General features: G+C 44.2%; 4 protein-coding genes, 1 long non-coding RNA gene and 1 pseudogene across 12 annotated transcripts; 4 read left to right on the forward strand and 2 right to left on the reverse strand.

The window, feature by feature from the left end:
• Positions 1–19166: 19166 nt before the first annotated feature.
• On the reverse strand, positions 19167–24008 carry LOC139360872 (CXXC-type zinc finger protein 1-like). The gene is made up of 7 exons (XM_071089191.1): positions 23982–24008; positions 22642–22857; positions 21341–21451; positions 20951–21000; positions 20635–20731; positions 19571–19723; positions 19167–19496 (listed from the first exon to the last, which is right to left on the reverse strand). The coding sequence occupies exons 1-7, from the start codon at positions 24006–24008 to the stop codon at positions 19350–19352; spliced, it is 801 nt and encodes a 266-aa protein (XP_070945292.1). The 3' UTR covers positions 19167–19349.
• A 2175-nt stretch (positions 24009–26183) lies between these two features.
• LOC105464216 (spermine synthase pseudogene) lies at positions 26184–27279 on the forward strand (annotated as a pseudogene).
• Positions 27280–51023: 23744 nt separating this feature from the next.
• LOC139360800 (uncharacterized) lies at positions 51024–86741 on the reverse strand. 8 transcript variants are annotated; one of them, XR_011618307.1, is made up of 5 exons: positions 86534–86700; positions 67143–67227; positions 62660–62739; positions 56728–62149; positions 51024–54824 (listed from the first exon to the last, which is right to left on the reverse strand). It is a non-coding gene; the product is annotated as an uncharacterized lncRNA (long non-coding RNA). The 8 variants fall into 8 exon arrangements; XR_011618309.1 differs by lacking the exon at positions 51024–54824 and having other exon boundaries at positions 56163–57809; positions 62004–62149; XR_011618305.1 differs by lacking the exon at positions 51024–54824 and having other exon boundaries at positions 56163–59577; positions 62004–62149.
• A 1-nt stretch (position 86742) lies between these two features.
• LOC105463991 (ubiquitously expressed prefoldin like chaperone) lies at positions 86743–93887 on the forward strand. The gene is made up of 6 exons (XM_011711558.3): positions 86743–86843; positions 87804–87885; positions 88028–88095; positions 88378–88485; positions 93539–93602; positions 93788–93887. The coding sequence occupies exons 1-6, from the start codon at positions 86746–86748 to the stop codon at positions 93839–93841; spliced, it is 474 nt and encodes a 157-aa protein (XP_011709860.1). The 5' UTR covers positions 86743–86745; the 3' UTR covers positions 93842–93887.
• A 1173-nt stretch (positions 93888–95060) lies between these two features.
• LOC105463962 (ETS transcription factor ELK1) lies at positions 95061–110155 on the forward strand. The gene is made up of 6 exons (XM_011711470.2): positions 95061–95250; positions 104562–104805; positions 106327–106770; positions 107480–107911; positions 108547–108648; positions 108734–110155. Exons 2-6 carry the CDS (start codon positions 104596–104598, stop codon positions 108830–108832), a joined length of 1287 nt encoding a protein of 428 aa, XP_011709772.1. The 5' UTR covers positions 95061–95250; positions 104562–104595; the 3' UTR covers positions 108833–110155.
• Positions 110156–115697: 5542 nt separating this feature from the next.
• CF (complement factor properdin) lies at positions 115698–121492 on the forward strand. The gene is made up of 9 exons (XM_011711457.3): positions 115698–115906; positions 116001–116151; positions 117394–117569; positions 118024–118194; positions 118333–118524; positions 118719–118892; positions 119144–119335; positions 119494–119605; positions 121265–121492. Exons 1-9 carry the CDS (start codon positions 115831–115833, stop codon positions 121428–121430), a joined length of 1410 nt encoding a protein of 469 aa, XP_011709759.1. The 5' UTR covers positions 115698–115830; the 3' UTR covers positions 121431–121492.
• The last annotated feature ends 404 nt before the right edge of the window (positions 121493–121896 follow it).

The raw sequence follows: 121896 nt of genomic DNA on the forward strand, positions 1-121896 counted from the left end.
TAATTTCCCACAAACTTTTCTACTAAAAATCTTTTTTGAAAAATTTTACAGGAAAGCTTTTCTAAAGCATTAAATTGTCAACATGAAGATTGTGATAATCAATAAGGCTGGTGCAAATAAGAAATTTCCTGGCCAGGCATGGTGGCTCATACCTATAATCCCAGTGCTTGGGAGGCCGAGGCAGAAGGATTGCTTGAGCCCGGGAGTTCAAGACCAGCCTGGGCAACGTAGGGAGACCCCTTCTCTACCAAAAAATAAATTTTTTTTTTTTTTTTTTTTTTTTTGAGACGGAGTCTTGCTTTGTCACCCAGGCTGGAATGCAGTGGCGCAATCTCCACTCACTGCAAGTTCCGCTTCCCGGGTTCACACCATTCTCCTGCCTCAGCCTCCCGTGTAGCTGGGACTACAGGCGCCCACCACCACGCCCGGCTCATTTTTTTAAATGTATTTTTAGTAGAGACAGGGTTTCACCGTGTTAGCCAGGATGGTCTCGATCTCCTGACCTCGTGATCCGCCCGTCTCGGCCTCCCAAAATGCTGGGATTACAAGCGTGAGCCACCGCGCCCGGCCAAAAAATATTTTTAAAAGGAATTCCCCACTTTCTGCCATGCATTCGTAAATGTTCCCTTGGGAATTATTTCCCACATGTACAGTAAGGAACAACTTCTCACTTAAGGCTTTTCCACATAAATCAATCAGATCTGATTCCTGAGAAAGCTTTATCGTTTTTCAAAAACAAACAGGTTTTCTCGAAAGTATAAATAGTTCCACACATAATGAGAACAGATTTCTCAATGGAGCCTTAGCACAGTCACTACACTTGTAGGGTTTATCTTAAATGCAAGTTTTGTAGCATTTCTCCATTGTGGAACTGTTGGTGAAGGCCTTTCCACAATCAGAACATATATAGGGTTTCTCTTCTGTATGAATTTGCTGACGCAGTTGGAGGCATGATTTCCTAGCAAAAGATTTCCTACAGACGCTACATTAATAAGGCTTTTCTGCAGAATGAATTTTCTGATATATAATCAACTCTGGCCTCTGTCTAAAGGTCCTCTCACAGTCAGTACAGAGTTTCTCTCCAGTATGAGTCTTCTGGTGTGTGAGAAGGCTTAATTTTTTTGGTGAAAGCACTTCTACATTCGGTTCATAAATATAGTTTGGCTTCAATGTGAACTTGCTGACTGCCATAAGAGTTGTGGCTTGGAAGTTAAGAATTTCCCACAAGATTGCATCCTAAGATTCTCTCCAGCATGAATCATCCTGATGGGTAAAATGAAGTTTGACTTCCAGTTGAAGGCCTTGCCACATTCATTACATACATAAAGTTTCTCTCCTTGTGAGTTTTTTGATGCATTTTATTTTATTTATTTATTTTATTTATTTATTTATTTTTTTTTTTTTTGAGACGGAGTCTTGCTCTGTAGCCCGGGCTGGAGTGCAGTGGCTGGATCTCAGCTCACTGCAAGCTCCGCCTCCCGGGTTCACGCCATTCTCCTGCCTCAGCCTCCGGAGTAGCTGGGACTACAGGCGCCCGCCACCTCGCCCGGCTAGTTTTTTGTATTTTTAGTAGAGACGGGGTTTCACCATGTTAGCCAGGATGGTCTCGATCTCCTGACCTCGTGATCCGCCCGTCTCGGCCTCCCAAAGTGCTAGGATTACAGGCTTGAGCCACCGCGCCCGGCTTTTTGATGCATTTTGGTATTGATTTCTGATTGAATGTTGTACCACATTCACAATATTCTTTTTTTAGGATATGGGGTCTCACTATGTGGCCCAGGCTGGAGCGCAGTGGCTGTTCACAGGCATGATCATATCATGGCACACTGTAGTCTTGAACTCCTGACTCAAGCGATCCTCCTACCTCAGCTTCCCAAGTAGCTAGGATTATAGGTGCACACCACTGCACTTGACTATCGTATTCACATTTGTCTCTCTTCAGTATAAATCGTCGGGTGTTTCCTGAAATGTGAAATCCCAGTGAAGGCTTTTCTACAGCCACTGCACTTGTCAGGTTTCTGTCCAGTGTGAATTCCCTGTTGGACCTTGAGTGTTGCCTTCTGGATGGAGCCTTTGTATTCACCACACTCACAGAGTGCTTTGTAGCACCGTAGAGCACTCTATGAGTTTTGTGAATACACACTCTACATGGATTTCGTTTCCATGGATTGCATTTTAAAATTTCTCTCCTGCACAAATATTTTCATGTTTATTACAGAATGAACTATGCATGAAAACAGTCAATAGTTAATCTTGTCAAGGTTATTTGTGGTACTGCTTCTATTATCACTATGTGAGTCTACATTTTGTTTCCAATTCTTTACAAGTGAATCAAATTAATAGGGTCTCCTTTGTCAAAGGACGATGTTTGGAACCACTTGAAGTACTTTTACAACATTGTAATAATCATAATCTCTCTTGTTTTAATGTTTTCTTTTTGATGGAAGAAATATGACTTCAAGGTTTGTTTGGATGTTCCTGATATTTCTCCATCTGGTCATCATAATTTTTCCAACAGGAAGCATCTCACTGTGAAGTCAAGTTTTTTCAGAATTTACTGCTGTGCGACTTCAAGCCCAAATTCCCCTTCTGAAATGTAAAAGAGAGAGTAATTATAACTGAAAGAATAGTTAGACGATGGAGGAGAAAGCATATATTGTTCACCCGATTGGAATACAGGGAAATATGAGTCATATGACAATGATGATGATCATGGTGGTCATTTTTATTATAAATATTTATGTGGCAATTACTATTTGCCGTGTATTTATCCGGGACTTATAATCTACCAGGTACTGTTATTTAATGCTCTCTGGGCATGGTGGCTCATGCCTGTAATCCCAGCATTTTGGTAAGGTGACGCAGGAGGATCACTCTAGCCCAGGAGTTCGAGGTTGCACTCAGCAGCAGTTAATCCACTGCACACCAGCCTGGGTAACAGAGAAAAACTCTGTCTCTAATTTTGTAAAGACTTTTTAAAGAAAGACTTAGTGCTTGCTTTGCTGGGTTTTGAACTTACATGGAGCCTGTTACCCATTTCTCCCTTTTGGAATGGGAATGTTTACCCAATGCCTGTACCAGCATTGTATATTGGAAGTAAATAACTTGTTTTTTATTTTTATTTTATTATTATTACTTTTTTTGAGATGGAGCCTTGCTCTGTCACCCAGGCTGGAGTACAGTGGCCCAATCTTGGCTCACTGCAACCTCTGCCTCGTGGGTTCAAGCGATTCTCCTGCCTCAGCCTCTCGAGTAGCTGGGATTACAGGCGTGCACCACCCGGCCCGGCTAATTTTTGTATTTTTAGTAGAACGGGGTTTCACCATGTTGGCCAGGCTGGTCTCGAACTTCCGACCTCAAGTGATCCTCCTGCCTTGACCTCCCAAAGTGCTGGGATTACAGGCGTAAGCCACCGCACCTGGCCTTTCGTTTTACAGGCTCACAACTGTAATTAACTTGCCTTAAGTCTCAGATGAGATTTTGGACTTTGAGCTTTTGAGTTGATGGTAGAACGAGTTAAGATTCTTGGGAACTGTTGTGAAGGGATGATCACATTTTGCAACATGAGAAGAACGTGAGGTTTGTGGGGCGAGGGGCAGAATGCTATAGTTTGGATATTTGACTCATCCAAATCTCATGTTGAAATTTGATCCCCAGTGTTAAAGGTAGGGCCTAGTGGGAGGTGTTTGGGTCATGAGGATGGATCTCTCATGAATGGCTTGGTGCTGTCCTGGCAGCAATAAGTGAGTTCTCACTGTTAGTTGCCACCAGAGCTGGTCGTTTAAAAGAGTCTGACACTTCCTCCCCTCTCTCTCACTTTCTCTCCTACTGTGTGATCTCTGCACAGACTTGCTTTCATTCACTTTCTGCCATGAGTGGAACAGTGAGGGAGGCCCTCACCAGAAGCAGATGCCGGCACCATGCTTCCTGTACAGCCTGCAGAAAACATGGGCAAAAATAAATCTCTTTTCTTTATAAATTAAAAACTAAAATTTTTAAATGCCTAGCATTAAACTAGAAAAACTAAGCTATCCATCAGCTGACGAATGGACAAACCAAAATGGAATATTATTCAGCCACAAAAAAGACCCTTGAAAACATTATGTTAAGTGAAAGAATCCAGACACAAAAGGCCACATAGTGCATGATTCCATGTTTATGAAATGTCCAGAGGGCAAATCCATAGAGACAGAAAGTAGATTACTGGTTGTCAAGGGGTGGAGGCAGGGAAAAATTGAGACTTCTTTTTTTTTTTTTTTTTTTGGTCAACAAGCAATTTATTAAATTTTCAGATTTCCTGTAATTTTCCATTACTATCCATCATACATTTCTCTGCATGGTCACAGTAAAGATATAAATTCATCACATCCATTCAACAAATCAAGAAACTCAAAACTCACAAGTACAATCTTCAACTCTGTAGAATGCTACCAAGAAGTAAAATAAGATGAAGGTAGAAAGATTCACTTTTGAAATGCTGCATGCAATGATATAGCAACACATTGGAAAATCTAGAGAAAATGGATAATTTTCTGGAAAAACATAAATGACCAAAACTAACCCAAGAAGAAATTTAGAATGTTAATAGACCAGTTACAAAGAAGAGAGTGTAAAGTGATTTTTTAAATCCATAATTTAAAAAGCACTAGGGTTGCAAGAAGGATAATTCCAAAGTTATTTAAAGTATCCCAGATTAAAAAAACAAAAAACTCACCAATTCATTTCATATAGCCAGTGCAGAAATAATATGAAAACCTGATAAACACAAGACAAAACAAAACTATAGGCCAGGCACAGTAGCTCACACCTGTAATCCCAGCACTTTGGGAGGCCAAGGCGGGTAGATCACTTGAGGTCAGAAGTTCAAGACCAGCCTGGACAACATGGCGAAATCCCATCTCTACTAAAAATACAAAAATTAACCCAGGCCAGGCGCGGTGGCTCATGCCTGTAATCCCAGCACTTTGGGAGGCCGAGGAGGGCAGATCCCAAGGTCAGGAGATCGAGACCATCCTGGCTAACACGGTGAAACCCCGTCTGTACTAAAAATACAAAAAACTAGCTGGGCATGGTGGCAGGCGCCTGTAGTCCCAGTTACTTGGGAGGCTGAGGCAGGAGAATGTCATGAACCCGGGAGGCGGAGCTTGCAGTAAGCTGAGATCGTGCCACTGCACTCCAGCCTGGGTGACAGAATGAGACTCCGTTTCAAAAAAAAAAAAAAAAAAATTTACCCAGCGTGGTGGTGCATGCCTGTAATCCCAGCTTGAACCCAGGAGGTGGAGTTGCAGTGAGCCAAGATCACACCACTGCACTCCAGCCTGGGCGACAGAGTAAGACTCCGTCTCAAAACAAAAAAACAAAAACTATTGACCAATCTTACTTATACATATGAATGAATATTCTAAATAAAAACCCAGCACTGTTATTAATAATTGCAACAACAAAAAAGAGTAATACACTATGGCAAAGAGCATTGTATTTCAGGAATTCAAGGGTATTTCAATATCAGTTAAGTATATATATATATTTTTTTAAATTTTTATTTCTTTAATATTTCTTTATTATACTTTAAGTTCTGGGATACATGTGCAGAACGTGCAGGTTTGTTATATAGGTATACACGTGCCATGTTGGTTTGCTGCACCCATCAACGCGTCATCTACATTAGGTATTTCTCCTAATGCTATCCCTCCCCTAGCACCCCAGCCCCCGATAGACCCCAGTGTGTGATGTTCCCCTCCCTGTGTCCATGTGTTCTCATTGTTCAATTCTCACTTATGAGTGAGAACATGCGATGTTTGGTTTTCTGTTCCTGTGTTAGTTTGCTGAGAATGATGGTTTCCAGCTTTATCCATGTCCCTGCAAAGGACATGAACTCATCCTTTTTTATGGCTGCATGGTATTCCATGGTGTATACGTGCCACATTTTCTTTATCCAGTCTATCATTGATGGGCATCTGGGTTGGTTCCAAGTCTTTGCTATTGTGAACAGTGCTGCAATAAACATACGTGTACATGTTTACCTATTAGAATTGAGACTAACTTCTAATAGGTTTGGGGTTTCCCTTTGAGATGATGGATATTTTCTGGAATTAGATAGTGGTGATAGTTGCACACATAGTGAAGTGTATACTTGAAAATGGTGAATTTATGCGATAAGTAAAAACATGCTATAAAGGGAAAAAAGAATGGAGGGCTGATATCTTGGAAGAAATTTGGGTCCCTGAAAGAACACAAGAAGCAAGTTTCATTAAAAGAAGTACATAAAAGAGCAACACAATTCTACATTATTTTAAGTGTTTATCTTGGAGTCTCTTTGGTATTAGCAGCTTAGAATTACCATAATTAATATATCATCCTTGCCCAAAATGGGAAACAGTGACGTTCTGATAGAATGTGTGACATAGTAAGTTTCAACAAAATATTTATAGAATGAGTAAATTATGGCATTTTCATATTCCACCATGAATTTTAGATATTGAGCATAATCTGATTAAATGCAGTTTATTTTCCCTTTTTTGGTGAGCCTAATATACTAGATGTTAGCTCTGTCCTGTGTAAAAGCCTCTCTTCTTTCACCTTTATATTTTTCCTCCTACATGTTATGATTTTTAATTATTCTAGAGAACATAAGCATTGGATTCCTAAAAATTGATTTGGTATTTGTTCCACTTTCAATTTTCCATTTAACCTGTGTTGCACCTTTCATCATTGAGATTATTGCCACAATGTCCATTGCAAAGAATTTACTCTTAGGTTGAAAAACTCATCTGTAAGTCCCTTGTCCTACAGACTCAGTAACATACATAAATGAAGAGATCAAGAGTCATCAGGTCTTTAAAATGACTGTGTAGGTGATTTTGCATTCCACAAATTACTCATGAAATTGCCTTTAAAATCCAGTTTATTTTCAATTCCAATCTTAACTTCATGTTCTTCTCCAGAAAGCTTAATTTTCATGCCTATTTCCACAAATACAAAATTTATATGGGCTCAAGAACAAATTAAGTGTCCGCTGTGCTGAAAATTACTCTCAATCTTCCATATCTGAATTCAGGGAACATTTTTTTTTTTTTTTTTTTTTTTTGCACTCCAAAAGCAAATACACTCTGCCACTTGTTTTTAAACAATTGTTTTTACTAGATTTCCATTATATTGGAGGGGATTATTGTAGAAAGCCTAATAATTTTGGCTTTAAAGCCATTGTTTTCTCTTTTCAGTTATAATTTATGTTCCTTTGAGTTTCTCTCACCAGACATTTTAAAAGTAAAACAAAATATTCTCCTCTGACTACCTCCATATATTTAATACCTTCAATATTCTAAATAGGTTCTATGTCCTTAGCGCTGGAGTAATGAAAAGTAAAATATAATCCCTTATTATCAAGGATTTACTTAAAATAAAAGAAAGACAAAAGCGTCAAATACCATATGGTTTAAAACTCTCTAGTTTGAAGAATTTGCAGACTAGGGAATCAAAAGAGTGAAAAAGTACACTAGAGTAGTTAAGAACTATTTCATGGAACAGAAGCAACTGAGTGAAAAATGAAAATATGCATATCGTCCACATATGCAGTACACAAAATAATCAGAAGCCCAGATACAAAATGGAGCTTTATATGATAGACATTGAGGAAAATGTGAAACAATGAAATAGAGCATGAGATATCCTATTAGTTTTCCATTGCTGCATAACAAATTCCCACGCACTTAGTAGCTTAAGACAACACACTTTTATTATTTCACAGTTTCTATGTGTCAAAAGTTCACACATAGCTTAACTAAGTCCTCTGTTCAAGATCTCACAAGGTGTCAGCCAGGCTATATTTTCATCTGGAAACTTGACTGGGAAGACTCCACTTCCAAGATCATTCACATCATTGGCAGATTTTATTTTCTTGCAGCTACATGACTTAGGGCCCTGGCTTCTTACTGGTTGTCAGCTGGAGGCTACCTTCAAATCGAAGAGGCCACCCATGGTTTCTAGAGGCTGCCTGCAGTTTCTTGCCATGTGGGTTTCCTCAATATAGATGCTTACCTCATTAAGCCAGTAAGGAGAATCTCTTGTGCCAGTCTACTAAAGCAAAGTGTTAGATACTGTAATGAAATCATGGGAGTTACATTATATCATCTTTGAATGTAATATAATCTGATTGAGGGAGTGATATCCCATCACCTTTGCCATATTCTATTTGCTAGAAACAAGTCACAGAGATTCTACCTGCACCCAAGGAGAGGAAATTATACAAGATTGTGTGACTCACTATGGAACACCTTCCTGTGTGTCCACCAGAGTCTTCCCTCTTACCACCAATGCTTTAAATCCCTCTCACGTGCAAAATACATTCGCCCTATTCCAAGGTCCCAAAAGGCTCACCTCATTACAGTATCAGCTCCAAGCCTAAAATTTTATCACCATATTAGGTCCAGGTGCAGATGAGGCTCCTGGGTGTCATCCATTAAGTACAGCTTCTGAGGCACAATTCTTCTCTTTCTGTATGTGGACCTGTGAAAACAGAAGAGACGGGTTATCTTCCCCCAAAACACTGAACATACAGTGGTTGGACAGACATATAATAACAGTCGTAGACATTCCAATTCAAGATAGAGAAAAATTGAAGTTATAAACCTTCTTTTAGAGAAGAAGTGTGTTAAGGGAGTTTAGAACTTTCAAGATGAGTTACCTTCTGTGACGGTTAATTTTGTATCAACTCAACTGGGCTAAGATGCCCAGATAGCTGGTAAAATATTATTGCTAGGTGTGACTGTGAGGGTGTTTCCAGAAAACATTAACATTTGAATCAGCAGACTGTGTAAAGATTTGTCCTCACCAATGTGGGCAGGCATCATCTAATCCACTGAGGGACTGAATAGAACAAAAACGTGGAGGAAGGGCAGATGCACCCTCTCTGCTCGAGCTGCGAACATCCATCTTTTCCTGACCTCAGACCTTGAGGCTATTGGTTCTTGGGCCGTCAGACACCAGGGCTTATACCAACACCATCCCCTCACCCCCTACCCCATTTTTCAAGCCTTTGGCCTGGGACTGGTAGTTATACCATCAACTCCCCTGGTTCTCAGGCCTTCAGACTCAAACTGAATTACATGATCAGCTTCAGCTTTTCTAGTTCTCTAGCTTGCAGAAAGAAGATGGAGGGGACTTCTTGGCTTCCATAATGGTGTGAGCAAATTCCCATAATAAATTCCCTCTTATATATGTCTGTATACCCTATTGGCTCTGACTAATACACCTTCAGGGCATTTCAAAGGCATCGAGCTCTCCCAGAAAACGTGAGATTGACTTCCTAAATGGAAGTCAATGGTGGCTCACATCTGTAATCCCAGCTCTTTGGGAGGCCAAGGCAGGTGGACCACTTGAGGCCAGGAGTTCGAGACCAGCCTGGCCAACATGGCAAAACCCCATCTCTACTAAAAATACAAAAATACAAAAATTAGCCAGGCATGGTGGCGGGCACCTGTAATCCCAACTACTTGGGAGGCTGAGGGTGGAGAATAGCTGGAACCTGGGAGGCAGAGGTTGCAGCGAGCTGAGATCATGCCACTGTACTCCAGCCTGGGCAACAGAGTGAGACTCTGTCTCAAAAAAAAAAAAAAAAAAAGAAGTTTACTAGGATGATTTTTAAAAAAATTCCAAGGCTTAAATACATGTAGGAAGCATGGAGAGCACAAAAGAGGGAAAGATAAATTCTCCATGGGGAAGTAGGTAGGTTTGCCCGCCAGTGTTGGGGAAGCTTAACATGGAAAGTGAGACATGTGAGGCAAAGTACAAAAGCGTGGAGGTAGAAAAAAAAAAACAAAAAAACAGTTATCTGACATCATGGAAGTGCAAATAGCTCTATGCAAAAGGACAGAAGTCTATGTCTCATGTTAGGGAAGCAAAATAAGTTTAAAAATCTAAGGACAGGCTGGGGGCGGTGGCTCAGGCCTGTAATCCCAGCACTTTGGGAGGCCAAGGCGGTCGGATCACGTGAGGTCAGGAGATAGAGATCAGCCTGGCCAACATGGCGAAACCCCATCTCCACCAAAAATACAAAAATAAGCCTCGCGTGGTAGCACACACCTATAATCCCAGTTACTCGGGAGGCTGAGGCATGAGAATCAGGAAGTTAGAAACCCGGGAGGTGGAGGTTGCAGTGAGCCCAGATCGTGCCACTGCACTCCAGCCTGGGTGACAGAGTGAGGCAAAATAATAATAATAATAATAATAATTAATAATAAATAAAAACTAAGGACAAATGCTGGACTACAATCATGGGAAAAGCATGGATTTTTTACTTAAACTAATGGATCACCACTAAGGGATTCTATATACAGGAAAGAAATATAAACTAACTTTTGTATCTTGAAAGAATAAATTCCATGTTACCATTGTATTTTGTACTTCAGGATAACATGTTAAAAATAGAGACTTTTTTATCTTTTTCTTTCTTTCTTTTTTTGAGGAACCGACCACGAGCAGGGCCATCACACAGTTTTAAGTCCAGACTGAAAACACATATTCTATGATCCAATATTCCTTTAATTTTAAACTATTTAAGGTGTAAGACGTGTCAAAAGGCCCCAGAGGAATATAAAAATGTCGGATAGTTTGTACCTAGATAAAACAAGATCATTAGAGAGGTGTGCACATGAAGAACCCAGTGGGCTGAGTTCTGCACTGGCCTTGTGCCTTTGACTTATTTGGAAGACAGCTGTAAATCAGTGGTTCTCAACATTGAGCGTGTATCAGAATCACCCAGAGGGCTTGTCAGCACACAGGCTGCTGAGCCTCACACTCAAAGTTAGATATTCAGTAGGTCTGGCTTAGGGTCCAAGAATTTGCATCTCTAACAATATCTCAGATGCTGTTGCTGGTGGTCCAGGGAACACACTGGAAAAACCACTGCTCCAGAAGATGGCCATGGCAAGCTCTATTGCACATTTATCATTAGGTTGACCACCTGCCCAGTTTACACCTGCTGTTATAGCATAATTATTAATGATGCCCCTTTCACTTTCCAAAGTTTCTGAATTTGGATGATAAAGTGTAAGGTCACCTCACCTATAATCCATAATGAGATCAAAAAGGGGTTTTGGAGCTGAGCACAGTGGCTCACGCCTGTAATCCCAGCACTTTGGGAGGCCAAGGCCAGTGGACCACTTGAGGTCAGAAGTTCGAGACCAGCCTGGCCAACATGGTGAAACCCTGTCTCTACAAAAAAAAAAAAAAAATTAGCTGGGCGAGGTGGTGCATGCCTGTAATCCCAGCCACTTGGGAGGCTGAGGTTGGAGAATCCCTTGAGCCCAGGAGGCGGAGTTTGCAGTGAGCTGAGATGGCGCCATTGCACTCCAGCCTGGGTGACAGAGCGAGACTCTGTCTCTAATAAATAAATAAATAATACAAAAATTAGCCAGGCATGGTGGCATGTGCCTGTAATCCCAGCTACTCAGGAGGCTGAGGCTGGAGTATCGCTTGAGCCCGGGAGGCAGAGTTTGCAGTGAGCTGAGATCGAGCCACTATACTCCAGCCTGGACAACAGAGCAGGACCCCGCCTCAAAAATAAAGGGGGTGGGAGATGGTTTACATTCAATTATCAGGAAATCTTTACCCTGGAAAAATTTTTCTTTACCCTTGTAGTCATTTTTCTCCCTGTGGCCAAGGTAAATCCTACAAATAATTGCATTTTCTTTCCAGCTATGTCTGATAGGAAGCTCAGAAAGAAACTTGTAGCTTAATTTTAGTTACTCTGCAGAACCCTAGGGCCCAAATGCCTACAGCCCAAATCGATTCTGGTCCTGACTTCGTCCATTCTTTCTATATTTTCTCTGATCTAATTTTTATGGAGCTATACTTGTACATTTTACTACGGGGATTCTTAAAAGCCCACAAAAGCTGCTCAACTGCAACAGGTGCAACAAACAAATACATGAATTAATGATGACTCATGAGAAACGTGGTTATTTCCTGACTTTCTTGGGAAGGGACATAGGTCTGTGAAGTCAAGGTTGTATTGCTCAGATTAAGCAGCCTGGAAATCTCCACACTTCAGCTGGACGAGAGGCTGCACCCCATGGAGAGCCAGAGAACTCCATGCCTTTGTGATCACAAGCTGCATATGTGTGACTGATTTGATCATGTGGCACTTGGAGAAAGGCAGATTTCTCATTGGAACTAAGTATGCAATTGTCCCCTCCCAATTCATTTATTATTATTATTATTATTTGAGACACAGTTTCATTCTGTCGCCCAGGCTGGAGTGCAGTGGCACAGCTTACTGCAACCTCCACCTCCTGGGTTCCAGCGATTCTCATGCCTCAGCCTCTGGATTAGCTGGGATTACAGGTGTGCGCCACTATGCCTGGCTAATTTTTGTATTTTTATTTATTTATTTTTGAGACAGAGTCTCGTTCTGTGAAAGGGGCCAGCCCCTCCACACCTGTGGGTGTTTCTCGCCGGGTGGAACGAGAGACTTGAGAAAAGAAAGAGACACAGAGACAAAGTATAGAGAAAGAAAAGTGGGCCCAGGGGACCGGCACTCAGCATACGGAGGACTGGTGCCGGCACCGGTCTCTGAGTTCCCTAAGTATTTATTGATCATTATTTTTACCATCTGGGAGAGAGGGCTGTGGTAGGACAATAGGGTAATAGCGGGGAGAGGGTCAGCAGGAAAACATGTGAACGAATGTCTCTGTGTCATAAACAAGGTTAAGAAAACGTGATGTGCACATACATAAACATCTTTGGTGCATTAAATAGCAGTACTGCTACCAGCATGTCTCACCTCCAGCCCTAAGGCGGTTTTCCTGTATCTCAGTAAATAGAACATACAATCGGGTTTTACACCAAGACATTCCATTGCCCAGGGACGAGCAGGAGACAGATGCCTTCCTCTTATCTCAACTGCAAAGAGGCCTTCCTCTTTTACTAGTCCTCCTCAGCACAGACCCTTTACCGGTATCAGGCTGGGGGACTGTCAGGCCTTTCCCTCCCCACAAGGCCATATCTCAGACTACCACATGGGGAGAAACCTTGGACAATACCTGGCTTTCCTAGGCAGAGGTCCCTGCAGCCTGCTGCAGTGTATTGTGTCCCTGGGTACTTGAGATTGGAGAGTGGTGATGACTTTTAACAAGCATACTGCCTTCAAGCACTTGCTTAACGAAGCATATCCTGCATATCCCTAAATCCATTAAGCCTTGAGTAAACACAGCACATGTCTCTGCAAGCACAGGGTTGGGGGTAGGGTTACAGATTAACAGCATCTCAAAGCAGAAGAATTTGTCTTAGTACAGAACAAAATGGAGTCTCTTATGTCTACTTCTTTCTACATAGACACAGTAACAGTCTGATCTCTCTTTCTTTTCCTCACAGTTCTGTCGCCCAGGCTGGAGTGCAGTGGCACAATCTCAGCTCGCTGCAACCTCTGCCTCTCTGGTGCCAGTGATTCTAGTGTCTCAGCCTCCGAAGTAGCTGGGATTATAGGCGCGTGCCACCATGCCTGGCTAATTTTTATTTATTTATTGAGACAAGAGTCTTGCTGTGTCGCCCAGGCTGGAGTGCAGTGGCGTGATCTGGGCTCACTGCAACCTCTGCCTCCCGGGTTCCAGAGATTCTCCAGCGTCAGCCTCTCAAGTAGCTGGGATTATAGGTGTGTGCTGCCACGCCCAGCTAATTTTTGTATTTTTAGTAGAGACACGGTTTCACCATGTTGACCAGGCTGGTCTGCGACCCCTGACCTCAACTGATCCACCCACCTCTGCCTCCCAAAGTGCTGAGATTACAGGCGTGAGCCACAGCACCCAGCCCATTTATTATTATCACCTGTCCTTACACCCTAACCCAAGGGTACAATTTCTAACACTATATATGTAGAAAATAATCATGTATGCGCACAAAGATTTAAATGTAGGAATTTTACCACGGTGATGTTCATAACAGTTAAAACCAAAACCAACTTTCATAAACATTTATTAACAGCATATTGGTTATATAAATTATGATATGTTCAAAGATACGCTATTTGCAGCTGTTAAAATTGTTTAGAAAAATATATGCTGCCATGGAAAAATATTTAAGTTAAAATACAACGTAAAAAAACAAGGTAACCCAACAACATGATTCCAGTTTTCATTTAAACTAAAAGTGCACATATGAATATACTGATCACTTGCAAACATAAGCACCAAAGCACATACCCAGAAAAAAATATATGGAAGCAAATAAATCAAATCATTGATAGAATTTATATTTAGGAGATGTCAGAGTTAGAGGTCATTTTTACTTTCTTCTTTGTATTTATTCATAATGCATAACTTAATATTAGGAATATAATTATATAATAAACAAAACTAAAACAACAGAGTTTCAGAATATATTCGGGCTTACTGACTGCATGACCCTGAGCCCCTGAGACGATGAACCCTTCCAGAGCCAACAGGATCCACAGGCAAGTCTGAAAGAAGGGAGCTGTCAGCCGGGGCCTGGCTCGCTCATTGTCCTCCTCGGTTTACAGAATCTCAGCGGGAACTTTGAGTGGGAAAATTGATCTCAGCTGTGGTGGGCGAGGGTGGAAGGCACAGTCAGGAGACCTGGCTCCAGTCTAGTGCTCTCACTGCCAACCTGAGAGGCCTGGGCAAGTCACTTGCCTTCTGGGACCATTTTATTAATCTTTGAAGGGAGGAGGGAGAGCCAGAAGGACCCCGGAGATTGTGGTGGCCCTACTACCCCGCCAGTCTCTAAGTTCTAAGGGAAAAAGGGTTTTTCTGTACCTAAATCAGGATAGAGGAGAAATCGGCACATCCCCAGAGGACGGGGGGAAAGGAGTGCTGGTGAGAATCAGCTGACATCTGTAAAGAATCAATGGAGGCCGGGCGCGGTGGCTCACGCCTGTAATCCCAGCACTTTGGGAGGCCGAGACGGGCGGATCACGAGGTCAGGAGATCGAGACCATCCTGGCTAACACGGTGAAACCCCGTCTCTACTAAAAAATACAAAAAAACTAGCCGGGCGAGGTGGCGGGCGCCTATAGTCCCAGCTACTCGGGAGGCTGAGGCAGGAGAATGGCGTGAACCCGGGAGGCGGAGCTTGCAGTGAGCTGAGATCCGGCCACCGCACTCCAGCCTGGGTGACAGAGCGAGACTCCGTCTCAAAAAAAAAAAAAAAAAAAAAGAATCAATGGAGAGGGAAGGATCCCTGCTGGGGTGGGGGATAGCGTCTCCCTGGCTAAGGCTGGTGGCTGCCGGCACCGGATCTCCCCCAAGACACCCTGCAGGGAGCTGCCTCCCCCTCTCCCCTAGGCCATGGGGATGAACCCTTCACATACCCCCTCTCTTCCATCTCAACTCCACAGAAGATTCTGATGTACAGTAAAAGGTGATCACTAAATCACTGATCCTCCCCCGCAAAGCTGCTAAAAATAATTAATCACCACAGGAACCCTTGCAATGACCAAATTTGGTTACAGCCTCTTAAAAAATCTCTCTCTGTTTTGCAGATAAAGGTTACAGTCTTACAGTCCAAAGACGAGGAGAAATTCTTAAACACTTCCATGCAGAAACAAGTTTTATACAAGGAAGAGGAATAAGACCAGCAGCAGACAGCTCATTGACAAAAATTGAATTCAGATGTCATTTAACATCTACAGACCATGTATTAGTTATCCATTGCTGTATTATAAATTACCATTATAAAAACTTGATGGCCTTAAAAACACACACTCTCATGGTTTCTGTAGGTTAGGAATCTGGGTATGGCTTAGCTGGGTCCTCTGTTTCAGAGTCTCTCCTAGGGCTACAGTCAAGGTGTCAGCCAGGAGTTGTGGCCTCATCTGAAGGCTGAACTGGGGAAAGACTTACTTCCAAGCTCACTTATGTGGTTGTTCACAGGATTCTATCCCTTTTGGGATGTTGGAATGTACGGAAAGCCTCAGTTTCTGATAGTTGGAGGCTATCCTTAGTCTCTTGCTACATGGGCCTTCCCAACATGGCATGTTGCTTTGCCAAAACCAACAAGGGAAAGAGCCTGTCACCAAGACAAAAGCTATGATCTCTTGTAATCTAACCGCAAAGGTGGTATCCTCTCAATGTTAAGGTATTGTATTGGTTAGAAGCAAGTTACTCAAATGGAGAGAAGGTGATGAATTCCAGGAGGCAGGGATCACTGAGGGTTATCGTAGAAGTTACTTCCCATAACCCAAGCTTGTCCAACCTGCAGCCCATGGGCCACATGTAGCCCAGGACAGCTTTGAATGCAGCCCAACACAAATTCGTAAACTTTCTTAAAGTATTTTGAGATTTTTTTTTTGCTATTTTTTTTTTAGCTCATCAGCTATTGTTAGTATTATTATATTTTGTGTGTGGCCCAAGACAATTCTTCTTCTTCCAGTGTGACCCAGGGAAGCCAAAAGATTGGACACCCCTACCATAGGCCATGGAGAGATAAGAATTCCAATCCTGTACCCCATCCCAAGAAACCATTCCTTGGTCAGCGCAAAAGAATGACAGTTTCAGACATGAAATAATTTGAATAGTGTTTCACCAATTTATTCTGCTTAAAGAAAACACTCAGGGATATATTGTAAATAAATGAATATGAAATCATAAGAGAGATCTCAAAATAAGAGAGCAAAACAATGGTCCACAATTAATGTTGAGGTAAAATACACACCCCTGAGCACACACTCATACAGTTAAAGTTAAATTATAATAGATGAAGTCACTGGGGAGTTTGAATAAAAATGTTAGGTGAGATTTCTTGAAGCAGGATTAACTCAACCTATAAGAAAAATATAGCCTTTAAATACACAGCTTAAATTTTTCTAGAAAAATAAGAAAGCAATACTATTCATCTTTTTCTATAAAATAAGGTCCAGTTATATTCGGATAAAATAGTAAAGGAAATAAATCATGCCTGTTGGAAATGGGAAAAGTATATAATGGGACAATTAATAAAAATAAAACTTTCCAAACTAATGAGGAAAACAGGAGGGACAAAAATGAACAGAAATTGACCAGGCACAGTGACTCACACCTGTAATCCCAGCACTTTGGAAGGCCGAGGCGGGCAGATCACTAGAGGTCAGGAGTTCGAGACCAGCCTGGTCAATTTGGAGAAACCACATCTCTACTAAAAATACAAAAACTAGCCGGGCGTGGTGGCGCATGCCTGTAATCCCAGCTACTCAGGAGGCTGAGGCAGGAGAATTGCTTGAACCTGGGAGGCAGAGGTTGCAGTGAGCCAAGATCGGGTCACTGCACTCCAGCCTGAGTGACAGAGCGGGACTCCATCTCAAAAGAAAAAAAAAAAAATACGTAATGTCACTGTGTGAAATGGTCTAAGATATATACTTTAGGATTCATCTCCCCCCAAAAAACACAGAACCACAGGAGAAATTTGTTTTAAAATGTTACAATAGATTTATTCTACCTTTTTATAGTATAACAGCTGAAGTAGACAGAAAGAAAAAATAAATCATCCAACTAGATTGAAAAGTCCCCACCAAGTCCTAATATTTAACAGAGAATATAGTTTCTTCTCTTATATCCATGAAAGTTTTACAAAATTGTGTCACGTACTCAGGCCACAGAGAAAATATTGAATAACATTTACAAATTCATATTCTACAGGCTACATTCTCTGATGATAATAAAAAACATAATTACATAAAAATAAAAAAAGACAACTAAGCTACCTTAACCAGTAAGAACCTAAGAAGCTTTCTTCAATACCTACGATCAAAATGAGAAGTCAATTCTGTGGTTTCACCTTCCATACCAGAGTGTTTGAAACATAGCCACATGTAGAGGAAAGTGTATAGTCTCAAATACTTTACTATTTAAAAAAAAGAAAAAAGAAAAAAGACTGGAAGTCCCAAAATAATCGAGTTGGGAACACGACTTAGGAAATCAGAAGAACAGCAAAATTAAATAAAAAACCTAAAAATAAAAACACAAAACAAAGAGTCAAGAAGTGACAAGTAATACAAATAGAAGTTTATATAAATAAAATAAATATAAAATTAGGAAGTATAAATAAATAAAAAGCTGCTCTGGGAAATCTGATCAAATTGAAAAAAAAGAAAGAAACACAATATTAGTAATGAGAAAGGAGATACTGTACCAGACAAGTAGTAATGTAAAGTAGTTGTACTGGAATATGAGGTATAAAGTCTAGAGCAACACACTTAAACATTTAGAACTATATGGGTTCCTGGGAGGAGAGTAATTATAAAAACAGATTTTAAAAAATCGTAAGGGCTGGGTGTGGTGGCTCACGCCTGTAATCCCAGCACTTTGGGAGGCCAAGGCAGGCGGATCAACTGAGGTCAGGAGTTCGAGACCAGCCTGGCCAACATAGTAAAACCCCATCTCTACTAAAAATACAAAAAAATGCCAGGGCATAGTGGTGTGCACCTGTAATCCCAGCTACTCAGGAGGCTGAGGCAGGAGAATCACTTGAACCCTGGAGGCAGAAGTTGCAATGAGCTGAGATCGGGCCACTGCACTCCAGCCTGGGTGACAGGGCAAGAAACTCCATCTCAAAAAAAAAAAAAGATCATAAGGTATCAGTGAGCATAGGAAAAAAATTAGGAAATGTCGTTCAGGTCTGTCATTGGAGACATACCAGCACCCACAAGCAACACTACTGGATGCACCTCCAATGGCACAGAAGGCCTGGATGGGGGCTGGCAAAGGCAGATGTGGCAGAAGCCACCTTCTGGCAAACCTACAGGTGTGAAATAGGTGTGACAGGACAGGCTGGAAAGGACAGGGCACAGTCAGAGCAGGGTGGTGGGAAGAGGGGGCCCGGAAGTGAAAGGCAGGACAGACTGGGGTTGGACTGAGATGGGACAAGGCTGACAGGGCAAGGACCTCGTGGGAAGGTCAGGAACAGGACAAGATGGGTGCGGGTAGGGGCGTGATGGCTATGACAGGTGGGGCCTGTCACCCACCAACTATTGGAGGTTTGGAATTGGGTTTGCAGCCAGAGAGACAGGTTTAGGGAACATCATGAGCTATCAAAATCCTTGTTCTTCCAAAGTTGATGAAGAAAACTCTAGACAGTGGATGTAACAGCAGGGCAGATCCCTTGGCCTCACCCAGGTTCAGGGAAGAAAGGCACAGGGATGGAGGAATGGATGGGAATGGGGAATTTTTAGACAATCCCCCCGACCACCACCAAGGAAGGGTAGACAGAGAGACAGGAGACCAAGTGGTGGACAGAGAAGCACAGAGAGAAACTCCAAGATGCCCTAAGAAAAAGGTGGATGGAACAGCAGGTGTGGGAGGAGGGATTTGTGAGGTGTCACCTTTACACAGAGTGTGGTATATGGGACCTAGGTCCAGCAAGGCTTAGATGTCCACCCTGGAGCACAAGTCACTGGTGAATGGGTCATGCTGGATCGTCTTGTGCAGCATCAGAGCCAGCAGCCCCACCCGGTTCATCAAAAACGTGTGCACCTTCTGCTCCTGCTCAAACAGCTGTTCCAGCTTGTGCAACTGTGGGACCTGAATGCTCGAGAGGGAGTCCAGGATCCTACCCCATCCCCCAGCCCCCTCGGCATGGCACCTACCGCCTGCATGCGCTCCAGGTCCACCTCAGCACGCCTCAGCTTCTCCCAGCTGTAGTAGCAGTTGCACAGGCATTTGGGGAGGCAACAGAAATTACCCGTGAACTCAAAGACATTATGCACTAGTGGACAACCGCCCACCTCATCCTTTGGCACCTATGGTGAAGAATAAAGGAGGATGAGCTATGAGGGAGGGTAGCCCTGGAGAATGATCAGGCACAGGGAAACAACAGGGGGATGGAGGACAGAGAGGAGAGGGATAGGGATTGATCAGGCAGGGGGAAGAGAGGAATTCAGAGAAGAGAGGACAAATAGCGGGTGATCAGGCATATAGGATAGAGGAATGAGGTTGACTAAGCAGGGATGGAAGAATGCAGGTGATGCAGGTAAGAACAGAAGCACAGAAAGAGATCCAACAGAAGGAGGGATGCTGGAGGGCAGGTGGGCCAGGGAGAGCTGGAGAGCTGGAGGGCTGGAAAGCAGTCCGGCAGGAGGAGGGAAGGGTTGAGGGTGGTCCGAGGAGGAGAAGTAGATGAGTGGGGTTTGTTGATGCAGAGGGGAGGTGAGGGCTGAGGTGAAGGAGAGGAGGGTGGAGGGAGAGAATGGGGAGTGGTCAAACAGGGAGGAAGAAAGGATGTAGGTGACAGGCAGAAAATAGAATCAGGGGTCAGTGAGGCGGGGAAAATGATCAGAATGGAGGAAAGTCAGAAAGTGAGGAAGAGAAGTTGAGGGTGCCACACAAGCAGGAGGGTACAGCGGGTTGGCCAGGCAGGCGGTGGGGCAGGAAGGGAGGATGGTCGAGCAAGAAGAGGATCAGAATTGGGGGGTGCTTCTGCAGTGAGGAGGGGCAGGACCATCCGGAAGGTGGTCGGGCAAGGAGGGCATGAATACAGACAGCCAGTTAGAGAGAAAAGGAAGAAGAGAGGGTGAAAGGCAGCAAGGAGCATGGAACGTGGGGTGGTCAGGAAGGGAAGGGGGACACACAGGGGTTGCTGAGGAGATGCAGAGGGCAGTCAGGCAGGGAGGATTGGAGGAATGGAAGGTGATGAGGTAAGGAAGGGTCTCACCTTGGGGTCCCAAGAGTGCTCAGAACACAGCACCTTGAGGCGCTTACAGTACCTCTTACTCTTCAGACTGTAGGCATCACAGAAGAACCATGTGGTCCTGGAGGGGGGTGGAAAAGTGAGGTGCTGAGAGTCAGGAGGAGGGAGGTCCCACCCAGAACCCTACCTGCACCTAGTCCCAGACCCCGCCCATATCATGCCTCTAACTACACCCGCCTCTGCCTCTGAGCCCACCCACATCCTGCCCCTGACCTTGCTCAACCTTGCTTCTGACCCTGTCCACATAATGCCTTCGACCCTTACTAGCCCCCACACTCACCCTTCAATGCAAGTAGGGTACAGGGACCCAATGGACAGTTGGCACTCATACTGGGAAAGAAAGAGCACAAATGGGAGGAACTGTGGACATATGCCGCGTGTCCTCCTACAATAAAGCTCCAAACACCAGGTCTATTGTCCCCTGCAGACCCTATGCTCCTGTCTGCACAACCAGTGTCCCCCTCACCACTGGTTAATGCCCTGACCTTGGCTCTCATACTGGGCGTGGGGGAAGAGCACACACAGGGGAAGCCATGGATGTGTGTTGCATTCCTTGTATAACAAATATCCAGGCGCCAAACCTGCCCCCACCACATGGACCCTACCCATGTGCCACCCCACCCAACCAAAAACACCCTTGTCCCATCTGACTCCCAGTCAATGTTCCAACCTTGGCAAAGCAGCGTTCCATGTGGCGCAAGGCAACACGCTTAGAGATGGGCTGCCCGCAGGAGACACAAAAGATCTGCAGGTCTTTGCTGCCCTTTTCACCTTCGTTGTTCTGCACAGGACAATGGAGGGGCCAGGGAAGCAGTACAGGATGGGGAGGGACAGGACAAGAGGCCAGGTACCTTTAAGCTCTACCTCACCAATGCCCTCTGCCTAGTAATCCGTGCACACAGCCTACTGTTTGCCATGCAGAATGATGGCCTCAAGTTCATGGAAATGGCACTCCGTGTCCTTCAGGCAAGTATAGGTGTCCTGCTGCTCATGGTGGATGTGCTCGAGCATTTTCTTGCCATGCTCATTGGCAATGCAGGGGCTCCTTTGCCACTGCTGGATGCACTGGGGAAGGATGTTATTGATGCAGCTGGAAGAAGAGAAAGCAAGAAATGAAATGGGTAGATGGGGATTATCAGAGGAATGAGAAAGATGAGCTACTGAATGGTGACTCTATAAGGTACCGAGTGGTGGATGAGGGCATGTTAGTGAATGGGTGGTTGAACAGTGGATGGGTGGGTGGATGGGTGGAGGGGCAGGTGGGTGAGTGTCTATAAGGGTGAGTGTCTATAAGGGTGGATGGGCAGGTGGGTTAGTGGCTATAAGGATGGATGAGCAGGTGGGTGAGTGGCTATAAGGGTGGATGAGCATCCTGGTGGATGTAATGTGGATGGGCGGTTCAGTGAGTGGGTGACTATGACGGTGGATGGGTGGGTGGCTGAGTGGAATTACAGATGGCATGGATCACACCTTACTTCTCCTTTGTCCCTTAACCTCGAGGTGCACTCACTCACCTGCCAGCATCATGCTACAGTCATCCGAACAGTACTTGGAGCCCGGCCAAGTGGAATACACACAGCCGGGTCCCAGGCACTGCCGTGGTGAGGCTGGGTCCTTGACATGCTCCGGATGCTTCCACTTGCCTGTGTACTTCCTTTTCTTTTCTTTTTTTTTTTTTTTTTTTTTTTTTTGAGACGGAGTCTCACTCTGTTGCCCAGGCTGGAGTGCAGTGGTGGGATCTCGGCTCACTGCAAGCTCCGCCTCCCGGGTTCACGCCATTCTCCTGTCTCAGCCTCCCGAGTAGCTGGGATTACAGGCGCCCACCACCACGCCCGGCTGATTTTTTGTATTTTTAGTAGAGACGGGGTTTCACCGTGTTAGCCAGGATGGTCTCGATCTCCTGATCTTGTGATCCGCCTGCCTCGGCCTCCCAAAGTGCTGGGATTACAGGCGTGAGCCACGGCGCCCAGCCGTGTGCTTCCTTTTCTGCGTCTGCTGCTTCTCCTTCTTCAGGACAAGAGTGGTCATGGCAGGATCAGGAGGGTCGATGTTAACCCCCAACTCCTGCACCCCTGCCCTGCATTCCACCCCCAACCTGCCTTCATGCTCCCCATTCAATTCGTCACCTTCTGCTCTACCTTTTTCTTCAAACTCTTCTTGTGCTTCACATTCACTGCCTGCTTCTGCCTGTGGGATCCATGAGCTGGAGCTTCTTGATGTCACTCACCCAGGGCTGCAGATCAGGAAATACTGACACACTCCACACAACTAGTTTCTCAAAGTGGTCTTCGGATACTCCCTGCCTCCTGTCACCTCACTGCTGAACCTCACTGCCCTCACTGTCCCCATCCTTCTACCCCAGGGTCCTCCCTCACACTTGGCAGGCTTTGATTGCCAAAAATCCCCTCTGCAAGTGTCCTGGTACAGGTCACAGTGCCAAGACAGGTCCTCTTCAGACAACAGCTGGGGTGTGGCTGTTGCCCAGGTGCCTCCCTTACTGCCAGTGGCACCACTGCTGTCTGGTGCTTCTAGGCTAGCCTGCACTTCTGCGTTTGAAGCAGTTGTCAAGTGGCCAGTGGGACCACAGCAAGGTCTCTGGGGGTGTTACAGGCAAGATCTGAGGGGCAGACCCTCAGCATCAGCCCAACTCCCTGTCCACCCTGTATCCTAGACTCACTGGGGACCAGAGATTACTAGTAGTATTCCCATGCTCGTGGAGAGAGGGCTGTTGATCAACCATAAGTGGGTAGGGACAGACAACCCTGCCCCAACACTCCTGGCCTCACCCTCAGGCCAACCTACCCTGGGGCAACCACACCTGCTGGATGCACTAGGCCCTGCCTGCCTAGGAATGACTGATACCACCTGGTCCTGCCTGCCCACCTTATCCAGACACACCAGGCTGGTCCACCTGGACACATCTGCCCCCAACTTGCCCACCTCCATGCATAAGGGCCTACCTAACCGCCCAGAAAATCTGGCTGCCACCCCTTCAGATTTGCTCTGCTCAGCCTGATCCACCCCTCCCTCCAAGACACACAGGCTACCCTGCTTACCCAACACGACGGACCCAGACAAGTCCACCTCTGCCTGCCCAAACACACTTGGCCCTGCCACTCAGGCAAGTTCAGTCTGCCTCACTGCCTGGACTACTCAGCTAGTCTCCCCAGGTTCCGCCTACCCACTTCTGCGCTCCTGGGGCAAGAGTGAATGGGTGATCAAATGGTGGATGCATGGGCGGATGGATTGAGGGAGGATCAAACGGTGGATGGGTGGGCGGACGGGTTGAGGGACGCTCAGACTCACCTTACCCTTCGTGCCCTGTGGACCTCACACATGGCGTCCGGTCATACCCAGCCCCGCCCCTTGCCAGGCTCCGCCCCCTGCCCAGACTCTCGCAGCACCACAAGCCCCTTGGCATTCCGGGACGGAGAGGACGCAGCTTCACCTCACAGCCCGCTGAAACAGGTTAAGACGCCAAGCCCTGCCCCTCCTCCCCACTTGCACAGGCCACATAGGGCCCTACGGGCCCTGACCCACCCACCTAGCGAAATTTCACAATCTTTATTCTGAAAAGTACTCCTACCTGTGCCCAATATCGCCACATAAAATGCACAAATACACAAATATACGTTTGCGACCCAGGAGATTGAGACCAGCCTGAGGCAACATCGCGAGACTTCATCTCTAGAAAAAAAATTTTTTTAAATATTAGCCGGGTGTGATGGCGCGTGCCTGGGGTCCTAGCTACTCAGGAAGCCAAGGCAGGAGAATCGCTTGAGCCCGGAAGGTAGAGGCTGCAGTGAGCCAACATCGTGCCACTGCACTCCAGGTGAGATCCCACCACCGCACTCCAGCCTGGGCGACAGAGCGAGATTCCATCTCAAAATACATATATACATATGTACACATTTCTGTGCGCATCATATATATGCACACATGCAAGCAAGTCACTACTCTTGGCAATTAAGGGAGCAAGAACACACACAGGACCAATACACATCTTGAACAAAACAGTATCAGTTGGAGAACTCATACTATCTTCAAGCTAGAGATACAATATTAATAAAAATGGGCCTTGGACTTAGTCTTAAAGGGACTCTAAACACATTCCAATTAATAAGCACCACACAGCACACAGATAAGGTGCATCAGAAATCAATAAAAGGCTTAGCTTTTGTTAATTGGAAACACACATCTAAATAACTCTTGGTAAAAAGAAATTAGAAAACACTTAACTATTATGAAAACAATAATTCTCAACTTGTTGTCTTAGATGGAACTTTAAGCCATCCTAAAGTTCTTTTCTCATCTTAATATGAGAAAAGAAGAAAAATGGAAATAAATTACCCATTGGAGGATCTGACTGGGAGCATTCAATTCAACTTACAGCAAGTTCCTATTGTGACTCCAAAAATCTCCATTATCAACTCCCAAATTCCCTTCGATGACCCTACATCCACCCTCCAATCACAAAATTCACAGTCTCTCATCAAAGCTCTTGCAAAATACCTCAGCATCTAGTAGATGCTGAACCACGGAGCCGCCTGTGAGGTGCAGCCAAAAAGCTGCGAAAGAGAAGCTTCGGGAAGCACCCTTGTCCCGCCCCTTTCTAAATGTGTCCAGTTCGGGCTTGCTCAACACCTGGACGGAGGTGCTGTACCACCCAAGTTCAAGAGCATAGTTACAGAGAAACAATACAGCCATGTGCGCACAGTTCCCACATTTTGTTTTGGCTTATTTTTTTTTCTTCCAACCTTTGTTTTAGGTTCAGGGGTCCATGTGCAGGTTTGTTATATGGATAAATTGGGAGTTGCTGGGGTTTGGAGTACAAAAGATTTCATCACCCAGCTAGTGAATATAGTACCCTACAGGGAGTTTTTCAATCCTCACCCTCCTCCCACCCTCCACCGTCAGGTAGACCCCAATGTCTGTTGCTCCCCTCTTTGTGTCCTCATGGACTCATGCATTACATTTTGTAGATGATTGATCATTGCAATATCATGCATAACAAGAAAATTGCTCCTCTTATCATTTTCAATTATTTTGAATAATTTCATATTATTACTATTTTACTATCTATTATTATTACTGTTTTTAGAGACGGAGTCTCACTCTGTCATCCAGGCTGGAGTGCAGTGGTGTGATCATAGCTCACTGCAGCATTGAACTCCTGGGCTCAAGCGATTCTTTCACCGCAACCTCCCAAGTAGCTGGGATTACAGACTATCTGCTATTATTTTAATTATAAGGTAGGCAATGAGAAAAGCAAACAAAAATCACATCATTTTTTAAAGTCAGGAAACTAGGAAAAGATTCATAAAAAGTGCAGGAAAATAGAAAGCGAAATGTAAGAAGTTAGGAATAAATTCATATTTGAAGCTCATCCTTTATTACATGATCAGTAACTTTTAAAAAAAAGTTGTTAAAAGGGTAGAAGCCTGATACGCCACGCGGCCCCCCAGTCTCCCGTGGCGGCCCCCCCCAGGCATGGCTCAGGGTCTCACCTCACTATGGCAGCGGCATGGCACAGCACACTTGACTTCATGCTCAACACCAAAGCTGATGGCGAGACCATTCTAAAAGGGCTCCAGTCCATTTTCCAGGAGCAGGGGATGGCAGAGCCGGTGGACACCTAGCAGGACCACACCGCTATTTAGCAACCTATACAAACAAAAACGGCAGCCTTACCAATTTGAGAATTTATTCACATGGATTGGAGTTACTGGACCTTCAGAGTTACGATGGTGACGCACAAGGCAAAGAAGAGATCAACAGTCTTTTGAACAAAGGAGAAGAAAGAATGAAAGAATTGAGTCAAGACAGTACTTGGTGGATGAGGCGATTACCACCTATAGTTCCAGGAGGAACCACCGACAGATATTGGCCCACAGCAGATGGACTCCTGGTTGAATACAACGTAGATGAAGTGGTATATGATGAAGATTCACCTTATCAGAGCATTAAAATTCTACACTCGAAGCAATTTGGAAATATTCTCATCCTTAGTGGGAATGTCAATTTGGCAGAGAGTGATTTGACATATACCTGGGCCATCGTGGGCAGTGGCAAAGATTACACTGGCAAAGATGTACTCATTCTGGGAGGCTGAGATGGGGGCATATTGTGTGAAATAGTCGAACTAAAACTAAAGATGGTCACTATGATAGAGATTGATGAAATGGTGATTGATGGATGTAAGAGATATATGCAGACTTGTGGTGATGTCTTAGATAATCTTAAAGGAGACTGCTATACAAGGTTCAGTACTGTATTCCAGTATGAAAAGGTATGCCAAAGAAGGGAGATAATTTGATTATGTGATTAATGATGTGACAGCTGTTCCAATCTCCATGTCTCCAGAAGATTCCACATGGGAGTTTCTCAGACTGATACCTGACCTCTCAATGAAAGCATTGAAACAGGATGTGAAATACTTTACACAAGGGGAACTCTGTCAGTCTGACGGAAGCCCTGTCTCTCTATGAAGAACAGCTGGGGTGCCTGTAGTGTCCTTTGGAATTCTCAAAGGAAATCGTCTGTGTCTCTTCATACTTGGAATTGTGGGTATTTTACACCATTTGGAAGAAACCTAAACCTCAAAGATGAATATCCTCTAACCATGTATGCTGCAAATAACTTTCCTGACCTCCATATGCTGTACGTGATGTCAAAATGAGTCACGCAATTGATTGTGACTTCCTTAAAGTTTTCTTTGTTAAATTATTATTTTTAATTTTAAAACAGCAAATGGAAAATGTATATTTTGATGAGTTTAGCGTGTTGTTTTTTTGAAAGTCAGTTGAAGGATGGTTAGACAGCACAGCTAAGACTGCTAAATGCGCTAACCCCCTGGAATGTGATTTGTGTTCCTTTTTATTTCTCTGTGGACTTTTTTTGTTTTCATTTTGGCACACCTTCAATTTGGATGTTTGAAGGAATGAACATCGTTGTTTTGTTTCAGAAGTAAGTTCTTGATGATGTTTCCTTCCCCCAAAATTGACTTAGATATTAAAATTTGGTGCTTATCATCACGATAAATAGTTAATGCTCCTGAGGCTTAATACCTAGGTGATGGGTTGATAGGTGCAGCAAACCACCATGGCACACGTTTACCTATGTAACAAACCTGCACATACTTCATGTGTATCCTGGAACTTAAAATAAGATAAAATAAAAAAATTTTAAAACTTTTTTTAAACAAATAATAAGAGCCCCAGCTCACCCCTGGGTGGTGAGCTCACCACCTGTAATCCCAGCACTTTGAGAGGCCAAGGTGGGTGGATCACCTGAGGTCAGGAGTTTGAGAGCAGCCTGGCCAACATGGTGAAACCCCATCTCTACTAAAAATACAAAAAAAAAAAAAAAAAAAAAACTTACCCGGGCATGGTGGTGGGCGCCTGTAATCCCAGCTACTGGGGGTGGGAAGCTAAGGCAGGAGAATCACTTGAACCCGGAAGGCAGAGGTTGCAGTGAGTCAAGATCACACCATTGCACTCCAGCCTGGGTGGCAGAGGGAGACTTCATCTCAAAAAAATAAAAAATAAAAATAAATAAATAAATAAAATTTGGTGCTTATAAGAGAGTTTAAAAAAATGAATAGCAATTGCTTCAATTCAAATTACAAAAGAGACCCCAAAAAAGTTGTTAATGGAGTAAATGCTCTAGTTAATGGTTGTCATTCTGTATAAAACTGGACAAATCCAGTCATACACTGTTTATGCCAAACCTAGCAAATTATAAAAATATAGAAAAGTTTGAAATAAAGGGATGGAAGAAAATTTGCCAGGCCCATGCTAATCAAAATAAAGCAAGGTCAGTGATATTACTAGCAAACTGAAAAGACTAAGACAAAAAGGTATTCATTGGAATTGAGAGGGCCCTTCCATAATGATTCAATTCACAATGAATATAAACATTCTAACCTTATATACACTTAAGAAAATGGTGTAAAATAAACACAAAGAAAATATATTAGAACAAACAGTAAAATAACAAAAAAAATTATCATTGTGGAAGATTATAACCATACTGCTCCACTAATTCCCACTGACCTTTCAAGCCTCTGCCTTGGCATCTCTGTCTGGGAAGCTCTCTTTGCTTCTTTTCCATCTGAGTGGCAGGCTTCTCTTCTGAATAAACTTATGGACATAATTATAATATAGTGAGGGCTCTTCATTTTATTTTAATCTTGAAATTAAGAAGAAAATATGGGTGTTGCCGGAACCTCTCACAACTGTTTTGTGTCTGTCTTCCCCATTAGAAATGAGAGCAGGGACAATGTCAGTCTTCATCACTGTTAGATGCCTAGTGCCCAGTTTACTGCCTGGCACATGGGAGGTGTCCAGTAGCAATTGGTGATTAAAGAAATATATCAGGGACTCTGACCCTCTGGTGTTTTTGCAAAATGGCAAATTACTGTAATCTATGTGGCTCCATATTATTTCTTAGAGATAAAAGCAAATAAATGCTATAATTTACACTAAAGTTACATTTAACTAACCATGGACAAAGTCAACAATCAAAAAATGTTAAGATCTTTGTTAAGAAACTATTTTCCCTCATTCAAGCCTAGTGTCTAATGACAGTGTCCCCAGCTAAATCTAAATCTTCACAGCTTGTATCAAACTCAGTTTAGGGATTGGAGCATGAAGTGAGAAATCCAAGCTGAACTCAGAAGTATACTGTAAGCTCTATGTAAGAATTAAAGAAAGAAAAAAGAAACATGAAAATTGGCTCAGCAGTTAAAGATAGGTTTACTTTGGAGAATAAACCTGAGAGGGGCTTCTGGCCTAGTTAGGACAGAGGCACTCTCTCTTACAGACTAAGAGGGTTTTTTAATTTTTTTTATTTTTTATTTTTTCATTTTGCTTTATTTTTGTTCAGGAACTAAGACTACAAGGCCATACATAGGACAATTTTCTTTCAATGCTTATGATAAAAGTCTACATGCTTACAAAGAAAGGTTCATCATGGCCTTTACAAAAAACAAATAGAAAAGAATTGCTTTTTTAAAATTTTACTTTAAGTTCTGGGGTACATGTGCAGAATGTACAGGTTTGTTACATAGGTATACTTGTGTCATGGTGGTTTACTGCACCTATCAACCCGTCATCTAGGTTTTAAGCCCCACATGCATTAGGTATTTGTCCTAATGCTCTCCCTCCCCTTACCTCCCACCCCCCAATAGGCCCCGGTGTGTGATGTTCCCCTCCCTGTGTCCATGTGTTCTCGTTGTTCTACTCCCACTTATGAGTGAGAACATGCAGTGTTTGGTTTTCTGTTCTTGTGTTAGTTTGCTGAGAATGATGGTTCCAGCTTCATCCATGTCCCTGCAAAGGACATGAACTCATTCTCTTTTATGGCTGCACAGTATTCCATGGTGTATATGTGTCACATTTTCTTTATCTAGTCTATCATTGATGGGCATTTGGGTTGGTTCCAAGTCTTTGCTGTTGTAAATAGTGCTGCAATAAACATAGGTGTGCATGTGTCTTTATAGTAGAATGATTTATAATCCTTTGGGTATATACCCAGTAATGGGATTGCTGGGTCTAGTGGTATTTCTGGTTCTAGATCCTTGAGGAATCACTAAACTGTCTTCCACAATGGTTGAACTAATTTACACTCCCACCAACACGTAAAAGCATTCCTATTTCTCCACATCCTCGCCAGCATCTGTTGTTTCCTGACTTTTTAATGATCGCCATTCTAACTGGTGTGAGATGGTATCTCATTGTGGTTTTGATTTGTGTTTCTCTAATGACCAGTGGTGATGAGCTTTTTTTCATGTTTGTTGGCCATATAAATGTATTCTTTTGAGAAGTGTCTGTTCATATCCTTCGCCCACTTTTTCATGGGGTTGTTTTTTTCTTGTAAATTTGTTTAAGTTCCTTGTAGATTCTGGATATTAGACCTTTGTCAGATGGATAGATTGCAAAAATTTTCCCCCATTCTGTAAGTTGCCTGTTCACTCTGATGATAGCTTCTTTTGCTGTGCAGAAGCTCTTTAGTTTAATTAGATCCCATTTGTCAATTTTAGCATTTTTTGCAATTGCTTTTGGTGTTTTGGTCATGAAGTCTTTGTCCTTGCCTATGTCCTGAATGGACATTGCCTAGGTTTTCTTCTAGGGTTTTTATGGTTTTAGGTCTTACATTTAAGTCTTTAATCCTCATTGAGTTAATTTTTGTATAACATGTAAGGAAGGAGTCCAGTTTCTGTTTTCTGCATATGGCTAGCCAGTTTTTCCAGCAGCATTTATTAAATGGGGAATCCTTTCCCCATTGCTTGTGTTTGTCAGGTTTGTCAAAGATCAGATGGTTGTAGATGTGTGGTGTTATTTCTGAGGCCTCTGTTTTGTTCCATTTGTGTATATATCTGTTTCGATGCCAGTACCATGCTGTTTTGGTTACTGTAACCTTGTAGTATAGTTTGAAGTCAGTGAGCATGATGCCTCCAGCTTTGCTCTTTTTGCTTAGGATTGTCTTGGCTATTCGGGCTCTTTTTTGGTTCCATATGAAATTTAAACTATTTTTTTCTAGTTCTGTGAAGAAAGTCAATGGTAGCTTGATAGGAATAGCATTGGATCTATAAATTACTTTGGGCAGTATGGCCATTTTCATGATATTGATTCTTCCCATCTATGAGCATGGAATTTTTTTTCCATTTGTTTGTGTCCTCTCTTATTTCCTTGAGCAGTGGCTTGTAGTTCTCCTTGAAGAGGTCCTTCGTGTCCCTTGTTAGCTGTATTCCTAGGTATTTTATTCTCTTTGTGGCAATTGTGAATGGGGCTCACTCATGGTTTGGCTCTCTGCTTGTCTATTGTTGGTGTATAAGAGCGCTTGTGATTTTTGCACATTGATTTTGTATCCTGAGACTTTGCTGAAGTTGCTTATCAGCTTAAAGAGTTTTTAAGCTGAGATGATGGGGTTTTCTAAATATACAATCATGTCATCTGCAAACAGAGACAGTTTGGCTTCCTTTCATTTGAATACCCTTTATTTCTTTCTCTTGCCTGATTGCCCTGGCCAGAACATCCAATACTATGTCGAATAGGAGCAGAGAGAGAGGGCATTCTTGTCTTGTGCCAGTTTTCAAAGGGAATGCTTCCAGCTTTTGCCCATTCAGTATGATATTGGCTATGGGTTTGTCATAAATAGCTCTTATTATTTTGAGATATATTCCATCAATACCTAGTTTATTGAGAGTTTTTGGCATGAAGAGGTGTTGAATTCTATCATTAAAGGCCTTTTCTGCATCATTGAGCTAATCATGTGGTTCCTGTCATTGGCTCAGTTTATGTGATGGATTACGTTTATTGATTTGCCTATGTTGAACCAGATTTGTATCCCAGGGATGAAGCTGACTTGATCGTGGTGGATAAGCATTTTGATGTGCTGCTGGATTCAGTTTGCCAGTATTTTATTGAGGATTTTCGCATTGACGTTCATCAGGGATACTGGCCTGAAATTTTCTCTTTTTGTTGTTGTTAGATGAAGTGTTTTTAAGGATTCAGAGTGGGAGAGTTTAACAGAGGCTTGGATTGTCTGTGTCTCTTTGTTGTGTTTATCCGGGAGGGAGAGTTTTGTGTCTGTTCCCGTACATCTTCCTGCAGCCACAGGCATAAACCACCCACCCACCCCCGGCCCCCGCCCCCCTGCCCCGGTCTGCTTTTAGCTTCCTTATCTTAGTGCACCTGAAGGGAAAGGAATGTGCTTATTAAGGCCCACTGTTTTACTGGGGCCCATTGTATAAGGGTGAAGTTTGGCAGTTACTCAAGAGACTTCCCCCGCTCCTCCGTCTGTGCCCAAGCTGTCTTATCTGTGTTTTACTGTCTGCTCTTTCTGGCTGTTTGTTGTTAGAAGAGAAATTATTTCCTTGAAATGCATGAAGCTAGAAAGGCAGCTGGAACTTAAAATGGTAGTGTTTGTCCAAGATGACGGTGCTCCTACTGTGTCACTCTAAAGAAAGTGTTACCACTCTGTGGCTGTGAAAGTTGATAAATAGTACTTGCAGTATCCCAGCTAAGATGTATTTTAACTTTCCTTTGAATTATTTTCCTTTGAATTGTTCCTATATCAGGGATCTGTGCTACTATCACTGATCACTGCTTCTTATCACGAAGTTGCAGAAAATGAAGCAGCAGCCATTGTTGTGGCCCTCTTAGATGCATCATCAATAGCTTTTTGATCCTCTTCACTTCTGACTTCAAACCTACTTCTCTAATGTCTCCTGTCTCTTTACTGCTGTTTTTCTTTCACTCCCAATTCCATAGCCCTAGTTCAGATTTCTCATATTTTACATCATGATGAACTCCTGTCTCTGAGATGTGGATGGCTAATCCAGTTTGCCTCCAAGGTCGTCTTCCCAAAGGGCAATGGATTGATAAATACATCACCATCAGTCAGGCGCAGTGGCTCACACCTTTAATCCCAGCACTGTGGGAGGCTGAGATGGGTGGATTGCTTGAGCCCAGGAGTTTGAGACCAGCCTGGGCAACATCGTGAGTTCCCGTCTCTACAAAAAATACAAAATATTAGTGGGCAGGGTGGTGCACACCTGTGGTCCCAGCTACTCGGGAGTCTGAGGCAGGAGAATGGCTTGAGCCTGAGAGACTGAGGCGGCAGTGAGCCATGATCATGCTACTGCATTCCAGCCCAGGCAACAGAGAAAAACCCTGTTGAAAGAAAGAAAGAAAAAAATGTCACCATCCTCCTTAGGAATCTTTCCTGGATCTCCAAGATGTTCAGGATCAGGGCTCCACTCTATAGCATATCTTTCCAAGTTCTCTATGACAGGGCCTTACTTGCCTGTACCAAACAAGTGCTGTTCCCAGGCTCTCTAAACGTCGAACAATCAGGGAGTATTCTCTCTATCTTGTTGATCCAGCATGGGCTTCCAAGTTCGGGGTCTTTACTGAGGCTTGCCTTTCCTTTTCTTTTGCTAATTCATGCTCACCCTGCAAGACTAAGCTTTGGCATCGCCATCTGGAAAACTGTCTATTTCCTTTCCAACTGGGTGAACTGCCCCTCTTCTGAATGCACTTGTGAGCATAATTGTAACAGTGATGGGTATTCCTTTTATTTTCTTGGAATTATAATGGGTAGGGGAGTGTTGCCTGAACCTCTCGCATCTGTTTGTGTTTGTCTATTTTTGCCTATCAACATTCAGCTTATCTTTCAAGAATCACCTCAGATGCCTGCCCCACTGGGAAGCCTTTTTCAGACCCTTTGCTCCTCCTTCCTTACAGCATTTCTGCCATTCTGCTCAGTGTTGTTGTGTATTTTACAGGTTTCTCTCCTCCTAGCACAGTGCTCCTACAACAGTTGCTGGTGATTACTGACTTACAGCTTTGGTCTCTTCTGACTGCCCAGATACACTAGATGTTAAGTGCTTTGTTGGCAGACTGGCACGTCCTTAGAGGCAAACACTAGATTGGCCATCTAGATTGGATGGAACAAGAACACGAACCATTCCAGGAGCAGATACTCTGAATTTAACCTTTTTCTGCAGACTGTGTTTGTAATTGATTTTTGTAATGTCCAATGTATCAGTATTTTCTGTTATGGATCATGCTTTGGGTATCATGTCTAAAACTCTTTGCCTAACCTAGGGTCACAAAGATTTCCTCCTATGTTTTCTTCTAGAAGTTTTATAATTTTATATTTTACCAATAGTTCTATGATCTGTTTGGATTGATTTTCATGTAAAGTGTTAGGTTAAGTTGAAGTTTGCCTTGTTTTTTTGTTTTGTTTTGTATATGGATAGTCCATTGTTCAAGCATCATTTATTTTTATTTTATTTTATTTTAAGTTCCAGGATACATGTGCAGGCTGTGCAGGTTTATTACATAGGTAAACGTGTGCCATGGTAGTTTGCTGCACCTATCAACCCATCACCTAGGTATTAAGCCCAGCATGCATTAGCTATTTTTCCTGATGCTCTCCCTCTCCCCGCACCCCCACCACAGGCCCCAGTGTATGTTGTTTCCCTCCCCATGTCCATGTGTCCTCATTGTTCAGCTCCCACTTACAAGTGAGAACATCCAGCATCCTTTATTAAAAAGACAATACTTTCTCCATTGAAATGGCTTTGTACTTCATAAAAAAATTAGTTGACTAAGGCCAGGCATGGTGACTCCCACTTGTAATCTCAGTGCTTTTCAAGGCCAAGGCAGGAGGATCACTTGACACCAACCTGGGCAACATAGTGAGACCCTGTCTCTACAAAAAAATAAAAAATTAGCCAGGTGTGGTGGCATTTGCCTGTAGTCCCAGCTACTCAGGAAGCTGAGGTGGGAGGATCACTTGAGCCCAGGAGTTGCAGGCTGCAATGAGCTATAATTGAACCACTGCACTCCATCTTGGGCAACAGTGAAACTCTGTGAAAAACAAAAATGTCGACTAGAGGAGGATTCTGGGAAGGTGGTGGAGTAGGAAGCACCAGGAATCCACCTCCCCACAGAAATAACAGTTACACTGACATAATCTGTCTAACATAACTATTTTGGAACTCTGGAGTCTGTCTAGGGCTTGCAATTTCCAGGGGAAGCCTAAATGGTGAGTTGCAGTTAATTTCAGTCAATTTAAGCTCTTAGCACAGTAGCAGCTCCCCACCCCTGACTTTTCAGCTCTATGGCAAACAGCTGTGCACATGTTCCTGGAGCCACTTGCACACAACCTGCAGGAGCAGAGTAGGCAAAAAGAACTCTATCTTCCAATATTGGGGATCTGTGCTTGGATTGCTAATCACTGCTTCTGATCACAGAATTGCAGAAAATGAATTAGCAGCCATTGTTGTTACATCTCTCACTACTGTTGAAAACCTCACCTTCTGGAGGTTGCAGTGAGCCAAGATCATGCCACTGCACTCCAGCCTGGGCAATAGAGCGAGACTCTGTCTCAAAAAAAAAAAAAAAAAAAAAAACTCACCTCCCATCCACCCACCCCCACTGATGTGATTTCCAGGAGATTTAAAGGGTCAGTGCCTTTCTCACTCATTTTTCTCTTTTTACCCCTTTTGGGAGCCAGCAACTCAAAAGCAACCATACATATGGGAGAAATTAGAAAGTCACCACGCATGCCCAGGGGAAGGGACTCAGGCTTAGTAAAGACTTGAGAAGACTGAGTTTACACCTTAGGCTGATCCTCAGCACAGAGACAGCCTACAACAATTAAATAAACAAGTAAATAAATAACAGAAAGCCTTGGGGAAAGGGGAGTATCTGATATACAGAGTTATCACATTATTACATTTGAATGTCCAGTTTTCAACAAGAAATCAGAAGGCATACAAAGAAACAGGAAAGATGGCCCTTTCAAAGGAAAAAATAAACTAACAGAAACCATCCCTGAAAAAGACCTGTCAGCCATGTTCTGGGAGCAGTCACGCCCATACAGGAACCCAGCAGGAGGCACACCTATGCATATTTCCAGAGGCAGAACTGCAGATGTCAGTCCCAGTTGTGGACCCTGAAGCAGCCCTGTGACTTGGTTCTAGCCTCTCTCAGCCACATTCCAGAGCCAATCCTGCCTGTCTAGTGACCTACCCAGTAACCCAGCAGGAGACAGCCCAGGGAACTGGTGGGAGTCACGTGCATCCACACACCTGGTAACAGGGCTGCTGTCTGTGTACCCAATTGCAGACCTTGAAGTGGATCCTTGTCCCAACACCAGTCCCACTGACCAAGGTCCTGGAAGCAATCCTGTTGGCCCAGACACCATGCAGGATCCATACCTACCTAGGACTCTGGTACTAGACCCACCAACTGCAGGACCCACTGCATACCCAGCTAGCAACCACTTGGCCCAGCTAAATCCCTACTTGACTGCGATCCCAAGTGCAATCCCATCAGCCCAGAGACCCTTAACCCCCTGTAGCCACAAAATTCTTTGTTTTCTTTTTATTTTTTAAAACTTATTAAAAGTTTATTTATTTTGTAGTCATTTTCTTCCTTTGAGACAAGGTCTCACTCTGTAGTCCAGGCTGGAGAGTGGAGGCACAATCACAGCTTACTGCAGCCTCAACTTCCCAGGCTCAAGTGATCCTCCTCCACCTCAGCCTCTCAAGTACCTGAGACTACAAGCGTACCACCACATCTAGCTAATTTTAAAAAATTTTATAGAGATGGGGATCTCACTACGTTGCCCAAGCTGTCCTCAAACTCCTAGGCTCAAACAATCCTCTGGCCTTGGCCTCCCAAAATGCTGGGATTATAGGCATGAGCCACTGCACCAGCCAAGGTCTTTGCTTTCTTAATCTATCTCTGAGAATAAATTTTTGAATCATGGGGGCTGCATCTTCTGCACCCACTCCAGGAACACTCCTTACATCCCTGATAAAGATTTCTCCTAAGCCTGGAAAGTTACCTCGTGGTCTTTCCATAAAAGGCTTATTGAATTAAGTCGCAATTGGAATCTATACACCAATGAAGATCCTAATTGTCAATGACCAGAAGATGGATCCTTTGAATTAGAAATAAAAATTTTATTCAAAATGTATTTGAAAACAATTTTAGAGAACTCTTATTATAAACTATTTGCTTATTGTATTTATGGGAAGATCAGACAGAACAAAGAACTCAGAAAAGTATTATGACTAGCCCAAAAAATTTCCTTAACAAAATTGAAGAACAAAAGCAGACCTAGAACAAAAGTTGAAATCTGCTCCCACTATAAATCCCCCTTCTCCACTCACACCCTACTTAATCCCCAACTCCATGTCGCTGACCCACCAGAGTATCTAATCACTCTCTGGGCCCCTGATTTGAACCCCCCTCCTCAGCCTCTCCCTCCTCCTCTATCTCCTCAACAAATTCCCTCCATTCCTCCAAACCCCAGAAAAACTCCTTAGACATCCAGCTGCTTTCTTTTATCTCTCTTTCCCTGGATGATTTACGAAAACCCTCCCGATCTTAAAAGCTCTAATCAGGCCTGGTCTTAAAACCTGAAGCTTAGAGGTCATTTATGTAAGAACTGACTGCCATGAAATAAATCTGGCACAGGTTCCAAGGACACTCAACAAGGCTTGTTTTTCTGTGCCTTGAAACCTCTCCTATTTCCCAGGGCTTTGTAATCAGACTCCATCAGCTCCAGACCTCTCTATGCAATGCCCCCTGTAAATGTATCCTAGACTCCCTTCTCAAAGAATTCATGTCTCCTGGACAGCAACAGACATTTTAAATTATAAAGCTATTTTGCCCCCACCTTCAGAAGGACCTACCAAGTTCAGAAAATAGTGGGAGAGATCAGTGGCCATCTGTAACCCCACACATAGAGACCCTGACTGGCTGCTAAGGGGTGTATTTCCCTCTCATGATCATACTGCAGTTTTTAGACAGGCCAGACGGCCTCCCAGGGAAGACAGAGGGAACAGATGGCTGAAGCCCCTTCCCGGCCCTCCTGCAAATGAGGAGATCACCCAGCTAGTCGCTGATATTCAGGGCCTGACAGGGACAATATCAGAGGCTCTCCTCCCAAGGTAAATTTGTATAATCTTGAATTATGTATTCAGAACGAGGGAGAGCACCCCAAGGCATTTGTCAAGAGACATATACAAGGTTTTCAAAGGCATATGGCATTAGCTCCTGAAGCTCCAGACTATAGAAATATTCCAGTTTCTGCTGTGGTCGGAAATCTTCTTGATATAAAAAAGCAAATCCAAAATAGTATAGTGGTTGGGCTGGTCAGTCTGTAAGCATTATAATAGAAGCAGTCACTCAATTATTTGAAAATAACTTGCAAGAAAATAAAGGGTAAAAAGAACTAAAATCAAGTCATCTTGAAGCTTGAATTGTTACAGAAACAAAGGCATGCCTCTAAGAATGACTCAAAGTTCTTTCATATCTTTGGTCAGCCACAAGGTTTTTCTAGTTTGCCTTCTGAAATTTGAAGATATTGCAAAGAGCAGAGGCACTGGAAAAATCGCTGTCCTGTACAAAAAAAAAAAAAAAAGAAAGAAACTCTCCCTAGAATCCAACATCTTTAGAAGGTTCATTATTCCCCTCCTTTGGGACAATACCACTTTGATTGATGAGGTCAGCTGATCCTCGGTTGCACCTCAAAGCCCACCACTGAACTTAAAGTAGAGGATTAAGAACTGGATTTAATCGACACTGATAAGACTTTGTCTACTATTCACTCAGAAGAATTCTCTCTACTTGTTACCTCTGCCTCTATTCAAGCTATTGGAATCTCTGGGCAACTTATTTCATCGCCCATATCTCAGGACACCCCAACATCCTTTGCCCTCTCAACATCTGCCATGCCTTTCTAGTTTCTGACTCCTCACTTAGCAAACCTTTTAGGTAGGGATTTATTATGAAGGTTTAATGCTGCCATACAATGTGATAAGGAAGGCGTTTTTATGTCTCTACCTTCAGACCAAACTTCAAACTTTCTATTAACCTTAGTATAAAAGTTAATATGCTCTCTCATGGAAACCCCTCTTGATTTAAATTCCTCTAAAGAGGATGCATTCTTAAAAGATGTCCCAGCTTGTCTCTGGGCTTAATGTGCAAATGAGATTGGACTACTACTGAGTACAGAACCGGTACACATTGCATGAAAAAGGAAAAAACATTTCCCATCAGCAGTAGCTCAGTACCCCTTCTCACAAGATGCAGAGAGAGGAATTGAACCTATCATGGACTCCCTTTTGCAGCAAGGTGTACTTATTTTCACCACTTCACCCTGTAACACCCCAATCTTACTAGTAAAGAAAGAAGGAAAATTTGCTTCCAATGGAAATCAAATCTATTTGTACAAGATTTGTAAGTTGTACAAGATTTGTAATTCCCTGCCACTCTGTTATCCACAGCGCAGCTACTATCCTATCTCAATTCCTGGTGATGTAGTTGACCTCTGCTCAGCTTTCTTTTCCTTTCCGTTGCACCCTGACTCAGTTTCTCTTTGTATTTACATTTAGAGGGAGGCAATTAACATGGACTCGCATGCTTCAGCGATATTGTGAGTCCCTCTCAAAATTCTCTCTAATCCTTAAAGCCTACTTGGATTCTGTAGCCTTCACCCAAGACTCCATTCTTGTGCAATATATTGATGACCTTGCCCTTTTGCTTTGTAACCAAACTAAATAGGATACCCTTAAAGACACTCCCTCACTCTCCTAAAGGCACTAGCTGACTGAGGCCATAAAGCCTCTAGGTCTAAACTTCAGTTAGTGCAAACAACTGTTACTTACTTAGGACATGAAATAGCTCAGGGCACTCAGAAGTTCACCCCGAAATGCCTCGAGTCAGTTTTATCCATTCCTCTCCCTAAAATGAAAAAGCAGCTATGTAAATTTCTAGGGGCAGCTGACTATTGACCACCATGGAGTCCTAATTTTGAGGCTATTGCCAACCCACTATATGCCCTCCTTCCAGAGGCCATTCTCTGGCCTTCAGAGGCATTAACTTCTTTTGAAGCCTCATAATTAGCATTGTCCTATCCCCTGCTCTTGGCTTATGTAATTTTGATAAACCTTTTCACCTCTATTGTCATGAAAATAGTGGGATTGCTGCAGGTATTCTAGGGCAACCCTTTGCCTCTCAGATACAACCTGTAGCATATTTCTCATGCCAATGGGATCCCATGGCAGCAGGCACGCCCCCATGCCTGCATGCAGTAGCAGCAGCTGCCACCCTAATTACTAAAGTCAGCACCCAGACATTAGGCTCCCCCATCTGCCTCGATGTTTCCCATGCTGTGTCCGCTGTCTTCCAAGTTCTTAAGATGCAGCACCTCTCTACACATGGACAGACCACCTAGGAGCAAGCCCTGTGAACCAATCCCTCCATCATCTTACACCTTTGTGACACTAAATCCTGCTACACTCCGACCCCTCCCTGATGATGAAGAGCCTCATTCCATTCCACCTGATTGCCTAGCAGCTATAGAAATGGGTTCAAAGCCATGAGGGGATCGCTCAGACTCTCCTTTAGACAACCTAGCCTTGCTGCTATTTTGTAATGGCTCTTGCAAATTTAATTTTAAGGGAAACATAATAACTGGCTATGCCATAGTTTCCCCACATGAAACGCTTGAGGCATACTCTTTGCTGACGATAAAGTAAGCCCAGGCTGCTGAACTTATAGCTCTTATTAGAGCTTGCACATTGGCAAAAGGAAAAACTGCCACTATTTACACTGACTCCGATATGCTTTTGGAGTCTGCCATGCTGTTGGCACAATCTGGAAATCCCGTGGATTCTGAACCTCTGCTGGTACTCCTCTTGCTAATGGACATATAATTGCTGCCTTATCACAGACTGTTCACCTTCATACTAAAATTGCTATTGTTCATTGTCCAGCCCACACTAAGGAGACTGATACTATATCTCTAGGGAATGATAGGGCAGAAAAGGCTGCTAAGTACACAGCCAAAAACTGACCCCCTTTTCATTTTTCCACCCAATTTATGAATTTGCCTTTATCCCTGACTGATATTATTGATTTTCAGGTAAATGCCCCAAAATATGAAAAAGATAAATGGATACAAAAGGGCGCCAAGCAATTATCAGATGGATTGGGTATATTGGGCCAAATGGACTTCCTGTGGCCCCTTTTCTTTTAACCTTTTGGCTTGTACTTATGTCTTATTAGATGGGACATATGTGCACATGGGGGATAGCTGAGGAACTAAAGCATAATTGGTTTTGTCCTGGGATCTACAACATTTCTGTCCAAATTATTTCCCAATGCATTACTTGTAAATCTCACCACATTTTTGGGGGAAACCAATACCCCTCAGGCAGTCTTCCAAGGCCCACGCTTCTCCTTGCAGCACTCCAGATACATTTCATAGATTTACTTCCAGCTTTGGCTTTTCCTGCTCTTTGGCTATAGTCTGCAGGTTTCATGGATGGATTAGAGATTCTAATGGCACAACATTGGTGAAGAAATTGATAACTGAGATTATACCTCACTTTGGCATCCCTTTGTGGATCGAATCAGACAAAGAAACTCATTTTACATCAGAGATAAACCTCTTGCTTGCAAAATCTCTGGAGTACTCATTAAAATTTCATGCCCCATACCATCTCCAATCCTCAGGGCAAGTGGAACATAAAAATCTAGACATTAAATCGACTTGGGAAAAATCTGTCAAGAAACAGAAGTATTACTCGTGGCCCTTATAAAAATTCTGAATACGGCCAGGCACGGTGGCTCACACCTGTAATCCTAGCACTTTGGGAGGCCAAGGCGGGCAGATCACGAGGTCAGGAGTTCAAGATCAGCCTGGCCAAGATGATGAAACCCCGTCTCTATTAAAAATAAAAATAAAAATAAAAAATTAGCCGGGCGTGGCAGTGGGCTCCTGTAATCCCAGCTACTCAGGAGGCTGAGGCAGAGAATTGCTTAAACCTGGGAGGCGGTGGATGCAGTGAGCCGAGATCGCACCACTACACTCCAGCCTGGGCAACAGAGCAAAACACTGTCTCAGAAAAAAAAAAAAAAAATTCTGAACACTCTAAATAGAAGACTTGGATTGGATTGACCCCTTTTGAAATAATATTCAGCCACCCATTGACTGTTGGCACCTCTAAACCTTCCATTCCTGGGTTAAATGGACACTATGCAGATTTAAGTGAACAGTTTGATACTATGTCTAGCTATATATAGGCACTAGCTAATCTACTTGGAGCATATCATCAACAGGTAAAAAGGGCATGGCTTCTGCCACTGACAAGCCTTGCCATGTTTTTCAACCAGGAGATCATGTGTACATCAAGGTTTTTATAAGAAAGCGCACACTGTCACCTCGCTAGGAAGGCTAGGAAGGCTGACATGAAGTACTACTGGCTACCTAGACTGCCATCAAAATAAAGAAAAATCCCTCTAGGTCCATACAAGTCATGCCAATCTAGTGGTTTATCTCTAATGTAAAGCTAGATCCTGATCAGCACTCCCAAGACAATTGGAAAATTACCTCTACAGGCAACCTTAAAGTAAGGATTTCCAGGGCCAGTTCCCAGGCCCCAGAAGCAGACACTACTTCTTTGAAGTAGACAGCTTTTCCAAAGACCGTGGATCAAGAAGTTCTACTTCCACCTATTTTCTCCCCCTTTTAGGTGTCCCTGTTACTCTTCTTTAGGAAACAAACAAACAAATTTATATCCCACAACCTCTTCTAGCATTGTTGACAAAAGCCTTTCTTCTACTGTTGACAGCCTTTTTTTTTTTTTTGAGATAGAGTCTGGCTCCATTGCCCAGGCTAGAGTGCAGTGGTACAATCATAGCTCACTGCAGCCTCAACCTTCCAGGCGCAAGCAATCCTCCTGCCTCAGCCTCCCAAGTAGCTGGGACAACGGGTGCACACAACCACGCTCAGCTAAGTGTTTTCTGCTTGTTTGTTTGTTTTTAATTTTTAGTATAATTATTATTATAAAAATAATAATTTTTAGTATAGATGACATCTCACTATGTTGCCCAGGTTGGTCTCAAACTCCTGAGCTCAAGTGATCCTCCCACCTCGACCTCCCGAAAGCTGGGATTACAGGCATGAACCACCACACCTGGCCTGACTATTAAAAAGCTGACTGGAGACAGTCTCAATCTATCCTGTTCTCCATCTGATCCTCCACTATGGACCTTTTCTTCAAACTGTGTCTGACTCTTATTAACCCTTACTGCTTTTCCAACAGATCGAGCACAGATCTGGCACTCCTTTGTACCAGTCTTCCAAATTCTGGCTACTATAATCAATCTGACTGTTGGTTATGTCAACAACTAGATTATTCAAAAGAACCTGAACTTATTTTAGTTCTTGTCAATGCAAATGTCTGGTTAATAAAGCTCAGAGAATGGATGTATGCAAGGAGAAAACAATGTCATGCTAGTTCTCCTTTTGATGAGTCAACTGAAAACAGCACGTTCCTTATAAGAACTCAAGGACCGTCCGTTGTTCTTCTTAAAGTCATTAGAAAGGAATTTCCCCTCTGCATCGAAAGCAGGGATGATGTTGGACTTTTTCTTAGGTAACATACCTATGAGGTATTAAATTACATCCTACTGAATAACCAATTGGTCAAAAAAGAAATCAAAAGCAGGCCGGGCATGGTGGCTCACACCTGTAATCCCAGCACTTTGGGAGGCCAAGGCGGGTGGATCACCTGAGGTCAGGAGTTACAGACCATCCTGGCCAACATGGTAAAACCCTGTCTTTACTAAAAATACAAAAATTAGCCGGGCATGGTGTCGCATGCCTGTAATTCCAGCTACTTTGGAGGCTGAGGCAGGAGAATCACTTGAACCTGGGAGGTGGAGGTTGCAGTGAGTTGATATCGTGTCATTGCACTCCAGCCTGGGCAACGGAGTGAGACTCCAACTCAAAAAAAAAAAAAAAAAAGAAAAAAGAAATCAAAAGTGAAATTGAAAAGTATCTTGAGACAAATGAAAATGTACATACAACATACCAAAGCCTATGGGATGCAGCAAAATCAATGCTAACAGGGAAGTCCATAGCAATAAATGCCTATATTAAGAAAGAAGAAAGGCTGGGCTGTAATCCCAGTGCTTTGGAAGGCCAGTGGAATGGATCACTTGAGGTCTGGAGTTCAAGAGCAGCCTGGCCAACATGGTAAAACCCTGTCTCTACTAAAAATACAAAAATTAGCCAGGCGTGGAGGAGCATGCCTGTAATCCCAGCTACTCGGGAGGCTGAGGCACGAGAATTGCTTGAACCCAGGAGACTGAGGTTGCAGTGATCTGAGATCGCACCATTGCACTCCAGCCTGGGCGACAGAGCAAGACTCCGTCTCAAAACAAAAATAAACAAACAATAAAACAACAGTGATCTCAGTGGCTAATAACCAGGAAAGGTCAATATCAGAGACATTCTGAGGTCTTGATACTGACTGGGGTAAGTAATAAATCAACAGTTCAGTAATAAATTTAACAGGGAGATCCAGGGAATGAGACAGACAAAAAAGGCCTTGATAAGATCCTACTTATCCCAAGTGGTCTGGAAGACTGTACATGAACAAATCTGCATGCATGTTCAGGAGAAAATGGAGAGGGCCTGCTATGGTCTGAATGTGTCTCCCAACATTTGTAGGTTGGAACTTAATCCCTAAAGTAGCAGTATCAAGAGGTGTGACCTTTAGAAGGTGATTAGTTCATGAGGCCTCTGCAATCATAAAATTTCCAAATGAAAATTTTAGAACTGAAAAATACTGTCAACTAAAGAAAAAAATCAGGCTTTTAAAGAATTAAAGTTATTTATTTATTTATTTATTTATTTTGAGACAGGGTCTCTGTCGCCCAGGCTGGAGTGCAGTGGCGCAATCTCGGCTCACTGCAGACTCCATCTCCTGGGCTCAAGTGATCCTCCCACCTCAGCCTTCCAAGTAGCTCAGACTGTATGTACTTATTTTCTGTCTACTTATTCTATTGATTATTAAGATAGGAGTGTTGAAATATTTGACTGCCATCATACATTTATGTATTTCTCCTTGCAATTCTATCAGGTTTTGACATATTTTGAAGCTCTGTTTGTTATTAGGTCCCTAAACATTCAAGATTGTTATATCCTTTTGATTAATTGACCCCTTAATTACCACAACATGCCCCTATCAAGAGGAAAAATATAATGTCACTCAAATAGTGTTTAATACTTTATTCAACTGATGTGCATCGGTGAAAAACTTAAGAACAAGAAGCCTCCTGTACTGAAGCAGAATTAGTTTATGTTAGGCAAGAAGAACAGAGAGGTATATGACTGCAGTCTGGTCCCAGTTACAATTTTTTTTATCTGTACCTGCTGAAAACTTCTGGTTGGAACCACTGAGAAATTGATCCGGTTTTTCATGCCTTTTGCTCAGGATTATTGGTGCAATCCCATGCCTGCAACTTTCAGAACAGTTCTTTGAGAGTTGTTTTTTAAATCCTCACAGTTTTTTAAGGTTCAAGGGGGAAGGAGATAGTTTTTAAAAAGTGGGTGTGGAGTGGAGAGTAAGAAAATAAGGGAAAGGAGGCAAAAGTTGAAACAAGAAAAACTGAGGTTTGTTTTCATTCTTTTATAACTCTTCCTCTTGGTCAAAATAAACTCCTTTCTTCATTGGCCAAATCTATAGAGAGATAAAACAAAAGTACAGGAATGTATAAGATTCAAGAATTAAGTAAAGGAGGCTCCCACAATGAGCAGTGGAGGAGCAGTTTGTTCTTTGATCTTTTGTTCCTTAATTGTAGTTTGGATCATCTGCTTGGATGGGACAGTACTGGTGGTCTTAATTAAACATGATAGAATGCATTTGATTAGAGATACTCCTATCAGGAAAAATAGTAAAAGGTCCCGAGCCTTTGGAGAAAAGTATATCCTCAAAACGATGTCCCTGTTCAGAATATGCAGGGAAACATGTCCCATCCCTAGCTACCTGATGACAACCCATAGGTCCCAGGAATCAGAACTCTGTCGCTTAACTGATAAATGTCTTGGTTGGCTTCACAGATGTGTTGATTCACCAAAAAGACATCAGAAAGATTTTTGGAATCTGTGTATGTCAATCATCCTCAACAGCGGTACGTATACCTCCGGTAGGTGCCAAGATGATCTATAATGCCAGTCGATGATGAACACCAGCCTTCCGGAGTTCCTGAAATTCTTGAGTGTGTCAGTATTTTTGGTAACATGGTTAGTGGCTTGGGTAGCTTCACAAATGAAAGCATGGAAAACTAGGCATTGTGTAGAACTTCAGTAGTCCACAGGACTAATCTCTTAAGGGATGGATGCAACATAAAGCATTTCCCTGAGTGTGGAGATCTCACTTCGATTGATTCCAAGTCTTTCAGCTTCTTCACACAGTCCCTTTCACCATCTACTAAGAATGGGCATTTTTTCAGAGGGTGGATTGTTCTTGTGGCTTGGGAACTAGGATTTAACTTCTGAACTAAAAATGTGATAAACTGTTCAAACTCAGTCCAATTGTACAGTCAGAAAGAGGAAAGATATGGGAAAGACAGCATGACCCTGTCCAATTTGCTGGCAAAAATCAGTAATCCTTAGACCTCAAAACAAAATATGAATCACTTGGGGTCTCTACAGCATCTAAAAAACACTCATACTTTTATCATTGTGGTTTGCCTGGGTGAAGATAGTGTTGAGGCCAGACCAACAACATCCACCTGCTTCAGCCTTTCCAGAAAAACAAGTTCTACCTCTTCAGGATATAATTTGTTAATCTTGGAGATTTGTCAGAGACCTAGTTTGGGGAGCATGCCCCAGACAACAGCAATAATGGTGGGGAGATTTCTCTCAGGGTCAAGAACAAGTCAGGAACGAGTAGTATTTGTGAAGGTACAATGGAACTGACAGAAAAAAAAGTGAGCAAAAGCAAAAATCACAGGTGACATTAGCTTCATAATCATACATCTTAAAAAAAAAATCCAAGAACTTTGGGCATTAAGGAAAGGAGAGAAGAGAAATGAAATGTGGCAGAGAAATAAGGAGAGGGTGCAGTGACTCATGCCTGTAACCCTAGCCCTTTGGGATGCCCAGGCAGGAGGATTGCTTGAGGCCAGGAGTTCGAGACCAGCCTGGGCAACATAGTGAGAACCCATCTCTACAAAAAGAGTTAAAAATTAGCAGGGCATGATGTTGTGCCTATAGTCCCAGCTACTTGGGAGGCTGAGGCAGAAGGATTGCTTGAGCCTGAGAAATCGAGGCTGCAGTGAGCTATAATTGTGCCACTGCACTCCAGTCTGGGTGACAGAGTAAGACCCTATCTCTCTTAAAAAAAAAAAAAAAAAAAAGAAAAGGGCATTTTTATGCCCAGCACTTAGAGATACAATAGTCTCCCTTTATCTGCAATTGTATTTTTCATGGTTTTAGTTACCCGTAATCAACTGTGGTCTGAAAACAGATGAGTACAGTACAATAAGATATTTAGGGAGAGACAAAGAGAGACCACATTCACATAACTTTTATTATAGTATATTGTTATAATTGTTCTACTTTATTACTGTTGCTATTAATCTCTTATTGTGCCTAATGTATAAATTAAACTTTGTCATAGATATGTATGTATAGGGAAGAACATAGTATATACAGGGTTTGGTACTATCTGTGGTTTCAGGCATCCACTTGGGATCTTGAAATGCATCTCTCATGGGTTAGGGAGAACTACTGTAATTCTACAGGGATGCACAAATTCAGAAATTAAAAGGTAAAGGATAAGAAACAAGGCTAGGAAGAAAAGGAAAATAATAAAGATCAAAAAGATATTTTGTTCCATCATCTTGAGCAGAAGCTGTGCACTATTCAAGGTCATCTGCTTGTTCCTATATTCTTGGGGAAAAATGAGTCCTTCATGCCATTGTCTGCCTCAGACGTGTTTCAGGGATCTCTCAGTTTCCAGTTAAAGTGGAAGTCCAGTCCATCAAAGGTCAATGTCTCTTTATCTAGGAGACATGGACCCAATTATCTATTCCTTATAACTTAGCTGTGGTAAGGAGGACCTGGTAGAGGCCCTTCCAGTGGAGCTCCAGAGCAGTTTTTCATTCGTGTCTCTTCCATTAGAATAAGTCTTCTAGTTGTAAGTCATGCAGAGGCTCAGAAGGTGGCTCCTTTGAAAAGGCAATTTGAACCTGTTGATGATAAATCTGAGTATATCCCATTAGTCCTTTATAGTATTGAGCTATATCTGCTTGCAACAAAGTAGAGTCTAAAATAAGGGATGTAATGTCCAATTTAATTGGTCCTCCTGTAACAAGTTCATAAGACAACAATCTACATTTGCCAGAAGAACACCAGATGGCCAATTGGGCCAACTGGAGAAACTTAGGCCAAGGTAATTATAAGTCTTCAGAGAGTTTACCAAATTTTAATTTTAAAGTACCTCTTTCAGTTTTTTCTGAGGATTAAGGATGGTAGGGAAAGTGTAATTTTTGGCTAATAGGCAACACCTTACAAAGTTCCTTAATTATGGTATCCATAAATTTAGTACCTCGGCCAGTAAGAGAAGTAAGTAGGGAATTCCCAAGTAGGAAAGACAAAACCTACTGTTTTTAGCCACAGAGCCACTGCTTTTCAACCAGGGGAAGCTTTTGGCCAACCAAAGAAAAGGCAAAAAACAGTAAATGTATATTCAGATCCACATGATGTAGTGATGCAGGAATTCTCTCGACCCCTTCACTGAACTTGTGATGGGGGTGCCCCACTTACTCAGCCCACCATACTCAACCCCTTATGAGAGGGAGAATGCTAGTGAGTGAGTGTGGGATCTGGCCAGCTGCTTTGGGCACCAGCAGGAGCAAGCTCCATGTGGGCCCCGTGGCAGCACCCAGGTGGGGGTGCCTGCAACCCTTCAAGCCCCAGAGGGCATATTATAATGCTGTCTTAGCCCCATCATCCATGGACAGCAGTGTGTTATTAGCTCAGTGGTACCTTTGCCTCATCATGTGGGGTGGCTGCCCTCTGCCAGCAAGAGCAAAGGACCATTGTGACAGCCTTTTTTGGGTACCTGCACTCAGTGAGTCCCAAGATCTTGTCCAGTGCCCAAGAAGAATGAGGTCACATGGACAAATTGAAGGACAGTGAATCAGAGAATTGTATTGAGTGATGAAAGTGGCTCTCAGTGGGAGCTGAAAAGGGGACGAGACAGACATAGTCTGGCTGTCTCTGGCCAGTTCTTCTCCGAAGTCCAGCCATTCCTCTGACATCAGGTTGCCTCTCTCTGAAGTCAAGTTGCCTCTCTCTCTTCTACCAACTGAGTCTGGGGTCTTTATAGGTACAGGACTGGGGGAGTGGGGCGGGCCATGGGTAATCTTGGAAAAAGTAACATTTGATTGGTAAAAAGGCATTATTCAAAAAGAACCAACTAGGAGAGAGTGTAACAGGGATAGAAGTTTTCACTTTAGGCCATGGGTTTCAGGCTTTTCAGCTCAAAGGTGAGGTTTTTGGCAGGGACCTTACCTTGCCTGCCTTTATCAGTAGAAGTTATATAAAGTCCATTTGTCAATGCTCAAAAAGTCCTCAAGACTGTAGTTCCTATGTCCCATTTTTATAGTTTTTCCAGGGTTGTGAGTCTGGCAGGTGGAATGTTCATTGGAGACCTCGTCTACTACCTGATTAAAATGTCCCCACCAATGTTGTCCCAGAATAGTTTTACATTTTCTTGACTATGATGGGCCACAGTGTGCAAATTTTTACCAACGCCCATCCCAGAGAATGGATAATTTCTGGAGAAATCAAGCAACTGTCTTGCTGTCTCCATAAAGAGCACATCCAGTTCTCTCCCAATCTTTTTTCCCAATCTTTTTTTCTGAATCTGTTACTTATTTGTGACTGCAATTTGCTGAAGATTTCGTAGAAGTAATCTGGAGTTACCAAGTAATCTTTAATTTGGTGAACTAACTGAATTCAGGTGAAATGAATTCCATGGGGAGGAGAAAGACATCTAGAAATGCTCAAATTTGTTCACTATGCTTAATGAGAGTACCAGCAGCAGTTAGGAAATCCTGTTGTTGCCATATCATGTGGCAATCATAAACCACACCACACGTATGCCTGCCATCTGTGTATGTGTTAGCTCTTTTATTCCTTGCTCACTTCCAGGCTGAAGTCCAGCCTGTAAGTTAACTTCCTTTTGCTGACTTGACTTCAGGAAGGGGATTGAATTTAATAGGATCTTAGGGAGTGATTACAGCATATCCAGCTTGAAATTATCCTCGTTCAGTCTTAGATATGACCCATCTACAAAAAATTCTAAGTCTGAGTTCTGTAGAGTAGTCTCAAGGAGGTCAGAGTGAGGCATGAAAAGTTATTTGGTTAAAGTCATAATGTTCTCCTAACTTTGGTGGAGGGAGTAAGGTAGCTAGCTATACCTATATATGGTAAAATAAGCTGGGAATAGAGCCACCAATTCATAGGAAATGAGGCCAAATTAAAATATAGAGAAAATATTTGAACACACGTTTCACCAAAGAAAATATATAGAAGGCAAATAAGTACATGAAAAGGTGCTCACTATCATTAGTCACTAGGAAAATGCAAATTAAAACCACAATGAGATAACACTATACCTGTTTGAATGGCTAAAATTACAAAGACCAACCACACTGAGTTTTGGCAAGGATGCAGAGGAGGTGGAAATCTCCTACACTGCTGGTGGGAATGTAAAATAGTACAACTTTGGAAAACAGTTTGGCAATTTCTTTAAAGGTTTAACATATTCCTACCACATCACTGAGCCATTCCACTCCTAAGTATTTACCCAAGAGGAAAGGAAATACGTATGCATACAAAAGTATGTATGCAAATGTTCATAGTTTTATTTAGAACCGCAAAAACTGGAAACAACCCAAATGCCCATCAACAGGTAAATGGATAAACAAATTCTGGTATATCCATAAGATGGAATACTACCCAGCAATAAAGGAATGACTTCTTGATGTACACAAGTTTGATGAATTTTAAAATAATTATGTTAAGTGAAAGAAGTCAGACTCAAAAGACTACATATTGCATAACTCCCTTTATACACACATCTAGAAAATGCAAACTAATCCATGGTGACAGAAAGCAGGGCAGTGGTTGCCTAAATATGGGGAGATAGGAAGAATCTCAAAGGCATATGAGAAAACTTTTTGGGTTGATGGATATGCTCTTATTTTTACTGTTATCATGGTTCCACAGATATATACATATGAAAAAATATATCAAACGTACTTTACATATGCGAAGTTTATTATATGCCAATTATATCTTTAAAAGATACAGAGGTAGAGATCTATTCATTCCAAGAGGATGATAGGCCCCTAAAGAAAACTACACCAAGTCCCACCATAATTAAAGGGTAGAAACAAATGATTGAAAATAGGAAATATTTAAGGAAATCAAAGCAAAAAGATACACTATCTACAGAGAAACATAGATAAGAAAAACAATAGGCTATTTATCAGAAATAAAGCAAGCCAAAGGACATCTTGAAAGTATTAAAACTCTCAACCTAGAATTCTATGCCCCATAAAAATATCTGTCATAAATTAAGATGACCAGCATTACAAGAAATATTAAGTGAAATCAGAAGGCAGAAGGAAAATGTTAAATGGATATGTTAAATAGGCCGGTGTCTTCACTTGGGCTGCTATAACAAAATACCATAGACTGGGTGGATTAAAAAACAAACATTTGATTCCCAATTTCTGGAGGCTGGGAAGTCCAAGATGAAGGCACCAGCAGATTCAGTGTCTGGTGAGGACTCTGATGGCTGCCTTCTTGCTGTATTTGTGGTGGAGAAGGAGGAGAGGAGGAGAGGAAGAGGACCTCTCTTCTTATAAGGGTGTTAATTTCAACATGAGAGCTCTACCCTCTTGACCTAATAACCTCCCAAAGGCCCCATCTCCAAGTACCAACATACTTGAGGTTAGGGCTTCAACATGACTTTTAGGGGGACACAGTTCATTCCATAGCAGTGGGTAAACATAAAAGACATCTTTATCATGCTTAAATCCTTTTAAAATAATTGTTTAAAGCAAAAATAGTAACAACGTTTTGTGCAAAAATTACACTCCTCAGTTAAAAAAAAATGTATCTAATGTCTCCTGTCTCAGATTCAATAAGCAACACATAAATGTAGAAATGAAGAGTCATCAACCTGTAAAAACAATTGTGTATACGAGCTTGAAGCCACAAGTTACTGAAAAAATTATCTTTAAAAATCTTGTTTTGACCAGGTGCGATGGCTCACGCCTGTAATCCCAACACTTTGGGAGGTTGAGGCGGGGGGATCACTTGAGGTCAGAAGTTCAAGACCAGCCTGGCCAACATGGTAAAACCCCATCTCTACTAAAAATACAAAAATTAGCCAGGCATGGTGGCACATGCCTGTAGTCCCAGCTACTCGGGAGACTGAGGCAGAAGAATTGCTTGAATCCAGGAGGCAGAGGTTGCAGTGAGCCAAGATCATGCCACTGCACTCCAACCTGGGTGACAGAGCCAGATTCTGTCTCAAAAAAAAAAAAAAAAAAAAAATCTAGTTCATTACCAAATTCAGTACAGATGGTCCCCGGCTTACAATGGTTCAATTTATGATTTTTTTTTTAACTTTACAATAGTGCAAAAGTGATATGCATTCAATAGAAACCATACTTTGAATACCTATACAACCATTCTGTTTTTCACTTTTAGTACAGCATTCAATGAATTACATGAGCTATTCGACACTTTATTATAAAATAGGCTTTATGTTAGATGATTTTGCCCAACTGCAGGTTGATGTAAGCGTTCTGAGCACATGTAAGGGAGGTTAAGCTAAGCTACAATGTTCAGTAGGTTAAATGCATTTTCAACTAGTGATATTTTCAACTTATGATGGGTTTATAGGGATCTAACCCCCATCATAAATGGAGAAACATCTGTATTAAGTACACATCCTCTTTCCCCATGAAGCTTGCATTTTTCCTATTATGTGTTAATATAACATTTATATGTGCTTCATGGAGCACAGAAGTGTCCATTGCTCTAAAAACTAAATTCCAACCTCACTACCCGTCTAGGGAGATATAATTTGTACATTAATTTCAAGTTTATGGAAAAGCAACAATTATAGTATACAAAACTTACAATACATTATTTACCAAACTTACCAATAATTTACATTTTGCCCCATTTGCTTATATACGTATAATTTTTCTGAACCATGAAAAAGGGAACATTGTTCCCTTTTATTCATAAATATTTGAGTGTGTATCTCCTAATAACAAGAATATTCTCTTAAGACAAACGCAGTAAAATTATCGAAAGCAGAAAATTTAACATTGATACAACACTATTACCAAATCCATACTCCATAATGAAATTTTGCAATTGTCCCAAATTGTCCTTTATACCTACTTTTTTCATACCATTAAATTAGGCCTATTGTTAAATACCCAATGCCATAAAAGGAGGCAAAAGAAGGCCGGGTTTATATATATAAAAAAGGAGGCAGAGGTTGCAGTGAGCTGAGATTGCGCCACTGCACTCCAGCCTGGGCAACAGAGCGAGACTCTGTCTCAAAAAAAAAAAAAAAAAGGCAAGAGAAAAATCCAGTCCGCAGAGAGCTGTTGCAGACAACCAGGAAATGAAATTTCACACATAACTAAGGAAAGTTCTTCCCAACAATCATTAAGCAGAAGGAAATTCTAAATCAACATCCCAAACAGAATGAAACCATGGCTTTCAAGTGAATGAAACCATGGCTTTCAAGTCATCATGAGGAAGTATCTAACTATGACTCAAAATCCACAGGCAATCAAAGATGAATACATTTGACTACATTAAAAATTGTTTAATGTGCACGGAAAAATATAAACAAAGTCAAAAAACAACTGACAAACTGGGAGAAAATACTTGAAATATATACTATAGACAAGGGCTAATCTCTAACATATAAAGCAGGGGTCAACAAACTTTTCCTGTAAAGGGCCTTCTGTAATGGTCTAAATGTTCCCCAAAATGTATGTGTTGAAACTTAATCTCCATTGTGGTGGTATTAAGAGGTGGGGTCTTTTGGTAAGTGATTAAAGTAATGGGTTCATGACTTATAAAAGGGCTGGAGGGGAGTAGCTTAGGCCCTTTTCTGCCCTTCTACCTTCCCCACTGCATCTGGGGGATGCAGCAACAAGTCACCATCTTGGAAGCAGAGACTGGGCCTTCACCTTGATCTTAGACTTCCGGCCTCTAGAACTGTGAAAAATAAATTTCTGTTGTTTATACATTACCCAGTCTGGAGTATTCTGTTATAGCAGCCCAAACAGACTAAGACAGGGCCTGATAGTAAATTTTTCTGGTTTTGTGAATCATATTATCTCTGTCATACCCAATCAACTCTGCCATTATAATGTAAAAACAGTATAGACAATATGCAAACAAATGAGTGTGTGTGTGCAACAATAAAATTTTATTTATAAAAACTGGTGGGTGGGCCAGGCGTGGTGGCTCACGCCTGTAATCCCAGCACTTTGGGAGGCTGAGGCGGGCGGATCATGAGGTCAGGAGATCGAGACCATCCTGGTTAACACAGTGAAACCCCATCTCTACTAAAAATACAAAAAATTAGCCGGGTGTGGTGGCAGGCGCCTGGAGTCCCAGCTACTCAGGAGGCTGAGGCAGGAGAATTGCTTGAACTCAGAAGGCAGAGGTTGCAGTGAGCCGAGATCACGCCACTGGACTCCAGCCTGGGCGACAAGAGCGAAACTTTGTCTCAAAAATTAAAAAATAAATAAATAAATAAATAAATAAATAAATAAATAAATACTGGTGATGAGCCAGATTTAGCCTATGGTCCCTCATTTGCTAACCCCTGATATAAAGGACGGTTAAAAATTGAGAGACAAGGGCCTAAAATCCTTACAGACAAGTGGGAAGAAGACATGAACAGGCAATTCACAAAAAAAGATATATGATGGTCACCAAACATACTTTTTATTGTTAAAATAAATTTTATTGTGTATATTTGAGGTTTACAACATGATGTTATGAGATACATATAAATAGTAAAATGGTTACTGTAGTGAAGCAAATTAACATATCTATCATCTCACATAGTTACTTTTTTGTGACAACAGCAACTCAAATCTACTTATTTAACAAAAATCCCTATTACAGCACAATTTTATTGCCTGTAGTCCTCATGTTGTACATTAGATCTCTAGACTTGTTCATCCCACATATCTGCTACTTTGTGTCCTTTGAGCTACATCTCCCCATTTCCTCCCCACTCAACCCCATCCCTGGTGGTATGGTTAGGCTTCATGCCCCCACCCAAATCTCATCTCCAGTTGTAATCCCCATAATCCCCATGTGTCAAGGGTGGGACCAGGTGGAGGTAAGTGGATCATAGGGGTGGTTTCCCCCATGCTATTCTCATGATAGTGAGTGAGTTCTCATGAGACCTGATGGTCTTATAAGCGTCTGGCATTTCCCCTGCTTGCACTCACTCTGTCCTGCCTCCCTTGAAGAATGTGCCTGCATCTCTTTGCCTTCTGCCACAATTGTAAGTTTCCTGAGGCCTCCCCAGCAATGTGGAACTGTGAGTCTATTAAACCTCTTTCCTTTATAAATCATCCAGTCAGGCATTTCTTCACAGCAGTATGAGAACAGACTAATACACCTGGTAACCACTGTTTTATTCTCTATATCTGGATATTTTAAGTTTTGTTCATTAGATTCCATACATAAGTGAAATCATGCAATATTTCTTTCTGTATCTAACTTATTTCACTTAGCATAATGTTCCGCATGTCCATCTATGTAGTGGCAAATGGCAGGACCTCCTCCTTTTATATGACTGAATAATATTTCACCACCTAGTGAAAATATCTGCACTCCCATGTTCATTGTAGCATTTTTCACAATAGCCATGATATGGAAACAACCTACCTGTCCATTAATAGACAAATGGATCAAGAAAATGTTTTATATATATATATATATATATATATATATATATATATACACACACACACACACACACACACACACACACACACAATGGAATATTATTCAACCAAACATATTTTTAAAGTTCAAACTCATTTATAATTAGAGAAATGCACATTAAAACAACATTGAGATTTCATTTCTCATCTTTTGGGCTGGTGAATATTAAAAGTATGACAAGATATTATGTTGGTGAAGCTGTAGGGGGAACAGTCACTCTTGTATATTTCTGTTGGGAATGCAAACTGGTACAGCCCTTCTGGAGGGGAATTGGAGAATACTTAACAATACCCTGAAGATACCTCTCCAACAATAGCAAAATACAATGCACAAAGTTATTCATTACAGTATCGTAATTACAAAATATAAAGGTCTATACATAGGAGAGTAGTTGAATAAACTAAGGTAGATATGCACAATGGAGTACTAGGTAACTGTTAAAAAGAAGAACATCATGAATTAATACAGAATAATTTCTAGGACATATCTTTAAGTGAAAAAGCAAAGCTCTAAAGAATATCTACCGTATGCTATCCTTCACAGAAAGAAGGAATATAAGAAGATATACATGTACCTGCTCATTTGAGAAAAAGAAATACAGGGGGATAAACTATAATAGAAACTAAAGAGATTACTTACTTATAAGTGGATGGTGGGAAAGGGACAGGATAGTAGGGATGAGATAAGTGGCACTTCTTTGAAGAGACCTTTTGTGCAGCTTTGTCTCTTGGAACCATACTGTTTCAAATACCCTAAAAATAATCAAATTCAAAATACACTATGATGTGGGGGAAACTCTAAATGGCATACAAACTAACAAATGAACATACATGTATTAAAAACGAATAGCATAGTGACGCTGAAGAACATGGGAAACAGAAGAATTCACCTAAATGTTTCAATTATCAGCAGAGGGCACTAGAAAGACTTTGGAAGAGGAAGAGATTTCTCTTCCTGGTTCTCACGAGCTCCCCTCATCAGGCTCCTGCAGCACCTGCGGCTTACGCAATGCATCTCTAGGTGGCCAGCAGCATGTATCACATCCCTATGAACAGCTTCTCCCGGCAGCCCTTGAGTGGCTTTGCTGTGAGTTCCAAATCACGACTCCTGCCCATGGACAGCTTCCTTCTGCATCACGGAGGGCAGATTTCCATCGAGCCACACTAACAAAGCACCCCAGCAATCTTCTCTGCCATCCAGTAGGTCACAGTGGTGCCCTTTCCAGTGAGATCTGGTTCTGAGAGGGGGTGGAGAGATGGGGAGTGGCCTCTTTCTTAGGCGCTGGGGACAATGGCTACCCCCTAAATCTGCTATTCCTCCTTTGTTTTGGGAGGGGTGAGGGTTCTTCTTACTTCTTATTAGTCAATCCCCCATTTCTCCAATCTCCTGTTATAGTTAATAGTTACATTAAACATTCTGTATTTAAACTACTATGTGGTTTCTATCTCTTGATTGGATTCCAGGGATACATTAAAGTAACAGTGGAACACAAGTTGAACACTTAGTCCCCAGATCTTGGTTTCTCAATACCATTCTCTAAGAAAAAGAATCAGAGCTTCTTGGAGAAGTGGCTGAGTCCAGGACTGGAGCAGGGAAATTACAAGATGAGCCTGGAATATCTTGTGGGGCCAGAAAGTAAGACCGTGCTCACAGAAGGACAGGGCATGTCCGAAGGATGCAGGAGCCAGCATGAAGGAGTTCCCCATGGCCAAAGCTGGAATCTGAGGAACAAAATAAACAATGGTAGTACTGGCTTATAAGCCACAGAGTAAAATAAATGTCCGTGAGTCCATGCTGTTGTAAACACAAGATTGAATAAATTAATAAACAGGAGAGAGGAGACAAATCCTTTGGAAAATTCCAAATAACTTGTGTAAATAAATAACCCCCCTTGCAGGAGGTGGTAACCTCCCACTCCTCCCCCAGATATGTGTGTGCTTAGTGACTTGCTTCCACAGAGCAAAGTATAAAAAAGGGAGAACAAGGAACTTTCAGTGGAGAAATCTGGCAAATGCCTGCCAGGTGATCAAGGTTAATATTGTCAGTGCTAAGTCATGTTGATGGCGTGTACCCCTGATGTGAAGTGATGAGAAGGATACTTCACTTATGTGGTATTCTTCCCCAAATCCAAAGCCCCAGTCCAGTAATGAGGGAAATAGCAGACAAATCTAAACTGAAGAATATTCCATCAAACACCTGACCAGTACTCCTCAAAACTTTCAAGGTCATCAAAAACAAGAAAAGTATAAGCAATTGTCACAATCTAAAGGAGACTGTGGAGACCAAAGAGATGTGACAACTAAATGTAATGTGGCATCCTGGATGAGATCCTGGAACAGAAAAAGGACATTATTTTAAAACTAGTGGAATCCAAAAGATGTGTGTAGTTTAGTTCACAGTAATGTATCAATGATGGTTCCTTACTTGTGATAAATGTACCATAGCAATATGGAAGGTTAACAATAGGGAAAACTGGGTGAGGGGTATATGAAAACTCTCTGTACTATCTTTGGAACTTGTCTATAAATCTAAAACTCTTATAAATTAAAAGTTTATTTAAATATTTTAAAAGGACACAGGAGTCAACCTTGAGAGCTCCCAATGACCACAGATGGAATAATTTGAGTAACACAATAAATAATGAAGAATAATCTATACAATAAAATAGCCACACATTTATACTGATGTAAATTTAAAAGTTGAATAAATAAATCAGAGAGAAAGAGAAGCTTTTTTTTTTTTTTGAGACAGGGTCTTGTTCTGGCACCCAGGCTGGAATGCAGTGGCACGATGTTAGCTCACTGCACAAGAGATCCTCCCCCTCAGCCTCTTGAGTAGCTGGAACCACAGGTGTGCATGACCATGCCGGCTAATTTTTTTTTTTTTTGGAGAGATGGGCTTTCGCCATGTTGCCCAGGTTGCTCTTGAACTCCTGGGCTCAAGGGATCCACCTGCCTCAGCCTCCCAAAGTGGTCAGATTATAGGCGTGAGCCATGGCACCCAGCCAGGATAGCTTTCTCTTATAGAGGAATTCCAATTAATAAATGTAGAGAATGAGACAACATGAAATTGTCACTGGGCAAGTATCACAATAATAATTGTTGCAAGCATGATCTACTAATGGATGCTAAAATTTGCAGGCAAAAGTTTGAATAGAAACAGGATATTTGCATAATCTCAAAATATCTCTTGCAAGATATTTATTAAATACAACAGGAAAAATAGGAACTTTACACTGGAGAAACTGGCAGACATTACTTTAACCAAATGATCAAGGTTAACATCAACATCACGTACCTCCCAGTAAGATGCCCTAAGAACACTTCTGCAGCATTCTTGCTAAAATGTGTAACCTCAGTGTAATCATGGGAAACATCAGACAAACCTAAATTGAGAGACATTCTACAAAATACCTCAATTGTATTATTCAAAAGTGTCAAGGTCACAAAAGACAAGGAAGGACTGAGAAACAAAACATGGGAGGAATTCCTGAAACAGAAAAAAGATTAGTGGAAAAACTGGTGAAATTTGAATTAAGTCTATAGTTTATTTAACAGTACTGTGCGGGGGAGCGGGAAGGGGGCTCTGGGGGGGATCATCTGATGTCTGTAATGAACCAATGAACCAATGGAAAGGGACGGGTCCCTGTTGGGGTGGGGTTTAGCATCTTCTTGGGTTGTGGCCAGTGGCTGTTTCCACCCGGACCTCCCCCTCAGACACCCTGCAGGGAGCTGCCTTTTCCTTCTTCCCTAGGCCATGGGGCTAGACCCTCCACATTCCCTCTTCTCCACCAGCTGAGTCACACAGTCCACTGAAGCATGCAGGGCTCTGGACGTGGCAGCATCAGCCACGTGGCACTCACTCTCAGTGGGAGGATCCTAATCTGTCTCCAAGGCAGCAGGTCTGGAATCTGCTGCTTCCTCTGACTCACCTGCTCCTGCCCTGAGGCTCTGGGGACAGACGCCAGGTACCTCATTTAATTTAATCACAGCAACTCTGTCAGCTGGATAACAATGATTATCATTTGGCCCATTTTATAATAGTAGCAGCTGAAACGCCATATGGAACCCCATACAGAGTTGGCTCCCAATAAATGGTATTTCTATTTTCCACTGTCTTCTAAGCAAGCGTTCCAGCTGAGGGATGATATCTCGTGCACACAAACTGATCTTTCGCATGTTTCAGTGCACATTCAGGGCAACCTACACAGCTCTCTCTGACAAAGACGAAAAACTCAAACTTACCTTCCCCATCCCCTTCTTTTGGTGATGGACACCAAACATCAAGTGAGCATCAGGTCCACCAATAGCTGATCAACTTAAGACTGTTGATCTTTGGTAACCTCAGGTCCCAAATCCCTGGAACCATGACCCTGATTCCTCTGGCGGCCAATCACTGACCAGCAGAAGCCACCCATGGCTGAACTACAGGGACTGTAGTGGACATTTTAAAGTCCCCCAATCACTGGCATGGCCCAGGTTCCTCCTAACATTTATCCACAGTAACAACCAATTGCTATGTCCCAGAGTGGGCCATTAGCAACCTTCCATGAGAACCCTGAATAATGTCCAATGCAGGTTCCCCAATGCCATGCTCCCAGCAGGTCTTCAACCACTGATCTTTCAGACTGCCAATTGCTAATCCATATAGTGTCTGAAACTGACCCATGAAGAGGTGAAACACTGACCACTCCTGAAGCAAGTTATGGCTTCCATTCCAGGAATCAACTCAGTGGCACTCATGAATGTTCATAGCAACTTTATTCATAATAACCCCAAACTAACCATTGGCAGGTGACTGGATAAAGAGCCTGGGGAACATCCATACAATGGAATAGTATTCAAAATAAAAAGGAACAAAAAATTGATACATGCAACAGCATGGAGGAATCGCAAAAACAACATGCCCAATAAGGCCGGGTGTGGTAGCCTACACCTGTAATCCCAGCACTTTGGAAGGCTGAGGCAGGAGGATCGCTTGAGCCCAGGAGTTTGAGACCAGCCTAAGCAACACAGCGAGACCCTGTCTCTACAAAAATAAAAATACAAAAATTACCAGGGCTTGGTGGTGCACCTGTAGTCCTAGCTACTTGGGAGACTGAGGTGGGAGGATCACTTCAGCCCAGGAGGTTGAGGCTGCAGTGCGCTATGATGGCACCACTGCACTCCAGCCTGGATAACAGAGTGAGACCCTGTCCCTCTAATATATATAATTTATTTTATATATATATTATATATATACACACACTTATACATATATATACACATATACACACACACATATAAATATTTATATTAAATATAAATATGTGTGTGTGTGTATGTGTGTGATGTGTGTGTGTGTATTGAATAAAAGAAACCAGAAAGAAAATAGCACATATTGTATGGATTCCATTACGTGAAGTTTTAGGACTGGTGAAGAGGACTGGGAAGATGGAACTTTCTGAGGTAACAGAAGTATCTTGGTAGAGATGAAGGTTATTTACATGGGTCTATACATTTGTAAAAACTCAACGTGCTATATACCCAAGATGGAAGCATTTCGCTGCATATAAATTATACTCCAATAAGGAAAACAATCAGAAATACTGTGGGAATGTGCATTTCAGATCAGTTTGTATCAGCAAGATAGTTACTTCTATGCTTGTCTATGTGAAATGCACAAGGACAGTGACTCTGGCAAAGGTCCACTGGGAACCAGATAAAGACAGAAATCAAGGGAGGAGAGCAACAAACAGCCCCTACTGCTCCACCCCATTGCAGCCCTCCCTCCCTGAGAAAGGATTTTTCTTGCACATAAACCAAATAAGTCATAAAGAGCCACACACCTCAAAAAAAGTCCAGGAGATGACATGACTTCTTGGAAGCTGAGGGAGACCTACCTTCATACATTTGGCACATATTTATGGCACTAACCTCGGTCCAGGCATTGTAGTATGGAGAGAGGGCATCAAACAAAATTTATCTATCCTCTGTACCGAGGCAGCTGCTGCTATGTCCCCAAGCCTTTTGGGTGGGACTTCAAGCAGGGAGAGGGCCACAAGGGAGGATCCCTGCAGGTGCTAAGGTTAGAAAAGTAGAAAGAATCTGTGAAAACATTGATAAGTTTAGGAAAACCACAGCTATGTTTCTTTGCAAAAGCATGGGCTGGTATTTTTCTGAGGTAAATCCTGTGTTCTATGTTTCTTGGTTTTTGTTTTATAGTGCCACAATTCTCAAACTTTAGTGTGTATCAGAATAACCTGATGGGTTTGGTAAAACACAGATTGCTGAGTTCAACCCCTATAGTTTCTGATTCAGCCTGTCTTAAGTGGAGTCCAATATTTTCTTTTTTTAATGTAATTTTATTTTAAGTTCTGGGGTACATGTGCAGCATATGCAGGTTTTTTACGTAGGTAAACGTGTACCATGGTGGTTTGCTGCACCTATCAATGCATCACCTAGGTAGTAAGCCCCACATGCATTAGCTATTTATCCTGATGCTCTCCCTCCCCCAACCCCCACCCCCAACAGGCCCCAGTGTGTGTTGTTCCCCTCCCCATGTCCATGTGTACCGTCCAGCTCCCACTTACAAGTGAGAACATGCAGTGTTTGGTTTTCTGTTCCTGCATTAGTTTGCTGAGGATAATGGTTTCCAGCTCCATCCATGTCCCTGCAAAAGACATGATCTCGTTCCTTTATATGGCTGCGTAGTATTCCATGGTATATATGTACATTTTTTATTTTAACTTTTCTCTTATTGGGGGATAAAATACACAGTAAAACATACAGTGTGCTCAAACATTGTAAGTGTACTGCCTGGTTTTTGACAACTCATTCAAATCTGCATATAGAATACTCCCCCAGAAGGCTCCCTCATGCCCCTTCTCAGTCTATCTACTGTCTCCCACCACAGATAACCAATGACCTTCTTTCTGTCCCTAGACACTAGATTTGCTGTTCTAGGGTTCTAGATAATCACACAGTACAGAGCTATGCATATGGAGTCACATAACCACACAAAATGGAGTATTTTGTGTGTGGCTTCTTTCACTCAGCATATGCTTTTGAAATTCATCCACATTGTATTAGTCAGTAATTTCGTTTCTTGTTATGGCTGTGTAATAAATAAGTCCATTGTATGGATGAATCACAATGTGCTGATCCATACACAAGTTGAGAGATATTTGGATTGTTTCCTGATTTTCCCAATTATGAATGAATTATAAGATTTACCAGACACATTACGACCCCATTCCCAACTTCTTTCTTTTATTACAGATGGTCAAGGGAAAATGAGAAGCCCCAAAGTCACTGAAAGACAAAGAAAAATGCAACTTGGAAAGGGGTATGGTTGTGAAGCTGGCTGTGGTCCTCGTGGCTAACACAGCAGAGCTAGCAAAACACACAAACCAACCAACCACATTGTTTAACAGTTTATTTTACCAGCCTCAGGAGGGCGGGCTGGGGACTTTCCAGAACAGGCTCCCCCAAACCAAGTGCCAAAGTGAAGGGATTTCTACACCCCACAGAGCAAGGCTGTAGTGAATTCCTAGAATTTCATGACATCCAGTCTAAATATAAGTTGGACTTTCTCATACAAGAAAGAAGCAGTGCTTAGTCACCCTTGACACAGTCTCCAGTTCTCCACCTGTTCCTCAATGTGGTTGACCCAGATATCTGCTTATGATCACCTGCTGGTGACCACTTCCCCAAAGGACAGCTAGACACAACCCACTTGACTAGCCCCTCTGATCCCTACACCCCGCGTGAACTGCACAGATATGCCACAGTGACCACCTCCCAGTCACAGCGTGACTCCATGGAACTTGCACCAGCTTGCTCTAAACCCACCAATTAGAACTCTCCATGAGAAAGCTGCTTGGGTAATGCCCTAGACCCCCAAAAAGGCTTCATCCCACAGGTCCGTCCCCCCCAGTAACCCTCTCTGTCCCCACTCGCTGGCTGAGCATGTGTGTCGTGGACAGCTCTCTGCGTCCCGTTGGCCCTGCAAGGTGTGCTGCCCTCTTCCGTCTATAAGGAATGCGCTGCCTCCATGACTTCCTGTGTTCTGTCGAGTTGCCTTCTCTGCGTCTCACTTGCCCCACACACCCAAACCTAACTTCTCTCCCGGTCAGGGCTCTCCTAGAGAGTGACTATCTTGGTAGGAATAAGCTGTACCCAGGTCAGACAAGAGCCACAAGGGCATCTGCCAGAAGGTTTTCTGGGAGAGGGACATCTGGTCACGGGTCAGACACAGGCACTAAGCCGCCCACCAGAATAAAGAATTCTCTGGAAGGCACATTGTAAACACCCACAACCACATTCCCTGGAGCCCCAGCAGGGTGGGGTTAGAGTTTATGGCCACTCTTAGGAGAGAGACCTCAAGACCAAATTAGAAAAAAAGAAAAAAAAAGAAAAAGAAAAAGAATGGCTTTTAGGTAGGTGATACATTATGGTTGGGTTGAGCAGGGAGAAATGTTAGGCCCAGATTCTTGTTCAGTTGATGAGGATAGAAAATGTTTAGAAATGGCTTCGTGACCAGCCTGAGCAGCAATAGCAAGACCTAGTCTCTACAAAAAAAAAAAAAAAAAAAAAAAGGAAGAGGAAGAAGAGGAAAGAAGGAGGAGGAGGGAGAAGGTGGGCGGGAGAAGGAAGAAGAAGGTAAAAGGAGAATAAACGAAGAAGAGAAAAAGAAGAAAGAAAAGGAAAGAAAGAAGGAGGAAGGAGGAGGAGGATGAAGAGGAGGAGAATAAAGAAGAAGAGAAGGAGGAGGAAGGAAGAAGGAAGAAGGAGAAGAAAAAAGAAAGAAGAAAAGAAAAGAAAGAGAGAGAAAGAAAGAAAGAAAAAGAAAGAGAAAGGAAGGAAGGAAGGAAGGAAGGAAGGAAGGAAGGAAGGAAGGAAGGAAGGAAAAGGAAAGGAAGGAAAGGGAGAAAAAGAAGAAAAGGAGAAGAAGAGGAGGAGGAGGAGGAAGAAGAAATGGCAAAGGGGCTGAGAACCTAGGTGTGAGGGCTGAGGTCCCAATGAGGGCATGTTTATATTGTTTTTCCCAGGGTTTATGGGGCATAGGTCATGGAGGTGACAATAAGGAGACATTTGGAGCATCTCATCCTACATAGTTGGCCACAAGTGAACACAGTATTAAAATTCTGCTAAAACAAATATGTCATTCTGCTGCACATATTGTAAAAACTTCATGTGAAAACCCTATTTTCAATGGCCCAAAACACTCATAAATCCCCCATAGAAGAACAGTGACCTTCTGGGCACCTAGAAGGGAATGACACTTTCGAAGGGAAATCACCCTGAATCTTGTCATCTGGTCCAGACAGAGCCAGCTACGGAAACAATGGGGGAGGGGATCTTTCTACCACATGTACTGTATGATTTATTCCCCACCACATCTCAAAGGGGTAGGGATTTGTATTGCCATTTTACTGATTAGAAAACTATGGCTTAGAGAGTTTAGGTTACAATGCCTGAATTTGTATAAAGTCTGTGGTAGAGTTTATACCAAGTTTATAACCCGGACTTTTTGGCCCCAACTATTTTGTCCTTGATTGGAAAATGATATCTGTAAGTGGTGTAGTGATACCTGAAGGTACTCACTAGCAACATAAAATCTGAGTTGTCCTCCTACATCCCAGCAAGTATAAGTGCTCTGTGGTATCATGATAGATTTCTCATTTTTAATTCTAGAAGTTCTATCAACTTTTGTCTTGTATGTTTTGAGATCACTATATATTAAGTGCATATGATTTCTGCATTAAAACTTCTTAGTGAAATGAATTTATCATTATGTAGTTATTCTCCTTATTTTTAGTATTTTTGGCCTTAAGATCTATTTTGTCTGCTATTAGTATAACTACACCATCCTTTGACTTTCAACCTTTCTCACCTTATCCTTTAGATGCCTCCTGAAAACAAACTGTAACTTGCATTTTTTAATTCAGTGAAAATATTTATCTTTTAGGTGATGAGATTAATCCATTGCATTTATTATGATTATTAACATACTTGAATTTATTTCTCCCATCTTATTGAATGTTTTCTATTTGTCCTACTTTTTCTATTTTTATTTGTTTTTTTTCTTCCTTTCTAGCCTTTTTCTCTGTCAAAATTTTTTGTTTTTAATGTTCTCTCATTCCATTTTCTCCCTGCTCTAATTTGTTTGTTCTATATCTATTCTTATAAAGCCTATTTGAGCTTTTAAGCATCCAAAACTACATAAATATTTGTGAATATTTTTACCCATAGTACAAAGGACTACAGCATTTTAAATCCTGTCCTGACTTTTCACCTGTTTACAAAAGGCACAACAAAAACCGAAGGTCCCAGGAGGTTAAAAATAAAAGAATGGAAAAGTAAACATGGTTAAAATTGTAAATTTTATGTTATGTATATTTTACCACAATAAAAAAAATTGAAAAAGACATACCAGGCCAGGCACAGTGGCTCACGCCTGTAATCCCAGCACTTTGGTAGGCCAAGGTGAGAGGATCGCTTGAGGCCGGGAGTTCGAAACCAGTCTGACCAACATGGCAAAACCTGTCTCTACCAAAAATACAAAAAATTAGCTGGGCCTGGTGGTGCATGCCTGTAGTCCCAACTACTGAGGAGGCTGAGGTGGGAGAATCGCTTGAACCCAGGAGACAGAGGTTGCAGTGAGCTGAGATCATGCCACTGCACTCCAGCCTGGGCAACAGAGCAAGAACCTGTCAAAAAGAAAGAGAGAAAGAGAGAAAGAAACAAAGAAAGAAAGAAAGAAAAGGAAAGAGATATACCAAATAAATACTGACCCAAAAAAGGCTGATATAGTTATATTAATATTAGATAAAATAGGCTGTAAGGGTAAAAAGAAATGCTGTCTATCCTTGCTGTCTCCAATTATTATCCTTCCACTTTCTCTCTGCCCCACTCCAATGAAGATTCTGTCCCTTTCACTATTCAATCGGTTTTTGACAGTCACCAATGACCTTCATGGTGTGAAATCCAATGGTAATTCCTCATCTTACCCGACCTGTCAGCAATTGATAGAATTGATCCCTCTCTTCTTAAAACATACTAATCACTTACCTTCCTAGATTCGATTCTCTTCTTTCTCCTACCTCACACGCCACTCTCACAATCCCATTTGCTGGTTGCTCCTCATCTCTGCCATCTGGAAAAGAGGGAGTGTCACAGAGGTGAGTTCTCAGGCCTCTTCTCTTTGCTCCCTCTATGCACTCCCTAGGTGACAGTATCCAGTCTTGTGACTTTAAGTACGATTTACATACCCAGTACCCTCGGATTTATATTTACAGCTATACCTCTACATCCTGATTCATGGAAAACAGCACACAGACATTTTCCACTTAGATGCCATGCAGGCAATGTCTAACTTAATATCTCAACAACCAAATTCGTCTCCCCACCACCAGCCAAGTCTCCTCCTTCCACAGCGTTTCTACCTAAGGCAATGGAAGCTATGATGTTTTCATTTGCTCATGTCACAAACACTTGGCCCCTTTCTTTTGTGTCATTATTATTATTTTGAGAGAGATGGTTTTGCTCTGTCACCCAGGCTGGTGTGCAGTGGCATGATCAAGACTCACTACAGTCTCAACCGGCCAGGATCAAGCCATTCTCCCACCTCAGCCTCCTGAGTAGCTGGGACCACAAGCATTTGCCACCATACCCTGCTAATTGTTGCCTTTTTTGTAGAGATGGTATCACTCTATGTTGCCCAGGCTGGCCTCGAACTCCTGGCCTCAAGTGATCCTCCTGCCTCAGCCTCCCAAAGTGCTGGGATTACAGGCATGAGCCACCATGCCCAGCCTTATCTCATTCTTCACTTCTTTTTCCCTTATATACCAGCTAACCCATCAGAAAATACCGTCAGTTCTATCTTGAAATTATATCCAGAATCTGACAACTTATTGCCCCCTCCATTGCTGCCACCCTGGTTCAAACCACTATTATCTCTCATCTGGATTTCCTAGCAGTCTCCTAACTGGTCTTCCTGCTTCCGCCCTCATCCCTCTACAGTCAATTTTAAATATGATAGCCATAAGGATTCCTCAAAAACGTAAGTGATATCACTGATATTTCTGATCAAAGCCCTCTAATGCATCCTTACCTCATTGGTAGAAAAAGGCAAAGTCCTTACAATGACTTACAAGGCCTTATCAGATCAAGACCTGCTACATCTCTGATTTCACCTTCTTCCCTTCTTGCCTTTATGTGTTCAACTTTGGGCTCACTGATGCCCTTGCAGTTGCTGGAACATCCCAGGCACAGCTTCAGAGCCTTTGCTCTTTCTCAACTCACATGGCTCTCTTTTCAACTATTCCTTAACTGAGAGGTTTTCCTTGCCTACCCTGTACAGAATAGAAACTCCAACCTCCACACTTTTCTGTGTCCCACTACACGCTCTTCCATTGCACTTGCTCGTTGGTTTATCATCCATCTCCCACCCTACCCCTAACACTCCTGCTACTAGAATGTAAGCACCATGAGATCAAGGACTTTGTCTTAGTCACTACTGTAGATCCATTGCTTTGAATAGTGCCTGGCACAAAGGAATTGTTCAACAAATTGCACATTAGTGAAGAGCATGCACTATGGGGCTAGAAACCCAGCTCAAATCTGGGCTCTACCACTTAGTAGAGTGGCCTCAGTCAAGTTGCCTCATTTTTCTCTGCCTAATCTTCCTCATCTGTAAAATGGGGATCATAATAGGGTTTTTGAGGGTATTCAATGAAATAATACATGGAAAGCCCTTGAAACAGTGCCTGGCAAATACTTTCTTATTACGAATGAATGAAAAGTTATTGTTAGTGCAAAAAGATGATTGCTGCATAAGAATAAAAGGAACAAATATAAAAAAGGGAAAAAGAATAAAAAGAACAACTAACCAGAAAGAAATAAAATGTCTAAACTTTTATTCATTTAGTCGCATTGCCTCAAAAAAATAAAGAAAAAGATATCAGGATTATCTAGAGAATTATTTTAAAAATTTAACAACTCATAGTCATTAGAGAAGATTCTAACATGTCTAGCAGTAAATTACACGTTATGTCTTAAACCATGTGGTCATTATATTGTATATCCTGGGTTCTAAATAATCCTATTTGTATTATCCATAAGCAAATTTGCTTTCAAAGAATATTTGCCAGTAATCTGAAATATTTTACTTTATAAAGTCAAATAATTACTATTTTTGTGTTTGCACAAAAACTAAATTTTAAAAATCATTTGGCAAAATCAAATTTTCAAATGAGTGCACTGGCAGACTTTTTTTAAAGCAATTTTTTGATGAATTAACCAAGTGTTTAGTTTCAAACATAACAAAAACATAAATCAAAATAATAAATCAAAAAATGATTTGTGTATAACCATTACAGATGGCAACATTTTAAAAAGGAAACAAATTATAAATCATTTATAAGGCCATAAATTGAGACATTTGTATACAAATAATGTCCATCAAAGCATTTTCAGAACTTAAACATGTTGAATAGACTAATGAAAACAGAACTAAGATTCTAAAATTCATTAGTTATGAATTTTAAATATTATAAGATAGATAAGGAAAATCTGAGCCAGATATTTGTGGTGACAGGAATTACATTTGGCTGAGTGCAGTGGCTCATGTCTGTAACCCCAACACTCTGGGAAGCTGAGGTGGGAGGATTGCTTGAGGCCAGGAGTTCAAGACCAGCCTGGGCAAGATGGCAAAATCCTGTTTCTAAAAAAAAAAAAAAAATTTCTTAATTAGCCAGGCATGGTGGCACACACTTTTAGTCCTAGCTAATTGAAAGGTAGAGGCAGGACAATCGCTTGAATCCAGGAGGTAGAGGCTGCAGTAAGCTATGATCATGCCACTGCACTCCAGCCCAGGTAACAGAGCAAAATCTTGTCTCAAAAAAAAGGGAATAATATTTAACTTCTATAAAAACAACAACAAAAAAATTCACCTATGTTAATAGGAGAATCATTTTAGACAAAATCATCTTAGAAATAACTGTTTTTTTAAAATTAGCTGAGTGTGGTGGTACGTGCCTATGGCCCAAGCTACTTGGGAGGCTGAGGTGGGAGGACTGCTTGAGCCCAGGTGGTCAAGGCTGCAGTGAGTCAAGATAGCACCACTGCACTCTAGCCTGGGCAACAGAGGGAGACCCTGTCTCTAAAAACAAGAAAAGAAAAGAAAAGGAATGACAACTTTTAACATTAAAGCCTTAAAATTTTTCAGAACATACTAGAATGGGATATGACTTATTCTTTCAGTTGGTTACAGAAAAATAAAACAAAAAAATTATTCCTGTTACCTAATCTAAGGTAACTAAGAAATAAGTAGTGCAGGAACCTTAAAGTAATGTCTATTTATGTAAGTATGAATATATTTTAAACACCATCTGACTACGTTTGTCAAGTTACACCAATGGATTAACCGCAGATGTACATGGTAAGGACGCAATATTTCATCTGCTATGAGGGATACTGTATTAGTCCATTTTCACACAGCTTTAAAGAACTGCCTGAGACTGGGTGATTTACAAAGAAAAGAGGTTTAAATAATTCACAGCTCAGCATGGCTGGGAAGGCCTCAGGAAACTTGCAATCATGGCAGAAGGCAAAGGGGAAGCAAGACACTGTCTTCATGAGGTGGCAGGAAGGAGAAGTGCCAACTAAAAGGGGAAGAGCCCCTTATAAAACCATCAGATCTCGTGAGAACTCACTCACTATCATGAAAACAGCATGGAGGAAACTACCTCCATGATTCAATTCAATTACCTCTACCTGGTCTCTCCCTTGACACGTGGGGATTATGGGGATTATAATTCAAGATAAGATTTGGGTGGGGAACACAAAGCCTAATTAAGAATTAAAGAAAGAGGAAAGAAACATGAAAGGGGGCTCAACAGTCAAGCACAGGTTTATTTTAGAGAAAACAAACCTGATAGGGGCTTCTGGCCAAGTGAGATCAGAGCCCACTCTCTTACAGACTAAGAGTTTTTAAGGATTTAGGGTGGAAGGGTTGATCAGAGGCCTGGACTGCTTCTGTGTCTCTTCTTTTGCTTATCTGGGAGGGAGAGTTGTGTGTCTGTTCACATACATCTTCCTGCAGCTGCAGGCATACCCCCCAGTCTACTTTTAGCTTCCCTATCTTGGTGCACCTGAAGGGAAAGTAATATGCTTAGTAAGGCCCACTGTTTTACTGGTGCCCATTGTATGAGGGTGAAGTTCGGCAGTTACCCAAGAGACTACCTCCCCGCCTCCCTCTGTGCCTGAGCTGTCTTATTTGTGTTTTACTGTCTGCTCTTTTCTGGCTGCTTGTAGTTAGAACAGAAGTGTTTCCTTGAAATTCATGAGGCTAGAAAGGGAGCTGGAACTTAAAGTGGCAGCGTTTGTCCAAGATGATGGTGCTCCTGCTCTGTCATTAACCATATCAGATATTAAAGAAGAAATACATTTTTTTCTAGAAGTGAGAAAAGACTATTAAACAAAAGTGATGGGCAAAAAAGACAGAGAACGTCATCGCTGAAATAAGGGCACCATTAATAGGGAGAGCAATAATAGTACTCATCTATTGCTGCTTCAAACCATTATCTTCTATTGTTGGGAATAACGCAATAACCATTCTTATGTGTCACAATCATCACATATATACAAATACACATGTAAAAATACAGACACTGCATGGTGACTAAGTATGTTTGGAATAAATCAAGAGTCTAAGTCACAACATGCATAAATCGTTTACATCTAAACTGCTAATTCAAGACAGGCAGTGTAGCGTAATGGTTAAGAACATGAATGCTGGAGCCAGATATGTGTTCAAATCCTGCCCCTTAATGGCTTCTTAGATATGGCACAAAAATCACACATAAAGAACTCTTACACTTCGCTAAAACAAAATAAATAAATAACCCAACTAAAAAAATGGGCAAAGGATGGGTGTAGTGGCTCACGCCTGTAATCCCAACACTTTAGGAGGCCGAGGCAGGTGGATCACCTGAGGTCAGGAGTTTGAAGCCAGCCTGGCCAGCCTGGCAAAATCCCACCTCTACTAAAAATACAAAAATTAGCCAGGCATGGTGGTGCATGCCCATAATCCCAGCTACTTGGGAGGCGGAGGCAGGAGAATGGCTTGAACCAGGGAAGCGAAGGTTATAGTAAGCCAAGATTGTGCCACTGCACTCCAGCCTGAGCAGCAGAGCAAGACTCCATCTTAAAAAATAAATAAATAAATAAACTGCTAATTCACACTGGTATACATTTTTGTGAAACATACTAACACTTTTTAAGTGACACAATCAAAACTCTAGTTACAAGAAAGGGAGAGACATCTGGAAAAGTTGACTAAGGAGCTCAGCAATCCTCTCCACAAAACGCAAGACAAAAGTGGACAAAATTGCCAAAAACAACCAGTTAAAGATTCTGAAAATTTACCAAAGTAATATAACAAATTGAGAAGTGGTTATTCAAGAAAATCTAGTGAGGCTTGGAAGCAGAGCAAGATGGCCAAATAGAAGCCTCCACTGAATGTACCCCGACAGGAACACCAAATTGAACAACTATACACACAAAAAAGCACCTTCATAAGAACCAAAAATCAGGTAAGCAATCACATTACTTGGTTTTAATATTATTTTAAGGAAAGACGCACTAAAGAAGGTAGGAAAGACAGTCTTGAATCGCCTACACTATCCCTCCCTCATCAACTGGCAGTGGCCACGTGGTGCAGAGAGAGAATCTGTGTGCTTGGGGAAGGCAGAACACAGTGAATGTGGGACTTTGCATTGGAACTCAGTGCTGCCCTGTCACAGTGAAAAGCAACATGGGGGCAGAACTCAGCCGGCGCCTATGGAGGGAGCATTTAGATGAGCCCTAACCAGAGGACATCCATCCCAGCAATCAAAACCTGAGTTCCAGCAAGCTCTGCCATCACTGGCTAAAATACTCTGGGGTTCCTATTTCTCCACAGGCTCACCAGCATCTACTGTTTCTTGACTTTTTAGTAATCACCATTCTGACTGGCGTGAGATGACATCTCATTGTGGTTTTGATTGCATTTCTCTAATGATCATTGATGTGGAGCTTTTTTTCATATTTTTGTTGGCCACATAAATGTCTTCTTTTGAGAAGTGTCTGTTCATATCCTTTGCCTACTTTCTGATGGGGTTGTTTGTTTTTTCTTGTAAATTTGTTTAAGTTCCTTATAAATTCTGGATATTAGACCATTGTCACATGGGTGGATTGCAAAAATTTTCTCCCATTCTGTAGCTTACCTGTTCACTCTGATAATAGTTCCTTTTGCTGTGCAGAAGCTCTTTAGTTTAATTAGATCCCATTTCTTTGCTGTTGTTGCAACTGCTTTTGGTGTTTTAGTCATGAAGTTTTTGCCCATGCCTATGTTCTGAATGGTATTGCCTAGGTTTTCTTCTAGGGTTTTTATGGCTTCGGCTTTTACATTTAAGTCTTTAATCCATCTTGAGTTAATTTTTGTATAAGGTGTAAGGAAGAGGCCTAATTTCAGTTTTCTACATATGGCTAGGCAGTTTTCCCAGCACCATTTATCAAATAGGAGATCCTTTCCCTATTGGTTGTTTTTGTCAGGTTTGTCGAAGATCAGATTGTTGTAAATGTGTGGTTTTATTTTACACTGTTAGTGGGAATATAAATTAGTTCAACCATTGTGGAAGACAGTATGGCGATTCCTCAAGGATCTAGAACCAGAAATACCATTTGACCCAGAAATCTCATTACTGGGTATATACCCAAAGGAATATAAATCATTCTACTATAAAGACACATGCATGTATATGTTTATTGCAGCACTATTCACAATAGCCAAGTCATAGAACCAACTCAAATGCCCATCAATGATAGACTGGATAAAGGAAATGTGGTACATATACACCATGGAATACTATGTAGCCATAAAAAGGAATGAGATCATGTCCTTTGCAGGGACATGGATGCAGTTGGAAGCCATTATCTTCAGCAAACTAACATAGGAACAGAAAACCAAACACTGAATGTTCTCACTCATAAGTGGGAATTAAACAATGAGAACACATGGACACAGGGAGGGGAACATCACACACCAGGGCCTGTCGGGGGGTGGGGGGTGAAGGGAGGGAACTTAGAGGACAGGTCAATAGGTGCAGCAAACCACCATGTCACATTTATACCTATGTAACAAACCTGCACATTCTGCACACGCATCTTGGAACTTAAAGCAAAATAAAAAATAAAAATAAAAACTCTAGGGTTTTAAATAAACTTGAAAGTCAGTCTAGGCCACAAGGACTGCAATTCCTAGGCAAATCCTGGTGCTGTTTTGAGCTTAGAGCCAGTGGACTTGGGGTGCATGTGACCTAGTGAGACAGCAGCTGGGGTGGCCAAGGGAGTGCTTGTGTCACCCCTCTTCTAACCCCAGGCAGCACAGCTTGCAGCTCTGGGAGAGACTCTTACCCTCTGCTTAGAGAGAGGAGAGGGAAGAGTTAAAGGGACTTTGTCTTGCAACTTGGATACCAGCTCAGCCACAGTAGAATAGGGTACCAGGCAGAATTCTGAGGCCCCCATTCCAGGCCCTAGCTTCCAGGCATTTTAGACACACCCTAGGCCAGAAAGGAACCTGCTGCCTTCAAGGGAAGGATCCAGTCCTGGCAGGAGTCATCACCTACTGACTAAAGAGCCATTAGGCCCTGAATACTTAGAGGTGATAGCCAGGCACTACTCACCATGGGCATTGGGTGAGATTCAGAGCCATGCTGGCATCAGGTGTGACCCAGCACATTCCCAGCTGTGGTGGCTATGGGGAGAGACTCCTTCTGCTTGAGGAAAGGAGAGAGAAGAGTGAAGGGGACTTTGTCTTACAGCTTGGGTACCAGCTTAGCCACAGTGGGGTAGAGCACCAACTAAGTTCCTGGGGTCCCCGATTCCAGGCCTTGGCTCCTTGACCTGCCCTGGGCCAGAGGGGAGCCCACTGCCCTGAAGGAAGAGACTCAGGACTGGCAGCATTCACAACAAACTGACTGACAAGCCCTTGGGCCTCAAATGAACATCAACAGTAGCCAGGCAGTAGCTTCCACAAGCCTAGAGTGGTGGTAGCCACAGGGAGAGACTTCCTTGCTTGAAGAAAGGGGAAGCATGAGTAGGAAGGACTTTGTCTTATGGCTTGGGTGCCAGCTCCACCACAGTAGACTAGAGCACCAGGTTGATTCCTAAGGTTCCTGACTCCAGGCCATGGCTCCTGGATGGCATCTCTGAACCTGCCTGGGGCCTGAGGGAACGCGCCACCCAGAAGGAAATATATAAGCCTGGCTGGATTCACTGCCTGCTGACTGTAGAGCCCTTGGGCCTTGAGTGAACATAGGCGGTACCCAGGCAATGGACACCATGGACCTTGGGCAAGACCCAGTGCTGTGCTGGCTTTGGGTCCGACCCAGCGCAGTCCTAGTTGTCGTAAACACAGAGGTGCTTGTGTCACCCCTCCCCCAGCTACAAGCAGCTCAGCACAGACAGAGACTTCATTTGTTTGGTACCTCTACCATTCTGCAAAAGTCACAGCATTACTGAGCTCAGGGTGCTCTCTAATGCAGCTATGACTGCAGTGACCAAAGACTTAGATCACAAAACCCAAGTTCCTTCGAATACTTGGAAAGCCTTCCCAAAAAGGACAGGTATAAACAAGTCCAGGCTGCAAAGATGACAATAAATACCTAACTTTTCAATGCCCAGATACCAGTGAACATCCTCAAGCATTAAGGCCATCCAGAAAAACATGACCTCACCAAATGAACTAAATAAGGCACCAGGAACCAATCCTGGAGAGGCAGAGATATATGACCTTTCAGACAGATAATTCAAAATAGCTGTTTTGAGGAAGCTCAACAAAATTCAAGGTAACACAGAGAAGGAATTTAAAATTCTATCAGATAACTTTAACAAAGAGATTGAAATAAAAAGAATCAAGCAGAAATTCTGGAGATGAAAAATGCAATTAACATACTGAAGAATGCATCAGAGTCACTTAAAAGCAGAATTGATCAAGCAGAAAAAAGAATTAGTGAGCTCGAAGACAGGCTATTTGAAAATACACAGTCAGAGGAAACAAAAAACCTTACAGGCCAGGAGAGAGTGGCATGACATATTTAAAGTGTTGAAGGAAAAACATCTTTTACCCTAGAACAGTATATCCAGTAAAAATATCCTTCAAACATGAAGGTGCAAAACTCACTGGTAATAAGTAAACAGAAAAACACAGAATAGTATAACAATGTAACAGCAGTATGTAAACTACTCCTATCTTGAGTAGAAAGACTAAAAGATAAACCTATCAAAAATAATAATACCACAACTTTTCAAGATACAGACAGTATAATAAGCTATAAATAGAAACAACAAAAAGTTTAAAAGCTGGGGAATGAAGTTAAAGTGTAGCATTTTATTACTTTTTGCTTCAATTGTTGGTTATGACAAAAACCATATGATCATTTCAACTGATGATAAAAAGCATTTGATAAAATTCAACCTCCCTTCATGACAAAAACCCTCAAAAAACTGGGTATAGAAGGAACATACCTCAATATAATAAAAGCCATATGTGGCAGAACCACACCTAGTATCATACCGAATGGAGAAAAACTGAAAGCTTGTCCTCTAAGATCTGGAACAAGACAAGGATCACCACTTTCACCACTGTTATTCAACATAGTCCTGGGAGTCCTAACTAGAGCAATCAGACAAGAAAAAGAAATAAAGGGCATCTGAATTGGAAAGGAAGTCAAATTATTCTTGTTTGCAGATGATATGATCTTACAGTTAGAAAAGCCTAAAGACTCCACCAAAAAAAACTACTAGAACTAATAAACAAATTCAGTCAAGTTGTAGAATACAAAATCAACATACAGAAATCAATAACATTTCTATATGTCAACAACAAACCATCTGAAAAAGAAGTCAGCAAAGTAAACCCATTTACAATACCTACAAATAAAATAAAATACCTAGGAATAAACTTAGCCAAAGAAGTGAAATATCTCTGCAATAAAACTGTAAAAGAAATTGAAGAGGACACAAAAAAATGGAGACATATTCCATATTCAGGGACTGGAAGAATCAATATTGTTAAAATGACCATACTACTCAAAGCAATCTACAGATTCAAAGCAACCCCTGTCAAAATACCAATGACATTCTTCACAGAAATAGAAAACATAATCCTAAGCCTGGGCAAACATGATGAAACCCATCTCTACCCAATATATATATTTTAAATTAGCCAGGCATGGTGGTGCATGCCTGTAGTCCCAGCTACTCAAGAAGCCGAGATGGGAGGATTGTTTGAGTTTAGGAGGCCAAGGCTGCAGCAAGCCAAGATCAAGCCATTGCACTCCCACTTGGGTGACAGAGTGAGACCCTGTATGAAAGAAAGAAAAGAAAAAAGAAAGAGAGAGGGAAAGAAAGAAAATCTGTATATTAAAGAGATATCTGCACTCCTATATTTACTGCAGCACTGTTTACAATAGCCAAGATTTGAAAGCAGCCTAAGAGTCCATCAACAGATGAATGGATAAAGGAAATGTGGTACATATACACAATGGAGTGCTATTCAGCCCCAAAAACGAATGAGATCCTGTCATTTGCAACAACATGGATGGAACTGGAAGATATTCAGTGAAATAAGACAGGCACAAAAAGACACACTTCACATGTTCTCACTTATTTGTGGGAGCTAAAAATTAATGCAATTGGACTCATGGAGATAGAGAATAGAATGATGGTTACCAGAGGCCAGGAAGGGTAGTGGGGTTGCAGGAGAAGTGGGGATGGCTAATGTGTACAAAAATATAATTAGATAGGATGAATAAGATCTAGTATTTGATAGCACAACAGGGTGACTACAGTCAACAATAATTTATTGTACATTTCAAAATAACTGAGACTATAATTGGATTGTTTGTACACAAAGAAAGCCTAAATGATTGAGGTGATGGATACCCCATTTACCCTGATGTGATTTTTATACAGTGTATGCCTGTATCAAAATGTGTCATGTACCCCATAAATATATACATCTCTGTACCCACAAAAAAGAAAATATTTCTAAAAATCAATATATTAAGTGTTCTGACAAGCTCTGATAGGAAAAAGTAAAAGAAAATCTACTGAATCTCAGATCTCAGTAAGAACAGTAGGTGCCTGTGGTGTTTTAATCTAGAGCTGTTACTATCCCCTCCAGCTCTGAGGCACAGAAGCTCCACCAAGAAAGGACAGATTCAAAGAACCAGCAGCTCTGCTGCAGGAGAGGGCTGACTTTATTTAGAGCAGTGAGGAAAATTCTATGCACAGGAGCAACATTTAAAACAACAGTGATCTCAGGCTGAGGCAGAAGAATCGCTGGAGCCCAGGAGGCGGAGGTTGCAGTGAGCCGAGATTGTGCCAGTGCACTCCAGCCTGAGCGACAGAGACTTAATCTCAAAATAAAAAAAAATAAAATAAAACAAAACAAAACAACACAACACAACAGTGATCTCAGGCGGGGCGCGGTGGCTCACACCTGTAATCCCAGCACTTTGGGATGCCAAGCGGAGGTGGATCACTTGAGGTCAGGAGTTCAAGACCAGCCTGACCAACATAGTAAAACCCTGTCTCTACTAAAAATACAAAAATTAGCCAGGTGTGGAGGAGCATGCCTGTAATCCCAGATACTCAGGAGGCTGAGGCACGAGAATTGCTTGAACCCAGGAGGCTGAGGTTGCAGTGATCTGAGATTGCGCCACTGCACTCCAGCCCAGGCAACAGAGTCAGACTCTGTCTTAAAACAAACAAACAAACAATAAAACAACAGTGATCTCAGTGGCTAATAACCAGGAAAGGTCAATATCAGAGACATTCTGAGGTCTTGATACTGACTGGGGTAAGTAATAAATCAACAGTTCAGTAATAAATTTAACAGGGAGATCCAGGGAATGAGACAGACAAAAAAGGCCTTGATAAGATCCTACTTATCCCAAGTGGGCTGGAAGACTGTACATGAACAAATCTGCATGCATGTTCAGGAGAAAATGGAGAGGGCCTGCTACGGTCTGAATGTGTCTCCCAACATTCGTAGGTTGGAACTTAATCCCTAATGTAGCAGTATTAAGAGGTGTGGCCTTTGGAAGATGATTAGTTCATGAGGGCTCTGCCATTATAAAATTTCCAAATGAAAATTTTAGAACTGAAAAATACTGTCAACTAAAGAAAAAAATCAGGCTTTTAAAGAATTAAAGTTAATTTTTTTTTTTTTTTTGAGACAGGGTCTCTGTCGCCCAGGCTGGAGTGCAGTGGCACAATGTTGGCTCACTGCAGACAGACTCCATCTCCTGGGCTGAAGCGATCCTCCCACCTCAGCCTTCCAAGTAGCTGGGACTAGAGGTATGTGCCACTGCACCCGGCTAATTTTTGTATTTTTGTGGAGACGGGGTTTGGCCATGTTGCCTAGGCTGGCCTTGAACTTCTGAGCTCAAGCGATCCGCTCGCCTCAGCCTCCCAAAGTGCTGGGATTACAGGTGCAAGCCACCGTGCCCGGCCTAAATTAATTTTATTCAGAACTCTTACTGAAGATTGCAACCGGGAAGAGTCTTTCAGAGAGTTTCTGTTAAACTGCTCCAACTGTTTTAGGCCACAGTTTATACACAGATGGTGGCAGCTCTGTATGTAGCTTAGAAGTTACATCAAATGTGCTCAGAAGTTACATTAGAGCAAAGTCACATTAAGGCTTGAGTATGAGGGCACATCTGGTTGTAGATTACAGAGGCCTAATTATTAATCCTGTCAGACGTTATCTTCTGTCTAGGAAGAGGCAAGGATTGGGATAGCTGAACTTATCTTTTCTAAAACTGCCACGATTCACGTAAGAGACGCAGCAGGCTGTCCTCCATCCTGCTGATCATCTTCAGAACATTCTTCCAGCGGGTGGTGCTGAGTCACTGAGACAGGGGCTTTGTAAAATTCTACTGATAAGGGATTTTGTGAAATTCTGCTGGTAAGCAGAATGAGCAAACATAGCTTCTTACATATGGTACTTTGTCTCACAATAACTGAATCTAAAGCTCAATGAATGGGTTCAAAGGCAGAATGAAGAGGACACAAGAAAGAATCACAAACCATGAAGATAGAACAATAGAAATTACTCCAAACAACAGAGAAAAGTAGACTGAAAACCAATGAATAGAGCCTCAGGGACCAGTGGAACCAAAAATTCAATCATTTGTGTCATCAAAGTCCAGGAAAGAGAGAAGAAAGAGGAAAGAGCTGAAAAAGTATTCAAAGAAACAATGTCTGAAATTTTGCCATATTTGGCTAAAAATATAAACCTGTTGAATATAAACAGATTCAAAAGGCTGAGCAAACCCTAAACAGGATAAACGTAAAGAAATCCATGCTGAGGCACATCAGAGTCAAACTTTTGAAAACTAAAGTCAAAGAAAATTTCTTTTTCTTTTTTTTTTCTTTTCTTTTTTCTTTTTTTTTTTTTGAGACAGAGTCTTGCTCTGTTGCCCAGGTTGTTGGAGTGCAGGTGCACTATCTCGGCTCACTGCAACCTCTGTCTCCCAGGTTCCAGCGATTCTCCTGCATCAGCCTCCTGAGTAGCTGGGATTACAGGCAGGTGTCTCCACGTCCAGCTAATTTTTGTATTTTTAGCAGAGATGGGAATTTCACCATATTGGCCAGTCTGGTCTCGAACTCCTGACCTCAAGTGCTCTGCCCACCTCAGCCTCCCAAAATCCTGGGATTACAAGCCATTATGCCTGGCCTAAAGACAAATAAAAATTCTTGAAAGCAGGAAGAAACGACATCTTATCTACATAAGAAAAATAATTTTAATGACAGTGAATTTCTCATCGGAAAACATGGAGGCCAGAAGGAAGTGGCACAACAGTTTTCAAGAGATGACATAAAAGTAATACCAACCAAGAATTCTTTAGCTGGCAGAAATGTCCTTAGGAATGACGGTGAGATCAAGATATTCTCAGATGAAGGAAAACTAAGAGAATGTGTTACCAGTGCCAGGACCACCTAGCACAGTGGTGAAGAATGTGAGCTCTGGCATCTGAGAATGTGTTACCAGCAGACTTACCTTGAAAGAATGGCTAAAGAAAATCCTTACAACAGAAAGACAATGATATAAGAAGGAATCTTGGAACATCAGAAAGGAAACAACAATAAAAGGAGCAAAAATATCAGTAAATAGACTTTATTCTCCCTCTCAAGTTTACTAAATGGTGCTTGATGGTTGAAGTATAAATTATAACATTGAGATAATTCTCAATATATAGAGAGGAAATATTTATTTAACATTTAATAAGGGGGGAGGAAAAGGGACTTAAAAGGAGTAAGGACTTTACATTTTATTGAAATTGGTAAGAGAAATAAACAAAATGTGGTATATATGCACAAGGGACTATCATTCAGCCATGGAAAGGAATAAAGTACTAATAAGTGTTATAACATGGACAAATGAACCTTTAAAACATTATGCTAAGTGAAAGAAGCCAGGCATAAAAGGCCATATAGTGTACATGATTCTATTTATTGAAATGTGCAGAATACACAGATTTATACAGATGAAATTAAATTTGTGGTTGCTTAGGGCTGGGGTGGGGAGAGCACACTGAGGAGTGGGCACAGTTCTATTTGGGGTGATGAAAATACTCTAGATTGCTGGGCGCGGCGGCTCATGCCTGTAATCCCAGCACTTTGGGAGGCCGAGGTGGGCAGATCGATTGAGCTCAGGAGTTCAAGACCTGCCTGGGTAAGATAGCGGAGCTCCATCTCTACAAAAAATACAAAACTTAGTTGGCGTGGTGGCACATGCCTATAGTCCCTGCTACTTGAGGGGGTGAGGCAGGGAGGATCGCTTGTGTTCGAGAGGTTGAGGCTATAGTGAGCCAAGATCCTACCACTGCACTCCAGCCTGGGTGACAGCGTGAGACCCTGTCTCAAAAACAAAAACAATTATTAAAAAAATAAAGTTAGATTGTGGTGATGTTCGTACAACTCTGCGAATATATTAAAAACTGCCGAACTGTATACGTCAAATGTGTGGGTTTTATTGTATGTGAATTGCATCTCAGTAAAGCTATTTTTTAAAAACAGATCACAGATTTAAATGTCTAACATAAAATTTAAAAACTTTAAAAATAAAACACAGGAGAACGTCTTTGGGAGCTAGGGCTTGTGAAGAGTTCTTAGACACAGCAACAAAAGCAGGATCCAAAAAAATGTTTTTAAATCAATAAACTAGACTTCAAAATTAAACACGTTTGCTCTAACAAAGACCTTGTTAAGAGGAAAAAAAGACAAACTACTGCCTGGGAGGAAATATTTGCAAACCACATATCTAACAAAGAACTCATATCTAGAGTATGTAAGGAACTCTCAAAAGTCAAGTTTTTTTTTGTTTGTTTTTTTGTTTTTTTAAGCAATCCATTTGGAAAATGAGCAAAGAATGTGAAGAGACATTTCGCCATAAAGGACATGTAGATGACAAATAAGCACATGGCAAGATGTTCTACATCATTAGCTATCAGGGAAATGCAGCCTCCCCTGGGCCTTAGTCATTTCTTGCTCTTCTTGGGAAAAGGCAAAGACAGAGACCTATGAGTCAGAACTGGGGGCAGGAAGTTGGATGGAAAGGAGAGAAGATGCAAATGCAGACATAAGAGACACAATCCATCTCACATCTTGGAGCTGGAAACAGGCTATGTCTCTCCTATCTCCTAGAAGCACCAGCCTGAAAATGCACACCCATAAGCCAGGTTAAGAGGCTGCCAGCGGAAGCCAGGGAGACCCACCTGGTTAGAGCCCCAACCTCTATATTGGTGACATTGTACAGAGCAGGGGTTGGCAAACCTTTTCTGTAAAAGGCCAGATAGTAAATACTTTAGGATATCCATACCATGTGGTCTCTTTGGCAACTACTCAACTCTGCCCTTATAGCATGAAAGCAGTAAGAGACAATATGTAAACGAATGAGTAAGATTTGTGTTCCAAGAAAATTTTATTAATGGACACTAAAATGCAAATGTCATATAATTTTGATGTGTCACAAAATATTCTTTTTACTTTTCTCAAGTCCTTTAAAGATGTAAATAGTATTCCTAGTTTGCAGGCTATAGGAAGCTGTAAAGGGTCAGCAAACCAGGGGCTATAATTTGCTGACCCCTGATGTAGAGCTTAGATGAGGAGGTTCACTATTATGCATACCACTGTCACCCAACACTTGATTTAGAATGCAGTGACCTCCCTTAAATCCATAAATTCAGCCAGGTGAGGTGGCTCATGCCTGTAATCCCAGCATCCTGGGAGGCCAAAGTGGGCAGATCACTTGAGGTCACAAGTTCGAGACCAGCCTGGCCAACATGGTGAAACCCTGTGTCTATTAAAAATACAAAAATTAGCTGGGCGGCGTGGTAGTGTGTGCCCATAGTCCCAGCTACTCCAGAGGCTGAAGCAGAAGAATCACTTGAACCCGGGAGGCGGAGGTTGCCGTGAGCAGAAATCACACCACTGCACTCCAGCCTGGGCAACAAAGTGAGACTCTGTCTCAAAAAAAAATTTAAAAAAAAAATCTATAAATTCTACATCTAGGAATTTATCACAAGGAAATAATCATGGCTCCGCACAAAAATTTGACAGCAAAGACTGTTATCCCATTCTGGTTATAACAATGACAATATCTGGACACATTCAAATATCCAGTGACAGAGGAGTGGCTCAAAAATCTGAGGCCATCCAAAGAATGGAATGCTATGCAGCCATGTCAACAATTATCCTGTGGTCTGGAAAGAAAGCAAATGTGATCAAATATTAACGAGTGAATCCAGGCTGAGTGCAGTGGCTCACGCCTGCAATCCCAGCACCCTGGGAGGCCAAGTTGGGTGAACTGAGTGAGCTCAGGAGTTCGAGACAGCCTGGGCAACATGGTGAAACGCTATTTCTACAAAAAATTAGCTGGGCATGGTGGCTCATGCCTGTAGTCCCAGCTATTCAGGAGGCTTAGGCGGGAGGATCGCTTGAGCCCAGTGGCGGAGGTTGCAGTGAGCCAAGATCACACCACTGCACTCTAGACTAGGCAAGAGAGCAAGATCCTGCCTCTAAACAAATTTTAAAAATTCAAAATAAAACAATTGGCTAACCTAAGTGCAGGGTATATGAGTGTTCACTGTCAACTTTTCTGTAGGTCTGAAATGTAAAAACAAAGTTGGAAATATATTTTTAAGTAAAAAATGCTCTTTTGTGAAATGTAAGTTAATAAACTTACATAGACTCATCTCCAGCCCATCAGAACTGTGTTCTCTGTTAAATAAATGTAAGTGTCTTCTTTTCTCTCTTTTCACAGGAAAGTGGTAGGTATAGATTAACTAGATAATATTTGTCTACCTAGTATCTATTCCAATCACACTCAATGTAATTTAAACTATATGTAACATGAGATTTACAGACAAAAAAAATTAGTCTCAATGTTTTCATTTTACAATTATCTCATTCTAAGGGCAAAGGAAAGCTTAACTTTGCCAAGTGTGCTAACTCATGCCTATAATCCTGGCATTTTGGGAGGCCGAGGCAGGCAAATCACTCAAGCCTAGGAGTTTGAGACCAGCCTGGGCAACATAGACTTTGTCTCTACAAAATTTTTTTTTTTAATTAGATGGGCATCGGTATGCCGGTAGTCCCAGCTACTCGGGAGGCTGAGGCGGGAGGATCACTTGAGCCTGGGAGGTTGAGGCTGCAGTGAGTCATGGTCATACTACTGCACTCCAGCCTAGGGGACAAAGACTCTGTCAAAAAAAAAAAAAGAAGAAAGAAAAGGAAGGAAGGAAGGAAGGAAGGAAGGAAGGAAGGAAGGAAGGAAGGAGGAAAGAAAGAAAGAAAGAAAGAAAGAAAGAAAGAAAGAAAGAAAGAAAGAAAGAATAAAAGAAAGAAAGAAAGAAAGAAAGAAAGAAAGAAAGAAAGAAAGAAAGAAAGAAAGAAAGAAAGAAAGAAGGAAGGAAGGAAGGAAGGAAGGAAGGAAGGAAGGAAGGAAGGAAGGAAGGAAGGAAGGAAGGAAGGAAGGAAAGGCAGGCTTAACTTGCTTGGGTTTTCAGCATTTGAAAAAAAAACTTGCTTTTACATATGAAACACAAATTATCTGGGAAGACTTCCTTGGTAGGGGTGGGTGCTCTAAGCTCTATAGATGGAAATAGCATTTGGAGGTTCATCCCATGGTCTGGATTCTTCTCCAGGCAAAGGCCCATTCTTGCTGGGTTATAAGTTCTTGTTTGAAAATCTAACCTGAATTTAAGGCATTTCAGTGATAGACTGGATTAAGAAAATGTGGCACATATACACCATGGAATACTATGCAGCCATAAAAAAGGATGAGTTCGTGTCCTTTGTAGGGACATGGATGCAGCTGGAAACCATCATTTTCAGCAAACTATCACAAGAACAGAAAACCAAACACTGCATGTTCTCACTCATAGGTGGGAACCGAACAATGAGATCACTTGGACATAGGAAGGGTAACATCACACATCGGGGCCTATTGTGGGGAGCGGGGAGGGGGGAGGGATATCATTAGGAGATATACCTAATGAGTTAATGGGTGCAGCACACCAACATGGCACATGTATACATATGTAACAAACCTGCACGTTGTGTGCATGTACCCTGGAACTTAAAGTATAATTTAAAAAAAAAAAAATCTAAACTGAAAAACAAATTCACTCAGTCACTCTAGTGCATAAGAATAAATTCACAAAAACCTTACCATTTAAATAAAAACATGGGAACTATGCCTAACTACAAGATGGCCAATATTCTGCAGAGGACTTCAGCCACCCTCTCCATTTGACTATCAAACGAGGTGATTAGATATAGTGCGTTGTCAATTTCCGCTTGAGCCTCAGTTATAGGTTGCAGGTACAGAGCTGGAGTTATCAAAGATGAATTTTAGAAAATCTGTCTCTGTTTAAAACCTTTTAAGTGCTCATACTCAGTCCCATTGCCAGGAGTGAAAACCAAACCTCCCGTATGACAAATCAATATCCAAGCCGACAGATCACACGGGATCTTCCTTATAGACCAGAACCATAGTCAATTCTTAGGTCCTTTTAAATATTAAACTCTTCACTTCCTCTCTCTACCTCTACCTGTGCGTCGCGCCTAACTTAGAACCGCCAAATCCCATTAAATCCCACCCTCACCAGCGACGCACGGTCTCCATAGGCTCCACGCGCCGCTTTTGCAGTCCCCCATTGGCCGGTTTATTGCCAGATGGCCTGCTCCCACGCCCTAGTCATCTTTGATCTCCTCGGATTCCGTGAAGCCCCGCCCTTCTCTTCTCCCCTTTGGCCCGTCTTCCCCAGCTGGCTATTTGGTTGGCCAGCGCGCTTGCCACTTACGTCATTCACCCGCGCCACCCGGAAGCCGCGGTTCCTACCAACCGTTTTTATTGCTGGCGGCCCTGAGGTAAAGGCCGCGCTTGGGTGTCCCTGGGTGGCCGGGTCCCCGAGTTGGGAGGGGCGGAAGGCTGAGCCCCCAGCTTGAGCCGGACAAGTCGATTCCCAGCGTTGAGAGGGTAGAGATGAACTGTGTGTGAGGCCAAACTGGAGCGGTCAACGTGGTCTTCCCCCTCCCCACTCCCCAGGAGCCCATCATGGCGACGCCCCCTAAGCGGCGGGCGGTGGAGGCCACGGGGGAGAAAGTACTGCGCTACGAGACCTTCATCAGTGACGTGCTGCAGCGGGACTTGCGGTGAGTGACAGTGCAGAGGGCGGGGCGTCTGGAACATTCCACGTGGTGGGTGGGGCGTTCAGAGTTAGGGCCAACCCTTTGGATTGGTGGGCGAGGCGTTCAGAGTCCGGCCCCGCGCTCCTTGGAGCGTGAAGTGGTGATGATATCCGGGGTGCAGTTTGGCTGGGACGTGGCGTTCATAGCAGGGGGCGTGTCAGCGCATGCGCGGCCTCCGATGTTTGACGGATTAGGGCTTGTTTTCTGGAGCCACAGTTCTCAGGTTCGAATCCTGGCTCGGCCATTCTTCATCCTTGTGAATACGTCATACCTCGCCTTTCTGTGCCCTATAAACTTCTCTGTGAAATGGGGAGTTTTCTGGAACCTTCCCCATGCAGTGGTTTTGAGTTTTTCATATGTCCCATCTTTGTAAATAATTTAGTAGCATGGATGCCTGAAACATAGTAGAGGTTCAATAAGTATGAAGAAATATTATTGCAATTTTTGTTAATCTAAGCAAGAAGTAAGGTGTTCAGAACTAGGACTATGAGCATCCTAAAAGGGATGGAGGATTTTTCTAGGGTGAGGATGGGACATTATGATTGGAGTTCAGTATTGGGAGTGTAGTAATAGTAATAATAGCTAACATGTAGAGAGTTTACCATTTGGTAGGCATTATTCTAGATGCTTTGAGTAAATGCTCATTTAATCCTAATGACTCTACAAGGTAATACTGTCATCTGCATTTTATAAATGGGGAAACCAAGTCCCAAACAGGTTCCTTACTTGCCAAAGCCACACATCTATAAAGGACAGAGCCCAGATCCAAACCCAGGCAGTCTGACCCAGAGCCCAAAATTAACTTGTACACTAAAAAGCCTTTTCAGCGTATGGTGACGTGAGAGTCTCAGAGGGTCATGATATGAGGTATACTAGGAGGAATGGGGCTGCCTATTGGTCACCATTGTACTTTCATCCCATCAGAAAGGTGCTGGACCATCGAGACAAGGTATATGAGCAGCTGGCCAAATACCTTCAACTGAGAAATGTCATTGAGCGACTCCAGGTAAAGACTATGGGGTTGGGTATCATTTTTTTGGTGTGTGTGGGTAAGGGAGGGAAATGGGAAGAGAGACTCCAGAGCCAAACCTGTCACCTGACCTAAGAGTTCACCACTGACCCCTACCTCTTTTTCCCTGGCCCCACAGGAAGCTAAGCACTCGGAGTTATATATGCAGGTGGATTTGGGCTGTAACTTCTTCGTTGACACAGTGGTGTGAGTGTCTACCCGCCCCTCTGAGCCCACAGGGTTCAGCTTACCCCTTCCCTCATGCAACATATATTTTTTTGAGTATCTTCTATGTACCAGGCACTATACGAGGTTTATTATCCCAGTAGGATATAAGCTAGGCGCTGGGGATGTGACAGTGAATAAAATAGGACAAAATCCCTGCCTTCCCAGAGCCTCAATTTGGGGAAGGGTGGGGAGCAAAACATACACTCTGCTAAACAGTGATAAGGACTTCCCCCGCACTTCCTCTAACCTCTCTTTCCTCAGCCCAGATACTTCACGCATCTATGTGGCCCTGGGATATGGTTTTTTCCTGGAGTTGACACTGGCAGAAGCTCTCAAGTTCATTGATCGTAAGAGCTCTCTCCTCACAGAGTAAGTCCATTCCATGAGTGTAAAAATACCACCATTTCCAACACTCTTCTCCCTTTCCCCATGGCTGCCTAGAATGATACTTAAGGACTCATCTCCCCTCCTCCTCAGAGCTGGGGCTGAAGAAATGTGGTTGCAAAGCCCATGTATAGCACATAATAAGCATTCAAAAAATGATCTTTGTATCGTTCATTCATGCAGACATTTATTGGGAATCTTCTGTATGCCAGGCACTGTGCTTAGCAGTGGGAATGCAGCAGTGAACAAGACAGAAGAGTTCCTTGAAGGCTTAAAATCTAGAAGGACTATACTGTTATACATAAATACAATTATGACCAGATCCATGAGGTCTCAGCCTGTTAGAGTTGGTAACAAGAAAACTAGTTACCTGTGATTTCACTTCCTGCTAATTTTACTATTCATTCACTGTGTTCCTGCCACACTGACCTTCACATGCTTCTTTCAGCACCCCAAGAATGATCCCACCCCAGGGCAATTGCCGTAGCTGTTCTCTCTGCCTGCACTGCCCTTTTCCCCAGTACCCACATGGCTTCCTTTCTCCTCACTCATCTCGCTTAAATGTCGCTTCCTCGATGAGGCCCTCTGTAACCTAACTTTAAAATCACAGCCCCTGGCATGCTTGATTCCCCTCCGTCTACTTTTTTTCCCTAACACTTATCACCCCCTAATATTTACTGTGTAATTTCTTGCTTTCTCATATTGTCTCCTCCAATTAGAATGTAAGTTTTACAAAGGGGGAGCTTTGGTTTATATCCCAGGTGACTAGAGTAGTACAAACATAGAGTAAACACTCTGTTTTTGTTTTTAAGAGATGGTGTATCCCTGTGTTGCCCAGGCTGGAATGCAGTGACTGTTTACAGCTGCGATCATAGCATACTACGTCCTCAAACTCCTGGGCTCAAGCAATCCCCTTGCTTCAGCCTGCCAAGTAACTGGGACTATAGGCGCACTGCTGTGCCTGGCTTTGTGTTTGTTGAAATAATTTGAAAGGGTATGCTGGAAGCAAATTAAAGTGGTTATTGAAGCAGATATGTGTTGGTGGTGATGGGGAGAGAAAGTGTGGGCTCCAGTTGAGTTTAAGGCAGGAGTGTCCAATCTTTTGGCTTCCGTGGGCTACATTGGGAGAAGATTTGTCTTGGGCCACACATAAAATACACTAATGCTAATGATAGCTGATGAACTAAAAAAAAAAAAAAAAAAAAAAAAGTTGCAAAAAAAATCACATAGTGTTTTAAGAAAGTTTATGAATTTGTGTTGGGCTGCATTCAAAGCCGTCCTGGACCGCATGTGGCCCACTGGTTGAGGGTTGGACAAGCTTGATTTATGGTTTTGTGCAGGGAAGGGCAGTTGGGAGCATAGATGAGGGATTTGAAATGTAGCTAGGGAGGGCCTCCCAGATGAAGGGACATTTGAATCATTTGACTGAGTGAAGAAGCCATGGGGCTATCTGGGGAAGAGCATTCCTGGCAAGAGGAATAGTGTGCCTGGCATGCTAGAGAAACTACCAAGAGAGGTGAGCTTGGTTTCAATGGAATGAGCATGGGGGCACTGAGAAATACACTTAGATTAACAACATCTCACAAGTGTGAATACCATTGATCTAAACTTCTTTGTTGGTTACATTTATGTCTTCCTACATTCATTTTTTCCAGAGTTTCCTCCCTTAGGGTTTCAGTAATTTTTATCTTTTCAAACCTTTCCAGTCATGGAAAGGACTAGCAGGTGTTAGTGGACCCAAAAGAACCTCAGACCTGCTGAGATTTCTGATTCTTGGTGTTCAGACCAATTAGCATATAGTTTAATGAAATGGCCTGCTTTCATGGTCAACACAATTCTGAACTGATGGTCATTTAGACCAAGTCCAGTTTGTTTGTTTTTGAGAAGGAATTTTGCTCTTGTCGCCCAGGCTGGAGTGCAATGGTGCGATCTTGGCTCACTGCAACCTCTGCCTCCTGGGCTTAAGGGATTCTCCTGCCTCAGCCTCCCAAGTTGCTGGGACTACAGGCACCCACCACCACTCCCGGCTAATTTTTGTATTTTTAGTAGAGACAGGGTTTTGCCATGTTGGCCAGGCTGGTCTCAAACTCCGACCTCAGGTGATCCGCCCACCTCAGCTTCCCAAAGTGCTGGGATTGCAGGTGTGAGCTACCGCGCCCAGCTAAAGTCCAGTTTGTATAAGAAGACTTTCCTTGTTATGTCACAGGATTTCTGAGCCTATCAAATAGATTTTAATTTTTTTGAGATTCCATGTACTTCCCCAAAATGAAGTATTTAAATTGTCAGTGCCTGCCTCCCTTGCCTGGTCTTTTTGATATACTGACCTGGTCTATTAGTGTGATGAAAAATATGGTTGACTCTTACTGCTTTATTGTAATTAGTAGGACTGTCTAGATGTTTGATTTTTCTAAGAGGTGAGGATTTGAGTCTATGTAGCTGGCTCTCCTCTTTAAAATATTTGGTTACTTGGGATATACTTTGAACTAACTTACTGGTCATTTCATGTGATCAAAAGTGTCAGTTCTTCCTGTTCTTAGTATATTTCTTTCTTTGGGAAGTAGAAAGGATGAAATCTCTGTATATTCTTTCCTGGTGACACAGAAAGGAGTACACATCCATATCTCATGAATAGACATGTAATTATAGAAGAAACAGCATAACGGCTGGGCACGGTGGCTCACACCTATAATCCCAGCACTTTGGGAGGCTGAGGCAGGCAGATCACGAGGTCAGGAGTTCAAGACCAGCCTGGCCAAGATGGTGAAACCCTGTCTCTACTAAAAATACAAAAAATTAGCCAGGAGCGATGGCAGAGGTGTGTAATCCTAGCTACTCAGGAGGCTGAGGTAGGAGAATCACTTGAACTCAGAGGGTGGAGGTTGCAGTGAGCTGAGATCACGCCACTGCACTCCAGCCTGGGCGACAGAGTGAGACTCCGTCTCAAAAAAAAAAAAAAGAAGAAACAGCATAACTATATGACTATTCACACTGCCTTACATACTAAATCAGTAGTAATTTGCTTCTCCACATAGCAAATAAAAATCAGTAGTGATAAACATCCCTTATGTGTTACAGCTAGCATTTAGTGAACTCTATTTTTCTCCCTTTTAAAATGTTGAACTCATAGGTTTTCATAAGCTAAGCTGATACCATTAACTAATTTTGTTCTCTTTTTTGATGTTCAAATTGTCCCTTAGGAGCTGATCAGGTTCATTCTTCCGTTCTTTAAGTATTACCCCCAGAATATTCTTGAAAGTATTCTTGCCCTCTGGCAACAACACCCATACTTCATTTATTTCCTGTCCCTAAACGTACACTCAACCAACTTCAGGTTCCTTTGAATGGAGTAATCACTTATTCATTCAGCATATGTTGGGTGCCTGCTCTGTGCCTCACACTGTTCTGGTCCCTGGGGATAGAGCAGGAAACAAAAAAGACCAAAATCTGCCCTCATACGGCTGACATTCTAGTCAGGGGAGATAAACAATAAATGAATGATGCAGTATGTCAGTTGTTGACAGTGCTATGGAGAAAGCATATCATGGAGATCAGAAGCATTACCTGCAATGAACAGTCGTGATTTTAAGAAGAATGGCTGACTGGATGTGAAGTGTGAGAGAGAGAGGAGTCCAGGTTTTTGGCTGAGCAGCTGGAAGGATGGAGTTGCCATTATCTGAGATGGAGAAGATAGGGGAGGAGTAGATTTGGAGGGGAAGGTCAGGAGTTTAGTCTGGAACCTGTTAAGTATGAGGTACTTATTAAACACTGAAGTGGAGTTTTAGAAGATGTCATTAAAACTCCTAGTCAAGTTCAAGAGAGAGTTCTGGGCTAGAAATAAAAACGTGGGAGATATTGGTATATGCATGGGTTCATACTACTTTTTTTTCCCAATTTAACATCCTGTCTTATTGCTCTCTACTTTTCCAACAGTATTTAGTTTCATTTACCCCTCAAACTGACTCCTACATTGACAGCACAATAAAATCCACATTCCTTATCATTATATCAAGACCCTGCCTGATCTAACCTCCTCCTACCTCTTGGACCTTGTCTTACGCCACTTTCCCTCACCACTCACTTAATTTCTAATGCTCTGACCTTACTGCCTCTCAAACAGCTCTTTGTTGCCTCTTGGCCTTTTTGTGGAAAAGGCCTTCCTACTGCTTAACCATTAGGCATTCTTCGGTTCCTTCTCATTCTTCATTCTTCAGAAAGGCCTTCCTTGACCCTTTATATCAATTAGGATTCTTTTGGGTGAGATCTGATCCAAACTGGCTTAGAGAAAAGGAGTCAACTGACTGGTTCGTGTAATTCAACCTCCTTCCTCTGCCACAACCTTCCCTTGGCTCCCATCTCACTTAAGGTCAAAGCCAGGGTCCTTACCATGGCCTTGTAAGCTTCACACAGTCTGCCTCCCTCATTACCTCTCTGACCTCACCTCTTACATTCCCCCTTCACTTATTCTCCTTCAGCCAGAGTGGCCTGTTTGCTGCACCTCAAACATGCCAGGCACACACCCACCTCAGTGCCTTTGTGTTTGCTGCCCCTTGTGTGTGGAACACATCCTCCATATAGCCACCCTACTCAAAATTCACTGTCTTTTAAGTCTTTACTCAAGTGCTTCTCAGTGAAGCCATCCCTGAGCCCTCTATTTAAAATTGCAGCCCCCCCACTCCCGTACTCCTTATTCTCTCTCATTTTTAAATTTTTTTATTGTAGTTAGAACCATCTGACACAACATTTTTTATTCCATCAGTTTTCTTGTCTGTCTCTCTTTACAAGAATTTGAAGTCCATCAGGCCAGGAGTTTTGTTTGTTGTGTTTGCTGCTATCTCCCCAGTGCCTAAAATCGCCTGGCATACAGTAGGCATTTAATAATCTTTGAATCAGTGAAAACCAGATGGTGGCTTGGCATTTCTGCATAGGAGTGAGCCAGGTGGAAATCATCCAAGATACAAGTAGATCTTGAAGTGATAAGGAAGGGTCCTCCTCATACTCATAAGTGGGGACCATTTTGCCCTTTGTTTCTTTTCTCTAGGCTCAGCAACAGCCTCACCAAGGACTCCATGAATATCAAAGCCCATATCCACATGTTGCTAGAGGTGAGAGCAGCTCACCCCACTACCAGACTCTGTGTTTAGGGTGGTGACCTGAAGAAAGGGGAGAGCGAAAGAAGGGAAGGACCATCTTTCCCTTTAAACTGGAGTCAAGGGAGGGAGGTCAGAGCAAGCCTGGGGGCGTAACCCAGACTCAATCTTTGTTCAGTCTCTTCTGTCCTCTTTTTCAGGGGCTTAGAGAACTACAAGGCCTGCAGAATTTCCCAGAGAAGCCTCACCATTGACTTCTTCCCCCCATCCTCAGACATTAAAGAGCCTGAATGCCTTTGAGTCACATGGCCCTTCTTTTTCCCCATAAACCCTGCTGGTTGCCACGGGGGCCTGTTCCTAGGGCACAAAGTTACTGAGAAACCCAGAGATCCAGTCTCTTTCTGTGGAACCTCTAAAATGCCCCAACAGTCCTGCCTCCAGCCTGTTGCCTGGCAGCATTTGCCAGTTGACCTTGTGCACTGCCCTCTCTCCTGTCATTTTGGCAACCTGGGCCCCCACCTCACCCTTCCATTCCTTTTCCTAGACACCACCCATTGAATTGCCATAGAGAATGGGCCAATTCATGGTGGAGGTTTGTTCATTCCTACAACAATCAAAGGGCCCTAAGGTTTACCCTTTCACACACCCAATCGTTACCCTAAATCCATCTCAGCCCTACCTTGTCCTAGCCCCTGCTATTGTAAGTGGTTCCAGCTTCCAATAGGCACGGAGCTGGATCCCGCTCTCCCTAGTCCGGCCCCTATTCTAGGTTGAGTCCAGCCTCCGCCAATCAACGCAGAGCCAGGTTCCTCCCCTTTTTAACTCTGGCCACAGTTCAACCCTGCCCTCTGAAGGCATTTCGTTTCTGCCACTCAATGCTCCTTCGTGTGCCTGACAGCCATCCTGCCCTCCTACCGCCGCTGTGTTCTAAATTCGTCTTCTGCCCAGCTCTATGGTCTTCTCTAACCAAAGAATTGCCCTCTCCGCCTACGCGGAGCCCAGCCCGACCCACTCCCGCCGACTGCTACGCCCATTTCTATACAAGTCCTGCTTCCGCTGAGCAGCGTGGCGTGCGGCACCACCCCCTTGGTGTTTTGGCAGGGGTCTAGGAGTCCCTCATCCGCCAATCAGAGAAAAACAGGGCTACCCACCCCCGTCCTTGGAGGCTGTCTTCCATCAATCCCATGTAAGCCAATCAGTGTGAGGCAGCCCCCCGCCCCCTACACACACGCCCCGAGCCTCGTCAGTTGCTCACAGTCCGTCAGTCCTTGAGCCAATCGGCGTAGAGCACCGGGAAGGCCGAACGCGCCTCCTCGGGACTCCAGGGGCCGTGAGCGTTCCATCATTTCCCCTTAGGCCAATCACGGCACAGCTCTGTGGGGAAGGGCCCGTCCCCCAACCCCTCGAGGCCTTGCGGCCGATTAATAGCGCTTTGGCCAATCAGCGAGCGGCGGGACACTGGGCTCCTCCTCCCCGGGCCCACGTGAGCTGTAGGGAAACGCAGGGGCGGCTTCTAGGTGCTGCCGCCGCCGCCGCCGCCACCGCCACCACCACCGCCACCGCCGCCTCGGAACCCAGGCCTGGGGGGCGGTGGGGCCGCGTATGGAGCCCCCGCCCCCCGGAGCTGCCAACATTGCCAACGCCACCGCCACGCTACACACAGGTGAGCTCTGGGCCTGGAGGGTGGAGGGCCCCGTCCGTGACCCCACGTATCCTTCCCGCCCCCGCGCAAAGGATGTGGCTTGGCCGGTGGCCTGCTGGTGTTCGACTCCCCGCCGCCACCACCACGGCTGGTGGACCTGCGTGTGGCATTGCTCAAGCCCTTCGTCCCCTGTAGTGGATCTGACCGTGGCCTAACCTCCCCCTCCCGTTGTGTAATGGATCGGTCTGCGTGCTTATGTTTTTCCCCACGCCAACTTAGGGTGGACTCGTCCATAGGCTTTCCCCCTACCCCCACCCGCCCCCCACCCACCCCCACTTACAGGGAGCCAGCCTGTGACAGTGTTCAGCCCCCTTAATAGTAGGTGTATCTGAGTGTTTGGATTTCTCCTAGCCTCAACTTTCATAAGACCCGTTCGTGGCCTTGTTTATTCCACCCCTCCTGTACATTGTAGCGAAATCAATCCGTGGCGCCGCACCCCTCCGCATCCCTCTTTAACAGTGAGTCTACCTGAGTTTGTATTCCTGCCTCCTGCAGTCCCCCAATGCATCAGTCCATGGCTTTTTTCAGAACCACCTCCCCCCCCGCCCCCACCACCACCACCATTTTATAGTGGATCAGTCTTCATGTTTGGATTCACGTCCCTTTAGCTATCAGTCCATTGCCCTATCTGCCCTCTCGTTTTCGTAGATTGTCATTCTAGCCCTTGGGGTTCTCTCTTATTTTTAATAGTGGGTCAGTTTAGTGCTTTATATCTCCCTATTTTCAGTAGCTCAGTCCATAGCCTTTTCCCTCTCTGCTTTGAATCAGTCTGTGTGATGGCTTTTCTCTCCCTTTACTGTGGTGCAGGAGTCTGTAAGGTTTTCTGCTCCCCTTCCCCTCAGGCAATGAGCCTCATCACCCCTTCCCTTTGCAGTGGATCTGTTCATTGGCCTTCCTCCCCCACACCCCTGTATGCTTGCACAGTCCCCCGCATACCGTCCCGTGAGTCCAGTGCTTTGTAATTGGGGGAAGGTCGGCCGTGTACTTTCAATTTCCTTCTTTTTTTTCCCCTTCCCAGAAGAGAACGTGCTGATCCTCTTTTCCTTGTGGAGCAGTGTATGGCCTTGCCTGTCCCTCACCTCTTAATAGTGGGTCAGCCTGATCACACTAGTAACCACAAAGACGTTCTGCCTCACTACAATAAGTGAATACATTAGCAACAGTGATGATGGTAATGCCAGTAGGAGCTAGCGTTTATTGAGCACCTGCTGTGTATCAGGCAGAGTATTTCATATGAATGAGTTCCTTTAATCCTCACCACAACCCCATGAGATAGGTAGTGAGCGAGCTGGGCCATAGGAAGGTTAAATTCCTTACTCAAAGGTGGCCCAGGAAGTACTCAGGACACAGGATAATTTTTGAGGCTCCCCTCTTAGACCGCATCCCACCCCACGTGAGGCCTCAGTCCTTAAAAACCAAATTAGTTCCCACCTCCAAGCTTTTGTTCTTGCTGTTCCCTCTGCCTGCAGAGTGGTCTTCATTCCCCACCTTCTCTCAGCACCCACCCACCCCCCAATACCAGCAGCTGTGTGACCTTCGATGTGTGATTTAACCACTTCCTCTCTGTACCTTTTTCTTCATTTGTGAAATGGGGGATCAGAACTAGAATCCCCTCCAGTGTAAATAAATATTACCTGTGAATTAATGGTGAAACAAGTAACCTTTCTAGCATTACCGCCTATACCTTCCCACCCCCTTACTGTGCTCCAACCACACTGGCTCCACCACACAGCTCCTCAAACATAGCAGGCATGGGCCAGCCTCAGGGCCTTTGCATTGGCTGTTCTTTGTGCCTTGAACACCACCCCCGGATCTCTGCATGGTTCCTTTCAGCACTCTGTTCAAATACCAACCCCCAAAGGATGTTTACCACACTGTGGTGTGTGGAATGCAGTATAAAAAGATACATGTATCAAAGATGTTTCTAAGAATGCCAGTTTATATATGAGTAAGGATTTTCCTCCTTTTCAAAAGGATGTGTTCACAAGACTGAGGTATGTAATATGCTCTGTAAAGTTACAAATATAAAAGCTGTTTCTAAGAGTGCTAGTTGTATATGTGAATAAGGACTGTGTTGTTGCATTGAAAGAATGTGTTCACAAAACTGTGGTGTGTAGCTGGGCACGGGTGTGCACCTATAGTCCCAACTACTCTGGAGGCCGAGGTGGGAGGATCACTTGAACGCAGGAGTTCCAGGCCAGCCTGGGCAACATAGTGAGATCCCTGTCTCTGAATAAAAACCAAAAAACAACCACTGTGGCGTGTGTAATACACTCTCCTAAAGGCACAGGCATAAGAGATGTTTCTAAGAGTGATTTGATTTTGTTGTACCTGGGTAGTGTTATTTCAGTAAAGATTGATTGTCACACCATGGTGCTTGGAATATACTATACGAAGGCACATGTATAAAGAAGAAGTTCCTAACAATGCTACTTGTAAAAACAAAAAAAGTCAACCCCTCCCTGGCCATCTGAAGCTGCACACCCAGCAGGGCTCAAGCCAGGTCCCTGCTTTGTCCCATTGCCCTTTATCACTCTCTGACACACTGTGTGGGTTGTTTGTTGTCTGTCTCTCCACATTAGAATGTGAGTCCCATGAGGACTCAGTTTTTGTCTGCTCATTCACTGCTATGTCTCCAGCAACTGAAAATGTACCAGGTAAACAGCAGATGCTCAATAAGAATTTATCCCATGAATAAATGGGAAAAAGATAATTTCAGACACCAGCATAGGGGTCAGATGGGGAAGAAGAAGGGATATGAGAGCTAGTTAGTTGGGGCTGTTCATGCAACCAACCTTTACTGAGCCCCTCGTGAGTACCAGGCACTCTTCTAGGTGCTGGAATATGGCAAGGAACAAAACAGGTCGAAATATCTGTGCTTGTGGAGCAGACATTTATTAAAGTTGGGGAGGCCGGGCGCGGTGGCTCACGCCTGTAATCCTAGCACTTTGGGAGGCCGAGGTGGGCAGATTGCCTGGGCTCAGGAGTTCGAAACCAGCCTGGGCATTACGGTGAAACCCCGTCTCTACTAAAATACAAAAAATTAGCTGGGCATGGTGGCGTGCGCCTGTTATCCCAGTTACTTGGGAGGCTGAGGCAGGAGAATTGCTTGAACCCAGGAGGCGGAGGTTGCAGTGAGCCAAGATTGCACCACTGCACTCCAGCCTGGGTGACAGAGTGAGACTCTGTCTCAAAAAAAAAAAAAAAAAAAACCAAATTAGGGAGACAGACTATGTGAACAAAATAAATAAGTTAAATTAGCATAATAGACAAATGCTGAGAAGAAATAATGAAATAGGGCAGGTAGGAATCGAGTCTTGGGGAGTGGTTGAAATCTTAGGCACAGGGAAGATGACTCTTGAATTAGGGCCTCACGGTGGAGAGGGAGGGAGCCTTAATGTCTAGGGGAAGAGCATACCAGGCAGAAGGAAGCGCCAGTGCAAAGGCCCTGAGGTGCGATGGTGCCTGCCATGTTCAAGGACGGCCAGTGTCGTCCAAGAACATCAAGGCGGCCAGTGTGGCTGGAGCAGAGTGCGGGGAGGGGCAGAAGGTGAGGTCACACAGGTGATTGGAGCCAGATAGTGCAGGCCGAGGTGATACATAGGATAGGATTGCAGGGGCAGGGGGAGAAGGATGACACACTAGCTAATAGCTAGTATCTGTGGAGTATCTACCACACATCAGAGGCACTTTTTTGTTCAAATACCAACCCCCAAAGGATGTTTACCACAGGGTGGTGCCTGGAATGCAGTGCAAAAAGATACATGTATCAAAGATGTTTCTAAGAATGCCAGTTTATATATGAATAAGGATTTTCCTTCTTTTCAAAAGGATGTGTTCACAAAACTGAGGTATGTAATATGCTCTGTGAAGGCACAGGTATGAAAGCTGTTTCTAAGAGTGCTAGTTGTATATGTGAATAAGGACTGTATTGTTGCATTGAAAGAATGTGTTCACAAAACTGTGGTGTGTAACTGGGCACAGAGGCTGAGGTGGAGGGATTACTTGAGCCCAGGAGTTCCAGGCCAGCCTGGGCAACATAGTGAGATCCCTGTCTCTGAAATAAATAAATAAATAAAAATAACCACTGTGGTGTGTGTAATACACTCTCCTAAAGGCACAGGCGTAAAAGATGTTTCTAAGAGTGATTTGATTTTGTTGTACCTGGGTAGTGTTATTTCAGTAAAGATTCATTGTTACGCTATGGTGCTTGGAATATGCTATACGAAGGCACATGTATAAAAAAGAATTTCCTAACAATAGTACTTGTAAAAAAAAATAAAGTCAATCCCTCCTTAAGTCCTTTACAGAAGTATTTTACAGAATTGACACATTTAATGCTCACAGAAGCCTTGGAGGGTGCGTGTACTTTTGAGAATATTTGACTTTGAGAGTAAAATATCCCCATTTTACAGATGAGGAAACAGGCACAGAGAGGCTGAGTAACTTGCCCAAGGTAACCTTGAGCCAGAATAGCCAGAACAGGGGCAGAGGAACATAAGGCTGAAGACCCAGAAAGAACAGATTTGCAAGAGCGGGCAGGTTATTTGGCACCTTCGATCACGCAGAGGAAGAATGAATTCTTCCTGGAACGCGATGATTGTGTAATTGAGTCCATGAAGTGAGGGAAGAGCTCTCCCTGAGGGGAGAGCAGCCCGTGCTTACCCTCAGAGGTTGGAACTGTCTCGGAACGGTAGATAGTTCAGGGTGGCTGCCTCAGAGCCTTTGTACACGCCGTTCACTCCGCCTGGAGGCCCTCCCCCGCAGAGGGCAGCCTGGCTTGCTACCTCCCCTGCTTCAGGCCAGGTGTCACTTCCTTGGGGAAGAACTCCTTGCACACCCTGTGTAAAACAGCATTCCTGTCACTCTCTAGGATCTTAGCCTTCTCTGTTTCTCTTCATGGAGCACTGGTGGTGTAAGGTGGCTAGGATTGCTCACTAGAGCCATACCACTTATGTTTTGAATTCCGGCTCTGCCGACTTCCAGCTGTGTGACTTGGGCAGGTTACTTTTCTGTACCTCCATTGCCTCATGTGGAAAATGGAGGAAATGGTAATTCCCACCCTTTAATGGTGGTTTGAGGATTCAGTGAGTTAAATGAGTCAAAGAGTGTGCAGCACATGGTAAGCATCGTATGCCTGGCTTGCATTTTTAAATTATTAAAATGTATTCATAGCATACCCGTAGGTGTCTGACAGGCCTCTGAAACTGACCATCTCCAAAACTGGCATGACCCCCCTCAAAACTTACTCTCCTGCGAGGCTCCCACCTCAGCTGACCACAGTGCTGTCCTTGTGGGTGATTAGGCCACAAACCTAGACTCACCCTGGACCCTTCTCTCACCTCCCCCAGGCAGGCTATCTGTCAGCAAGTCCTATTCTGTGTTCAGGCTTTCTCCAGAACCCAGCCACTTCTCACCAGCCCCACTGCTACCACCATCGTCTACCGCAGTGGCCTCTTCAGCCCCGATAGTCTATTCTCCTCACAACCGCCAGGGGGATCCTGTTAAAATCTCAGTCACAGCCTGTCATCCCTCTGTTCACAACCCTCTCGTGGCTCCTGTCTCACTCAACGTCCTGACAGCGCCCGAAAAAGCCTGGCTCAGTCTGGCCCCCGTCACTCTGTTCACCTCTCCCGCTGCCTCCCTGCTCTCCCTCCAACCCGTGCCGGCCTCCTCTCCCCCTGTCACCTACCAGTCTCCAGCCTTGGGCCCTTCACACTGGCTGCCACTTCCACCTGGCTCGCTGCTCTCAGATACTCACGAGCCCAGTTCCTTCACTTCCTTCAGGTCTCTGCCCGGTTGTCCCCTCGTTGGTGACTACTCTCCCCTGACTCTCCATGTGAAAGGAACAACTCTCCCCTGCTTGATTTCTTCTCCCATAACCCTTCCCACCATTCGACGCACTCTTGTACATGTTTGCCTTGTTTCTCACCTGCCTTGCCTGCTAAGATGTGAGCTCCTCTGGAGCAGGCATTGTTGTCTGTTTCGTTCTCGGCTGTATCCGCAGCACCTGGCCCACTCATCAAAAGCTTGCTAAGTGAAGGAGATGGAAAGAAGTAAACATATCCAAGCAAGGCAGATTGCTAGAACTCTTATGAGGGGTCAAGTGGGAGAAATGACAAAATACAAAGCCGTATGTGCTATTGAAGCTGGAAGCCCACCGTGACCTTTCACTCAGCTGATAGGTGCTGTTGCAGCTGAAAGAGGAACTGGTAAAATTGCCTGTCTTTGCCACCAGGAGTCACTCTGAACTCTTTGGGCTTTTGAAACAAGCCTGCCTGCAAAACAAATTCAGTGAGGTCTCTGGTGACAGGACTCTCTAATCGGACACTTCATGGCTTTGTGACTTGTATAATTGAACAGGAAGCTCATGTTTATTTCCAGTTTGCTCTCAGGAAAGAAAGCAGTAATGGGGTGACAGGGAGGATCCTGTTCTTTGAGGGACATGCTAAGAGGAAGCAGTTGGTGTGAGGGGCCATTTAGTCTAATGGTGAGATGCTTAGCCAACTGGAACCTGACTGCCTGGCTCCACATGCTGGCTCTGCCACTTGTGGACTGTGGAAGGTACGTAGACATTTGTGCCTCCGCTGCCTCATTTATAAATTAATGACAGTAAGACTACCTACTTCTCAGAGGCGTGATAAGGGATAAATGAGTCAATGCCCATTAAAAAAATATAACAGTACAGGTGTACATGCCCTTACCCAAAACCCCTGGTGCCAGATGCGTTTCAGAATTTCAATTTCTTCAGATTTCAGAAAGGTAACATGATGCATATACGATGTTACATAACACCCCTTAGTAAGCTCTGCAGTCGGCTGTGTTCATATTTATGCAGCAAAATGTATGAACACTCTCACACTAAGTGAGAATCAATAAAGACCAGAAAGGGCCTTGTTTCATTTCAAATCAGGTTTTGCTGCCAAAAGAGGTATAAGAAGCTTTCTGCTTTTAGAGCATTTTGGATTTTGGAATAGCAGATAAGGGACTATGAACAAATCAGAAACTAATATTTAGAGCTTATCATATACCTCAGGCATATAATATTTAATCTATACAATATCTTCATGAACTAGGTATTGTTATCCCCATTTTAGCAATGGGCATATCATTATCCCTGTTTTACACATGAGAAAATTGAGGTACAAAGAGGTTAAAGAATATCAGCCAAGCGTGGTGCCTCATGCCTATAATCCTAGCACTTTAGGAGGCCAGGGAGAGAGGATTGCTTGAGCCTGGGAGTTCAAGAACAGCCTGGGCAACGTAGTGAGACCCCATTTCTAAAAAGAAAAGAAAAAGAATATGCACAGGGTCACACAGCTAATAAGTGGCAGAACCAGGATTCAAACACTGGCAGTCTGGCCCTAGTGCCTGGGCAGTTGTCCAGCAGGTCATATTGCCTCTGCTTAGAACAGTGCCTGATGTGTATTAAGCTCTCAGTAGATGTTAATTATTGCTGTCATCGAGAAAGAGAACATTCAGAGCCGAGCATGGTGTCTCGCACCTGTAATCCCAGCACTTTGGAAGGTCAAGGTGGGAGGTGGGTGGATCACTTGAGGTCAGGAGTTCAAGACCAGCCTGGCCAACATGGTGAAACCATGTCTCTACTAAAAATACAATAATTAGCCGGTCGTGGTGGTGGGTACCTGTAATCCCAGCTATGCGGGAAGCTGAGGCACGAGAATCACTTGAACCTGGGAGGCAGAGGTTGCAGTGAGTCAAGATTGTGCCACTACGCTGCTCTCCAGCCTGGGCGACAGAGAGAGACTCCATCTCAAAAAAAAAAAAAAACAAAGAGAACATTCAGGGATAGTAACAGGACGGAGAGATCAGGCGTTCAGTTTTAGGACAGCTTCATAAAGGAAAGGACCTTCAAGGTGGAACTTGAAAGATGAGAAAGACTGCTAGGCAGAAGAAGGAAGCCCCACGTGGAGTGAGCAGCCTTTGCAAGGCTCTGGCAAAAAAACCTGAAAAACTTAACATTTATATGGTAGAAGATACAGATAACACTCAAATAAGGGGGATGGAACTAATTTTCTATTCTTGCTGTAATAAATTATCACAAATTTAGCTGCTAAAAATAACATATTTGTGGCTGGGTGCAATGGCTCACGCCTGTAATCCCAGCACTTTGGGAGGCCAAGGCGGGTGGATCACAAGATCGGGAGTTCGAGACCATCCTGCCTAACACGGTGAAACCCCGTCTCTACTAAAAATACAAAAAAAACTAGCCAGGCGTGGTGACGGGCACCTGTAGTCCCAGCTACTCGGGAGGCTGAGGCAGGAGAATGGCGTGAACCCGGGAGGTGGAGCTTGCAGTGAGCCAAAATGGCGCCACTGCACTCCAGCCTGGGTGACAGAGCGAGACTCCGTCTCAAAAAACAAAAAATTTTTTTTTAAATAATGAGTTATATTTATAGCTGTTATACCTGTTGACCTGAGGAGAATTTTGAGAGTCCACAGAAAAAAAAAAAAATTGTTATAGGTCAGAAGTCCCATACTGGTCTCAGTGGGCTGAAATCAAGGTATTGGCAGGGTTGTGTTCCTTCTGGAGGCTCTAGGGGAAAATCCATTTCCTGCTCATTCAAGTTGTTGGCAGAATCCAATTCCTTGAGGTCGTAGGACTGAATTCCCTGTTTCTTTACTGTCTATCAGCTGATGGCCATTCCCAGCTTTAAGAGGCTACCCACAGTCCTTGGCTCTGAGCCCCCTTCCTCCATCTTCAAAGCCAACAATGGCAGGTTGAGTCCCTCTCACATTTTGAATCTCCCCTGCCTCTTCTGTCATCACATCTCTGAGCTACCTTTCTTTCTTCATCATCTGCTTTTCAGAGCTCATATGATTAGATTGAATTTAATCAAATAATCCAGAAATAATCTCCCTGTCTTAAGGTTTGTAACCTTAATTTCATCTGCAAAGTTCTTTTCTGCTACGTAGTATAAATAACATACAGGTTCCAAGGATTAGGATGTGGAACAGGGGTGGCATCATCTGGCCTACCACAGTCTGCCCTCTGACCGCCACAGATTCACATTTGTCCCACAGGCAAAATACATTCACACCATCCTAAGATACTCATGAGTTGTATCCCATCACAGGGAGCATCCCAAGCTGGATTGGGGAGCTAGAAGTTAGTCTGGGAATGTTTAGGGAATGATGGTAGGGTTTGAGGACAGAGATGGAGAAAAGATGACAAAAAAAGGAATCCTCCTCCCCCTGACCTCTGCCCCTCCTATGTCCACAGCCTCTCAACTCAGCTGTTTGCTCTCCAGGTACCCCTGGGATGGCGTGAGCACTCCCCCAGCGATGGACCCATCTGTGACGCTGTGGCAGTTTCTGCTGCAGCTGCTGAGAGAGCAAGGCAATGGCCACATCATCTCCTGGACTTCACGGGATGGTGGTGAATTCAAGCTGGTGGATGCAGAGGAGGTGGCCCGGCTGTGGGGGCTACGCAAGAACAAGACCAACATGAATTACGACAAGCTCAGCCGGGCCTTGCGGTACTACTATGACAAGGTACGGTCTCTCAGACCAGGGCTGGGACCCCCCCTAACATTTATATCAGAGATTTTATTTTGTTTTGATTGCCATAGCTATGACTTTGAAAACAATGTTAAAATTTATCAGTTTTTAACCCATCCATTGGTACCGTCAGGCCAGTATTGGGCCCCTAAGCACTATCTCACCTACTTTCTTGTCTTACTGCTTTGGCAAAAACCATCATTGCATTATTAATACTGACTCCTACTCCCACTCTGAGATCCCCACAGTGATGCTGCCCTGCCATGCGCATTTCATTTTCGTGTCATATTCCTATAGCCAACATTTTGAAAACATGGTTAATAATGGCTGGTCCTCATTCTGTCCTCTGGAAGCCCTAGACCAGTGCTGGGCTTCCCTAGTTATTTCATAGTCTTCTCTTATTCCAGAATATTTCATATTCCTAGAATCAAAACCTCCCTGACAGTATTATACCAACTTTTGCTTACTTTGTCCTCTGGGACCCCAACATTTTTAACCAATTATTTTCTTATTCCTTAAGCTAAAACCTCTGCAACAACATGTTTAGTACCAGCTTCCACACCCTATCTTCTTAAATTCCCAGAGCAGCACTGGTCTACCCCAATATTTATATCAATTGTTTTCATTATCTTATTCCTACAGCTAAAATTTAAAATTTCCCCCATTCTGCCCTCTCAGACCCCCAGGCCACTGCTGGGTTTCCCCTCCCCCCAATATTTATACAAGTTATTTCATCTTCTTATTCCTCCTGCTGAAACTTCCAAACAATATTCATGAATATCCCTTTTCGTTCCTCTTTTGAGAAACACGGGCCCACCCTGTGACATATCTGACCAGCACTAAGACTTCCGCAGAATGCCCTAGTGCTCCCACACTCCTCTTGCCCGTGCCCCCCAGAACAGCCCTGGACCTATGCTGTATACCCTTCATAGTTTATGGCATTTATTCCACTTTCATATTTTATTCCTTGAGCTCAACCCTCCAGAACAATATTAGTAATGAGGCTCCCTCACTGTGCCCTCTGGGAACGCTAGGTCATCTCTGAGACCCACCAGACCTGAAAAACCCCAAACATGCTCTGTGACCCACCCAAGCCAGCCTTGATATAGGCCCTCTCCCAATATTTATACCAGTATTTTTAATATTCTTGTCTAATTGCTGTTAGTTACTTCATTTTCTTACCGCTTTAGCTTCAACCTCCACAGTGGTATTAATAATGAGGCCTCCTCGCCCTCTCCTCTGCAGTGACCTTGCCCTGTTCCACTTCTGTGTCATTAGCTTCAAATAATCCTCTGTATTAATAATTCATCGCCCCATCCATCTATATTAATTTACTTTCTTCCAACATTTATATCAGTTACTTCATTTTCTTGTCTTACTGCATTTGCTAGTCTCCAAAACTGTGTCCTGACAGACTAGGAGAAGAGAAACACCACTCCACCCCGACATACACACACCCTGCCTCCAGCCTGCCCCTTTCCTCTCAGGCCCTCTGTTCCTCTCCTCCCTTTCTAGAACATCATCCGCAAGGTGAGCGGCCAGAAGTTCGTCTACAAGTTTGTGTCCTATCCTGAGGTCGCAGGGTGCTCCACTGAGGACTGCCCGCCCCAGCCAGAGGTGTCTGTTACCTCCGCCATGCCAAATGTGGCCCCTGCTGCTGTACATGCCACCCCAGGGGACACTGCCTCAGGAAAGCCAGGCACACCCAAGGGTGCAGGAATGGCAGGCCCGGGTGGTTTGGCACGCAGCAGCCGGAACGAGTACATGCGTTCGGGCCTCTATTCCACCTTCACCATCCAGTCTCTGCAGCCACAGCCACCCCCTCATCCTCGGCCTGCTGTGGTGCTCCCCAATGCAGCTCCTGCAGGAGCAGCAGCGCCCCCCTCGGGGAGCAGGAGCACCAGTCCAAGCCCCTTGGAGGCCTGCCTGGAGGCTGAGGAAGCCGGCTTGCCTCTGCAGGTAAGGACTGGAATATAGAAATCCAGTAAGAGGAGGCAGTAAAGAGGACGGATGTGTAATCCCCGGATGATGAGGGAGGCTGGTAGAAGAGACATAGTGCTCCTGTTAAAGGAGATAATGGTGGAAGGAAGAACACAGACATCCTCTTAGAAGGAGGGATGGGGCAGAGAGCTACACAAACCCTGAGACAGAAAGGGGAGAATACTGTGCTACAGTTAGTAGCTGCCGAACATGTAGGTGCCTGAAATATATTTGTTTAATGCACTAGTTCTCACACTCTAGCGCTCATCAGAATCACCTGTAGGGCTTGTTAAACCACAGATTGCCAGGCACACCCCCAGAGTTTCTGAATATGTGGGGCTGGGGAGGGGCCCAATAATTTGTATTTTTAACTTGTTACCAAATGAGGCAGATGTTACTGGTTCAGAGGAAGGTAAATTTTTGAGAACCACTGTTTTAATGAATGAGGATGGTATCCCTCAGATTCCCACCTGCTTCAGGTTGTCTTACCCCAAGTCCCCTGTCCCATAGGAGGACTTGCCCCAGAGGAAGCCCTACTTCCTTGATGAAGTCCTATGTCCTGTTGGAGAACCTGCTCTGATGCCCCCAGTACCAAGTGCCACTTTCCCGGGGAAATCACTGGGTAGCCCACAGGAGAATCCTGTGGCCCCAACAATCCTTACCCTCTTTGTACCTGCTCCTCTCCCAGGTCATCCTGACTCCGCCCGAGGCCCCAAACCTGAAATCGGAAGAGCTGAATGTGGAGCCAGGTTTGGGCCGGGCTTTGCCCCCAGAAGTGAAAGTGGAAGGGCCCAAGGAAGAGTTGGAAGTTGCCAGGGAGAGAGGGTTTGTGCCGGAAACTACCAAGGCCGAGCCAGAAGTCCCTCCACAGGAGGGCGTGCCAGCCCGGCTGCCCGCGGTTGTTATGGACACCGCAGGGCAGGCGGGCGGCCACGTGGCTTCCAGCCCTGAGATCTCCCAGCCACAAAAGGGCCGGAAGCCCCGGGACCTAGAGCTTCCACTCAGCCCAAGCCTGCTAGGTGGGCCAGGACCCGAACGGACCCCAGGATCGGGAACTGGCTCCGGCCTCCAGGCGCCTGGGCCGGCGCTAACTCCATCCCTACTTCCTACACATACATTGGTGAGTGCCTGGGGAGGTGTGGGATGGGTGGGTGCCAACCCCAATGGGACTGGCATGTGGCAGGTGACTAACGGGAATCAGAGGAGGGCGAATGTGGTTGTCCCTGAAGAGGGTGGAGCCTTCGAGTGTGATTGACTGGGCTGACGCTGGACTGGAGGGATGGGGTTTGATTAGTGAAGGGCAGGGCTGCGGACTTTTGTGGGTGGGACCAAGGGGCTTTCTGTGGGACTGTTTCTGGGTTGGGGTGTGGCTTAAGGAACCTGAGCAGGGCTTTTTGGTCTGGGATTTGCATATGGGATTTCACGGGTGGGACATGAGTTAGAAGTTGACCCTGAGCTGTTTGGATGGTGACTTGAGAGGTTTGAGAGCAGCATTTGGATAGGGTCTTGTGGGTGGTCTTGACCAATGAGGTCTCTAACTGAGGGTGGGCTCTCGGGAATAGGGAGTGGGGGGTGTCTACGGAGTTTGAGAGATCGTAGGCATGGCCTCCATAGTTACCATCTAGGTGTGTGCACTTTGGGGAGTGACCCTGGGAGTGTGAGTGGGAAATCTGTGGTGGGGCTAGGCCCAAGTCCCTTCCAGCATCCCACATCTACTCTCTACTCACTTGAGCTCCGACCACCCTCTCCCCACAGACCCCGGTGCTGCTGACACCCAGCTCGCTGCCTCCCAGCATTCACTTCTGGAGCACCCTGAGTCCCATTGCGCCCCGTAGCCCGGCCAAGCTCTCCTTCCAGGTAGGATCCTCTTTCCCCATTTTGGACAGGGTGACAGACCCAAGAATGGCCCCCATCTGTGACCTCTCCCTCTTTTTACCCCCAGTTTCCATCCAGTGGCAGCGCCCAGGTGCACATCCCTTCCATCAGCGTGGATGGCCTCTCGACCCCCGTGGTGCTCTCCCCAGGGCCCCAGAAGCCATGACTACTACCACCACCACCGCCACCACCACCACCCCTCCTTCTGGGGTCACTCCATCCATGCTCTCTCCAGCCAGCCATCTCAAGGAGAAACATAGTTCAACTGAAAGACTCATGCTCTGATTGTGGTGGGGTGGGGATCCTTGGGAAGAATTACTCCCAAGAGTAATTCTCATTATCTCCTCCACAGAAAACACACAGCTTCCACAACGTCTCTGTTTTCCGTCAGTCCCCCAGTGGCCGCCCTTACACGTCTCCTACATCAATGGTAGGGGCGGTTTATTTATTTATTTTTTGAAGGCCACTGGGAGGAGCCTGACCTAACCTTTTAGGGTGGTTAGGACATCTCCCCCACCTCCCCACTTTTTTCCCCAACACAAGACAATCGGGGTCCGGCTTGAGAACGACCTTTCTTTCTTTATTTCTCAGCCTGCCCTTGGGGAGATGAGGGAGCCCTGTCTCCATTTTCAGATGTGAGTAGAAGAGTTAGTTTGTTTTGTTTTATTATTCCTGGCCATACTCAGGGGTCCAGGAAGAATTTGTACCATTTAATGGGTTGGGAGTCTTGGCCAAGGAAGAATCACACCCTTGGAATAGAAATTTCCACCTCCCCAGCCTTTCTCTCAGACAGCTTATCCTTTTTCAACCAACTTTGGCCAGGGAGGAATGTCCCTTTTCTTCTTCTTCCCCCTGAAAAGCCATTCCTTTGTCTGCCAACCTCCCTGGGGTCCTGCCTGTTTCCTCCCAATGGAGGGTTTTTTTTTGCGGGGTGGTCCCCGTCTGGGGGGCCCCTCCAGCCAGTTCTCCAGGTCTCCCTGTCTCTCCCCCGCTGCCATTTTGATAGTATAATCTATTTTTAAATGGGGCTTTTCAATAGGGGAGAGGGAATCATCTCTTCCTATATTTGGTGGGGTGGGTGGGAAGGAAGGGATTTGGGGGGGAATCTTCCTGCCGCCTCCCCCCTCCAAGTGTTTATTTTTGATACCAAACGTGTATTTTCAGTTCCCTCCCTCCCAGCCCCCCAATTTCCTGCGGGCGGGTACAAAGGACCCTTTCAATGTCCCTGGAGTTGGGAGGGAGGAATGGGGGACATAAAGCCTGTCCTGTCTCTATTCTAGGCAAGAGAGAGTGGGTTCAAAAGACTCCTGGGCTCACCTGTTAGCGCTGGCCCAGCCCAGGCCTCGGGACCTGGGGGTTGGTGATTTGGGGGACGGTGCTACACTCGTCTCCACTGTTTGTTTTACTTCCCCAAAATGGACCTTTTTTTTTTCTAAAGAGTCCCAGAGACTGGGGAATTGTTCCTGTAAATATATATTTTTCAAAGTGATGCTGGAGGCTGCTGGCACTTTTTCTCTGATGTTGTAAGGACTAGCTGAGTGTGACAAGCATGACTGTGTGGAAGGTGTGAGGCAGAGGTTGATCGTGAGAGAAATGGTGTGATGGCGTGTGTGAGAAACAGTAGTAGGGACTGCATATTGGTAACCATGTGTGTGTCAGAGATGTGGAAAGCTGTGATTGTGTGTGAGAGAGTACAGAAGTTGTGACCACAGACTTTTGATGGTGTGTCTATGTGGGAAATCGCGGCCGTGTTTCAGAAAATAACTGAGCCTGGACGAGTAGTCAAGGTACTGTACAAGAACCTGTGATGGTATGCACAAAATAATATCTACGAGAAGAGAGTGGGGACTGCAGCCCCATCAGTGTTTGATGGTGAGCAAGACAGACTGAGTGACCCAAACCGCATGTGAGAGACTACGTGGGCATGAAACTACAGTAGAGGTTGTCAGGGATTGTGGCAAAGATTGTATAGGTGACAAACCTCATTATAGGCGACTCAACGTTTGAGAAATAGACAATGTACAAAACTACTTGAGCCTGTAGTGTCAGCTAAAGCTGTAAGACTGTATGGGTGCGAACTTGATTGTACGAGAGAGAATGGCTATGAGACCAAACCAGCAACTGAGACCAAAGATACAAGAAGGTGCAACTGTGTGTACGAAAGCAGGCGTGAGAGACTGTAGCAAAGACTGAGAAACAAAACGAATGGCTGTGACTGGGAGAGTGTGACAGGCCGTGTGTGTGTGTGTGTGTGTGTGTGTGTGTGTGTGTGTGTGTGTGTGTGTACACCTGAAACTAGTGGCAAATCGATTTACCGTTACTGCCACATTCTGTCCCACAGGTTCAGGAACTGTGAGGAAGTGGGAGAGAAAATGACAGTGAGCCGGACGGAGCCACTGACATGGTGTGAGAGACCGCGTCACTGGGCATGCGAGGGAAAGGGGCAAGGAACTGTTGATGAGAGACTTGCAGTAGCAGTAACTGGGAGTCAGCAACTGTGGGAGAGGAACTTGACAACTGAGTGATGTCAGAGCGTCAGGGGGTTTGTGAAAGAGTTTATAAGCAACCATAAATCCGGGGCCACGCAAAAGAGCTGAGCAAATGAGACACGGCGAGTGACCACGTGGCGGTGTGTGACAAACTTGTAAAGCTGTGCACGTGTGTCCATGCTGAGCTTCCCATATGAAGAAAATGACGGTGTGCACGACCGAGACACGGCCTGGGTGACTGTAGGTGACTTATCAAGGGCCTAATGGTGATTGTGAAATAGTGACCGAGTATATCAGAAGCTGACTGAGGGACAGTGATGGCTCAGACAGTGGCTGAGAAACTGATTATACCATTGGTAAAACCCTTTGCAAGAGACTTTATGAAAGGCTGTAAATCAAGGACTGAGGGTGCTGGAAGCTGACTGAGAAGAAACGTGAAACTAGGTGACGGCGGTGTCTGAGATACTGTGTGATTGTGTATGCGTGTGAATGTCTTCGTGGGAGAGGCTGTAATCGGGGATCGTGGGTGTGTGAAAAAGTGGCTTGAGTGAGAAAGGGGTAGGAGAGGTGGTGATTTTTGTGCATGTGTGGGAAACTTCATGAGAGACTAGTTAGTGGTGACTATAAATCAGTGACTATTTGTGTATGTGAGAAAGTAACAGGCCAAATGAGTGGCTCAACATTTCATGAGATTGTGTGAGTGTGCATGCATATGTAAGGAACTGACTGGTGAGAGAAAATATTGGCAATATTGACTGAATGAGACAGGCTGTTAAACATGATTGTGTGTGTGAAACTGTTAGAAGGAGACTGTAGTAAGGCTGGAATCCATGACACAGAAAATGACTGTATGAGTGACAGAATGTCTGAGAGGTTGTGTGATTAAGAGAATATAGTAGAGGTTGTAAATCCAGGCTGGGTGCGGCGGCTCATGCTTGTAATCCCAGCACTTTGGGAGGCCGAGGTGGGAGGATCACTTGAGACCAGGAGCTTGAGACCAGCCTGGGCCACATGGTGAGACCCCATCTCTACTAAAACTTAGAAAAATTAGCATAACGTAGTATTGTGCACCTGTAATCCCAGCTACATGGGAGGCTGACGTGGGAGGACCACTTGAGGCTAGGAGTTTGAGTTTGAGACCAACCTGCAACATAGCAGGACGCTGCCGCTACTAAAACGAAAACGAAAAACAAAAATTACCCAGGTATAGTGGTGCACACCTGTAGTCCCAGCTACTGAGGACACTGAGGTGGGAGGATCGCTTGAGCCCAGGACTTTGAGTTCGAGACCAGCCTGGACAATGTGGCAAAACTCTGTCTCTCCAAATAATTTTAAAAATTAGCCAGGTGTGGCGTGTGCCTGTAGTTCCAGCTACTCGGGAGGCTGAGGTGGGAGGATGGCTTGAGCCCAGGAGGTTGAGGCTGCAGTCTGCGATGATGCCACTGCACTCCAGCCTGGGTAACAGAACCAGACCTTGTCTCAAAAAGAAAAGAAAAGAAAAAAACAGAACTGTGTAGATAGGTTTAAAAAAAAGAGAGAAAATAACAGACCAAATGAGACTGTATGAGAGGCCACAGGTCAAATGTTCCAGGCCCTGGAGAAAAACCCTCTGTTTTTTCTCTTCCTCCACAGGCCCCTCCTGCTCAGTCCCCTGGGCCGGCTTCTCCTACTTCTCAAAAACTTGAAATACTGGGGTTCCCCAGGGCAAAGCCCTAGGACTCCTTTCTCTCTTCTCATGCATCCCCTCTAGGTCATCTTATCCCGGTCTTCGCACTTGAAATACAACTTACCCTCCATGGGATGCCCACATTTTTACCTCCAAGTCAGACTGTCCTTCTGGCACTTACCAGAATCTCTAAAGTTTTGTTTATTTCATTGATTGATTCATTTAGCAGATGTTTATTGAGCATCTACTGTTTGCTGGTGCCTATCTAATGTCCTGCAGACCCAGCAGTTAACAAGCCAGACAAAAATCCCTGCCCTTGTGGAACTGATATTTAGGGAGTGAGAATAACAAGAAGCAGGCAAATACATAGTAGCAGGTAGGGATGTAATAATTAAATAAGACAAGACTCTCACTCCTTGTTTAAGAAATCTGCAGTCATTTTATTGCTAAACGTGTGGGAGAAGATAGAGTGCCGACAGTCCTCTTCCACAGGGAATCCTATGAGTATTTATACAGTTTAAAAACAAAGGAAATATTGATAATATTATTACCAGGGCAACAGGTGGTTAAATAAAGCAGCCAGCCAGAATTTCAGATATCTTTTCTTTTTTTTTCTTTTTTTTTTTTTTTGAGACAGAGTCTCACTCTGTCGCCCAGGCTGGAGTGCTGTGGCACAATCTCAGCTCACTGCAGCCTCCGCCTCCCGAGTTCAAGTGATTCTCCTGCCTCAGTCTCCCAAGTAGCTGGGATTACAGGCGTCCGCCACCACACCTGGCTAATTTTTGTATTTTTAGTAGAGACGGGGTTTTACCATGTTGGCCAGGCTGGTCTCGAACTCCTGACATCAGGTGATCCACCTGCCTTGATCTCCCAAAGTGTTGGGATTACAGGCATGAGCCACCGCGCCCAGCCAATTTCAGCTTTCTTGGAGAGTTTGTTTTCACAGGATAACACAGCAATGATTGTCTTGAAGTCTTAGAATCTTAACAAGACTCCTTTGTTCAAAGCACATTTTCAAGGATAGGCTTATGTTATCAGAGAACAGAGTACATCTGTAATGGATACAGATATTAACACATACCTTACTGCCCATAAAACAAGTGTTCCTGAAGAACTTCTGTTTTAACAGCTGACCAAATTATTACATTTGAATTTGCAGAATGGTATCTCTCCCTGCCTCCCTGAGAGCAGAGGAAATTAGGCATTGCCCTCCTATCTTTCTTACGCTTCTTTTTGTTAATTAAAAGCAAAATAAAATTTTAAAGCAAGCCCTGGAGTTTCATTAGGGTTTATAAAAAAAAAAAAAAAAAAAAGAAGGGCTGGTGTGATGGCTCATGCCTGTAATCCCAGCACTTTGGGAGGCTGAGGGTTGGGAGAAAATCTTGAAGCCAGGCATTTGAGACCAGCCTGGGCAACACAACGAGATCTCATCTATACAGAAAATAAAAACATTAGTTATGTAGTGGTGTGTGCCTGTAGTCCCCGCTACTTGGGGACACTAAGGTAGGAAAATCAATTGAGCCCAGGTGTTTGAGGCTGCAGTGAGCCATGATCAGACCACTGTACTCCAGCCCAGGTGACAGCAAGACTCTGTCTCTTTAAAAAAAAAAAAAAAAAAAGTTTGAAAGCTACTGGGCTAGAGAGTGACAGGGATGCCAGACAAGGGTATGGGGAAGACCTCTGTGAGGAGGGGGAACATTTATTATCCATCTTCTCGGGGGCCAGGATTTTTGTCCTATTCTGTGCTCTAATGCTGAGAACCGTATCTGGCATCCAGTAGGTGCTCAATAAATGTTGAATAAATTTATCAAACACAGAGCACCTACTATATGCCAGGCACTGTTCTAAGGACTTTCCAAAAGCTTAACTCCTGACCGGGCACTGTGACTCACGCCTGTAATCCTAGCACTTTGGGAGGCTGAGGCAGGTGGATAACCTGAGGTCAGGAGTTCGAGACCAGCCTGGCCAACATGGTGAAACCCTGTCTCCACTAAAAATACAAAAATCAGCTGGACATGGTGGTGCACACCTGTAATCTCAGCTATTTAGGAGGCTGAGGCAGGAGAATTGGTTGAAATTGGGAGGCAGAGGTTGCAGTGAGCCGAGATCATGACACTGCACACCAGCCTGGGCGACAGAGTGAGACTCCATCTTGAAAAAACAAACAAAAGCTTAACTCACAATCTCTGTGACACACCCTACCTATGTTGTAGGTGCTGTCTGTGAGCACATTTTACAGAGGGGAAACAGGCTCCAGAAGGGGGGTGTTATCTGCCCGAGGGTTCTCTGATGGAACATGGCCGCGCTTGTTCCCTCCTAATCACCCCAGACCCTGGTGGTGTCCCCAGCTGGGCCCATGGGGCAATGGATAGCCCCTATTCCTCTCCTGAATCCCTCCCCAGGCTCCTGCCACTTCCCTTTCTCACTTCCCTTGTGCTGACCACCCCCACCACAAGCTGACCACAGGGAACCTCTCAGGAAACGAGGGCCGAGGTTAAGGCTGGAGGTTAAGGCAGGGTGGAAGATGGAGCAATTGCCTCGATGCCTCCTCCACCCCCATGAGCAGGGACACACTGAGCATGGCACACTCACTTCACCCTGGTTCAACACCCCCACGAGGTTGACCCTGTCATTACATTAGAGATTATGCATTTTCCACATAGGGAAACTGAGGCTCAGGGATGTTAAGTGACTCACCCAAGGTCACGCGGCTAGGAAGTTGCTGCACGCTCTATGTCCTAGGAGCTTCAATTGAACACTGAGAGGTTGCTGGGAGGAGCATGAGGTGCTGGGGATACAGCAACAAGCAAAACAAGACCAAGAGTAAGACAGGAAATGGGGAGGGGAGAGTAGAAGAGGAGGCAGAGGGGACAGGGTGGGGTCAAAGCAGGATGCCCTCCCAGTTCCTCCTGCCTCTAGGTTCCTCTTTCCCTGCTGACTCCAGGAGCAGATCAACCCAGATAAAGCGTGATCTCCTCTCTGGTAGAGGTGCAGGGGGCAGTACTCAACATGATCACAGAGGGAGCGCAGGCCCCTTGCTTGCTGCTGCCGCCGCTGCTGCTGCTGCTCACCCTGCCAGCCACAGGTGAGGGGGTGAGGGCCCAGCTGGCCCCAGGGGTGTCCAGGTCCACCACATCCCTGACTGAGCCCCACCCACCCATCCCCTGGCCCTGTTACAGGCTCAGACCCCGTGCTCTGCTTCACCCAGTATGAAGAATCCTCCGGCAAGTGCAAGGGCCTCCTGGGGGGTGGTGTCAGCGTGAAAGACTGCTGTCTCAACACTGCCTATGCCTACCAGGAACATAATGGCGGGCTCTGTCAGCCTTGCAGGTTAGGGGGCGTTTCGGGCGGGGGATGCGGGGAGGGAAGGACTGTCTGCGGGGGTCACCCAAAACTGGGTACTTTCTTTCTCTAGGACTTCCAAGGGTGGCCCTGAGGCCCTGATCGTGACCATACCTCAGGGTTTCTCAACCTTGTTACTATTGACATTTGGGGCTGGAAATTCTTGGTTGGGGGAGGGGATTGCTTACCTGCATATTGTGGGATGTTTTGTAACATCCCTAGCCTTCCACTAGATGCCAGTAGCAATTCTCCCCACCAGCTGTGACAACCAAACACGTCAGCAGACATTGCCAAATGTCCCCTGGCGGTCAAAATCACCCCTGATTGAGAACCACTGATATCGCTCACACATACTGAGCACCTCCTGCACACTGGAAGCATTGCAGCGGGGGTGCAGCTTGGTATTTTCCTAATTTTGATGACAGCTCATGTTTATTGAGTGCTTACTGTATGCCGACACACTGTGGGGGCAGGAGAGTTTGGGGAATTCTGAGGGCAGCTCTAGGCCCCTAATTATGATGACAGATCACATTCATTGAGCACTTCCTGTATACCAGCTGCATGGCAGGGTTGGGAGATGAGCTTGAGGATTTCTGAGGGTAGCTCTAGTATCCTGATCATGATTTCCAGCTTGCATGGATTGAGCCCTTACTGTATGCCAGACCTGTTTTCTACTTGCTTACTATATATTCCAGATACACCATGGGAATGGGAGCTTGGGGATTTTTGAGGGCAGTTCTGGGCCCCAAGTCATGTCAACAGTTCACATCTATTTGGCATGAACAGCATACCTAGGGCTACGCAGTGGGTTGGGGATAGATCTAGGGTATTTCTGAGGAGGCCTCTGAGGCCATAGGGATGATGGCTCAGGTTTATTAAGCACTTTCTATTTATCTGCTACTGTGTAGTGTGGTGACCTGGTGGGTTTCTGACATCTGCCCTTGGTTCCTAGTCCTTACCTTTGCTTACTGCAGGCCTAGTGTTGGCCTTGCCAGCCTTCCAATGGTAACTCCAGATGCCTGATTTTGAAGGTAAATGACATTATCAAGCACTTACTGTATGTCCACTGCTTCCCATTCAGTATCCCAATATCCCTAAAAGGTAGGGACTTATCGATCCATCGCACACACACTTGCCTAGCAACCCCTCGTGCCTGCCCACACTCTGGAGTCCCACATGCCATCCTTGTCAGCTCATGCCAGGATGGGATATGTGTGCTCTTCTCCACAGGTCCCCACGATGGTCCCTGTGGTCCACATGGGCCCCCTGTTCGGTGACATGCTCTGAGGGCTCCCAGCTGCGGTACCGGCGCTGTGTGGGCTGGAATGGGCAGTGCTCTGAGAAGGTGGCACTTGGGACCCTGGAGTGGCAGCTCCAGGCCTGTGAGGACAAGCAGTGCTGTCCTGGTGAGGAGGATGCACAAGGCGGGCACTCCCTGTCACCCAGCACTGGTGGGAACGATCGGTACAGAGGTCCTCAGAGTGGGCCCATCCCGTGTTTGTAAGGACCTAAGGAGGAGAGTGGCAGGAGGTGAGGTCAGAGAGGTGAGGAGGGCCCGTTGCCTGGGGGCCATGGAGAGGACGTTCGCTTTTCGTCTCAGTGATTCAGACTGTGGGCAAGGGAGGAACGTGATCTGACTGGGCTTGGGAGGAGAACAGACTGTGCATGGTGGGGGTGAGAGGGGAAGCAGAGGGACCCACATAAAGGCTTCTGCGGCAGGCCTAGTGAGCGGGGACGGTGGGCCCAGTGTGGTGGCAGAGGATATAAGGACAGGATTAGCTCATGTGGGGCACTCGAGGAAGCAAAGAGCCCTGAATGACACCCCACCTCCATCCCATTACCCTCTCTTCTCTCCCACAGAGATGGGCGGCTGGTCTGACTGGGGGCCCTGGGAGCCTTGCTCCGTCACCTGCTCCAAAGGGATGCGGACCCGCAGACGAGCCTGTGATCACCCTGCCCCCAAGTGTGGAGGCCACTGCCCGGGAGAGGCACAGGAATCAGAGGCCTGTGACACCCAGCAGGTCTGCCCCAGTGAGTGAGGGAAGCCACAGGATGCTGATGGGTGCACCCAGCGTGGGTCTGCAGGGTTACAGCAGGGAACTGCCAGGGTGAGAGGACTTTAGCACGCATGACCACACCTGCATCCCTCCACCTCCCACCCCACCACAGCACACGGGGCCTGGGCCGCCTGGGGTCCCTGGAGCCCCTGCTCAGGATCCTGCCACGGTGGATCCCACGAACCTAAGGAGACACGAAGCCGCACGTGTTCTGCACCTGAGCCTTCCCAGAAGCCTCCTGGGAAGCCCTGCCCAGGGCCAGCCTCTGAGCATCGGAAGTGCACCGGCCTGCCGCCTTGCCCAGGTACACCAGGATGAGGCCGCTGATGTGGTTGGCGGGGCTCTTGATTGAGGGCATAGATGCTCTGCCATTTCTAGAGTTCCTAGACCATGTGACCATGCAGCTCTTCATTTGGGGACAGTCTGCTTCAAGGGTCTAGGAGCTGAGTGAAAGGATTGAGGAGGCCTTTCTCCTCACTCCCTTTCCTCCTCCAACAGTGGCTGGGGGCTGGGGACCTTGGGGCCCTGTGAGCCCCTGCCCTGTGACCTGTGGCCTGGGCCAGACCATAGAACGACGGACGTGCAATCGCCCTGTGCCCCAGCATGGAGGCCCCTCCTGTGCTGGTGATGCCACCCGGACCCACATCTGCAACACAGCCGTGCCCTGCCCTGGTCAGCATCTCAGAGTTCACGATTTGCATGCCTAAGCCCCCCATGCCCTTCTCTGCTGCCCAGTTCCTGCTGCTGAGGCCTTGCTCCTGTCTCTGATTCCTCCTTTCCTGGCCCTGATACCTTGTTTCCACCCCGATCCCCCATTCGCACATCTGATCACCTCTACTCCCTCCTACCGCTCTCATTTCTTCCTCTGAACCTCTTGCTGATTCCCTGCTTTGTTCCAATCTCCTCTTGCCCTGTCTCTGCAGTGGATGGAGAGTGGGACTTGTGGGGACAGTGGAGCACCTGTGTCCGCCGGAACATGAAGTCCATCAGCTGTGAAGAAATCCCGGGCCAGCAGTCACGCTGGAGGACCTGCAAGGGCCGCAAGTTTGACGGACATCGATGTACCGGGCAACAACAGGATATTCGGCACTGCTACAGCATCCAACACTGCCCCTGTGAGTGTCCCCCAGACTGTGCTCTGAGGGTGGGGTGGCCCATGCAGAATAAGGGGTTTCCAACTCTCTGCTTTGCACCTCACGTCTCTGCAGCCTCCCTCTCACCTTCCCACCAAGACCTCCAGTTCTGACTCTGTGACCCCTACCCCTCATTGCAGTGAAAGGATCATGGTCAGAGTGGAGTACCTGGGGGCTGTGCATGCCCCCCTGTGGACCTAATCCTACCCGTGCCCGCCAGCGCCTCTGCACACCCTTGCTCCCCAAGTACCCGTGAGTGAGAGGGCAAAGTATGCCTGGGAGGGGGTCATGATATTACAGGCGGGAGAGTCAGCTACCCCTGGAAACCAGGGCTTCCACTGCTGAATCTAAGGTATCTGCCTTGCCGAGTGCCACCTCCCAGCTGCAGGAAGTGGGGAGAAACGAAAGAAGATGAGAAAGAAGCTCTTGGGGGAGAATTTGTAGCCTCTGTGCCCCTCAGTCACTCATTCAGTCACTCATCCACTCTCCCATTCACTTAGTCCTTCATGTGTCATTGACTCCAACCTTTAGTTACTCATGCTTTTAGCTGCCGCCACTCAGGCCTCCATTCACTGCCTGGCTCCCACAGTCACTCATGCCTCCATCCACTTTGTCAGCATCTCACTGCCCTAAGGCACTCCAAGGCTTTTTCAGCAACAGTTGCAGATACACACAGCCCAGATCCTGTGGATCCTCCAAGGGACCCAGCTGAGCAGGCCCCTGACAGGAGGCATATGAGGAACAGCTGGTGCATGCAACAGGGGCTGCCACCTCAACCTAGGTCCAGGAAGCTGATTGGGCCTCCCAGGGAAGGTAGGGGTTGGGAAAGGCATTCCTGGCATCAAGACTGTGAACAAAGACTTGGAGCTAGGTGATTAGCTGCCATAAGTGTTTCCAGGTGCCAGAAGGGCCCAGGTGTTAAATGTTCATCCATTTAACATCCAGGTGCCAGAGGGTTAAAACGGTCATCCCTTTTCTTCCTTCCACATACATCAAGCTACTAGATTAAGTGGACTATTCCCAGCTCGTGGAAGGGCTGCCATCTGGGAAGAGATCTCCCAGCTGGGGGGGTTAGAGTGGGGCCTGAAGATGAATTAGAGGTGTTGAATGGAGGCACAAAGGACTTGAGTGAGTGAGAGACTGAGCGGAGGAAGAAGCAATGGAGAAAACTGGGATGGGAGTGAATGGAGGGCTTGCCTAGTGGGAGAAACAACCCAGGTAAAGACCTTTCTGGACATGGACTGAGCTTGAATAAAGTGGAGGAGAAAGACAGAGAGAGATTGGCTTGGGGCAGGGATTTGGGCCCAATGATAAGGCCTTGAATGTCAGGACAAGGCATTGGGTTTTTTCCTAGAGGCAGTGGAAAGAGATATAAAGGATATATATTTTGGACGTAAGAGAAAGTAGCTCATGCCAACAAGTAACATTCACCAGCATTTATTGAGCACTTGCTGTGTGTAAGGTACTGCTCTGAGCACTTTACCTGAATTAACTCATTTATCCTCACTCGGCCCCGTGAGGTGAGTATTAATATTACTATTCCTACCATTCTCATTTGCAGATGAGGGAAACTGAGGCACAGGGAAGCTAAAGAAATTGCCCAATATCCCATAGCTAAAAAGTAATGTTGGGAGGCCAGGCACAGTGGCTCACGCCTGTAATCCCAGCGACACTTTGGGAGGCTGAGGCAAAAGCATCACTTGAGCCCAGGAGATTGAGGCTGCAGTGAGCTATGACTGTGCCACTGCACAGCCTGGGCAACAGAATGAGACCCTGTCTCAAAAAAAAGAAAACAGATAAAACAAATAAAAGGTAGCATTTGGCACATAGCAGGCGCTCAATAAGATTTGAATGCATTCTTGCCTTCCCTGAGCTTCTCCCTTCCGTTCCTTCCCACCCCTAATGCCTCAGGCCCACCGTTTCCATGGTCGAAGGTCAGGGCGAGAAGAACGTGACCTTCTGGGGGAGGCCGCTGCCACGGTGTGAGGAGCTACAGGGGCAGAAGCTGGTGGTGGAGGAGAAACGACCATGTCTACACGTGCCTGCTTGCAAAGACCCTGAGGAAGAGAAACTCTAACACCTCTCTCCTCCACTCTGAGCACCCTGACCTTCCAAACCTCAATAAACTAACCTCTAAGAGCTCGTCTACGATTCCTTAAAGGAGGAAAAACAACCCATCCCCTTCCCCAAAAGTAGGGTGATAGCATCCCACAGGGCAAAGGGCACAGCACGGGCCAAGACACAGCAGTCTGTTGCGGACAACAGTATCTTCCACTGTGGTCGCAGGTTGGCAGGAGTGAAAGCGAGTGTGCAGCCCCAGCCTCTCCCCGCCGCTGCCATTACCCCAGTGTCTGGGCCCTGCGCAGCCCCCCTTAGTGCTCCAGGGCCGCCCGGCACGTTCCTCTGCAGAGCTCCGCGTTACGAATTCCCTGATTGGCTACTTGTCTTGGCAGGCACTTCTTGATTGGCCGGCGTGCTTGTTCGTTGTCTCCCCGCCTCCTGGACCTCCCTAGATTCCCACCAGCTGGAGCCTCAGAGGAGCC

Source organism: Macaca nemestrina, chromosome X (assembly GCF_043159975.1).
Source record: "Macaca nemestrina isolate mMacNem1 chromosome X, mMacNem.hap1, whole genome shotgun sequence".
Classification (NCBI taxonomy): Eukaryota; Metazoa; Chordata; class Mammalia; order Primates; family Cercopithecidae; genus Macaca; species Macaca nemestrina.

Excerpts from the sequence above, each read along its gene's own strand:
- LOC139360872 (XM_071089191.1), bottom strand. The coding sequence starts at position 24,008 with ATGTGTGAGGTCCACAGGGCACGAAGG. Across the intron at positions 21,001-21,340 it reads TGGAACGCTGCTTTGCCAAG|TATGAGTGCCAACTGTCCAT; the intron begins GTTGGAACATTG and ends TTTCTTTCCCAG. Across the intron at positions 19,497-19,570 it reads ACCTGGAGCGCATGCAGGCG|TTGCACAAGCTGGAACAGCT; the intron begins GTAGGTGCCATG and ends CAGGTCCCACAG.
- LOC105463991 (XM_011711558.3), top strand. The coding sequence starts at position 86,746 with ATGGCGACGCCCCCTAAGCGGCGGGCGGTGGAGGCCACGGGGGAGAAA. Across the intron at positions 86,844-87,803 it reads GTGCTGCAGCGGGACTTGCG|AAAGGTGCTGGACCATCGAG; the intron begins GTGAGTGACAGT and ends TCATCCCATCAG. Across the intron at positions 88,486-93,538 it reads AAGAGCTCTCTCCTCACAGA|GCTCAGCAACAGCCTCACCA; the intron begins GTAAGTCCATTC and ends TCTTTTCTCTAG.
- LOC105463962 (XM_011711470.2), top strand. The coding sequence starts at position 104,596 with ATGGACCCATCTGTGACGCTGTGGCAGTTTCTGCTGCAGCTGCTGAGA. Across the intron at positions 107,912-108,546 it reads TACTTCCTACACATACATTG|ACCCCGGTGCTGCTGACACC; the intron begins GTGAGTGCCTGG and ends CTCTCCCCACAG. Across the intron at positions 108,649-108,733 it reads CGGCCAAGCTCTCCTTCCAG|TTTCCATCCAGTGGCAGCGC; the intron begins GTAGGATCCTCT and ends TTTTACCCCCAG.
- CF (XM_011711457.3), top strand. The coding sequence starts at position 115,831 with ATGATCACAGAGGGAGCGCAGGCCCCTTGCTTGCTGCTGCCGCCGCTG. Across the intron at positions 117,570-118,023 it reads GGACAAGCAGTGCTGTCCTG|AGATGGGCGGCTGGTCTGAC; the intron begins GTGAGGAGGATG and ends TCTCTCCCACAG. Across the intron at positions 118,525-118,718 it reads CGGCCTGCCGCCTTGCCCAG|TGGCTGGGGGCTGGGGACCT; the intron begins GTACACCAGGAT and ends CTCCTCCAACAG.